The sequence below is a fragment of the Pseudonaja textilis genome, chromosome 1 (assembly GCF_049901715.1).
Source record: "Pseudonaja textilis isolate UNSWEBS1 chromosome 1, rPseTex1.2, whole genome shotgun sequence".
In the NCBI taxonomy this organism is placed as follows: Eukaryota; Metazoa; Chordata; class Lepidosauria; order Squamata; family Elapidae; genus Pseudonaja; species Pseudonaja textilis.
In genome coordinates, this window is record NC_141990.1 from 187,718,143 (window position 1) to 187,862,321 (window position 144,179).

The window sequence follows — 144,179 nt, forward strand, 5'->3', positions numbered from 1 at the left end:
CTTTAGAAAATTGGAAACAATGTATGATTAAAATGAGGGATAAAATAGTGTAATTTAGTGAAATGTTTGTGAATAAAATAAATGAAATAAAATAAATGAGAAAATTGAATTAGGAAGGAATGGGAACATTTTAATCAGTCAATGTTTTATAAAATATAAGTGAAGAGGGGCGGAATTAACTATGGAAAGTTCATAATTGTTCCCATAGAAGTATGATATTTATTTGAAAAGTAACGTGCAAAATGTTAAGATTTTAATGAATATTAATATTAATGATAGAATTGAATTGGAATGGATTGTTGTTTTAATTATATTATACATTTATAATTTTTTCTTTTTCAAGAATACAGTGTGTAGTTTAAGAATCTACCAAGCAGAATCCGAATGGAAGTTATGTATTATATTGAGTGTTATAATTTTAGGGGAAAGATATAAAGGCATCATACTCCAATCAGTAACTACAGGAGAAATTTTGTTTAATGAGAAAAGATAGTAGACAGTTGAAACAGGACAGACAAAAAATATAAATACAATGATTTGAATTGAGATGAAATAAATAAAATAAAATTTAGAAAATTAAAAGAGGGGAGAAGCTATGCAGAAAATGTAAAATAGTAATAAGATATGGAATAGAATATAAAAATGAGCATGAACCTGAATTTGCGTCTGTACGAAGAAATGTAACCCGGGATTATGCTGCTTTCAAAAATGATGTTTTACTTGTATTTTTTTTCTTTTTGTGAAAACTCAAATAAAACTTACGCCCCCCCAAAAAATGTTTGGCTCAATTGTGGTCATAAGTTGAGAGCTACCTATTATGACAAATCAACTGGTAAGGGATTGTAGGTCTAGGTCAGGGGTCTTCAAACTCAAAAGCTTTAAAACTTGTGGACTTCAACTCCCAGAATTCCTCCTCCGGTCATGTTAGCTCAGGAATTCTGTGAGTTGAAATCCACAAGTCTTAATCTTGCCAAGTTTGAAGATCCTTGCTCTACGTATTGCCCTTGATAATGCTCAGCTGTGTTTTCCTCCATTAGGTGAAGTTTTTAGAACAGTTGACTCACATTTTAGTGGCTCACACTCCTGCACGTGTGAAAAGTAAAATATAGTTTTCACCAGGTGGCTGGCTGGAGATGCCCAGTTACAGGTATCAACATCAAATTTTCAATTTCATTGTATACATGTTGTGCATTGACAATAAATGTTTGATTGAGTGATCCAGAATTCCTCAGAGAGGAAATGTTAATTGTGTCAGCAATCCATACTCACCCAGCTTTGAAGCTAAGCAGCATAGTCTGATAAACTGTCCAAGGCCAGGAAAAACAAACGACAGAATTAAACTCTCATGTTCATAGAAAACATGTTTTAGTGACTTCTTTTTACTGTGTAATAAAGATTGCTATCTAACAATGCCTTAAACTGAATATGAATCTAGAGTCTAGGCAAGTCATGCTGAGTCAAATGTCTGGGAAATCTTAATGACCCTGTCATTTTGATAGTCCTTATCTTCCATTACTATTCAAATATTACTTTAGAATGTGAATAATGGCTGCCAACTTCCTGGGAACTATTATTAGCTGTTGATTAAGTTGTAAACATCAATATTAGACTCAGAAAGCTATCAAAGTGAACCAACTAGCTCAGACCATGGATCAATTAACCCGAAAGAGCAGATAAAATCAGCTAACTCCATAAGAGGTGAGTCACCCACTGTGGGAGCACAAGCTTATTCTGCAGCTGTTACAAGGGCAGTTACCACTGTTATTCCTACAGCCCTCTCAATATCAAAAGTTTGCTTTGTTGCCAGACAAATACATACAAGAATCTCAACAAATTTACAGCCCTTGTTCCTTTTTTGCCTGCAATTAGGTTAAAATCTCTTGTCCAAAAAGTCCCACACACATGTATACACTGTAATTGAATGACATGAAATCATTGTTGCGATTATGGTGTGGATACAGAAATCTGCAGAAATAACTGTCAGCCATCATTTAGTAACCCCAATATATTTGGTGGGGAAAGGAGCACAAGGCAGCCAAAAGGAAAGAACATAATCATTTGCTGTATGAAATACAATGGTGGACAGAAATGTTTCGGTAGACAAATGAGGAGGAAGATCCAAATTTACTGCTTTCCTTAATCAAGGTAAACTATAGAACTCCCTGAGATAAGAAGACTTTCTCAAGAGATCAGGTTTGGATAGGTTTTGTGATAAATCTAATTGCTGATAGGACTGAGGAAGCTGCAAAGTAGATAACCTTTGATTAAGGCTAATCCAAATTTGGACAACTGCTAATTTTGTAGCAGTTGAGAGCTAACTTCAAGGATTTTTTTAAGCAAGTATCAGCCATCCATGAAATTGCTACCTAGAAGAGAGTAGGACTTCAGTGCAGGAATTAGAATTCAATTAGAATTGAAGAGTTGCGAACTATCCATTGCTAGCTATCATCCCGGTTTCCTCGCAAACTCAGACTGGAACCAGAACATAACTTTTTAATTTTTTAAATCAATTTTATTTGCCACTTACCTTGTGGTTCAGACACCCCTGAGATGCTTAGCCCTTAACAGATTCTTCACAGTAAGCTTCATTACAGAATACAAATATATTTTCTTTAACATAAATGCGGGGTGGACGGGGGAGATTTGAAGTAATGTGCAGCAATTTTGGCAGCTTCCTGCATGGAAAGTGATCCATTTCCCTCACATTTTCTTAGACTGCTGTTAGAAAGAGAACAATAAATTTTCTGGAAGGATTAGTGGAGAAAGGAAAAAAAGGCCTTTTTTGAAGGTGATAATCACAGCCATACATTTCTAAGCAGCCTTGATAAAATCTAAGTAGGTTTTTTTTTTCAGATGTTGTGCTACCATAAGTTCAGAAAAATCAGAGGATGTAACAGTCCAACTGGTTCCGAGGTTAAAGGCTTAGGACATTAGCAAATGTGACAAAAAGTGAGGTAAGACTTTATGAGGTAAGACTCTCTCAAATCTCTGATGAAAGGGTACCAAAAACGTTTGAACAAAAAGTGCATTTTTAAAAAAAATCCAAAATGACCTTTTATTGTGAAAAGACAGTATAACTTTTCTTCCCTGAGGGAAGCCATTTGAATGCAATTCCTCCTGTCCCAAGAAAAGGACAAAATATCCAGAATGCTCTCCTGAAAATCATATCCTCAAACACATATAGTGGATTTTGCTGTTCCAAGTCTGGTTGTTTATAAACTCTTTTTTAAAGGGATTCCCTGCCCCCAAAGTGTCAATAGTTGAGGTCAATATAGGATGAGAAGTGGAAAAATACTATAGTTGCATAATCATGGCCCCAAGCATTTCATAAGGACTAAATTTATGTCCACATTTCCAACTGGAAATACCTGTGCGTTTCTGCACAAAGTACATGGTCTCAGGTTGCACACAGGCCAGCATACCTAAGACAGAAATTCTTTAAAGGCTGACTGACTCATACCCAGGGAAAGGCTGAAATGGTGGTACAGTATTGGTGTATGAAGATTTGGAAAACAGTTTGAAGATTCCAGGGAATCACAAGTCCAGAGAAAAATATACATAGATTTATGTTGTAGTGTTCAGGGAGGACAAACCTCCACACAGAGAATTCTACAGCAGAGCATTGAAGCAGCAGCTGAGACACATGGTGGATCATTTAGGCTGAAGCAGTGCCAAAGAACTGAAGGCCACCAAAGCAGAGGTTAGTTAAAGCTTCATAGGGAGAAGTTGGGAGAAGAACTGAACTTGGTTTGGTATCCAAAAAGCTGAGACAAGTGAAGAACAGCAGCGCAAACAAGAACCAATTGCTGACCCCATGCAGGAATAGCCCCAAAATCAACCAGCCAATGAAACAGTCAAACCTATTAGCAGTTACTTGTAATAAAGGGTGGTAGAAACAAACTCTTCTGGACAAACTCCTCTGGACTTAATCTTGGTGGAGGAACGGATCTGCAAGAATTAGTAGGTATAGTAGGAGAACAGGAGACTAATTTCAACATCCAGTAGCAAGGAATTCCAGTAGAAAGGAAGGAACCATCCCTCATCTTGAGCTAAGAGCACAGTAGACATAAACAGAAAATGCTAAACTACTCTCTACATCAGGGGTCGCCAACCTTTTGGACCACAAGGACCACCAAATTCATAATTTTAGATGCCAGGAACCACTAACTGGTTCTGTGGGTGTGGCCTAATTTGTGGGTGTGGCTTGGTGGTCATGTGACTGGCTGGGCATGGCTTATATGTAAATATTATAAATATTTATATAAATATTGATTTTTTTAATGAAAAAAAGAGCAACTTTTACCCAAAATCAGGCAAAGCAGGCAGGCAGATTGAGTTGCTCACAGAATCACAGATTCATTCAGAGATCTATCTATCTGCCATCGGCTTGCTCAGTCTGTCACATAAAATTTGCTCGCAGGCAAACTCATAAAATTTGCTAGCAAGCAAACTCACAAAATTAACTCACAATACACCATGCATGTAAATATTGAATTTTTTATTTTAAAAAAGAGCAACTTTTACTCAAAATCAGGCAAAGCAGGCAGATTGAGTTGCTCACAGAATCATTCAATGATCTGTCTATCTATCTATCTGTCTGTCTATCTATCTATCTATCTATCTATCTATCTATCTATCTATCTATCTATCTATCTATCTATCTATCTATCTCTGCCATCAGCTAGCTCAGTCTCTCAAATTTGCTTGCACTGAATTTGCTTGCAAGCAAACCTTCAGTCCTAAGGGAGGTTCGGCTGTACTTAAAAGCAGAGCTGAAGATCTAAAGACTAGCTGGAAAGCAAGAAATCCAACCATTTTCTGCTTCCTAGCTAATCTAAACCTCCCGACACAGAGAACAGATGATGGTCGGAAAAAGGAAAAACAGAAATTTAGCAGGCAAGTTTACCGGGTAAGGAATGAGTGGGCGGGGAGGATTCTCACGGGCTATGTGGGCGGCGCAGCACTTGTGTTTCTGCGCAGCCTGGATTAATTGCTTTGGGGGGGTACTCTTGGGGTGAGATTTTTCTGCGGCCCACCAAAATTTTCTCACAGCCCACCGGTTGGCGACTGCTGCTCTACATGGCAAGAGAGAAGGTAAACATTTATTGCCATTCTCAGACGTTTGTCCGGAACTGGAAGAGAATCAAGTTGTTGGAAACTTGCCAGGGCTGGTCACCCAGTAAAGTCTAAGAGATTTCCTTTACATCATTTTGGACCTTCTGGTAATGGGTTCAATATCTGACTTATTTCCATTTAATGTACAGTCAAAATATTTGATATATAAAGAGATGCATTTCTACAGGTTTTCCAAAAGCAAAGAAAGTTGGTGGGGGGCAAACAAAACTTCTGAATAAATGTACTTCATTGTCTAGCAATGATGCTGTCCAACACAGGAAGTTCTTAAGAGGTTGGACAACCATTTGTCTGAAATGATGTAGGATTTTCCACTTGAGCGGATTGGACTAGAAGACCTTGAAAGTCCCTTCCAATTCTGTTATTCTAATATCCTGTTATCTTTGTTTCTGAAAATCCACTGTTTGAAAACAGGTTCTCATAGAGGTCTTAATTTCAGCGTCATCTCCTTCTTCCAAGAAAACTCAAGGGTAGTACTTTACCGGTTTAGACTTAGATGGTAAGGAGCAGTAGAAGTGTGTGCACCAGCTTTTATGGGTCCTTGTTCAAAGCTTGGAATGACTTATCCTAGTATTTTTATCTAAGTGTTGAATAGCAGGGAGAACAAGCTGCAATCCTGTGTGGCGCATCATGGGTCGGTGGCTTGCATGTTGAAGAGTCATCTCTCTTAAAGGCCATCATTTAATAAAATCCCACTGGATAGTCCAGGAAAAAATGTATTCACACTTCAGTACAAAAAGTGCTCAGATGAAGAGATAAAGAGGAATAAAGTATAAAGTAATTTTCAACACAGTCCGTTTGCAATATTTTAAAATTCTGGGTGTTTACAGATTCAAATTTGCTGGTCATAATGCTGGCATAATTGTCAACATGAAAAAGGAAGAGGTGGCGAATGTTACTATAGAGACGGAAGCCTGTCCAGAACAAGACAAGGATTTCAGACATTTCAATAACTTTTCAAAGAATGGTGCCTTTGCTTGGAATCTTTCTACCTGAACAAATCATCCGTATCAAGAGAACAAAAGACAGATATGGTTTGGGGTGTTGACTAAAAGACAGTGGTACGGTCGGGATGACTTGTGAAATTTCTGTTATGAACTGTTGCCAGTATACATTAAAAATTCCGCATTGCAGTATTAGCAAGCACTAGCAATTCAGCAATATGATGAAACTTCGTACTTTCCCCCTCTTCTGCATGTGATCTGCATAATTTTTTTTAAACAAATTTTATTCTGTTTTTCACATTAAAAACAAAAATCTCTTTTTAGTGGACAACATATTTCCGGGTCATCACCTTTACATACAAATATGACAGCAATTATACATTCATATATGCATACTTAATTCTATTATTACCTTTTCCATTCCAAATTTTCAGTAAGGAGAGAAACAAACACATTAATTCTAGCCTCTTTCATTAATGTCAATCGAAACATCTTTTTGTTTCATTTCAATTATTTCAAATATAATCCTTTAATATTTATTTTAAAAATAAAGATAAACAATATGTGTTTGCCTAATAATAATAATAATAATAATAATAATAATAAAAAGTTACCAATGTCTCCTTGCTTTTAATAGTCTATGTTAACTTATTAATTTAGTTGGTTCTTTAGTCTGTCATATTCCCTTTCCATTACACATTCTTTTTATAAATTCTAGATTAATACAAATTTTAACACTAAAACAAAAAAAAACAAATATAGGTTTCCCCCCTTTTACTGCTTTCAGTGTGACACCTCAATGATTAAAATATACCTTTATTCCCTCATCTTGATTCCCAATAAGCCATTATTTTTAAGAAGCTACAATAATAATCATTACATCTTTTCATTTGGATTCTGCAGCATATTTTCCCCCCTTGATTTTTAATAAGAGTTATTTCTTTTCAACATTTTACTATTTCCGTATTTCTTTATTTCGTGCACCTGTTTCTTACTGCTTCTCCTCCCCCTCTTTTCCCCATATCTTTTCTCATTCCAGTTTATATCCCTCTCTTTCTTAATATCTTCCTTTCCCCTTTTCTGCTGGGTCTTTCTGCTTTTCCCGACTTCACAGGTATTCCCTTTGATTGCCTTCTTAAATCTCAACTTTTTAACTTTCCTTCTTTCCCCACTCCTTCGTAGTGTTCTTTGTGTTAATTATCTATTTAACATATCTTCTCCTTGAATCGACTCCTCCTCCTCTGAAGCTCTTTCTTCTTGTTCTCCAATCACCATTTCCATTTTTTCTAACACAGAGCAAAGTGATTTGCCTCTTTCCTGTAGTAATTCTCTCATATTTTTAAGTTCCATTTTTAATTCCTGAAGAGATATCATCATTACACACTCTTATATTTTATGATCGTTAAAGTCCACAAAAAAACCACTTTTACTTTCCTTCTTTCTTCTTTCAATTTTCTAAAGTTCTCAGTTATTCCAGCCGAGGGTCTATACCAAAAACATCAATCAATCCCACAGTCAGTCTTTCCTTGCTTTTTTCTTTATTCTGGTTTTGCTTTCACTTTCTAAGATTCTTACTTTGTTTCAATATTTCTTTAATGTTATATCCACACAAGTTCATTCAGAAACAGGATGCTTTCCCTTTTGTTTGAGCTCAAGTTTTTGTCAAAAGGTGGCACTCTCCATTATACAAAGTCTTCACCTTTTTCCCCTATTTTTTTATTTAGGGTTTTTCGAACCTCAATATTCCAGCACAGTCCAGTCTCCAATTTGTAAACTTTATTATTATTATTTTTTGACAATCTTAAATCCAGGTTTATTTTATGCCTGTTTATTCCCAAAATATTTTAGTCCAATTTAGTTAAATCTTTAGTTCCAGCTTCTTCCTTTCCCGGTTCAAAGCCCTGCTTAGCTGTCAAAAATATTTTCTTCTTTTTTTTCCTGTCGCTTTGTAATTTCGCCGCTCACTTTTCTTTTCTTAAAAATTCCATGTTACCTTAATCCCGGGGTACTTTTGTTTAGTTGTATTGCCCAGTTGTCCCCGTTCAGATGTTATCCACCTCTTTCTTCCCTCCTGCACAAATCTTAATCCAGCTGAGTCCTCCTCTTCAGGGTGGCCATTTTAAATCACCGCTGCAGTTGTCTTCAGGGGGAAAAAGACCAAGCCCGGGGGGAGATGAGGCTCCCCTCAACCTGGCTTGTGGCTTCCCTTTACTCTGCCACCCCTCCAAGGCAGCTTCAGCCCCTAATTGTAATGATCGTGGCTCTCCAACGAAAGAGCACAGACCATAGCCGCATAGAGTCGCGATCTATGGTCCGTCAGCCAGGAGGCTCCACCTTCTTCCATGATCTGCATAAATTGACTTACATCACTTGTTTTCTATTTGAAACCCTTCTATGTTTGAGCATCATGTCTTTCATGTAATCAGTTTTTTAAAGTTACATACAAAATAATAGCTTCTAATACTATCAATATAAAACATTGGCCAGTTAATCTGTTCAGGAGAAAGGGGTTAAGGAGAAAGAAACAATACAGATAGTCTTCATTCTACAACCATTTGCTTAGTGACTGTTCAAAGTTACAACAGCACTGAAAAAAGTGGCTTATGACTTTTTCACACTTTGACTGTTGCAGCATCCCCAAGAACACATGATCAAAATTCAGGCATATGGCAACTGATTCATATTTACAATGGTTGCAGTGTCCTGGGGTGACATGATCACTTTTTGCAATCTGCTGACAAGCAAAGTCAATGGGGAAGCCAGATTCACTTAACAATTATGTTAACTAGAGCCATAGTAACAAATATGTTATTAACGTAATAACTGCATTGATTCACTTAACAAGGAAGATCATAAAATGGGGCAAAACTCACTTAACAACTGTCTTGCTTAGCAACTGAAATTTTGGGCTCAGTTGTGGTTGTATGTGAAAGCATTGCAGGAATTCCATAATGAAGACACTGCTTTCCATAAAATTTAGTGAAAGAAGCAGGCCATTTACAAAACAAAAAACTTGTCTTGAAGATAAGAAATAAAGCAGGATAGAATCAGGAGTGGGATTCAACTGGTATTACTACCGGTTCGGTGGTTACGTTTTGTGCTCATTTGCGTGTGTGTAATACTACTTAAGCTGTGCCGCCTGGGCCGCTGATGGGTGTGCAACGTCTCAAAAGCCACTTTTTTTACTGCTTTTTCAACCTCAGCTGTGCCACGCAAAGCAGCTGAGGTTGAAAAAGCAGGAAATAAAGGTCAGGTAAGAGCCCGGGTGGGCAGGTGGGCCAAACAGCAGCAGACACAGAATTGGTTTGGTGTCTGCTGCTCTTCAGAGCTACCAGTTCTATAGAGCCAGGCAGAACCAGTAGTATCCCACCCCTGGATAGAATATATTGGAATGTAGTAGTGATAATTCACAGGAATTAGCAAGATCATTCTCCTTTTTAATATCTTATTAAAACTTCTGAATGTGACCTACATAAAATCAAATTTCCATTTATTGCAGGTTGTCAAATAAGTTAATTCATTTGCCCTTCTGGGACATATTTTTGAGCAATGGAATGATGGCTAAAATGATGAAGAAGAATAAATGTTTAGAAGGAAACAGGAAAGCTTGTGTAAATAAAAAATTCTGAAGGTTCAATTTTGCTTGCATGTATCAGTACTGTATATTATAATCACTACCTTGTTAGTCCACTGTGAAATTAAAGTAATTTTTAAAGTAGATGTCGGCGCTAGAATAGCCATCTTGTCTGTATTGTCCTGATCACAGAACCATCTCATCCCAATGAGATTGGCCCATCCTATCCACACCAACAGAAAGGGATGTGTACCCTGTCAGTCAAGGAATTCCAGCTGATGGGGTCCAGCAGAAGAGCCTTTTCTTTCATGGCTCCTGCCCTCTCGAATATTATGCCCCCCTGAAGGTGAAACCTGCACTCAACTTTTTGGCCTTCTGAAAGGGTTTGAAAATTTGGCTCAGCCATTTGACCTTTGGCACCGTTGAGGGCATGTCATTCTGGAAGTGGATAATTGATACAAATAAGATTCTGTCTCCACCCTATGTGCATCTTGCTCTCATCCTTGCCATCTTCGTTAATAAGTATCAGTGTTAAAATTTACCTAGAATTATTAAATATTTAATGTTTTATGTTGTTGTAAGCCACCTACATTTACCTCTTGGTGAAATGGGTGTCGTGTAAATGTAATAAGTAAAATGGATTACCTGAACGTGGCTCAGGTAATCCCAGTACATCAGTTTAACAGAATCTTCTCACATAAGGAATATATACTGTATATATCTGAGGACAATTTTCTTTTCTGGACTTCATACATCCTCAGGGCAACATCCTAACATGCACCTCAGGATCAAAGCTCAGGATAGGAGCACTTCAATCTGCACAGGAAAGACAATTACCTTCTGGCAGAGTCACACACTAGAATCAGCATATACACAATTCATGGCTCCCAAACCCACACCAAGGATCAGTCCCCCTATAAAACAAAGTTTCTGGACCCCATTTTCTCTGTAGCCTAACCCCCACCCCCACCCCATCCCCCAAAAAACCTCACACATTTTGCTTTTGGGAATAAATAAATCTTTCTCTCGCACAGAAAAAAAGAACAGAACATGGAAAGGGCCAGACCATGGTGCCTGGTGCTTGTGGAGATGGTTGCATTACATCTGACTTTGATAGTGGTGATTTGCTGGTAGTGGATGAATAAAGAATTATGTTAAGATTGTAAAACAACAGTATTCTGAGGGTATAAACAGGCACATACAGTTTTAATCTATCCCCTCATTTTACCCTGGTAAATAGTAGAACCACATGGTCATCATGATCTATTTTGTTTAGTTTAGCCTAGTAATGTTATTCAAACCCAATCATTCCTACTTATATATAGTTTAATAGAGATATGAAAACTCTCACCTCATTGCAAACTATTCTATAGTATAATGATAAGTTGCCTCAGCCCAAAATGTCAGTGCTAAGCAAGACAGTTAAATGAGTTTTGCCCCATTTTATTACCTTTCCTGCCCCAGTTATTAAGTGAATCACTGCAATTGTTAGGTTAGTAACATGGTTGTTAAGTGAATCTGGCTTCTCAATGGACTTTGCTTGGCAGAAGGTCTCAAAAGGTGATCACATAACCACAGGACACTTATAAATATGAGAGTTGCTAAGTATCTGAATTTTGATCACATGACCATGGGGATGCTGCAACGGTTGTAAGTGTGAAAAATGGCCATAAGTTACTTTACTCAATGCTGCTGCAACTTTGAATGGTCATTAAATAGTTGTAAGTCAAGTGTTACCTTACCTGGTCAGAGATCTCCAATTATTCACATCCCTTTACATACTTAAGCAAACCAATCAGATTCTCCAATTACTATACTTGTTTTAGTTCAGTTATTTTCGCTCCGGAACAAGAGTATCATAGGGATGGGATCATTTTGATAAGGCTGAAATTAGTTTTTAATGTGCATATTAAACAGTTGAAATGACTTAAATTTCATCTTCATACTGAATTTTCAATCCAGTGTAATAAAGACATCTGATGTTGTAGGATAATATGCCAATCACACGTAACAGAATTCAAGAAGAAATAACAAATGGAGATATAATGATGTGAATATTTCAATAACAAATTTATGAATATGGAATGCATAGCTTTTTTAATGAAAAAGATACAAGTGAGCAATAATGGGAAGTAAATTGGGAAATGCAGTTGAAGGTATAACATTATGCTAATTCTGTATTTAAATTTCATTACTGTATAAATGTTTACTTAAACGTGACTATAATTTAGACTTGAAGCTTTAAATACACATAGAGGAAAATTTAGAATATGTTTAAGTTCAGTATTTTTTAAATGACACACATGCTACTTTGATACTATTCTTCCCAATATATTCAAAATTAACCATATTGCTACAGCCAAGAGGTATAGAGGGTTGGGATTTGAGGCCTAATTGTCTCTCAGGCAAAGTACTGTAAAGGGACACGCAAAATAAAGAAATCATGTGTTTTTACAAACTGTTGAAATTCTTAATTATTAAGAGTATAATCAGTCTAACAATTACAGTGTTCACAGAAAAACAGTGAAGCTGATCTTCCCAACATAGAATACATGATTTGTTTTGTACAGCTTTCATGATTTGACCACAACATGATTGACTTTTGTCTCAACATACGTCCATACAAAAATCATCGTAACGATGGGATCCCCAATTATAACTTCAAAAAAGGCAACTATGATCTTATAGACAATGATCTCTCATCCCTTGATTGGCAATTTCTATTCACTGGATGCAATACTGTTGAAGACCATTACAACATATTTTTACTTGAAGTCAAAAGAATCATCAAACTATATGTACCAATAACAACTCCCAAAACCAGAAAAAAAAATTCCCATAACAATAAGAAGGCTTTAATCCAAAAAGAAATCACTTTGGCAGAAAAACAAATCTGGTCATGTTGCCAACTTCAAAAGCAAATACAAAAATTTATGCCACCAGATAAAGACTGAATGCACCAATTATCACATTAAACAAGAGGAAAACCTTCTACGCACCAATTCCACCCGCTCTTTCTACAATTTTGTAAACAACAAACTAAAAGACACAAGGTCCATCCCACCCCTGAAAGGACCTAATGGTAAAGACTGCAATGATGACTCCATTAAAGCAACCTCTTTAACACATTCTTTGGCTCAGTATTTGTAAACAGCAATGGATCATGCCCAGTATTTCCTAGTCAAACCACAGACAACTACAATGATCTAATACATATCAATTTTACAGAAGACAATGTTGAAAAAGCACTACACAATCTAAAACCATCTCTAGCTATTGGACCGGACGGAATATGTGCCTACTTCTTAAAAAAGCTATCCACTGTCATAGCCGAACCTCTAAGCATAATCTTTGAAAAATCTTTCAGGACCAGCTCCTTGCCAAACCTATGGTCACTAGCCACGATCATCCCCATCTTCAAAAAGGGAGACCCCAGCCTAGTTGAAAATTACGGACCAATCTCTTTATGCTGCGTCACCTGTAGAGTCATGGAATCAATTATTAACCAATCCATTATCCTCCACTTAGAGACAAACAACCTACTCTCCAATAAACAATTTGGTTTCAGAAAAAAACTATCCTGTAATCTGTAACTCTTACACTGCAAAAACATATGGACTACACAACTCAATCGGGGCAAAGCAATAGATGCAATCTACATAGACTTCTGTAAAGCCTTTGATTCAGTGGTACACGACAAACTACTCCTAAAATTAAAACCTTAGGATATCTCTGGACACCTGCATAACTGGGTAGAAGCATTCCTGTCAAACAGACAACAAATGGTCAAAATTGGGAGTGTCCTATCAAATTCTGTACCTGTCAACAGTGGTGTCCCGCAAGGCAGTGTTCTAGGACCACCAACCCTCTTCATACTCTTCATAAATGACCTCTGTGATCATATTAAGAGCAACTGTGTTCTTTTCGCTGATGATGTAAAGCTATTCAACACCACCAACAATACTGCTACCCTTCAAAAAGACTTCGACTATGTATCAGAATGGTCAAACAAATGGCAACTTCAAATCTCAACAAATAAATGCTTTGTCTTACATATTAGCAAAAAACCCCAAACAAACAAAAAATAAAATACAAGCTGAATAGTCAAGATCTTGTTGATGATCCAAGCTCTGTAAAAGACCTTGGAATCCTCATCTCTAATGATCTAAGTGCTAGAGCCCACTATAACTACATAGCCAAAAAGACATTAAGAGTTGTTAACCTAATCCTGCATAGCTTTTGCTCCAGTAATATCATACTACTAAGTAGAGCATACGAAACATTTGCTAGACCAATACTTGAATACAGCTCATCAGTCTGGAACCCGCATTATGTATCTGATATTAATACAATTGAGAAAGTCCAGAAATATTTCACAAGAGTTCTCCACTCCTCTACTCACTGCAGAATACCTTATGCCACCAGACTTGAAATTTTAGACCTAGACAACCTAGAACTACACCGCCTTTGCTCGGATCAAAGTATAGTATATAAAATCATACATTACAATGTCCTACCTGTCAATTAATACTTCAGCTTCAACCATAACAACACAAGAGCAAACAATACTCAAGGTTAATCGCACCAAACTTGATTGCAGGAAATACGACTTCAGCAACAGAGTGGTCAATGTCTGGAATACTCTACCTGACTCTGTGGTTTCTTCCCTGAACCCCAAAAACTTTAACCTTAGTCTGTCTACTATTGACCTCACCCCTTTCCTAAGAGGTCTGTAGGGGGTGTGCATAAGCGCACCAACGTGCCTACTGTCCCTGTCCTATTGATATTTTTGTTATATGTATCCATTTCATGCATTCATAACTATGTTTATACTTATCTTATAATTGCTTGACAAGACAAAATAAATAAATAAATAAAAATAGATAAATTTGATGGCTATTAAAGGAAACTGCTTGTAGAGTAGGAGTAGAATAAGTGCCACAGGTTAGAAAAGATTGGATGCTAATTGTCAGAATTTCTCCAGACTTCAAGGCAGGATTTTTTGTCTCTCAGACCCCTGTTAAAATTTTAAGGATTGAAGCAAGGATCTGTAGTTCTTTCCCAAAAAGTAATCTCATCCTTCAATCCTTTGATTTTTCATTCCAAACAGGGCTATATAGCAATAGCAATAGCACTTAGATTTATATACAACCCCATAGTGCTTTAGAGCACTCTCTGGGTGGTTTACAATGTCAGCATGTTGCCCTCAACAATCCGGGTCCTCATTTTACCAACTTCAGAAGGATGGAAGTTTAAGTTGAACCCTATCAGTATTGAACTCCAGGCTGTGGGCAGAGTTTGTCTGCAATTCTGCATTCTAACCACTGCAGCACCAGAGCTCATTGTCTCATCGGCACCATTATTCTGCCTATTAAGTTCTGAAAATAATTCCTGTTGTACCCATGGATATTCAAATCAATTATTATTACAGTCAAAAGCTAGCCATCTAGCTTTTTAATAAACTAAAAACAATTATTGTCTACTAATTAATAAACTCTTACTTTAAAAATTAACATATAATCTACTAATGTGCACTATAACACCTTTAGCCATTGTTCTCTCTGACATTATGGACTATAACACAAACTTTCATCATGTAGTGATTAATTCGTTCATTTTTATCTGATGAAATATGAAAGAACAGAATAAGTATGAACAATGGCCAACTGAACAGGTGCATAGTACTTAAAACGATCTCTATACAAATTATGATACAAAAGCACATGGATATCATTTTTAATTGCTCCTGCTTCATGGGCAAATTTTTAAATATATGGAATAATTCTCAATCTGCCTTATAGAATTTGATATGGTAACATATCAAATCTTGCTTTCAAATACGCTAGATAATATTCTCAAATTACTGATTTCTTGGTTCAACTTTTCTTGTTTTCTCCATGTAACACTGTTGATTGAAAAGATGTATTTATCTAAAATTATGTAAAGTTATTTTAAAATTGTAAAAATCTCCATTCCTTAGGAATTGAAGATCTGAAAGCAGCAAACTATGGTTGATCTTATTTTTGTACAGTTCAAAACTTCCCATTCATCACCTACTGTTGTGGCTTGTTGGCCGCCAGCCCCTCCAGCAGCCAAATTGGAGGAGGAGGAGGAGGAGGAGGAGGAGGAGGCATGAGAGTCAGGGCCAGGAGCTCCAAGGGGGAAGAGAAAATGGAGCTGGCAGAGAGAGAGAGAGAGACAGAGAGAGAGACAGAGGTGGAGCCTGGGCCACCCGTCAGCCCTCAGGTGGGAGAGTCAACAGCCCCAGGTCTGGAGGTGGCTGATGAAGAAGAAGAGGAACATCTGAGTCCAGTGCCTGACGCTCAGCTGCGCAGAAGGCAGAGACAAGGAGAGCAGTAGAGAGCCGTGGGCTGATCCAGGTGAAGGAAGAGCCACCACTGCTAGCGAGGCCTCACCCTGGCTCTGGGGATAAAAGGCACGGGGTGGAGATGAATAGGTGTGGCAGACAATTATTCATCTTCCGGACGGATGGACTTGTTAGCCTGCTAGAGAAACTTTTTGCCGGGGCTGCCGGCATCCCTAATAAAGGAATCTTTTGAGTTCACGTCAGAGGGTTTGTCGTGTTTGGGGAGCTGGGTCAGAACACCTACTGACTCTCCAATGATCTAGCAGAATTAATGAGCTTCAATAACGAAAGAGATACAAGCACTTGAAAGACTTATGTTATTTTAGAAGCCTGGGCATTTGTAACTAGAGATACTAAAAATTTTATATAAAATTGAGACTTTCTGTAAAATTGAGTTAAATTAAGGCATTAAAGTTTACAAATACAGCACCAATGTTAGTAATAAAATTCAGAAAACTGATATTGTCAGGAATGTATCTCATAGAGCAGGGGTGTCAAACTCGGGTCATCATGCCAGCATCATGTGACGTACCATGACTTTTTCCCCTTTGCTAAACTGGGTCTGGGCATGGCCAGCACATGACGCATCCGGCCCAGGGGACACGAGTTTGACAGCCCTGTTGTAGAGTAATAAGGGCCCTTGGAGCATCATAAGTTATATCTGGCAAGAAATTCCAGGATCAAAGCAACGTAGTCACAGGAAGTTGTGCAGAACCTGATAATTGCTGAATCTCCTAATTGGTGTGCTGGTTGGTTCCTTACTTGCACCTGTGGTCATTTGGGACAACAATTTGGGTTCAGCGCTAAACCAGTCAATGGCATGACAAGAGAGTCAGTTGCTATAGTCTGGGTCAAGAAAACTCAAAGCTAAGTTTGCACCTTGTGAAGAGAGCGTAAAAAGGTTGCTGGATTACTGTAATTGGCTGAACTGACAATTGTAACAATATATTTCCCAGGACATAAGATCAGATAGATTCAATGTAGCAGGTCTATGAAGCTATGAAATGATTGGAAAAAAAACACAGTGTCGCCGTGTGACAATCAACATTCAAGTTTCTTGTGTTTCTTTCTCCCACTTGTTCCATGCAAAGGGCTGGAAGTCATTCTTCTTCGGGTAAGAGATGCTGCTGCTGTCTTTTTCTTATTTTGGTAATGACTATCAAATTTTACTTTTAATGTGCGAGAACCCCAACAAGCCAACTGAACAGCTCCTCAGAGGCTTTGCAGAACTTGGCGAGAAGCCTTGGATTGTAAAGCAGCAGAAAGCAGCCTAGCTAGGTTCTAATTCCCACCTTCTCAACAGCATGAAAGTGCCGTTCTCTCGTCAGCAAGTCAACTGAACTAACCAGCAGATTCACCAGAATGCTGGCTTTCTCAAGAGATTTTTTTTTTTAATAAACATGTGTATGGGCAAGCCCACCCAAAAAGCTGCTCAGCATGTTTGCAGAAGTTGAAGCTTTCATAAAACCATTGCCACAAGTTTCCAAGAGAGCGCACCAACGGGCCTACCGTCCCTGTCCTATTGTTTCTTTTATTTTTCTTTTATTTTTCTTATATGTACCCATTTCATGTATTCATAACTATGTATACACTTATACTTATTATCTTGTAAACAATTGACAAATAAAATAAAATAAATAAATAAATAAATAAACTTTAGCTCCTCTGCAGTTCTTTGCATCAGGAGGAGAAAAACGGAACAGCGTTGGAAGAAAGCACCTGGGGATGAAAAGGGAAGAGGCATGCTACACCAGCCTAAGGTAGCTAACAACAGACACTGATGGACCTTGTGTCCTAAAGGTGCTTTTTTTCAAGAGGCAACTGGACTTTCAAGAGGCAACTGGACTCATCCAAGAAGCGTCTTCTGCGCTGACTGAAGAATTCAGTCTGCATCAAGAACTGTGATCCAGTCAAGAGCTGAAGAAGCTTCTTGGATGAGAAGTGAAACATCTTCGAAGAAAGTCCAGTTGTCTCTTGAAACAGCACCTTTGGGACAACCATGACCTGGATGACTGAGAATCTCCATATTGATGGAACTTGTGCCTTATGGGCCATGTGACTGGCTTACTGACTGCATGAATGGTAAAATGTGTCAGAGTTGATGATACTTTCCAAAACCGGTACTGATTAGTGCTAGTCTAAGGGGAAATCACAACTAAGGACCACTTAAGACTGTCTTATACATTATGTCTTATACTTTATGTCATTGAGGATCTGAAGCAGTGGCCTAGAGGTGGAGTTCTTGCCTCACAATCAGGAAGCTGTGAGTTCTTCAATCCTAGTTAGAGGCTAATATTTGGAATAGACTCTCCTGCTCGAGCAGTGGGTTGGACTAGATGACCTCCAAGGTCCTTTTCAACTCTGTTATTCTGTTCCACAAGTTGGTGATGAAATGAAGGAAAGACCTGGCTCTGCCAGTTAACTTCGGACTACAATAGGGGAGCATCCCCATCTTTCAATTGCTGTATTTGGCTGTATTTGTATTTGTATGTAGTATTTTATTTGTGTTTTTATCTTTGTATAGTCTTTATGAATGTAAGCTGCCCAGAGTTTCCCTGAGGCAAGATGGGTGGTTAATAAATTTTATAAAGAAACATACACATCCATCCATAAATGCACCCATTCATCCATCCATCATTGGGACATGAGAGAATAAAGGTATTTGTACCATAGTTAAATGCAGGTGGGAAAAGCATCTATGACGCAAAAGTCTTGGCTTGTGAGTTTGAATCCTTCCCAAGCAACTGAACAATGGAATTGAGATATTTTAATTACTGGTCTCTATTAGTCCAGATTCCAGAACTATCTAAGCCTCTGCAAAGGTTTGCTAGATTCCAGGTAGGGGATAAGCCTAAGGATTGATACCTTAGATCAGTGTTTTTTCATTTTTTTTTCTCTTAGAATCCTCTGCACTTTTAAAAATAATGGAGGAGCCTGAAAGAACTTTTGTTTACGCAAGTTATATTTAATATTTACCATATTAAAAATAAAAACTGACACATTCGCTGCTGCTACCGCTTTTCATGATTGTTTGGTAGAACTGTATTATTTTTCAAGAGAGGCAAATTTTGATTTCATGGAACAGGGCCACCGCACTTTAGCTTTTCTGAATGGAAGTGACCTTTAATCTTCTGAATGTAGTAGTGCTGCCTTTGAACATGACTTTTTAAAACTTGAGTACCAGTTTAAACAAAGCTGCTACCAACCTGCCTTCCATTGAGGACCTGTATACAGCACGAGTCAAAAAGAGTCAAAAAGAGGGCTGTGAAAATATCTACAGACCCCTCACATCCTGGACATAAGTTGTTTCAACTTCTACCCTCAAAATAACACTATAGGGCACTGCCGACCAGAACAACTAGACACAAGGACAGTTTTTTCCCCCGAATGTCATCACTCTGCTAAACAACTAATTCCCACAACAGTCAAACTACTTAGTAAGACTGTATTACTATTATTCTTCTCATTCTTCCTATTAACCTATCTCTTCCCACTTATGACTACAACCATGTTGCTTGTATCTTTACAATTTATATTGTTTCCTAATATGATTTGATTGCTTATTAGTAACCTAGGACTATCACTAAGTGTTGTATCTTATGATTCTTGATGAATGTATTTTATTTTTTCTTATGTACACTGAGAGCATATGCACCAAAGACAAATTCCTTGTGTGTCCAATCACACTTGGCCAATAAAGAATTCTGTTCTGTTCTGTTCTGTTCTATTCTATTCTATCCCATTCCATTCTATTCTATTCTAAATGTGGAAATAAATTTTGTATACTCTTTCTGCAGTGAGCATTATTAACTTAAGATCCAGTTGATAACCCTGGCACAACTGCATTAATCCACACAAGATCATGCGGTTTTTACCAGCACTTTTTTTGATGAAAACCACATTACATAAAACGAAGCTGTTTTTTCCCCTCCCCTATCAGCAATAAAGTCCGGGGGAAGCAGAATAGCAATAAGACTTATATACCGCTTCACAGTGCTTTTACAGCCCTCTCTAAGAGTCACCCTCAACCATCTGGGTCCGCCTTCGCTGGTCACGAGGGCTCGGCATTCCCATGGCATTCCAGATGCAACTGGCGTGACAACGCCCTCTCGGCGCCCAGGTGGCACTCGGGAGACTGACTGACTTGCTAACGCCGACAGGCCTCGGGTTTTGGAGCAAAAGCGGAGCAAACGTAGCGCAAGGGACGTGGGCTTTTCGCTCCCCGCCGGCCACAGTCAGGGCCGGCTTGTTACAACGCGGCTGGGGTCACCCCGGGACAAGCTTAGCGGAGGCGCCGCCTTCACAGAGGGTCGGCTGGGGTAGGCGGGCGGCGACGGCGCGCCCCGCTGCTTGACAGCGCCGTCGAGAGGCTCCTCCTCCTCCTCCTCCACCTCCTCCATCCGCTTTCCCGAGCGCAGCATGGCCGTCAAGGTGACTCCCCTTCTCCTTCTCTCTGCTTGTTGCTTAAGGAGCCGGCTGGCGCGAGCGGCTTTCTTTCAGCCGACGGGCAAGGTTGTTCAGGGCCAACCCGCGCCTTTCGGGGAGGGGGACAGGCCCGAGTATAGCTTCGACACCCCACCCCGTTCCTGGGCCCCTCACGGCGGGAACGGGGATAGTTTTAGTTAGAGGGACGGCGGCGGATTCTATCGAAAACCGGACATTTTAAAAACATGACCCTCCAGAAGGACGAGGTGGGCCTCTTGAACGATAGTCCTGCCGGTGGAGCCAAGGGAAGGGGCAGCTTATATGCAACAGCCTTTCTCAACCGGTATCTTCTGGGGATTTTGGTCAGAGTAGGATCGTTCCAGAGGCTGGGAGTTGGAAGTCTGGCATATATGTGGAGAGAGTCCCAAGTTGGGGAAGGTTATCGTAGAGGTCTGGTGGAGGGCATGTTGGATAAGCATAAACTCCAGGTGACTTGGGTTTGCTTTCTCTTCAACCCTGGTTTCCCTGCGGCCAAATGTATCTCAACTACACCTTCTTGCAGCCTGGTTTGAGTAACTATGAATATACTGGGCGTGCTGCTATTCCTGATTACTTACTGGCAAGTGTTAGTGTAATGACGAACATCCAATCCATCTGAAACATGCACCAGGGAAGGTGGAATGTCTTCACCCTGCCTCTCCTGCTGGATTCCCCGGAAAACCTCTGAGAAGAGTTTTGCCTTTGGGGGTTTTCATAGCTGACATGGCCTTAAAGCAGGGGTCTCTAGCCTTGGCAACTTTAAGCCTGGTGGACTTCAACTCCCAGAATTCCCTATCCATTTGGCTGGGGAATTCTGGGAATTGAAGTCCGCCAGGCTTAAAGTTGTCAAAGTTGGAGACTCCTGCCTTAAAGAGTTGTGGTTCATCTAGCTCAGTGTCCTGTCATCCAAACTGGAAGGGATTCTTAGCAGATTCAGGGGAGAGTCTTTAAAAGCTGCCTCTGGATACACCTGGGTTTGAATCCAGGTTCTTCTTGCGCACAGCACATTCTTCACAGCCTCAGTTTTGTGAGCATGGTGGAGCAGTGTTCTAATCCGATTTAATGACCACTGGAATGTTGAGGTGTGGATTATTTGGGGAAAAGTTGACAGTTATATTTAATGTGGCGATGCGGTCTTTGATCTACAAAAGTAAAGCTTTGTGCTCATTAAGCAATTTAGATTTGGATAGTCTCTTAAGGGAAACAAATATGATTTCCACAGTCTAGATACATAGCAATAGCACTTAAGCTTATATACCGCTTTATAGTACTTTACAGCCCTCTCTAAGCGGTTTACAGAGTCAGCCTATTGCCCCCCAAAATTTGGGTTCTCATTTTACCTACCTCGGAAGGATGGAAGGCTGAGTCCACCTTGAGCCTGGTGGGATTTGAACTGCCAAGTTGTAGCTAGCTGGCTGCAGAGGTAGCTTGCAGTATTGCACTCTAACTACTGCACCACAGAGGCTCCTATACATGCTGGTTTGATAGGTTTTTGGAGGGATGTCTAGATCATTCTTTGCCAATGTAGATGGGAATTCTGGGACCTGTGGTTCAACATATCTTGGAAGGTACCCACTTGGTAAAGAGTAATGTAAAGTAATGACATGTGAGTGATTCTGAACAGAAAGGGGATTCTGAAAAAAAGAGTTAGTAGGATTGAAATGGTCACTAATATATAATAAACGTGGATATTTTGATGCCATCTTCTCCCCAAAGTTTGTAGGTGGCCAATGCAAAACATTGTATAAGGTCATTTTATAGATTTTTAGGTTATTCAGTTGAAGTACATCTAGAAAAAATATCCATATGCGTAGTAAAATAGGATTCCCTCACACATGCTGTATTGCAGAGGTTATATATATGATCTTGCTTCTTGGAACAGGAATGAGATTAATTTATTTGAGGAAGCCTGCTTGTACTTTCTGGCACCTACAAGATCATGTTTGAGTTTAACTCTGTTGTCTTTGCCTGAGAACAAAGCTGCCTTCTGTTTAGAACATTTTGATAATTTCATGTGAGACTTTATCATATCCCAATCTTACTTTGTTCATAGAATTTTTTATTGCAGGCCAGATGTTGCTCTCAAATTTTTCTTGGTTTTTCACGGTTCTGTTTTATTTTTATTTTTTCCACAAAAGTCAATTCTAGAGGGAAAGATGGAATAGTAATGCAATGTGGTTTGTCCGATAGCATCAAGAAGGCCATCAAGAAGCATCCTGTTAATTCTGTTACTTTTCTTTGTTTCTCAATCTGTTCTTTGCTTGGCAATTCCTCCTGAGATTGATGCTTACATGAGCACTTCATTCACTTTAAGTTAAATAAAACAAAACCGTATGTAAATATTGTAAACATTTTATCATTTAGATAAGAGAGGCTACTTTATCAAAGAGTATAGTGAGAGTGTTTCCTCTTTGGTTGTTGAATAACGTCACCAGTGAACTATTAATTTTTTTCCCAATATTGTTTTTTATAGGTTCAGACAACCAAAAGAGCAGATCCAAATGAACTGCGTAACATATTTTTGCAGGTGAGTAATATTTTTTCTGAGAGATCTGTGATAGCTCTGGATAACAGAAATGACAGAGACTGTCATTAAATATTTTAGAATGTTTCTTAGAGTATAACCTGTTTTATTAGATGCAGAGAATGTTTGATGTATGCGGGCTTCTATATTTTTAGCTTTTGTTGTGTTCTATTTTCTGGTCTCATGCCAAAAAATTAGTGAATTTATTTCTACAAAGGATAATGCAGAAAGATCTTTAATGAGGTATTCCGCTCAATTTGATACTGGCAGTATCAATTAGACACCATTGGGATTAACTTCTTTTGGGAGCATCCAACAAGAATATTTGTCTGCCTTTCCTGTCTAGACAGGACTGAGACAAAAATGATCAAGAGGCTTGTTTCTAGAGCATTATGGGACTGCAGACATATGTCTCCTCTCTAACTATGATATGCAGTGGTAAAGTAAATACAGGGTCTAGGTTTTTACTAAGTCAGATGGGGAGCACCACAGAATTAACATGAGAAAAATATTACATTACATGTTAACACAGTGTTTCCTTTTATATTTGACTCATCTTGTCTTGCATTCATATTTTATCTGTAGAATTCAAATCCATTTCCATTACTTTTTCTTTCTTGTCTTTTGAATCTAACCAAATTCAACATGTCCCCATTTACCTTTTTCACTATTTTCAAAGTCCACATGTTCACCTGTATCCTTTTCTGGAATGTAGCCCTTTTCTGGGATATTTGTAGATAATCTTTTTTTCAGTGCTATTCTGTTTTGTTTCAATTTACATGTTCTTGTTTTCTGAGTGCTTCAGCACTACCAGTGTTTTCATATTCCAGTGCTTCAAAAACAGTGTGAAACCAACTTGTAGTTATTTTCAAGGCCATTATCTTTCACTATGTAAAAACACGGAGAATAAATGATGAGAAAAGCAGCTATGAAGCAATGGAAAGTGAGAGTTCCTTACAATATGGGACAGCCTCTAGAGCTATAGCATGTCAAGAGAAAAAACTAGATTAGTGATTTATTGGTACTTCAATGGAGCTTCTAATAAATAACTTCAGCTTCCAGGCTTTATCAATACTGTAATATGGTTAACTCTAGAGCTGATTCCATCTGGTTGGTGTCTGCGAAATAGGACACTAACCTCGATAAACCTTTGGTCTAATTCAACAATGCTATCTTCATTCCATAGGTCAATTTTATTTTTTACTAGTGGCTCCTCTGAATTCAGGGCAGAAATTTTCATTCTGGAAGTTTTAACCAAAACATGTGCATTAAGTGCACTTCTGTTTCACATACTTATTTTAGGCATTATTTTTATGAACTGCCACAAATTTGCATGGGGCCATTTTGGGGACTTCCAGAAAGCAGGGAAAGGAAGAACTCAGATACCCTATCTTTACTGTAGGTAGTACATTAACTAACTTGTGTTCTTGTTCTTTATTAACCTTAACCATATTGTGTGATATTTTGCAAGCTATAGTCTTTCAAAATGAAACAGCCTCTGTGTGTGTGTGTGTGTGTGTGTGTGTGTGTGTGTGTATGTATCTATCTATCTATCTATCTGTGTTATTAATTATATAGGGCTATTCAATTCTTTACAGTCACTCTTTGCAGTACGCAGTAAAAACACCAATAAAATAAAATGCATCAATTTAGTAAGTAAATGTGCAGATTAATAAATATGATCTTGGTGTGTGAGGAAAAAGATGAGAATCTAAACACTGAATATTGAATTATTTGTTAAACGAATTGTAATTGTAATTACCTGTGTATTCTATCATAAAACTGTGGATTTCCCCACCCCCATTTTGAATGGCATTGTTTGTCCCTTTTATAATTAATATGCAGGCTTCAGTGAGCAACAAGATGGCTCTGTTAAGCCAGGAATTTTCTACAGCCACCCTTCATCACATTGAGGAAGGGCCTGCTTGAATGATGCAGCCCATGGCTTGATGAACCTTACTGGGTTTGAGAGGGAACTTGGGGCTATTCCTAAGGCTATGATACACAGTTCAACTGAGGTCCTGATTGCTCCAAGGAATGAGGTGGTAATCATGGCCTTGGATTGGACCTGTGTGGAGTCTTTCCATACAAAACTTCTGGAGAGCTTCCTTGGTTTTCTGAGATATCTAAGCAATGAAGTGATAGAGGACATATCTGGAGTGCTGCAGAGTAAATCTGACTGAGTGAGGGTAAAATTATTTCTCAAAATTACATTGGAGCAATAAGAGTGGCAAAATGTAGCTATTTTTCTACTGTTGCTGCATCCAGTAGTCTTGTGTAGCATAACCTATTACAGTTATAGATTCAAGTATCATCCAAACGCTGATGATACCAGCTGTTCATCTCCACCATAAGCCAAGCAAGTAATGCTGTAATTTCTGGTCCGGATGGGAGTGGTTGTGAGTTGTGAGGTCCTTTAGTTTTGGGGGGGCGGGGTTCTCTTTTAGAGTAGAAAGGCTTGCATTCCCTTAGAATGGGGATGTCAAACTCACGTCATCATGGCGGCGTCACGTGATGTATCGGGACTTTTTCTCCCTCTCCTAAACTGGGTAGGGGTGGGGCCAGCATGTGACGCATCCAGCCCACGGGTTTGACATCCCGTCCTTAGAATGATACTCAATTGAGGTCTCTTCTGGGACTCTTGCTGGAAGAGCATAGCAAGCAGAAGATGCACGGATTCATCTTTCTTTTCTTTCCAGCTTGTATATAATTGTAAGCTGTCCAGAGTCATGTTGTGAGTTGAGTGGCAGTATAAATTAAACCACCACTTTAACCATAAGGTTAAATGCAAAATACAAATGTATTGGGACTGCGGGCTGGAAATTCTGGTGAGTGTTAGTCAGGGTGTAATCTGGGTCAATCACCGGAACCAGAGGTTTTGTCTGCTGAGATTTTGGACTCGTGCTGGAGCCCGCTCCAGCAGGAGTCCCAAAGCTCAGAAGACAAAACCTCTGGTTCCGGTGACTGACCCAGGTTAGATCCTGCAACATTATCCTGCGACAGGTATATTCGACTTCATTCATGAGTGTTAGCCGAGTCAGGTGAGAGCTCAGTAGTTAGTTTTCACATAGAGTTCTGTGTAATTTTCCAGTGAATTTGTGGGTTATTGGTTCAGAAAAAGTTCTGGACTTCCCATATCACTATACATCAGCTTTCTCCCAAGTGCCTATCAGTTATGTTAGATGATACCTCCCATTGGCATAATTGGGGTGGTAAGTGTTGCAGCCAGGCAGATGTGCAAGGGAATCTGTTTCAGAAGGCCACTGTACTTTTTTCCTATTTTTTCTGAATACTTCTAAATCCAACATTCATTCAAGGTGGCTAAAGAACCCTTGTTATTCCTTGCTGTACCTAGGTTATGGTGGCAAATCAACTGTGCATTTCAAATATGACTGATTCATTATTGTTTATTAAGTTGCACATCCTGTCTTTCAAGTACAATATTTAAAAACCGTGGAAAGTGAAGATATTATTTGGATGGAATACAGAAACACACAGAGCTTTTCAATTGGAGTGTGAACATTAAGTCTCCGGCATGCATCCTTGAGCTTATTTTCACTTGGGCCTTGTCATGATTTCCAAAATTCTCTTTAAGATTTTGCTTTGAATGTCTGGTAAGGAATTATTTGTCTCTTCTCTAAAACCCTCCTACTTGAATGGGAAAGAAAAGTTTGTTAGAGATTTAATCACACTTACTTCTAGCTTCAGATTCCCCGCCCCCCACATTATACACTCTCAATAGAAAAAATATTGTCATCAATTGAAAAAGAAGTTCTCTTGTCAGTTTTATTTCCTAATATATAAGGTGCATGTTGAACTTCTTTAAATGTGGAATGAAAATAGGCAGAGTTTATGTCTGCAGGTGAAGTGGGGGGGAATATCCATAGGAACATGGGCAAACATTACGCAGGTAGTCCTCAACATACAACAGTTCATTTAGTGACCGAAGTTACAACAGCACTGAAAAAAGTGACTTATGACCATTTTTCACACTTACGACCGTTGCAGCATTACCTTGGTCACATGATTTATATTAAGATGCTTGACAACTGACTCACATTTATGATGGTTGCAGTGTCCAGGGGTCCTGTAAACACCTTTTGCAACCTTCTGAGAAGCAAAGTCAACGGGGAAGCCAGATTCATTTAACAACCGTGTTACTAATTTAACAGCTGCAGTGATTCAGTTAACAAATATGGCCAGAAAAGTCGTAAAATGGGGCAAAACTTAATTTCTCACTCAGCAACATAAATTTTGGGCTCAACTGGGAGTCAAAGATTCTCTGTACTGTATTTCACACAGATTTGCTTCCTTAAATGCTTTTGAGAAGAAATGCGAGTTTAGAGGGCTTTTCTATATACTTTGCTTGCCTAGAAAGGGAGAGAGATTCATCTAAAAAAGAAAATGAAACAGGGAGGCTTGAAGTGGACAAAATGAAAGTGCTTGTCTGCTTTGATAGACCTGTCACATAGCTATATTACCTTTCTCTGACTCCCGGATAAAAAATAAAGAAATCTCTCTGGTCTGGCCTATTACAATCAGATCTATATCTGTGCATCCCTAATAAAGACATGTTTTTCCTGGAGAGTTTCCAAATGTTAACATCCTGTAAAACAGAACAGGCATCTCTGTGTGACATCTGTGGATTGCAGGCAGATCTGCAGGATTTTAGTACAGTTGGTATGGCAGTGGTATATGCATAGGTATGTTTCTGAATATAACATACAACTTTTCAAACTGTCCCGTTAGCAATCCACAGCTTTTGTGATTTGTAGTAGACTATATTTAATCCAAATGCTTTGGATTTGGGCCTCAGCGGCAGAATAAACAGTGTAAAAACTTACTTGGTTTACTTTCTTGGTTTATGTGACTTACTCTGTATAGTTTGGATTACTTGACATGTTGTTTACATGGATATTTTTTTTCAGAACATAAAATATGCTTGGTTACGTTAGTTTGTCTAGGCACTTCAAGATTTGCGTTTTCTAGCCAGGAGTCTTCAGTTTGATGAGGAATGATTATTTCAACTTTTAGAGACTTGCTTAAGAAAATGTGAACATTTGCTTTGGTTTCTGTTCAGGCCAACAGATATGGTAAATTCCACTTCCTGCCAACATTATTTAGATGATGTCAGTTTCTTTCTGATATCCACATATAGCAACAATATCTGAAAGAGGGCAACATTTGTGTATACATACATACATTCTATTCCATGCAACCAAGAACTTGATAGAAAAGAATTTGATGTTGTGTGGAAGCCAATAAGTGTTTTTAGTCGAAACTTCTTTGGCCCTGAAACTGAAGTATTTTTTTCATTCTTAAGGTATCTGGTCCATTTTCTATAGGCCACTTCAGTCTTAATTCTGTGCCTTTAATGCAAAACAGTTTATAATATTGCAGTTCAGGCAGGGATGGGATTCTACCAGTTCGCACCTGTTCTCTAGAACTGGTGGTTAACATTCTAAGCAGTTCAGAGAACCGATTGTTAGAAGAAATTACTGGCCTAATCCTGTAAGGAAGGCAGGAAGGAAACATTCTGGTGTTGCTTACAGGAACTGCCTCTCCCTTAACCCTTATTACGTTCTTGGCAGGACTAGACTTCCTGTCTCTGGAACTTCTCTGGAGTTTTTTCCCCTCCTTTGCTAGTACTTTGCTTGTGTGGAGTGACCATTCAAAGTTACAATGGCACTGAAAAAAGTGACTTATGACCATTTTTCACACTTACGACTGTTGCAGCATCTCCACAGTCATGAGAGGCCAGGGGAGGAGATGCGTGCCTCGATGTGTGAGTGATATTGAGTTGGCCACACCCAGCCAATAACATGACCACCAAGCCATGTCCACCACCTAAGCCATGCCCACAGAACCAGTTGTTAAAAATTTGAATCCCACCCCTGACTTCAGGTTGATAGATTGTATAGATTTGCTTTATTTTTCTTTCTTTTTTATGACATTTACTGTATTTTAACCCAACTGGAATTTGTAATCTTTGATTTATTCAGATTTAATTTTTATCATCCTCCTGCAGTACTCTAGACATCTCTTCTATTACTTCCTCACCTAGAGAAGAAAAGGGAAAACTTGCTTTCTGATTACGTACCACTGATTTTTATCTAATAATTTTAAAAAGAGAGAGAAGTTAAAGCAGTTTGCATAACCTTAATGACAACCCTATGATATTAACAATTCTATTTGCAACTAAGATGATTAGGGGACTGGAGGCTAAAACATATAAATAACAGTTGCTGGAATTGGATATGTCTAATTAATGAAAAGAAGGACTAAGGGGTGACATGATAGCAGCATTCCAATATCTAAGGGGCTTGCCACAAAGAAGAGGGGGTCCACCTATTCTCCAAAACACCTGAAGGCAAGACAAGAAGCAATGGATGGAAACTAATCAAGGATAGAAGCAGCCTAGAACTAAGAAGAAATATCCTGACAGAATTAATCAGTGGAACAACTTGCCTTCAGAAATGGTGAACTCTCCAATACTGGAAACTTTTAAGAAGAGATTGGATAACCATTTGTCTGAAATGGTATATAGGGTTTCCTGCCTGAGAAGGGCTTGAACTAGAACACCTCCAAGGTCCCTTCCTATCCTATCCTATCCTATCCTATCCTATCCTTATCCTATCCTATCCTATCCTATCCTATCCTTATCCTATCCTTATCCTATCCTATCCTATCCTATCCTATCCTATCCTAATCCTATCCTATTGCAGATGCTGACAAGAGATACAATAATTCTATTTGATTTTGTCTTTAGTATGCCACTGTTGAACAAAGTGGAGAACGTTACATGACACCTGAAGATTTTGTGCGGCGATACTTGGGACTGTATACTGAACCTCATTATAATCCTAAAACGGTGGATTTATTGGCAGGAGTAGCAGATCAGACAAAAGATGGGTGAGCAATCTACCACTTAATTGTAACCTTTGATAGGGAGTGATGTCATTTTAGATTGCAATCCAAAAGTGAGAGCCATGTGAAGGTTATCGCTTTCTTTTTAATTTTATGTTACAGCAGTTTCTGTCGGCTTAAGAAACTATTATTTAGTTTTCAAAACAGTCTCTTCAGCTATAATGGTTAAGGGGTTGAACTGGGACTGGAAAGACTCAGGCTGTAGACTAGGCGTGTCCAACCTTTTGACTTGTCTGGTTCCCTCAGTGGCTTGATGCTAGCCTTCCTGCCTTAGACCAGCCTGCCTTACGGAACTGTGGGGGGGGGGAAATCTGGGAGAAGAGAGGTGTATGCATGCTGCTTGAAAAGCCAGGTATCAATCTAACAAATGAATAATTTAAAAATCGAAGATTAAGCCATTAGATGCTATCTGTGGTCTAAATTATGTATACAGGTAGCATCTTTGGATTACTTCTTTGATAAGTGAGAAACCATACTGTGTTTGTTGCTTCTGTGAGCCGACATGTGAATATAGGAAAAAAAATAGACTAAATAACAGTGTGATATTGTAGTCTCTAAGGTAGGAATCAACTACACAGTCTCAGCAGGTGTTCGGACAATATATTATCCTTAAACAGTGCCCCTAAGTCTCCTCTCCAGTTAAATTAAAATTAATTTAAATTTAAATTATTCTATTTAAAAAATGCCCAAATCTTGATAAACTGTAAGAGTACCAAAATTTTAAAACATCTTATTGGATTTTGGTATTCTTTTGCAAGCCTCCGAGTGACATTACCAAAACCTTGCATATTTTAGTGATGCCATAACATTTCTGGGCATTTAAAAGATAGGATAATTTGACAAGCTAAGCTTCTGGAATCTGAATCACGAATGTTGTTATACATGGCAAAGGAAACTATTTGCCGAATCAGAGTTAATGCTTCTTTTAAGTGTTTTCTTGCCAACAATATTTTTATTTTTTAAATTGCTTATGGAAACTAATTTACAGATTATCTATTTTCTTCAGATGTAACCTTTTAACCTATGCAGTTTTAGAGCCGCTCAGCAGGTGTCCTTTTCTCATTTTGCTTTCTTTGGATCTCCAATTTTATTTTCAAGAAGGGCAGATGTTTCTGGACAATATTCAGGAATTAAACACAGTGGGGTGCAAAGGCCACTAATGCCATTGGAGGACTGTGATAGAGAGGCAATTAAAGGTTACTTACAAAATTAAATGTAGCCCTTTTTGTGGGCGGCTGGCAGAATAAATATCTAAATTTCATATATTTTTTTTAATTAAAAGCCTCTTAAATTCCTTAGGGTTATTTGTTGGGCAGATATGACCTTTGCTGCTGTTCTAAATTATTCTATCTTTTATTGTGTTATTCATTAAGCATAAGTAGCTATAAGTTGCCAAGTAGATGTGTTAAATTAATTTCTAACCATGCCAGAAATCATGCCTTATATCATTACAATAAAAGAACATGCTGGCTTTTCCTCTTAGATCTCGAATTAGATCTCCTCACTGTGTCTGTAAATGTTGCTGTAAAAGGGAGGTGAATTTTCGAGAGCCTGGAAGTTGTATTTCATCTTTTATTAGCATATTGGAAGCTACACCCCCCAAAGTAGTCATTGGCAAAAGAACAAAAACTAAGCTTGATATGATCTGATTTAAATTGAATATGAACAATTATGCATTTATTCATTTTTCTCCTGTCACATGAATATTACATTTCGGGGACAACTTTTGGAAGTCCCTGAAGACTGTTTCTGAGACTTTGGCTTGTCTCTAGGAATTCAGGTTGGGAACTTCTGTTCTTTTGTCACTTTTTTTAAAATTCAATTTGTCTCTGGCTGTATTGCAAACTTAAAGGAGAACCCTGTCTTCTATAGGCTAGTGAAGTTTTCTGAACACCTTTACTTTGGTGTCCTTCCTATTTTTTGTTTTATGTAGCAAGTGGAGTGGCTGAGATGTGTGATAGGTTAATTTGTAAGGGAATGAAACTGCTGAGTTCAATAGAAAGATGTGTGTTGTTTATTATGTAGATTAAGATTAAGGAGCTAATTCAGAACTGAAGGCAACTGAAGAAAAGAAAAGGGAAAGTGCACTGAATCCTGGAGGCCTTAATATCTAAATTTCCAGGACAAATATGCATCCAGACAAACACAAAATTCAGAATAAAATACTGGGGGACTAAAAATCCAAATAACCCCAGCTCAGATCAATCCATAGCATAAATTTTAAAAGGATGCTAATTTGTATCTAGCCTCTATGTTTTTCAGTAAGTAGTCATTTTTTAAAATGATTTTCTAGCCTTTGTCCAGGTTGGGATGTGTTCCTTATCTGATAGAAGCTGATGGAAGAAAGATCAAAGCCAAAGAGGAATTTGCCTTGTCCCGTTTAAAAAGCATGCCAGGAAGAGAACCTTAAAAAGCATACCAGGACTAGAATCACTAAAGAAAGGATGCAAAAGGAGGGACAGAACGAATTGTGAAGGGCAAAAATTAATATATTTTTCATTTACTTTAATTAAATAGAATTATTAAATTATCCCGCAGCAAGTTGTCCCACAGCAAGTTGGCTGTGGCAGGTTGTCCTGTAGAGAGTTGGCCACGGTGAGCTGGTTGTGCCGACTTGGCCGCAATGAGTTGGCTGTGGCAAATTGTCCCATTCTTGATTAGTTGCTTAGAGTTTGAATTTCCTAGGATTTGCTGCATTTTGCCCATCATCTTGATTGTTTCATAACTGAACCCCTTGGAATATTTTCTACCCAATCTTTGCACCTCCTTCCGCTCTAAAATTTGTGATTTTTGATTCACAGGTTAATTTCCTTCCAAGAGTTCTTGGCATTTGAGTCAGTTTTATGCACACCAGATGCAATGTTCATTGTTGCTTTCCAGTTGTTTGACAAGAGTGGCAATGGCGAAGTGACCTTTGGTAAGAGCTTATCTTGGGCTATATATTATTTATACCATGGTAAAGGGGAATATTTTAAGTTTTTATTGCAGAAATCTCACAATAAACATTCCAGGACATACTGCATATTTCTTTGTAGATTTGAATACTGGACCTATGTAGTAAGTCTTTCTAAAACCACACAACATAATTATCTAACTGCAGTGCATGAACATTCCTAAAACAACTGGTGCAATGCTTGTCTTTGGGCCATTTTAGATTCAAGTAATTAGTTTTCCCCGAGTTTCCAGAATAAAATTTGAAAGCCTCATTATCAACTCATTTTTTGCCCAAACATCAGCTGTTTCATGTGAAATGTTATTTACTGCCCCTGCTCTGTAAATGTTCCAGAAATACATTCCTCAGCATTCCATTTTCATGACATGTACTGATGGGTCTATGTGTAAGGAAAGAAGAATGGGTTTTTTTGCCGCTTTAAATTGGAAGAAAGGAAAGAACATGCTTAAAAACAAGGCAAGAAACAAGAGTGGCCTGCTTTTTCAAAACTTTGAAAGTTAGCATGTCAAGTTTCCTTCTGGATATTTTGCTAGTATGGAGTTTCCTGCCTTGTTTCTGTATTGTTTGCATTTTACACTTGTTGTCTTATGCATTCATTAATACCAAAATCAGCCCTCAGATGGCTTTGTTCCTGGCTAGTAATTTATGATTGTAAACATTGAATGTTAATGGCTTTGATAGGCCTATAATGTAATTAAATTAATGGCAATATCCAATGTTTTCTGTTAAAGGTACCACACTTTATGCTTGAGGATGTAAGTCACTTATTTTCTGTATTAATAGTCCTCTCTGAATATTTTACATGTGTGTAAAAAGAACCAGTCCCATTTACCCTGTCCAATTGGCATAACACAGCTGGGAATCACCAGGAATGGGAGGTCTACTTGTGTGTCTCCCTTTCCAGTTCTTTTTGCATACAATGCAACTTAATTATGTTGTAGCGATCAAACTAAGTCCCTATGCATATAGAACAAAAATTGTGTTCACATGCTAGTACTAAGTAGATTGATTTGTGCACATGCTTGCTTTCCTAATTAAGTATGCCAAATTAAAAAAAAAATAGTTTAACAATGTATTTGATATGCTTTCTACTGATTTTTCCTGAAATTGTTGCTGTTTGCACGAGTTTCAGATTTCCCTTACTGAAGAGTTCCACACACTAATTAGTTGCTCTGTCACAACAAAACAAGCCGTATCAAACTTTTAAAAAGGTTAAAGTACAGTTCCTAGAATAACAGGATTGGATTTAGGAATTGTTGTCTCACCACAATAGAAGGCGATGAGGTTACATGTCTGGGCGGTACAACTAAGAAAATGTTTCTCAACATTGTCAACTTTAAGTTGCGTAGAGTTTAATTAAGAGAATTCCTCAACCAGCTTGGAAATTGACGTCCATACACCTTCAAGTTGCCAACATTGAGAAACTCTGATGTAAGACACAGGAATACTATATAGTAGCTTTGGAAGTATCATAGTAAAATAATTCTTTTCTTTTCTAGGAATGAAAATTTATGTAAAATAGAGAAGCCTGACATTAAAAGAGAATAAGAGAGGTGTAATTTGGTTCATTAAATATTAGAAACTACTAAAAAAATACCAGGCATCCCTTAAATTTCTATTGCATTTTTACTACTCTTGGTAACTTTGCAGAAAACAGTGTAGTTTGAATTGACTTCAAAACTGATTAATTTTGATTGAAAGCATTGTCCAGGCTGTAATATGTTGGAATAATGAAGCAAATGCCATTCAGAATGTTGCAGTATTATTTGTGGCTGCCAGGATGAAAAAGCAACTTTGCTGGAGATAATTTGCTGGAAAAGTATTCAGGGGTACTTCTATATTATATATAATTCCTACCTTTATTGTTTGAAGACAATGAAGTGGCAGGATCATTGTTGAGTATATGCAGGAGTATGTGTTCCTTTTCCAAGTAAGCCTTCAGAAGCTTTAGTTTTGAATGTATATAATATTTGGGAATCGGCTGCTTCAATCAAGTAAGCGTGGTTTGCGGATTAAAAATAATCTGACCAGGCTGATGAAGAATTTGAGATATTTCCCTCCTATTTCTTTGCCAATTCATGAGGTGACCTGTAAAAACAATGGCAGGTTTCTTCTCATTCAGCTCATTTCTTTCTTGAGACAGGATTATAGCTGTAGTACATCTTACATTCCATTTTTTTTCTTTTCTTTTTCTCACTGAAGGAAAAATACAAGTTGAGTGAAGCCCCAGTGTACTGTTTGGAAATGTAGAGTATCACAGGATAACATGAAATTATAATTCCAATTATACCTTATAACGTATTAAGAAAAAGTTCTGAGGAAATTGCCCAATCAGATGGACATAAAATTGCAAAGAGCAAGAAGTATCTCCAAGCTAGCTAAAAAAAATAGAGGCTGTTTGTCAGTATAGTGTTCAATATACCTGTGGAAATCTCTTGCGGTGCACTCCAGGTTCCCTGCTTCTCCCCAACTTTTTTTGTTTTATAATTGGATGAGCCACTATGCAGCCTTTTTATTCCTGGGCAAGTGAACAGCTTATGTATATTTGCTAGAAAAGGGCATGGCTGTATCCTGCTAACACATATTAGCCTTAATTTGAGCATATAGTTATGTTTATACTGTTTATTTTATTTTGATACCGTATATTTTTCAAATTGAATAAAACAAAGCAATTTGCACACAGCATCACGGTGGTGCAGTGGTTAGAGTGCAGTACTGCAGACTACTGCTGACTGACTGCAATTTGGCAGTTCAAATCTCACCACGCTCAAGGTTGACTCAGCCTTCCATCCTTCTGAGTTGGGTAAAATGAGGATCCAAAATTGTTGGGGGCAACAGGCTGACTCTGTAAACCTCTTAGAGAAGGCTGTAAAGCACTATAAAGCAGTATATAAGTCTAAGAGCTATTGCTATTGCTATCATCTATCAGTAGGGTGTGGTGAAGTATATTCAGTAAAGGGGCTTCAATAGTTCTCAACATTTTCACCATGATTTCCATTCTGATCCCGTTTTAATGATTCTGTGATGATTGTGACCATTTGGAACACAATTCTGTTGGGAGCAGAAATAGATAGCTGTGACTTTAAGCATGAATTTCAGATGTTTGTGCTCATGAGTTGGTTTGGGCAGGTTATTCAGAGAATGAATCAACTTGCACATTAATCCTTTGAATAGTTGTTTATCAGAAGACCTGTAAGGTTTTATGAAGGTCAATGCATACAATGACTCCAGATTTGTTGGAGGGCTCCAGGGTTTAATGTTTTGAAAGAGGGAGAAGAATCCTTAAAAGTGTAATGTTTACAAGACCAAGTTGAGGTTTCTGCACTTTCACTTGTGTAGTTTTAGTGTTAGTCCTTTTCATGAAGAATCTTAATTTATGAAACATTAAGTGATACTATGAAGCTCATTAATTATGACATTAATGGAAGCTTAATGTAAGATTAATATGGAAGTATATCAGAAATAAAATAGTTTCTAGATCCTATACATCCTTTTTCTACACAAAACAACTGCATGTAGGCTATTCTCCTTTTATTTATAGAGGCAAATCTCCCTAGTCCCAAATCCACGCCCAGCAAGATGCTTTGATGGGCAACTTTGAGAAAATATCTTGGATCAGATATAATGAAGATTTCACCTGAAAAGTGAGATCCCAACATACCTTCAGGGCTGAAAATTCATGTTATTTAGCAAATATTTATTTATTAAATTTATGTTCCACCCATCTCACTGTTCAAGCCAAAATAAGCCCAATAATGGGATACTTTAAATATTACTATAGCTTGATTCTTTATATAACATTCTATCACAATCAATTTTTTTATCTGAAACAGCAATAATCTGAAACAGTTAATGTATTTTTCATGTTGTTAATGACACAATTTGCCTTACATTTCTTATACGTATACATAATAGTGGCATTTGCACAAGTGTGAATATGATAATCAACTCTCAATCACAGCACGCATCGACTGGAAAATATTGTGGTTTACAGAAATATGGGTGTTCATTGCTTTTCAATAAGGTCTTAATTTGACACGTTGGAGAATCAAGAAACACAACACTGATTTTATATCAGCATGCAAAGCACCAGTATTTCTAATGAACAAAATAAATTACTCCTTAATTAAAGGTGAACAAGGAAAAATCATGGTTCTCACGGATCTGCATAATATAAACACAGAAGTGGAATTTGGAAATAATCTATATAAAGTTTGTTTTTGTGCTGCAAAAATAAATAGCTTTCTAACCTATATATGTTTAAAAAAACCCACTGAACAGCCCTTGAAAAGTGATTTCATTATCTATTAAAAGAAAGTAAATCAGGGCTGACATTTTATTTTCTAACATTTTTCTTCTTTTTAAAGAAAATGTAAAAGAAATTTTTGGACAGACCATTATTCATCATCACATCCCTTTTAACTGGGATTGTGAATTCATTCGATTGCACTTTGGACATAATCGAAAGAAACATCTGACATACTCAGAATTCACTCAGTTTTTGCAGGTCAGTTACTTTTTATTTATTTTTCTCTGTAACATAATGTATGTTTGTTGAGCACAAGATCATGTTTACAAAATAATAATAAATTACTTGGGTATTTCAGTTTTCAGTATTTTACATTTTAAGGCAAATAGAAAGATGGTTGTTAATAATCTTGCTATCCTTACAACATGACAACACATAATGAATTCCATAAGTGTAGCTTTCTTCTGTTAGTTTTAGTGTTTGTTTGGGTTTTTTTTTTTGAAGAATGCAAGGATGCAGCTGCCAGAGAAAAGACGGAATCAGTGAGGATTCTATGCATTATTCTCATAGGTTTTCAGAATAAATTTTACCAAACATTGTCCCTTGTACGATGATTTCAGGAGCTGCAGTCAGAACACGCAAGACAAGCATTTGCGCTGAAAGACAAAAACAAATCTGGCTTGATCACCGGCCTCGATTTCAGCGATATCATGGTTACTATCCGTCCACACATGCTTACTCCTTTTGTGGAAGAAAACCTAGTCTCAGTAAGTAACTGGCAATCTCTGGATCAGCTGTTGCTCAGATTGTAATATTTGTCTTTGGAAATAAAAAAGAATCTGTCACTGATGCAACATTGTTTTAGCCTTACTAGGACTGTTTTAATGAGGCCATCAAAACAACACTGATACATATTTGCAGAACTAGAAAATAGGAGAATGGTAATACTATTTGGTGGAGGGAGAACCAGGTTTTTCAATTAGAATTTTGTACAGTTAAAATAAAGCTAACATTTTGGAGCCTTCTGTTGTTTTTGAAGTGTTAATACCCCCCCCTCCCCCAGTGAAACTTGAAAGCTTGTATATAATTTCACTGCTAAAATCGTTTCATTTAAACTTTTTCGGACTTGGGATCAATCATGAATCCAAATCCTCCTCTTCATATTTCTTAACATATATTTGTATGGCTGTTATAACTGTTATGTTAAAACGTTGCTAGTTATTGTCAGACCATTGAGTTGAAGACAAGCACATTTAAACTGGAGAAGAAGTTCAGTGACTTTCTAGATATTTTTTGAAGAACCACTTCCATTTACCAAGTTGATTGGGTGGAATGGATGGGTGCTAGACTATTCTGGGAATATAGAAGTTCCATAGATTTTCCTAACTGATCTAAATGTTAGTGTCAGGCTCTAACAATTGGAGCCATAGGTTGAGTTGTAGCTCACGTTTATTGCTCACGCTTGTACATAAGAATCTGGTCAGCTAAAAGTTAGCACTAAATTGGCATTAGAAAAAGGCCAAAGGAATTCAAGGGGGTCTGGACTTCGATCTCTTGTAGCAATGCAAGGATTCTAAACTGATGATGGGTTTAACTCCACCCTCCAGTTCTTCCTGCCCTTCTCCTATAGTTAAGGACTAAAGAACTTTCTCCTCACTATTCTGCATATGTAATCCATTCTTGGAGCATAATAATATGCAGATGTATTCTGCAGCCTCTGATACCTATTCCAATTTTTAATTGTCCGAAAACTTGGGGGTGAGGGCTTTCATTTCCCCATTTTCCAGTGGCAACAAATCATTTAACTGGAACTCCTTGTATATTTTAGTACTTTCTAGGTCTGATAGTAAATCTATTACCAAATGAATTTTGCTTCTGTCACAGTATTTCCAATCTTCTCGTTCCCTGCTTATTTGGGAATTGAAATGCAGGGAGAAATCCTAAATGGACCATAACTATTTTCTCTTTGTGACTTTACTGTGTTTTGCTTTCTTCAAGGCTGCAGGTGGATCCGTCTCGCATCAAGTCAGCTTTTCCTATTTCAATGCTTTTAATGCTCTGCTGAACAACATGGAACTTGTTCGAAAGATATACAGTCTCCTAGCAGGCACTAGAAAAGATGTAGAAGTTACAAAAGGTAAAGGAGTCAATCTCATTATTTTTTAGATTACTGATGCTTAATGCTATCTAGGAAACAAAGCTAGAGCATCCTATCTAGACCTCAGTAAATGGTCCCCGCCACCCAACCTCTAAGTCTCCTGTAGAGTTTTATTGGAGTGTGCATTCTCAACATTTTTGGCTCCTTTTATTTGGAGAAAGATGGCCATGAGAGTAAGATAATTAAGTTTATGTTAATGGAGAAAAACCCCTGTCTGAGATGTCAAAGAGCCAATTCAGGGTTGTACAGGGACCGCACTTGATTTGGGAGCTGTACCCCAAACAATTAATGGGTCTGGCAGAATAAAGCTCCATCTCTGAAGATTTTAAATTGGCTGGGACTTTAGGAAACATTTTGAGATTGCATATAAGTTTGAGAGATGATACAGATCTTTTGGGCCTCCGTTAGCTTAACTGAACCCAAATCATATTATGTAATTGCCTGCCCTTTGCAACATCATCTGAGATTAGATTGGCCCCATCCATGCTGGCCTTAAAAACCTAGTTTTGTGCCTGAGCCTGGGGGCTTGGGTGTGTTGACAGAGCCCATCTCTTCACTGTGTTGATAGATGTTGAGATAGTGCCTGATTGCTATGTGTTTTTGTTTAATATTATGTATTTTGTCTATTTTACTGTAGGCCTCTTAGAATCATGTGTGTGAGATGGGCGATTATATCAATCAATCACATAAAATTGTCTATAAAACATGAACCCTCTGCAAGAAGGGCAATTGGGGTTTGTCTTGCAAGAACCAGATAATTCCTGTGACCTTATTGAGGATGAGCATTGTGCCCCCTGCCCTGTAAATTTACTTAGTACGACACACTTCAGAGTCATCCTGAGAGAAACCAAAAGACAGACCTCTGCATTCTCCCCATTATTTGTATTGTGATTTTTTATTAAAAAATGACTTGGGTCTTATAAAAACCAAGAGCAATATATGCACAGTTGATGGCCCCCTCAACCCTGCTTTTGCAAAGGATCCTTAGAAGCTTCAGAACAGTCTATTTTTTAATTTTTGTTTTGCTTTGCTTTTGCAAGACTACCAAATACCAGGCTGAAAATGACTATATCCCTTCAAGCGATGTCATAATATTGTTGGATAAATCTTGGACTCCTTTGAAAATTTTCTTTTTGTAGGGTAGTGTCTGGCTGCTACAAATTTTGGCATTTGAGAAGTTTCCTTCCTTTGTCAAAGGAGATTGTCCTCCCTTGAAGGACAATCCCGTTTGACTTTTATATGAATCAAATAAAGCCAAATATTGAATAATACTGGTCATACTGCTAGATAGAAAGTTCTGCTTTTGCAGTTTTAGAATGAAGAGATGTGAAACCTAAATGATCTGATTGTGTCAGATATTCTGTGAGACTTATATTTAAACTTGTGCTTTCTACTTTTGCCACATGGCACTTACTATACCTGAAAGGCCCAAACATGCTTTTTCAAGAGGCAACTGGACTTCCTTGTTTTTCTTTGAAGACATTTCACTTCATCCAAGACACTTTTTCAGATCTGAAGAAGCTTCTTGGACGAGAAGCGAAAAGTCTTCAGAGAAAAACCAGAAAATCCAGTTGCTTCTTGAAAAAGCACCTTTGGGACAGTCATGACCTGGATGACTGAGAATCTCCATAGACATATACTTAAAGGAGATTACGTTATGTAAACCATAGAGTCAGTTCTATTCAGAGTTTCAAGGCTGCCCTTTTTAAAAAAGATTGAATGCTTATTTGGTTGATTCATTTTGTGAATTTTGTATTTTGATGTATAAATTTATATGTCAAATGGTAGAAATCAAGCTTTCCCAATCTGGTAGCCTCTAGTTGTGTTTGAAGGACAATTCCAAGAATTTCTAAGTGATAAAGGCCAGATTGTGCATTAAAAACAATGAATTATGAATAATTGGTTCTTTCTCTCTCTTTTTGAAAATATCTGAAAAACAGAGGAATTCTCTCAGTCTGCCATCAAATTTGGACAAGTTACACCTTTGGAAATTGATATTCTCTACCAGCTGTCTGACTTGTATAATGCTACTGGGTAATCTTGACCTTTTTTTAAAAAGAAAATAGAATGGTGGTGCAGAATGTTGAAATGTTGAGAAGACGTTAGCCAGAGTACATGTAATTTGGCAAGAGAACAAGAATACACAGAACATATCTAGGTTTCTACTTCCTTCCCCTCTTGTTAAAGGGAAGCAACATGGATATTCAGTCTGTATTCCGATTCATTTTATATTACCATACATGCATGAAAGATTGCAGCCTTACTATACTCCAGATTCTTTTTTGCTAGCAAATTTGTTTCTTTTGTAAACTATCTGTTTGATTGTCTAATATTAATTAGAGATTTGATATCCCACATATTCTTCATTGCACTTTTCCCTAACTTTATACCCTTTACTGTAGATCAGGAGTGTCAAACTCAATTTCATTGAGGGCCACATCAAGGTTGTGTTTGACCTCGGGAGGCTGGTGTAGCCAGCTCAACATCACTCGTGGGATGCCTGTGGCAGCCTGAGCACTCTGTCAGTGAAAACGGACTCCTGAGCTCCATTTTTGGCTGCAACAGCCTCCTGCAACCCTCTGCCAGCGAAAACAGAGCTCAGGAGGGCCACCCAAGCTCTGTTTTTGCTGGCAGATGCACCGTGGGCCAGTCCTACGCAATTTCCAGGGCAGCCTCATGGGCCAGATCTAAGCACCCCATAGGCCAGATCTGGTCCCCAGGCCTTGAGTTTGACACGCCAGCTGTAGATGGTTTAAGTTACACAATTGTCCAAAGACCTTGCCTGTTGGGAATTATGGAAGAAATATAGGGATCAGGTTGAGAGATAGCTTTTTGGCATAATCAACATCTTCTAATATCACAATTCTGTGATATTATCCTTAATAGGAACTGGATTTTGCATCATCTTGTAAGATTTTGTGGGAGGTTGCAGAGTTTTAAGAGATTTTGAGGGTTTCTCTGAGCATGTCAGAGAGCAGGCACCCCAAGTATAATACATAATATTTATACCTTTCAACAAGTAAGGGATACTTCAACATAGGCTTCCATGTTTTGGTATATAGCCATGGCAGATTGGTTACTGAGACACAGCTTTAGTCTGATTGGAATTATAGTTTTTTTTAGTTATAAATGACAGTCAATGAATGCATTTCTTAATATTGCTGCCATATAAGAGGCTCTCTATACATTACAAGAAAGACAGATAGACTAAGACAGGGGTATCAAAGTCAAGGCCCACAGGCTGGATCTGGCCCGCAGGGCACTTAAATCTGGCCCACAGGGCCAGTCTAGAAATAGCAAAGGACTGGCCCGTGGTGCCTCTGGCAGCCAAAACAGGGCACAGGGCCAGCAGGGTGCTGCAGGAGGTGCCCGTCCCCCCACCCCGGCCAACCCACGGAGAGAAAGTAAAATGCTGATCCGGCCCCTCGAAGAAATTCAGTTTGACACCCCTAGACTAGGAGGAAAACTCTTATATAGCATTGAAGTAATGCTTTTCTGGGTGCTGGAAAGAATATATTGTAGATTTTATTTACAATTCTCTTTAACTGTGATCTCTTTTCCATGCACTTGTATGTAGACGCTTGACACTGGCAGATATTGAAAGAATTGCTCCCTTGGCTGAAGGAGCCCTACCTTACAACCTGGCGGAACTGCAGAGACAGGTAGGTGCTTTCAGGGAAAGGCTAAGTCTACCGTATAAATTCCAGTAATTGGTTGGAAGTTAAAACTCCTGAGTTTAAGTTAAATACCTTCCCATTTAAAGATTTACGTGACATTTTTATTGACCTTTGTTGAAAAAAATGCCACTGTTTCCCCCCCCCCCCCCAAAATGTCTCTGCCGAATGACTAAAATGCTTCTCATCGTGCTCCAAATGATAATAATAAAAAAGGGGTTGGCTGAAGTGGTGAATGGCGTAAGCAAAACTAATGCCTCTGATCCATTCTTTTAAGGAGCTCTCCAAACAACTATTCTACCAGTTTTAATAGAACTTGGAGGTGTGGTAGCTGCCTACAGAGGGATGTAGACCACTCTTTGATGATAGGAAAGCCTCTAGGCCCCCAACCCAAATTTTCAAGGAAGTTGCTCCTTATCATAAAAATGAGCAGTTGTGCTTCTGCTTGACCTCTGACAATTGTGCATGCAAAAGCTTGTGTTTTGATATTTCTTAAAACCAATAATTCCTAATAACAGAAATACCTCTGAGATGATCATTTAAAAGGAATAAATCTCAGCGCTCACAGCATATAATCAACCTGCCAGAGAGTGATTTGTTCTGGAAGAAAACATAGGCTCATGGAATTATTTTTATGAGTCTGTGTTATGCCAGTTTCTCTGTTTGCAAATGACTGCATTATCTATTTGTGTTAAAACTCATTTTCAAAATTAACTTGCCTCTAATATTTCAGTATATTTCTGTTGTTGGCCAATAATGCCACTCAGTTATTATACTTTAACAATCAACATATGAAAGATTTGTTAAACTAATTATCATGGAGATTGACCAGGACAATTTAGCTACACTGTCTTTCTGAATTTTACTTAGTTGCTTGCTAGTGTTTTTTTAAAAAAACTTGTTGCCATAGCAATGCTGCACGTTTATTATTTAAACTTTGATTGTGGGAAAACACTGCTTAAATTGGTTGCATTAAAATGAATAGAAATAGAAATGTATGTTCTATGTTCTGCTTATCCTTTTGAGATAGAAAAACTATATAAAAATAAATTGGGTGTCTGTATTATTTTACTGAATTCAGTAAAAGATTCAGGATTGCTTGCCTTTGACTCAGGATTTAATGTAAATGTTACTAACGGACAGATTGGACTGGGATTAATTTTGATGATGTTTGTCTTATTCACCTCTTTTAATTTCTCTAAGCATAGTGCATGTTGTGAAGTTGCACACTCATTTCCGAGTACTCACACGGGTGCTTTTAAAAACAATATTAGATGGAAATTTATAAATCTAGCTCGCCAATTCCTCCTATAAAAACGATACATGTCATTGATTCCTGATAATGAAATAATGTGTAATTTCCACTAAAGCCTTTAAACCTGCATAAGGTCATTGTTTTAAGAGACCATTGCCATATTACTTTTCCTCCATATCATCACAATGTAAAAGTATATTGCTAAGAAGCAGTTTTTATTAGTAGATAGGTTCATATTTGTAATATCAGGAAAATATTTTTTTGTTTTAAATATGAAAGATGAAAAGATAAACAGGGAGATGAAAAACTAGTTTCAAACCAAATTTGTAACATTTCAAAGCGCTGAAAATCTCAGTGTTGTAGAAAGGTGCATATATTATTGTAAATCCTATTCACAACTGAGGCATTTAGAGGAGTGAAAACATGTGGGGCAGCCGATCAATATGATCACATTTAAGCTTTCCCCTCATCTCCACCCATCCAGTTTTACACTAGCATTGAATATCTATACTTTTGGAGGTTTGTTCTTCTACTCTGGGTCTTTCTGCCTAAACAAATTATCTCTACTAAGCCACAAAGGACACTGAGGGAATGGGTTGATATCTAAAGGCAGGCAATATGTCTGGAAAGCTTGTGAAATTATTATGTTGAACCATGTGCTTTCCCCATTAACAGGTCACTCTGGAAGCAGCCAGTAGATAGATTTGTGAGTCAGGAAAGGACTAACATCATCTATGTTGTCTGCAGGAAGAATACCTAATGCGAGAAAGTAGAACTTACAATTAATGCTTCCAATGAATGAGTAGGTAAAATGCAGTCTTTTGCCATTCATGCAAAATTAACACATTTGAGAACACAAGAAACGAGACAAATAAATGACCCGGTTTCACTGATTTTTATAGAAGTTCGATACAAATGCTGAGTTTGGACCAAACATTTAGTGAAGAGGGAATTATTTTGTCATTTAGTTCTGCTTTGTGGAGTGACCTACCTCTCAACAACATGGCTTCAGTTCATAGCTTAGCTAAGTACTGTCCTTATTTTATAGTCTTCTCCTCTGAGAGACAGCTGGTTGTTACATGGTCTTAAATATCTTCCAGCTGAAAAAAAAAAAAAAACAGATAAGGAAAGTTAGATATTCTTCTTCGCTTGTTCCTGCTGGAAGGAGTTGCATAGGATTTGAACAACACAGTCACCTAAAAGCAAATGATGGACAGGGGATTTATAGTCATGCTAACCAATGGAGGCAGAGTCCACAAGTCTAATCATGACTGAATTTCAGTAGACAGCAGAGATGTTGTTCAGAGTTTTCCATTGTGGCCTATGGTTAGGGTGACTTGCTAGAAACTGCAGTCTCAAGTTGTGACTGAATGAACCCTAACATATTTCTGCTGTACCAATAAAGAAGATTATTCGTAGCTGAGGGTTGAAATGGAGGGCCCTTGGTGCTCTCTGAGGTGGTTTGCGATTAGCACTGATGATGTTACCTAGTTGGGTAATGAAATGTCTGCAAGAAGACAAAAAATGCTCAGAGAGCACCAAGGATCCCTCAATTCTGCTGTGTTCTGCCTTTTCAGGAAAGACCCTCGTACAGGCTTTATGTCAGTGTCATAGCACTGCTGACTGCTACTTGGATAGGCCCAAGCTGCAATGCCAGGGGGAACAGGCCTGGTGAGGGACCTCTGTTCTAAGTGCACTCTGTGGAGTGGCTTTGGGAGAAAGAAATGGGGAGCAGGATGCAGCCCGAACTTGCCTATCTCCTTTTTTTTTATTAACCTACCCTTTCTGCCTATTTTACATGCAAAACAAGAATAGGAGCTGGCCTTTCTACCACATTAGTTGCTGATATGATCGCTGGAAAAATGCCTTTATTTTGCTCCTTAATATCCATGTGCGGGAGCTTTGTGGAGAGATGCCTGTGACAGTCATTTTCTGTTAATAAATATTCATGCTCTGAAAGCCATAGCATGAATTTTACTGATTTGCATCTTCTATCTGAATGCAGCCAATCCATGGGATATAGTAAGCATTTTCATAAATAGGTTGTAAGTTATATTTCCATCAGAAGAAAAAAGAGTATCTGCATTGTTATAACTTTTTTTATTGCCTGAGTAGTAGCCTTAGGAATAGAGGCTGCACTGAGAACAAGGATGAGGGGAAATCAGGGGAAAAAAAATCACACTTAGGATTTCTTCTTCCTTACTACTGTTGTAAAGTTGGTTGGTTTCCAGCCACTAATTCTAAATACTTTGGATTTGTTTTGAACAGGCCCAAAGAGCTATTGGAATGAACCATGGTTTTTGTAGGAAAACATACGTGGAAGAGTATGGCATATTTTTTTTTTTGGTTCTCTGTTATTGTATTTCTATCCTGCCTTATTCTCCAAACCAGTGCTTGGAAACTTGGTGACTTTAAAATAGGTGGTCTACAACTCAGAATTCCCCAGCCAGCATGAAATCCACCTATCTTAAAGATACCAAGGTTGAGAAATGCTGCTCTACATGATGGGCCTCCTTAATTTCATTTCCAGAACCACTAACTGAGAGTGATTGGGCTAAAGAAGGGTGACTTTAGATCTTTAAACCAGGAAGTTTCCATGACTGAGGATGGATTTGAACTTGGATCTCACTGCTCCAAGTCTAGCCTCTTAACCCACTCCTTTATGTTGATTCTTCATTTCTCACTGATCTTCATATGTTCATTGTAACTTAATTAGCGTATAGATTACAGTACTTCTTTTCTGGCATATTGGCATAAGTACTCGCTGTTCCTAACAGGCATCACATTTGCTTTGAATTGAGATGATTGATTAGAGTCTCCCCACATGAAAGAGTGGCCCCTCCAGTGAGGCAAATGATGCTACCTTCCTTGTGGATCTGGATGTAGGAATTTTAAACAAGTATCGTAGCATGTAGAGATCTTGGGATGAAAATTTTGCTACTGATAGTATCACGTGAATTCTTTTCTTTGGAATGCCAAGAGTTTAGCTCAGCTTGAATGTAAAAGGATGTGAGGTATCCAGAACCACACATTCCTTGTTTATATGGCAAGGTAAGAACAACAACAACCTGTTGTCAACTGTTAAACTGTTGACACTTTTTTCCCCACAAAACAGATGACTAAGATTATCACACAAAGAGGGAAAAAACATGTTTGGGAGGATCTTTATTTGTTGTTTTCATCAGAGCCTACATTTAAAAGGGCCTTCTTTTGGAGCAAATTCGATTTCAGTTTGATCAGAATATTGTCTATAGCATGTATTTCATTTTTCTTTTACAAAACAGCAGCCGAGTAGAGCAAATTTTAGCTCCAGTATGTTAATTATGTGCCTGTTTCTTATTCCCAATCAGGATTATGTCTCTGAAAGATAATAATTTTGCCATGAAAGCTGTGATTCAATGCTGTATCTTGAAAGAAAGGCAATTATTTCAGTGGATTTGATTTTTTTTTAACCATCACTCAGGACACAACTGCTTTTAGCCCTTAATTAGTTTTTGACCAATTTCATATATGACTTTTATTTAACTATGCCTTTTTCTTTCCCCCACTTCTTCTTTCTTTGCTCTGTCTGTTTCTGTCCCATTCTTTTCACACAGCAATCCTATGGTGATAGGGGCAGGCCTATCTGGCTTCAGGTAGCTGAGTCTGCTTACAGGTTCACTTTGGGCTCAGTTGCTGGAGGTAAGTAACATGTGACTGTGAATGTTTCAAGACGGGACTGTTGTAATATTATCTGGCTAGTGTAGTTGTACATCTGCTGAGATAGCAATAGTACTTAGACATATACCACTTCATAGTGTTTTACAGCTCTCTCTAAGTGATTTACAGAGTCAGCATATTGCCCCCAACAATTTTGGGTGGCTCCTCATTTTACCCACCTCGGAAGGATGGAAAGCTGAGTCAACCTTGAGCCTGGTGGGATTTGAACTGCCAAATTGCAGGCAGCCGACAGCAGAAGTAGCCTAAACACTGCACCACCGAGGCTCAGATTGGTAAAGCTATTCATTGCAATAGCCCTTAGACTTAAATACTGCTTCACAGTGCTTTACAGCCCTCTCTAAATGGTTTACAGAGACAGCATATTGCCCCCAATAATCTGCATCCTTATTTTACTGAGCTTAGAAAGATGGAAAGCTGAGTCAACCTTGAGCTGGTCAGAACTGAACTCTAGGATGTGGAATGTAGAGTTTGCCTGCAATACTGCATTCCAGCCACTGCGCCACTATGGCTCTAAAGAGAAGTCTGAATTGTTCGTTCTTTTGTTTTCTTTTTCTTTTTTAATATATGAAGACTGTGGTTTTTTAGATCAGTCTCCTAACTGTTTTTGAAGCCAAACTTGCAGAATGATGTAAGCCCAGGAGTGTGAAACTTGCAGCCCATGGCCCAGATGTGTCACGCGCTGGACACCCCCACCCCTGGTTTAGCGAAGGGGGAAAAAGTTATGATATGTCATGTGACAATAACGTGACATGAGTTTGACACCCATGATGTAAGGAATCTTTTCAGATGCAGTTTCAGAGTCATTTTTGGATTAAATTGTGGTAGAACTGCTATTCAGTTTTCAAAAGGGAAAGCATGACATTTAATCTCTTATTATAAATAACTATTTGTGATAGTTATCATTAGTTATTAGCTTGTTTCCCAAAAGGGCACTGTAAAATACACCCACGTACACAAAGCACCGTCTGTCACCCTTCAGAGTTTTGTTCTGTAGTGTTTTAAAACATAGGATGAACAATTGGAGATTCCAGTTAATCTTTCAAACAATTGGAAGACAGAAGAAGATCCCACCTCCTGCCCTGCGCATCCTTTCCTTTCCCTTCCCTCCCCATCTTTTCATTTTTATTGTTATTAAAAATACTGACTTTTATGCTTTTATCGCTTTTATATATAAGCCACCCAGAGTTGCCTTGTAGAGAGATAGGCGGCAAACTAATTTAACAAACAAACAAACAAACAAACTTTCTATATGATTGTTGCCTTGCTGTGTTTGTTGTTATAGCAAAAGGGGTGTGGAGAAATGGTCACTTAATTTGAAAAATAACTTGAGAACTAATGAATTAACCTGGTGGCTCCTCCAGATTTAATGCTGCAGAGGAAGTAAATTGACACAGCTAAGAGGTGTAGAAGCCTGACAATATCCTGGGAACATTTCAATCCCCATTATAAGTACAAAAGCCACACATGGTGGCCCCAAATCTTCAAAAAGAGTGATTTGTTTGTTCGTTTCATTCAACTTATATGCCACCCACCTCACTATCTGAAGCAATTTTGAGTGACTTACAGAGCCATAAAAATCATAAATATAAAAGCATTAAAATTAACAATAATTAAATGAAGCCTAAAGACCAAAAACATGAAAAATACAGGCAAGGGCTTTTATCTATCACTCATCAATCTCCTCCAGCAAAAACCATCCCCAGTGGGGTCCCAAGCCAACTTGGAAGTCAGCTTTTAATGCCTCTCTTGAAGGCCAAAATGGTGATTGTGGATCTCCCCTCCAGCGACAAAACATTCCAGATTTGGGGTATTTGTTCAAAAAGTACAAAACAACCACCTCTTAAACTTTTCCTTCACTTCAGTTCTCAGAAATGCCCAGACAAGTCCTTGCAGTTTTCTTGGCAAGTTTTTTCTTCGGAAGTGTTTTGCCACTGCTTCACTGAGAGACAGTGACTGCCCAAGGTCACCCAGTTGGCTTTGAGCTTAGGGTGGGAGTAGAACTTAGTCTGCTGGTTTCTAGACTGATGTCTTAACCACTAGGCCAAATTGGGTCTCTAATTTGTTAGAAAATGAAAAATGTGGTCAAATACTTGTCCTTCTTCAGGAAGAAAAGCCAGAGTTTCCATCTGCTCTTCCCTCCCTCTGTTTCCTTTCATATATGTGTTAGGAAGGGCAAACAACCCAAGCACATTAAGGGTAGCATAATAAATGAATATATGCATCACAGTGATTTTAAAAAAGCTAAGGGGAGAAATAGAAATAAAAAGAAGAAAAGAGGGATCCATATAATATTAATATCAAATGGCTTCCATCTGACCTGAGAATTTTTCTCCAGAATAGAAATGTCTCCATACAAAATTAGAAGATAGAAGCAGGTTCTTTTCTCTGGCATGCCACAGGTTTTAAGGAACATGCCAGAAGTTTATAATTTGGTCTGAGATATGGCACCTGAACCTCATTTTAATGCCAGATCTCAGCAGCAACATGAAATAGAAAATGTGAATATTTACCCTGAATCTAAACTGTTTAGGATTATAGTTCAGAAGCAGATTTCAGAAACAGCTATTCCTCCTATGCATTCCCTGCTTCCCACCCACCCTTTGGGTTTTCTTCTTGGTTCACAAGAACACCCATAACTTGATGCTCTCCAGACTTGTCTGGAGTGTTGGAGAAAGGCTGACATAATTACAGTCACTTAAGGTTGTAGATGAATATCATCTAGAACCTATTTTTGTGGACGTGCACAATGAGAAATCAGACCATCAAGTTGATGTTCTTTTTTTTGGTCCTTCTTCTCAGCTGTGGGAGCGACTGCAGTATATCCTATTGACTTGGTAAAGACTCGCATGCAGAACCAGCGCTCCACTGGCTCGGTGGTAGGAGAGCTGATGTACAAAAACAGTTTTGATTGTTTTAAGAAGGTTTTGCGCTATGAGGGATTTTTTGGCCTTTATAGAGGTAAGGAGGCAACGGGTGTGTGTTTCAAATTTGCCCGCAGGGGATTTGAAGGGCATTATGGCCCTCATCTTGTGTGCTCTAAATTCAGGAGTCTTCTGAAATGAACATCCCATAAGACTGGGAGGTAGCTCAGTGCCGAGATATTGGTTCTTGTTCTGAAGTCAGAAGATGAACCTATAGTTGGAATGGGGCAGTGCATGCCGCCTACTTTAATGGGATTGTCCCTTTTGCAAAGATTGCAAAACACTGAGCTGATGTGGCATTAGGATACATCCTCATCACCAAACAACTATAGAAACTGATTTGTAAGTGGGGAGAGCATAAACAACATACCTTTTGGGGCGGGGTGGGGGCGCTGGTGTCCTCTATTTGTAAATAGTTCCCTTTTTGTAAAGTGCACATTGTAGAATGTTAGTCTGTGGTAGCCCAAAAATCGAATGGAATCCAGTCCTATTTTTTTAGACTAGCACATTTTATTAACAGGCAATGTTTTGGTTGGATCTACAGCTCACTTCATCAGATGCCCTCTCAAAGGATGACATGAACTCATGAAAACCTTATACCTTTTAACGCATTGTATTGGTCTGAAAAGATACTGCAGCAAACATGCAGAGCCTCCAAAACCTAACAGGCAAAACGTAATTACCAAACCGGTAGTAACACCGATTGAATCCCACCCCTGTAGAAGAGGCTGGGGAATATTGCAGTAGAAAGAAGGAATTGTCCCCAATTGGACAAAATAACTCGATGTGAGCAGATCTCTGCTGGTTTGGAGCTTTCCCAATTCTCCCTCCGTCCCTCATTGTTCAGGGTAGCAAAGGGATGCCAGGGATTGTATAACAGCTTCTGGTTCCCGGGATTCAAGCCCCACTATTGTTACCCGATGACTCAGTAACATGAAAGGACTTTCTTTGGTTGTGTTCATTCAAGCATCTTCAGGCTCAATATGATTCCTGTCTTATTTCTGAGTTTAAACAAGTCATAATTTGATGAGAATGAATGAAGTCTCCAAAAGATTGATTGCCAATTGATCAAATTAGCAAGGAGTCTTTTTGTGTTGAAAAGAGGATTGTAATGTATGCTGAGAACATATTGTAAGGAGAGTTTGGAAATCCTGGGAGAAGGAAGTACAGTTGATTCCATCAGGAATTGATGCTCATGAAAATACATCATCAAACGGCCCGCCTACAAACAACAGACTTCCCAGATGTAGCACAGCACGAATTTTTCTTTTAAAAAAAGTTATGTCAACATATTTGTGAAGATAATTGTCCATAGAAGTTCTTTGTGTGATTGGATTAGTACTGAACAACCAAATGTTTGTGCTATCTATGTATGTCTAGGTATAATAATTGTGATAAATCTTTTTTATTTATACAGGGTTACTTCCACAGCTCATTGGTGTTGCTCCAGAAAAAGCCATAAAGCTTACAGTAAGTCTATTAAAGATCAACTAAATTCCTTTCCCCTTTATCTTTTAGAAATATTTATGGTACATAATATATGCATTTATTCAGAAGTGTAATTCATTGGGGCTTAAACCTCTGCAATACACATGCACATAGTTCCCAAACATTGTAATCTATCTTTGAAAGGAATTGCTTTTGATTTTCAGGTCTTCTTAATGTATTAAATTGTAAGTGAAAGCTATGGGAAGTGAAAATTATGGGAAGCGGTATAATAGTATAAAATGTATGGTTTTTTTTTAATTAGGTCAATGACTTTGTCAGAGATAAATTCACTCAGAGAGATGGTTCCATCCCACTGTTTGCAGAGATCCTCGCAGGAGGCTGTGTAAGTACTAACATTGTAGAACGGAGTCTGATGTCTGCTCGCTGTTTGTATTACAGCGACAGCTTAATATAGTTATTAACCAAGTCATGGGAAGAACTGCTCGAATTTCAAGGTGAAAATGTTTCATTCAGCATTTCCTATTGGTGCTACAATGATGCTTAAATAGGATAGATTCTGGCAGTTCATGGACCATTTTTACGCTACAGAGTTGATACTGCTTCAGCCATCGTGCATTTGCTATAATAAATACTACTTGTTTTCACAAGGTGGTTAAGTCTGACTAACCAGTGCCTGCAGGGAATCTGAAAATGCTTTCTATTGTAGAGTAATATTGTAGTGCACTCTACACAGGGCTGCCCTTGGAGAGTATTCAGAAGCTTTTAACTAGTACAAGAACGCAGCAGTGTGGGCAGTTATGTGTGCTCCTAGGATAGTACATATTATATAATAGTACGTATTATACCTGTGTCCTACAAGCCTCATGGGTTGCGAGTTTGCTTCTAGGTCCAATTCAAGGTGCTGATTTTAACTTTTAAAGTCCTTCATGGACAGAACTGTGTCATCTGAGGGACCCCTCTCTCATCTATATCATCCCAGCCCATGAGATCCAGAAGAGAGGAGCATGCTGCAGATACCATCTGCCAGGGACCTAGCTTTGGTGGGTCCCAGATGGTGGACCTTCTTTGCTATGGCACCTGTCTTATGAAACTAACCCTAATGATAGGGAATGAAAATATCTGTCTTCTCACAATTTTTTAATGCCACAAGCTAAAGTTTTAGCCTTTCAACTTTTTTTTAGCCCTGCTTTCCCTGACAGAAGCTCTTGAGGAACATCCGCAAACAACTATCGATGAATGATTTTCTAAGTCTGATGGGAAAGACTTTTAAACATACATACTTAAATCAGTCCTACTGAAATCTGTGGGAGGCGCAAGTATTTCAGTTTGTTGTGATTTTTATTATTTAGCTGTAGTTTTCTAGGGAGACCATATTTTCCCAGCAGGTTGGAGAACATTTTAATAATCAGCTGTGAACTTTATCTGGCATTTATTTCTTCAAATGTACATTGCAAAAGGGCCCACCCTTTGCTTGTTATTTTAAATATTTGATTGCCAAGTACAACCTCTGTATCTTTAAAAACCTGGAAAGTAAATTTTGATCACCAGAATGAGAGAAAGAATTGGTGACATGGATGTGTTGCCCCTTCGAAGCATCTTTGAGATGGATAGTAACTCACTGAGGGTCTCATATAGCCACTGTATTAACTTCCATTGGAGCAGGATGGATTTATAGTTCTTTGGCTTGTTATCTAAATTTTGGATGAGAAAGCTGTTGACCTTTGCCAGCTGCAAATTCAAGGAGGCAGCCTTGAAGTAACATTGCTTTTTGTTTTTCCTGATTATGAGTGGCAGTTCTGTTGATACTTTAGTCTTTTAATTGTCCACTTGTAAATCTAAATTTGGGGAAAGGGAACAAGCATGTGGTCTTTCGTTACTATGAGAGAATCTCATCTGTTCTGGAAGGCCCATTGATTGTCTCAATCATATACACTGGAATCCCTTCCATGCTGCAGATAAAAGTATTTCCAAGCTCAGCACATCTGCTAACCCTTTCCCCTTTGTAATTCTGCTCTAACAACTGGGTGCATTGCTGAGGGTAATGGGGGAAGGAAAGGTCTGCTGAGGTTGTGTGAAGAAATCTGCACAGTTAAAAGCGGTGTAATTTTTATGGAAATATATGCACATTTAAATTAGACTGGGTTCATATTAAACAACCAGCTTAAAGATGTTTTCAGGTATGCATTCATTAGGATATTTCCCCCCCTGCTGTGGCTTGTGTTCAGTCACAAATGCTAGCAATTTCATTTTTTGTAATGAAGTCTGATAATCAAGGCTCCTAACTTAATATCATTTTGTACCACAATATGATTCACACTTAGCAAAGCCTGCATTAAGCATGCTCTCCGTTCCTTCTCCTGGGCCATAATTTGCAAACCTGGGAATGCATTGTAAATCCAGCAAAAAATGTTTTAAGACGTTTCTTAGTTCTCCCTTTAGCAGATACGATGAGCGTCAGATTACTTTTATCTGATTATGGCATCCTGGATAGCAAACATGAAATAACAGTTCCCCTGGTTACCAGTTCAATGTTTTATCCTGGCACTCAAATAGCAGAAGTGAGAAGTCAGAAAGTTTAGATAGATAGATAGACAGACAGACAGACAGACAGACAGACAGACAATGATAGAAAGATAGATGATAGGTAGATAGGTAGGAAGATAGACACAGACATACAGATGGTGTGTGTGTGCGTGTGTGTGTGTGTGTGTGTGTGTGTTTGTAGATGTGTGGGGCATACTTGATCTATAGCTGGTAATAGACAAGTAAAGTTGGGCAGGGGGTCCTACTTTATATTTTAAAAATGCTGAGCTCTGCAAAGATATATACCTGTGTTTACATGTAACTATGTGCAGTATGCCGTTTACATACTTATTCATAACAAGCATTAATTACTATATAATAGCATGATTGCCACTAAAAAGAAAACAGCTAAAATAAATATATAAGGTTATATTCAATGGGTTCACTCAAGCTAAAATATAATGTGGTTTTTTTTAAAAAAAATGGTTTAGCTCAATGGGTGAAGGGGCAGGCAAGGGAAGATTTTTTTAAACATAAAAAAATGACTGACTTTTGAATTTCGGAAATCCTCACAAGAGATGCAGACAAGGAGCTTCAAAGACTTTGCTTATTCCAGACAACCTGACTCTGCCCTGAAGTGTTTCCTTGTCACTTTTTTGATAGACAGATAGACAGACAGATAGACAGGCAGACAGACGGTATTCAGCCAGTACTGACAAGTTCTGGAGAACCAGTAGCAGAAATTTTGAGTAGTTTGGAGAACCAGCAAAAACCACCTCTGACTGGCCCCACCCCTATCTATTCTCTGCCTCCCAAGTCCCAGCTGATCGGCTGGGTCTTCTTTTGTTGCCCTGCACAGGAGAATGGAGCTGGAAAGCAGGTTACTGGGGAAGGGAGGCAATGGGATTGGAATTTTGCAGTAACCCTCCCCCAGGAGTGGAATGATTTTACAGTATCCTTCCGCTGCCACACCCACCAAGCCACGCCCGCCACGCCACACCACGCCTACAGAACTGGTAGTAAGATTTTTTGAATCCCACCCCTGGATGGATGGGTGGATGGTTAAATAGATAGGCAGGCAGGCAGGGTGTCTGAAAAAGAGAGAGGGACTTAAGGGCTTGGAGGAGACAGTATATATAAAAGCCTTGGCTTGGCTGGGGGAGAGACGGTGAGCACCTAGAAGCCTTTGAAGGAAGTCTCCATTAAGGGTTTCCTTCCTGTACAGGGAAAATATGTTAGCCTGGGATGGTTTGGGCTGAACAGCAGCAGTAGCAGCAGCAGCAGCAGCAGCGGAGTGGCTGGGAACAGGCCCCCCACTATCCACCCTCCTGTCTCTTGTGGCTGGTGCCTCGGGGGTGGAATTGGAAAGGGCAAGAGGTCTTCTGTTGAGGGGTCACTGGTGCGTTTCCTTCAGCCTCTGGCATGTGGAGAAGTGTCCATGGTGGATCTGGGGCGGCATCTCCTCTCCTAACCTTTGCCGTCAGCTCCAGTTCTTTGTTCCTCGTGGAGACTTCATTTTTCACGACACAGAGGTTAACTAAGGAAGGCCAGATTGTTCCTATGCCCGAGTGGTATGAATAACCTCCATTCAGAATTGAGTCTGTCATGTGCAGCCTTAAGAGTTTTCTGTCAAGTTTAGGAGTTGTGTTTCATGTGAAAGTAGTGAGGCTTAGTAGCGAGGCCAGGCGTGTGACGGAGAATGTCCCATTTGAAAGGGGTGGTTTATTTCCAGAGTTTTTTACTTAATACTTGCTTTCTATTACAGACCTCAAGTAGGGCCTATACACTTCCTAGGCAGTTTTTAATTCAAGCACTGGCAGGAGCCATGTCTTATCATGCTGAGACCAATATGGCACATTATTCCACTGCCCATAGGGTGAATAATATAGACTAGCAACAGTTTAAATGGATGACGGTCTGTTTATACAGGCCAGCTCTTATTCCTGCTGGACCAGGCACATGGGGAGGAAAGAAAAATTATGGAATATTTTTTAGGGAGGAAAAAATACATTTAAAAAACAGGAAAGAGGCAAAAATAACAAAACACAAAGTGAATAGGTAGGAATTTACATGCCTCGCAGAATTGAATAAGGCTGTATTTGTTAGGTAAGAATTTTCAGCTTGTTAATTTTATATAACTAAGCATCTTGTTTTAAAAACAGGAGATCATTGTTAAAAAATTGTTAATATACCGGTAATATATGTGTGTGTGTATAAAAATATACGTAGAAATAAAAGAATGGCAATAACATAGGTTAAGAATTACAGTAATTTCTGTCTGATCAGTGAAAGATCTATATTGATCAGATCCTATTTCTACAAAAGTGCCATTTTTTTTTTTGCCTCTCAAACAACCCTCAGTGTAAAGAAGTTGAGAACTGTTTTCAATCAGGAAAAAAATGCTAACTAATTGTGGCCAACTAGAGCACCACACATTTTAAGCAGATGAATACATTTAAGAAAATAACAAAGGGTTTTATTAAAGTAGGTGGGAAGGTCCTGTAATCTGTTCCATTTTGAATTTTATCAAAGAGAGAGCCTAAACATACCCCATCCCGGTCTGTTTCTGTGCTTCTGGAGCAAAACTGTCACATTAAATCTTCCTGTGAAATTTGAAATGCAGCTTTGTGGACGTCTTGGGTTAAAATGCACAACTTAGGAGGGAATAGCTCATGCAGCAACATCTTGTGAGGGATAATGCTTCTGCTCTACTAATGAAATATTAAAAAAAAAACCTTGACAGCTGTTAAATTTGTGTCATGTCCAGACTAGAAAAATTGTTAAAGTGTGTTTGTTTCTGTCTGTATCTACCCCTCCTCCCCACATATACAGACATTTCTGTTTTTTATTGTAACAGATGTGGTGATGGAGATGCACCCATTATTCACTATTAAACAGTGAATTTTCAGGGAAAATGGTAAAAAGCTTCACAGGCAAGCCTAAGAGCCATGCCACTTATTTAAAATAACAAAATGTCATCTTGATTCGGCTCGTTATTAACTATCAAGCGGATTGGTTAGATACTGGGGGGAAAAAGTCAAGCTACTCTTTTACCGTCTTCTACCTGTCACGACAACTACATGTCCTGGTTTCCTATCTAGGGGTTTCTGCGCACCTACAGAACAGGCAATGCTGGTAGATCAGTTTTTCAGGGAAGCCTGCTGTGACACCTTCTTCCATGCCATGGGGAAGCCTCCACTGCAGTTTTGGAAAAGGAAATCCACTCGTGTAACCTTGGATGATGTCTGTGAGGGAGATGGATGGGTCTTAAATGACAAATAAATAAAACCGTAGAATATTCTGAAGCACTGTATCAAGAAATTTGGTATGTCTTGAAGATGGTTTTTGTGCCCAGCTCCAGCAGGACATTGGAAGGACAAGGAAGTTGACATTGGACTATTCTGCAATGGTGGTACAATGGTTAGAATGCAATACAGCAGGGCTAACTCACTGCTCACTCTAGGGGTTCGATTCTGATTTGCTCAAGGTTGACTCAGCCTTCCATCCTTCCGAGATCGGTAAAATGAGGACCCAGATTGTTGGGGGCAATAGGCTGACACTGTAAATCTCTTAGAGAGGGATGTAAAGCACTGTGAACTGGTATATAAGTCTAAGTGCTATTGCTATTGCAAACTAACTCTGCAAAAAGCCAGGAAGTTCGATCTTGACTGGCTCAAGGTTGATTCAGTCTTCCATTCTTCCGAGGTCGGTAAAATCAGGACCCAGATTGTTGGGGGCAATACACTGACACTGTAAACTGTTTAGAGAAGGCTGTAAAACACTATGAAGTGATATAAGTCTAAGTCAGGGAAGTCAAACTCGCGTCGTAACAGCAGCATCACGTGATGTATCGGGACCTTTTCCCCCCCTTCACTAAACCAGGTGGGGGCAGGGCCCGCACATCACACATCTGGCCCGCCAGCCATGAGTTTGTCACCTCTGGTCTAAGTGCTATTTCTAGTCTTCCTTGTGGTGAGTGGTTTTAGCACAGAGGTGGAATACTGGACTATCAAAATCTCACTTAGCGGTTATATGCTTGCTCAAAACTGGTTTTGACTGCTTCTGCATCTTTGTTTCCCAGTATTAAAAGAGAAGGTAGCGTTATTTAGCAAACTCCTCACTGGAATAGCTGGTAAGCTATATGTGTAATATTTCCCTTATTCCTCACTCCAGGGACTGACTGTGGTCTGCTGCTTGTAGAGCCAGCATGAGGCTCTACAGTGGCCCTGGGTTTGGCTTGCTACCCTTATTAAGCCTGTAATCCAGCTGATACCTGGCTGCTTATTCCTTGCCTTGGGCTTTTCTTCAGTATTCTGTACCATGCTGGCTGGAGAATTTTAGGAGCTAAAGCTCAAACGTCTTAAAATTGTCAAGATGGAGAAATACTGTTACAGATTGAAAGAACCCCCGTCATACTAATGCAATTCATACTGTTTTAGTTACTGTTGATTTAATTTATAATGCAGAGATCAATTTAGCTTTTGTAGTTTTGTCAAATTTGTTACATTATTGGTTTGGGATAAATCATTTGGAATAACTAAATCATGTAAATACTACTGTAAGTAATGGAACCAATTGTTTAAAATAAACACGAGTATCTGAGATGTAGATGGATTTTTTTCTTTCCTTTTGGTCTTGCAAAATTACCATGATCCTGAATTATGGACTCTTGTTGAAGTTAAGAAGGTACATGATATTCCTAGCCACTTCCTGATAGTGTATTTGACGTAGTCGGTTGCATTTAAAAGCTCAGGCCAGTAGCTGACCTTGGGAAGAAGCTGACCTGAGCTGCCTTTCTTATGGTTTTGCAGGCAGGAGGTTCACAAGTCATCTTCACGAACCCACTGGAGATTGTCAAGATTCGCTTGCAGGTAGCAGGAGAAATCACCACTGGACCCAGAGTTAGCGCCCTCACCGTTCTGAAGGACTTGGGGCTTTTTGGACTGTATAAGGTACATCCATTATTGGTTTTGCTTCTTCACTCTCTTATCATGTGCCAGGGAGGCTGTTGAAAGAAACAAACAATTCCACTCCATCCTAAGGAAACCTTCCTAGGTGATGGGCTATAGGGGAATCTTTTCACATTTGAAAATGTTATCTTTTGGCATTTTGCCAGAGGTGGGGTGTCCATTGGGAAAAAATGGGAGAAAACAAATCCACCTGTACAGGGAGTCCTCAACTTACAACTTGTTCCTTCAGCTACCCAGGATCTCGCCTATCCCCTGAGGCACCGGATACTCCAAATAACAACCGCAACAAGGAGAACTGGGATTACATGGCCAGTTCGCTTAATGATACATACAGTGCTGTATGACCATAGTTCTGGGCTCGATTGTGATTGTAAGTTGAGGGCTACCTCTCTATTGGTGGCCAAAACTTGTGTGGAAAGTCTCCTCTCCTTTATTCCACGTGCACTTTCTCCCAAAGCTTTCTCCCCAAATACTGCCAACACTGCTCTGCTGTTTTCCATTTCTGGGTGGGGAAGGGGGAAGGAAAGAAAGAAAGACTCTTTTTGGTTTTCTTTTATATTTGCTGTGCAGCCCCAAATTATTTGAACATTTCTGTTGTAGCTCTGCTGTCTCTATTGTTGCATTCACAGCAGGCTACTCTCTTTGTCTTAATATGACAACAGGAAAGAGGGAGTAGAATTTAGCAGGATTCAAATCTTTTAGGAGTTAAGTGGAAGGATTTGTCTAGGATGAATTTTGTTTAAAAAAAAAAATAGTCAGACTCAAGATGCCCTGCTCTTTAGAACGATGCTAGACAAAATTCTTTCCCTGCAGGCCCGCTTATTTCCATCCTTGTAAATAAGAGGCAATGGAGCAAAAGCTACCCGTTTTCTTACACTGGGAGAGGTATTCCTTTACCCTTCGCCAGGGCAAGGGGCTAATATGTAAATTCAGTGGATAGTAGCAGCTTTGGTGCTCTTCTAAAATAGAATTCATTGGTTCGATATAAAATAAAATCCCACGATAGTTCATGGCTTTGTGACAACAGCCCAAGAATATTGCACAGCCACTTCCCTTTCAACTTAAAATTCATGCAGAGGCAATTTTTTTTTTCTTAAGGGCAATTCCAAACAACATTTCACTGCGGTTTACTTTTTTTTTTTTTTTAAAAAGGAAAAGCATGTGAACAATTCCGTTTTACTTGCAGATTACCTGAAAGGAGGGTTGCACAGATTGTCAGCCTACCCTTTTCAACAAAGGAGAATATTTGTAGCTCAGGGTTGAAATGAGGCATCCTTGGTGTTCTCTGAGCTTGCTTTCTTGCAGACATTTCATTGCCCAAACTAGGCTATATCATCACTACCCTGATGATGTTACCCAGTTTAGGTAATGAAATGTCTGCACGAAAACAACCCGGCTCAGAGAGCACCAAGGACCCTCAGCCTACCCCTTTCTTAATTGAAATAATGAGTTTTGAAAAGGACAGAAATGGCCATAGATTTAAAAAAAAAATTCCAATGGGCATTGGCCCAAGCCATCCATAGTTCTGCTTTGCAGATCTTCATCAGTTGAGGTTTGGATTTGACTGTAGTGCATTAGAATGATACAGAATCAGTGTACATGAATGGGATTTTTGGGAGGTGGGGCTGGGTGGGAAGGTAATTGGAAGATCTGAAGCAGAGTTTTCATCCCAAATGTTCATGTGTCAAACAGGGGCCGTGTTTGGGATGAATGAATGTGGCAAAAGGTGTAACCTCCATCTGGCCCATATTGTCCTCCAAAAAATCATTCTGGTCTTAGAATGGAATTGTTCTTCTCTCGTGTTCTATTTCCATCCAACAAATGGCCAAAGAGATCTGCCATCTTAGAATACCCTTAAGAGCTCTTTTAGCCAAGAAGTATTCCTGTTCCTTGCCTTGTTGTTTCAACACAATCTAAGCACAAAGCCTTTTCTTTGGTACCATCTTTGTATCTTAGTTGTTTGGACCTTTCTTAGTTCCACGTGACTGCAGATCATCGAGCTGGTTTGCCAGATCACAAAAGCATTTTGTCGAACGCATTCCAGGCACTGTAATGAATTGCACTTCCTACATCTACACAGAAGATGTGTGCCTGTCCCCTCGTGATCAGAGGCGGTAAAAATTTCTCCTATATGCGTGACTGACTCATTCTTTGTTTCTCTTTTCCATGTGACAGGGAGCCAAGGCCTGTTTTCTCCGAGACATTCCCTTTTCTGCCATCTATTTTCCTGTGTACGCTCATTGTAAACTGGTGCTTGCAGATGAAAATGGTCATGTGGGAGGGCTTAATCTTCTTACAGCTGGTGCTATTGCAGGTAACTTTGTTCAGTAATTGGCAAATAAGTCCACCCCCCCCCCCCATTAAAATTCTTGGCAACATTTAATATTCATTAGACCATGTAGAGGAAGCTAATATACTATTGTGTTTAACTTAATCCAAATTTGATCACCTTTATCCTTGGTGGGAGGTAGCCCAATTTTGATGATGGCTAATTACATTTGCATAATGTGGATAAACAGCTTAATGCAGCTCAGCAACATGTAGTCAAATTGGGTTGGCGGGTTGGCTGGGGCTTGCCCTTGTTCAAAGCTCTCAGCTTGGGTGACTGCTTTTTGAAGGCAGTAAGAATAATTTATGCCCTTTTCCTACATTTGGTATACAATTCTTAATTTTGGCAGGGTAATACAAAGTGAAAACCCCAATTTAGGCAGTTTTCAATTCAGTTTTGGGAAGCTGTACTCATATTAGTTGGAAGGAGAAACTTTTAAAATATTTCTGTAAAAGAAGAAAGCAAATTCGTCCTTGTTCCTGGTGTGGAAAAAAAAAAAGACAGTTATTTGTGTATTTGAAGTTTCTCCTCTCCATTCCACTGGCGGTTCTCATTTAGGCGCATTGCCACTCGGTTAGGAACAATATATTAAGCCAGTTCTTGTTGATCATGTGAGGTCCCCTAAGTTTCATATATGGTTACCTAGCAACCTCCTCCTATCTAAGCCCGTGTGGATATAGCACTCAAACTGATTGAGAGCAAGTAAAGGACTGACATTTGCTTGTAGGAATTGCTCTTTAGAATTCGTGCAATCTACTGTGTTGCTAGATTTGCAGTGAAAAAATATTCAGAGTGGGGGGTAGGGCAGAAGAAATGTGGCCCAAACACTTTTGGCCCCTCCTTGTCCAATACAGGTAGTCCTCGACTTACGACCTCAATTGAGCCCAAATTTTCTGTGGCAGAGTGAAATATTTGTTAAGTGAGTTTTGCCCCATTTTACTTTTTTTATTTTTTATTTTGGCCACAATTGTTAAGTGAATCAGTGCAGTTTTTAAGTTAGTAACATGTTTGTGAAGTGAATCTTGATTCCATATTGATTTTCCTCGTCAGAAGGTCACAATCACTCTGGGACACTGCAACCGTCATAAGAATGAGTCAGCTGTCAAGCATCTAAATCAAATGACCATGGGAATGCTGCAACAGTTGTAAATGTGAAAAATGGTCATAAGTCACTGTTTTTCAATGACGTTGTAAGTTTGAATGGTCACTAAGTAAACTGTTGTAACTCAAGGATTACCTGTACAGTGCTATTTAAAACCTATCCGTGTTATTCAAAGTTATGGGGAGCTCCTCCTTTGTCACAGCTCTGAATGAAACCTGAAGCTATGCTAACCCTGAAGCTGTTCTAACTACTCAATACTTCCCCTGGAGGTATTTCTACATACTATTTCTTGCTTTTGGTAGTGCTTAGCTACCACTCAGCTGAAGTCCATTTCTCCCCAAGGTGTACCTGCGGCTTCTTTGGTGACTCCTGCTGATGTCATCAAGACGAGACTGCAAGTGGCTGCTCGGGCTGGTCAGACAACCTACAGTGGAGTTATTGATTGCTTTGTGAAGATACTTCGGGAAGAAGGACCTTCTGCCTTTTGGAAGGGAGCTGCAGGCAAGAAAAGGATTTCCCATCTTGATCAGTAGAGAACTTAGCTATATTAATGAATGGTATTAAAATTGTGAGAGTGAGGGATCCAGCCTTGCAGCTGTTTCCACCTCTGGCAACTTCAGATCCATCTTCACGTTTCTGTCAGCACATTGAATGTACAGCTTCATCGGTGGGAATGGAGGACAACAAGGTGATGGTTTACAGGATAGATTAGAGATTCTAGTTTTCACAGAATGCCATAAACAGATTTGGGGTAAGATTTAGCTTTAATTGTGTTTGAATGCTGGCAAATATGCATACGAGCTGATTGATTACTACTGTTTTTATTATTATTATTTTTTATAAAAAATTTTTATTGTTTTTTAACACACAAACAAACAGACAAAACATAAAAGCATCAGCTCTCCCGTATTTATATACAAACAGTGAGTCGGTTGGTTCATCAGTTTTGTGCATTCATTTCGTAGTCACAATTACCATTACCTTATATAATAACTCTTATTGTCAATACAAACTTATATATCATCATATCATTATTAAAGAAAAGAGAGATTTGACTATACTTTTATTCAATCATGCCTTATGAGATAACTATATTTTAAATAATTTATTCTATAACAAATCATATAGTCGTACCAGTTCTATCCTAAATAAAAGAAAAAAAGAAAAGAAAAGCCATTATATAAATATAATATCAAATACCGAAAAAAAAAGAAAAGAAAAGTGAAATCAATATTATTCCTTATTGTCTAACATTCTAAATATTCTATTTTTGTATTTCATCATTCAGCCATTGATAGAAAAGATCCCAAATTATATAAAATTGTTTATCTTCTTGCTCTCTAATTTCAAAAGTCAATCTACTCATCTCAGCACATTCCAATATTTTCTTTATAACTTCTTCCTGCAATGGAATTTTCTCATTTTTCCAATTTTTTGCAAATACAATCCTAGCCGCAGTTAATACATTTACAATCAAATATTTCAACTCTTTACTATAAACATCTGGTAAGATTCCCAATAAGAAAAGCTCCGGTTTCAAGTCTATATGCTTCTTTGTCATTTTTTCCAACCACATGCGGATTTTAGTCCAATATTTTCTAGCATCCTCACAAGTCCACCACATATGGTAGTATGAACCAGGTTTCTGATGACATTTCCAACATTTTTCGGATTTGTTCTTGAACATTCTTGCTATCCTTGTCGGGGGAAAATGCCACCTGTAAAACATCTTATACAAGTTTTCTTTATAGGCTGTAGACATTGTCATTTTATAGTTTTGCAACCATAATTTCTGCCATTTCTCTAAGTCAATCCCATATCCAAAATTCCTCCCCCAGGCAATCATAGTTTCTTTAACTTGTTCTTCCTCTAGTTTAATTTCCAATAAGTAACCATATAATTTTTTAATCACCTTTTCATCAGTACCCATCAAAATCTTATCTAAATCAGTCTGTTTATCATAAAATCCCTCTGTTTTGGAATCCTCATCATACCTTGAATGTATTTGCAAATATGAAAACCAATTCATCTGTATACCTTGTTCCTCTAATTTTTGTATCGATTTAAGTTCACCCTTTTCATCTAGTAATTCCCCATAGCTAACTGTTTGTTCCTTTTTATAAGTTATAGGGTAAGAAAACGCTTCTATCGTCGATAACCAAACTGGAATTTTCAAATAACATTGTTTTTTTGTCTTCTCCCAATTTAACCACAAAGACTCCCGTATATAATGTCTTCTAAAATAACCCTGTGTTTTGGTTCCCTTATACCATAAAAAAGCATGCCAACCCAACAACAAATCATGACCTTCTAATGTCAAAGGCTTCCCCTTGCAAATAAATAAGGGTTAAAAATAAAAACCTTACTAGAATAAAAATATCGGGTAATGCTGATGGAGGGGGTGGCGGAACTAAAAAAAAAAAAAATTAGAAAAAGAAAGTAGGAAACAATATACTGCCCTCTGCTTAGTTATCCAAGGCTCTAATTATAACTCCCTTCTCTTTCCCACAAGCTTCAAAGCTAAACCATAGATATTTAATTATAAACAAGAATCCAGAAAGGCACCTGTAATAATATTCTACAGGGCTCTTTCCTCTATCTTATCAGGAAATGTCCTTGAGAAGGAGTCTTTCACATCTCTCTCCAGTTCAAGTAAAATATTTCCAAGCCTCTAGTTGGCAGTGTTACAAAGTTTCTTAGTTCTCACTTTCCCCCCTCCTCTCAGGACAGCGTAATTAAAATAATAAAAAAAAAAGCCCGCAGGGAATATATAAACATATATAAAAGGCAAAAAAGAAGAAAAAAAGAAAAAGTAACCAAAGGGAGCCTCTAGCCTTAGAAAAAATTAGAATATAAAAAATCCAAAGGGAGAATAAAATATATAAATATAAAAAGAAACAGTCCAGTTATCCAGTAAGTAACAATGAAGTCCGGTAGCAAAGAAAAAAAAAAGCAAATAAAGCCTCGCTTTGACGTCTCCCTTGAAAAAAAACGCCGCTTAGTCAGTTTTGTCAAAAAAAATCACACAGGTTTCTTCTAGTAGTCAGAGTGAACTTTCAAAACTCAAAAAATTAGATAAAAAAAGGTTTCTCACCCAACCGACAGACTCTCTTTCAGACCCGTTCTTTCTGGAGTTGCCCCGACTTCAGCAGCATGGAGGCTGCCTCTCCGCTGCCAGCAAAAAGAGCTTCTCCCGGGTCATCCAGGGATTTTGCGATGTCCCCGGAGTCCACAGGATACGCTCTTCACGATAGCTGTCCCTACGAGACAGCATAGGTCCGTTTGGACCGGCCGGAAGCGAAGATATCGGCTGCAATCGAGGAGCTCGATTGCAAGCCGTATCGTTACGGCGCCAGCTCCTCCCAACTCCACTACTGTTTTTATTATTAAGAGAGAAAATTGGATGTTATATTAATTAAGGACTTAATACACCTGCCTATCTCAGCAGAGGATTCAAACCCATAAAAAATAGAAACCTTGTCTGCAAGAGTGCGATCCCCATCAGAAATAAAAATGGAAACTCACAGGATTTGGGAAGCCTTAAAACCCATAGCAATTCCATATTAGCAAGGTCAAGCTGAAACCTTTCTCCTCCACCCTGACCTCTGCAGTCTCCAGATACTGGAACAGATACTGGAACAGCATCGGTTAATTTGCCTGGGGCAGAGATGCGTAAATTGGGCATCATTAACATTTCATTTATTTACTTAGAAAAATAGTTGTTCAGTTATCTTATACAAGACAATACTAGTCCTCTCACAATAATAATAAATAAAAACAAAACAAATATAACAAACCCACCCTGAAACAGAAACATGTATCCAAACACAGGGCTGCAAAATCACATAGTCTTATAACTTCCTTGGCTAGGATAGGAGTGAGCATACTGGTGACTTTTTGCTCTGTTTCAATGGATCACTTCCCTCTGGGGCTTTATAGGAATAAAAAAGGAAAAGAATAGTTCCTGAGAACAGTGCCTGCCCAATGTATTAGCCTCTCTCTGGAGATACAGGCAACGCCAACTCTACTGGCCTTAACAGTAGGCCATGGAAACTTGACTCTAATAGAAGAGAAGTAAGTCAAATATATGTCATACCCCATTGCTTGTTTATAATATAGACAAATGTTTACAGGGACGCAGGAGGTTCAGGGCAGGAATATGCTTGTATTTTTGTAACCGGTTATATGGTGGTGTTGGCTGGGAACCCAAATGATTTGCAGTGTATGTGAGATAGAAGCAAGGCAGAATATGGAATAATTAATTAATTAATGTATCAAAAACCAAAGTAGTTGTATTTGACAGGGGAAATGATCTGAACAATTGCAATGTTTTAGTAGTTGCCATAAAAAGGCGGGGGGGAAGCAAAAGTACATTCCAGCTCTTATCTTTAAAAGATTGTAACTAAAATACCAGAGATTTTGCCCGTGAATATAGTTAATTGGAGACCGTGAATTATGACACCCAGCCGGTGAACGTGCTCAATTGGAGAATCTGGTTTATGAGACACCCTGGGGGAGGGGAGAAACAGGGTCACAGATGACTGTAAATTACATATTGGCTTCATGCAGGGCAGTGCCAGTATGTCTCCTCTAATGAATCCTTTGAACTTTCTTGAAGTTTGGCTCGAGAATCATGATTTAATTAGAGAAATTGCTGGAATTCTGACATGCAAAGCATATATAAGTGGCAACCCCTCTCCCCCCAAAAAAGAACTAGAGCAAGTAGAAGAATTTACTTTTGTAGATTTTTTTTTCATAAAAAAATGGGATGGAGGATGTTTAAGATGTAGAGATGCATATAAAAATAGTGGCTAATGTATGATGTTTGTTGCAAATAATGTGTTTTGCAAGAAGTGAAATGACTGGGTTTTTTTTATGAACACCTGCCCATTTTGTTACATAGAAGGGAGGATCAGAGAGATAGGAGAATGCAAAGCAAATTGAGTGCAGTTGGTATAGGTAAAACAAGAAGTGGTAAAATGAATGCTTGATGAATGTGGATTAAGTAAAAAAAGTGAATGACCAATTTAAAGAAAAGTATGTTGAGGTGACCTGTTTATATAGAGAAAATAAACAAGAGTTGAGTGTCAAGCAAATATGAGAAGGAAGAGTGGATGTCTTGAGAAGAGGGAAATCATAGTGGGATGGAGTTGTAATTCTTAGAAAAAGAGAGTTGGGACAGAAGTAAAAATTTAAAGAACAAAAAAAAACAGTGCATGAAGTGGTTTATGGACATGGCGAAAGCAACTGTGGTTTCAAGTACTGAAAATTATAGAGTGGTATTTGTGAATGGCGGTCATGTAAACTAAATTTAGCTTTCCTCTCATCTGTTATCCTTATTTTGCTTGTTATTTCTTATTCTTTCTATGCTTTCCATAACAGTGGTTATGAAAGAGGGGAACAATGTTTTCAGTATATGTGTGTTACGCTGAACTCTTCTTTTTCAACAGCCCGAGTGTTCAGATCCTCACCCCAATTTGGTGTTACTTTACTGACTTACGAACTTCTGCAGCGCTGGCTCTATGTGGATTTTGGAGGCATGTAAGTATAAGTGATCCTCAAAATTTTAAAGAATGTTGACATGCACCAGCCTGTTACAATTCTTTACTGATGTAGCTCAGTAAATTGTCTTTGTTTTTATAAGTACAGAAAATATCAGGTAAAAGCAATATGTATCACAAGGAGCTTTCCTATTCAGAGAAAGCAGTGCCTGTATCAAATAGTGTACAATTAAAGTTTCATGAAATACTTTTATGAGGAAGGTGCCATAGTACGGTAGACCAGCTGGTTCAAACGGGACTGGATTGGATAGAATTCCAAGTCAAATTTTGTCCTCAATGTCTGGTTCTTTAGTGCCACAGAATGAACTACAACTATAAAATGACAAAAGTTGAAGAACTTCCACCCCCATATTAGATAATTGTCATAGTGCTATTGGAAGTTAAGTAGAATTTTTACAAATATGGATAAATAGTGGAGTAATAAATGAAGAACAGAGTAACTACAGCCCAGTGTACTTTCTCATCACATGGTTAAGGCTATTTACACTAAACACACTCCCCACAAAATGGGCAGGATAGGCTACTGTATATAAACAGGGAGCAAACCCCATACTCGCACCCAGGTGGGATTCAAAAATTTTAACAACCGGTTCTGTGGGCGTGGCTTAGGTGTTGGGCATGGCTTGGTCATGTGACTGGGTGGACATGGCTTGATGGTCATGTTATTGGCTGGGCGTGGCCAACTCAATATCACTTACATCGAGGCATGCATCTCCTCTCCTGGCCTCTCATGACTGTGGGGATGCTGCAACAGTCGTAAGTGTGAAAAATGGTCATTGGTCACTTTTTTCAGTGCCATTTTAACTTTGAATGGTCACTCCACACAAGCAAAGTACCAGCAAAGGAGGGGAAAAAAACTCCAGAGACGTTCCTGAGACAGGAAGTCTAGCCCTGCCAGGAATGTAATAAGGATTAATGGAGAGGCAGTTTCTGTAAGCAACACCAGAATGTTTCCTTCCTGCCTTCCTTGCAGGATTAGGCCAGTCATTTCTTCTAATAATGGGTTCTCCGAACTGCTTAGAATGTTAACAACCGGTTCTACTGAATAGGTGCAAACTGGTAGAATCCCACCCCTGCTCACACTGATGTTGCCTAGTTGCCTATTGGTTGTTTGTGATTAGCACTGATGATGTTACCCAGTTGGGTAATGAAACACCTGCAAGCAAACAACCAAGCTCAGAGAGCACCAAGGACTCCATAAAATAAAAATATTTGCATTCCTATTTCATGGAAAAAGGACATAAAATAAAAATTTCAGGCAGCCTGATATTTTGTATGCAGGTTTTCCCTTGCAAAAAAGAAAATGAAATTGATTGGAGCTTGCTTATTTTATTCCTGCTGCCTTGCCTGGGTCACTAAAAGGGAGACCAGCATTCCCTATGGGATCCACTAAGGCAGAAATGTCAAACTCAAGGCCCACGGGCCAAATCCAGCCTGCAGGGTGCTTACATCTGGCCCATTGGCTTGCCCTGGAAACAGTGAAGGACCGGCCCATGGTGGCAGATGGTTGCAGGCCATGGTAGCTGAAAACAGAGCTTGGGAGCCTGTTTGTGCAGGCAGAGCGCTCTGGCTGCCACAGATGCCCCCGACACGAATGACATTGAGCTGGCCATGCTCCCCCCCCCAGGTCAAACACAACCCTCATGCAGCCCTCAGTGAAATTGAGTTTGACACTCCTGCACTAAAGTGTTGTAAGTTAGGAGGGTTAAGGTTCCTTCCACTCAAGAAAGAGCTCTTCTTCAAATTTCAGGCAGTTTGGTTTAGAAGAGGTGACTGTCTGGGATAACAAGTGAGTAGAACTGATCTGGAAGAAATGAAAGCATCTTGTGTGGAAGTGTCCCAGGGTGGATGATTTTTTTTTCCAATTACCAAATTGGATATTAATCAAACACTGCAGTCACTGCACAGTCCTAGTTGGCATGTACATGAATGTACACATCCACACAGAGAGACAAGCTAAAACTACAGGCCAGAATTAAGGAGAAACAGGATTAAACCCAGAAAATAGTGATCAGAAATATGTTAGATAGAAACCAAAGTATTTGCTTTATAATCTAGATTTATGTATACCAAAATTCTTTCAGACAGCAGCTTTAATGTAAACCATCTGTTCAAAACAGAGCTTCTTGGAAAGAAGGAACATGTATTTTTAACATTTGGCCTGATCTTACATAGATTTGCATGGTTATGAATTTCCTAAGGGGAGAATCACCTGGCCTGGATTTACTTACACCTAAGCCCGGATAGTAGCTATGTAAGAGGATGGTGATAAGCATGCGATCAAATATACACTTTGTAAACAAGCCATAAGCATAAAACTTAGCAGTGACAAAAAATGAATTCAAATTATTGGCTTTGGTGCTGTAAGTCATAGTTCTTTAGTTATATATTTGTGAGCCAAGCCCCTGTTGTGGCCAGTGAACCAGGATTAAAACAGAACATGCTGTAATACAGTTATGCTAACAGCATCTCAATGTGGCCAATGTTTGCTTGTTTGTCTCTTACTAGCAAGCCCTCCGGCTCAGAACCTCATCCCAAGTCTCGAATCTCAGGCCTTCCTCCTGTTAATCCTGATCACCTTGGTGGGTACCGGCTTGCCACAGCTACTTTTGCTGGAATTGAAAACAAATTTGGGCTTTCTCTTCCAAAATTTCGAGCATCGAGTGCCACTCCTGTGAAAACCAAAGCAGCAGCTTGAATCCTGAGCTGACTTTTCCAGCAAGCAAAAGTGGCCGCAAAGGACAGATCCGAGAACAGTCCTTGGCTCTCCAGCCAGCTGCATGACACTTAACTGAACGGAGACTGAATCACTGGCTTCTTTCTATACAAAGATACAATTGTCGTTCGCACACAGGAGATTGATTCGGGCTTTACGATCAAGCCATTGATCGCTTCTCCTCTTTTGATGGCTTGAGTTAGTACCCAGGGCTTGGCTTTGCACAGCTTGCACTCCATGTTACTGTACATATTGTACATCTTTGTACAGAGACATCATTATGGCATTGAAATTGCAGTTGCATTTCTAGAAACAGATATTGCAGTTCTTAAATAGTTTGAAATGTACAGACTGTTTTGAAAGTGTTTTACTAAGAATCATGTGACAATAAAATGTATTTAAAACCAGGGCCCTATAGTGTTTTTTCTTTGACACCAAATCTTAAAGAGACTAAGTTTTAAAGAAGGTAAAATTAACCTAGCAATGTTGCTCCTCAATAATATTCTAATACTCTGATGTTTAGTTGTTTTTTTTAGGAGTATGTCTATAATTTTTAAAAAGCCCAAAGAAGCTGAAGAATTAGTAATCTCTCTGATCTCCCCATTATAGATTGGGGGTGGTGGTGGTGGGAAATGCAGCATGTTTTTAAGACCTGGAAATGGGGTTTAATTGTTTTGCTGGTAATTAGGTGAATGCAAGGAGAGGTACTTAAAGATGAAGCCATGGCAATATGCAAGGGCAACAGAATTTCAGGCAATGTACCCTTGTGACTATTTCCTCCTTAATTGGGGGCTTCTCTACAAAAGGAACTCTGCTGTACACCCATAAGCTCCTGTATGCAGATACAGCTTTCAAAAATTACAGTACAAAAGTGCGAGATACAAAATGCAAGACTTATTTAGAATCAGGTTCTCTGTATTTGGGAGATCAATACTGAGGTAATAAACCATCAACAATTCAATAGAGCTGGTTAAAATCTACTGCTCAGATACCTGATCCAGACCTCAGGCAGATGCGGTAAACCCATCAAAATAGAGGCACCACCATTCCAAGCAACCAATTAATAGACACTCCAAGGAAACTTCCAATCACCACCATCCTCAAGTCTACATCTTACAAAAACTGTTAAGGCAACTCCCTCCCATCACTTCTGAATTGTTACACTTAGGAAGCCTCATTGAGGAACGGGGAAAAAAGCCTGCCCAAAAAAAAAAAAAAAAAACCCTTCCTAAAGACTGGAAAATCTGGTTATTAATATGTGCAATGAAGCTGGATCTATCACTATTCCAAGAAATCCATACGAATGGAAGACTTTTTACAAAATCTTGTTTTAAAAATATCCGTCTGTTATAGACAATATTTTGTATCTACTGAATGAGGATCTTTTTAAAGGCTCCAGCTGAACAAGACCATATTGTGTCCTACCCTGAAGTAAGCAATTTTATTCCTCTATTGGCTACTCTTTTTTAAATAACACTGATGGCTGCAGAGCGCCTCATGATATCATGATGGGAGAAAACAGGATTGAAATATTCAGCCTTCTGTATATAGTGGCAGATAAGGCAAGACTTTTAGGGGCCAAAATCCACCCCAAAATTAATTTGGGCTTATTTGCAGATGGGCTTATCTATGAGTAGGTACCTGTGGTTGTTCCCACAGGTTCTTTAAAATACCATATAGCTCTTATATCAGTGGCCCCCAGCCTTTTTTGTTCCACGGCCCGGTACCGGCATCACAAAATGATCCGCAGCCCGGTACCGGCATCAGCACGCATGACAAGGCAAGGCGAGCGACCGGCCAGCCAACTGTCCCCCGCTTCTCCCCGCCACCTTCAACTCCTCCTTTGTATCTTTGTCGATGGGCTTCGCTTCGGGACGGTCTCTCGGCTCGCCTTGCCTTGGGTGCTGAAAGAATCCTCGCGCCTTAGTTTCATTCGAAGCCCCACCCCTTCGATGAAACTAAGGCACGAGGATTCCTTCAGGACCCAAACGCTGGTTTCGAACCAGAAAAGCTCACCCGGAAGCACTTTCTCATCAAACAAGATGGTGGCGCCCAGCAAACCGGCGGCCCAGTGGGAAATATTCCACGGACCGGTACCGGTCCACGGCCCGGTGGTTGGGGACCCCTGTCTTATATACTTGCAGATACTCCAATGTGGATGAGCAGATCCTCTAATGTTTAACCCCAAACCATGAAAAATGCACTAATTGCTGATAAGCTAATTGTGAAAATTAAATCATACAAAAAATTTGAGGGTAAGATTATCCATAAGAGACACATTTTTTCATGACACTTGGGTTAAAAATTTCAGAGTTAGCAAATCTACCAATGGGCTTATCTTTGAGTAGATAGTTTTTCTCCAGTATTCATGGATTTATTTTACCCACCCTGCCCCACCCCCAAACATATCCCCCAAATATGCCATTTTACTCAATTAAAAGGTTTATGTGTGACATCCAAGCCACAGGCTGCCCACCCATTCTAAACAACTATATGTAAAATCCTGTAAGCAGTTATTTCAGAAGCAATTAAATTACACATGCAAAAAAGTCTTATTACACAGGACAGTAACTGGCATTTACAAAAAAATGAAACTACCATCAATGGCAAAATCAACAATATAGCAATGCAAAAGGTTAAGATAGCTTACGTTATGGCGAATTTGCTGGTTAGTTTACAAAATGTTACAAGTGTACTAAAATATTTTATTTTAAGCTTTATTTTTAATATTCCCACAAGTAATCTAAACTGGATGGAAATTAGATAATTTATTCTATTCCTGATTACATGAGATTGTTGTGAATTTACCATATAAAAATGAAGTGTTGCCTCTTAAATTTTAGACTGCCCAGTCAAATCAACAGATTATCCTATGGTCACAGGATTTCAAAAAGATTTCATTTTTTCTGTTTGGGTAGAATTGTGCAAGCTATATCCAATTCAACAATTTAAGATGAAGTCTTAAACCTAAGAATCATTTTGTACCCTTCCTTTTTTTATAGGCATAAATAGAAAATACATTTTAGATTCCTTTTCCCCTATAAATCTCCTTGCGTGAATTATTAGCATGTAACACAATCCTATTTTTAAAAAAATCAAGTCTTTAAATGGTTACATATGAGAAAAACATCATGTATTTTATTTATAAGCCTTACAAACTACACAGATTTAACAAAAAATCCAAGGGATTTTAGAAATTTTCCATTAATTAAAAACAGTTTAATAGATTTTTGTTATTCCTTTACATGATCTACCACCATGGGAGCCTACTGTATAACAATTGGGATAAAGGTTGCTGTGAACAGATACATGTGTAACTAACTTTAAGCAGTTCCATAATCCCCCCCCTCCCCCAAGATAGGTTTACATAACTTACTTAAATCCTATTGAAAGTTGGACAGCCTAAGTAACTTTAAATATACAATGTAAGTAGTGTTTCAACTGAAGATACAACTTGCCAAGTTAGGATAAATATTAATATATGCAGATTAGATTAAGAATATGTGATTTAGCTTTTAAAAAGCAACTTCACAAGATCTGCTTCAGTAATCTTTATGCACTTGTCAAATCCATAGTTGACTGCACGTTTTCACTTTCCAGTTGCTTCTGCAGGCTAGAACATGCTATTACACTGAAGCTCTTAGCTCTTGCCCAAATTCACGACTAGAATCCATTGTGAAATTTTAAGAAGGAATTCGAGTTGCTGCTTCCTCTTCTGCATCAGCTCTGTTTGCATTAATTTCAGCTAATGTCCGACCAAAACGGGTCCACTCATCACTTCGGGGAACAGCAATTTGCTGTGGAGAAATAGTTACAGGGGAGGTATTACTAAACATATGAATATACTGTTGTTGTTGTTTTCAATTCAAGTATACATTTCTATGTTCCCTGAATTTTTATGCACATGAAAAATTTCTTTCAACACAAAGAATAGGCTCCATCTCCATTACAATGAGGAAATGACAGTGAGCAGAGATCTAGGCAGTAGCATCTAGCCAGTGTCTAACTGGACACAAACAATTCATAGGGTGGGAATAATATATTTCACCTTCTTCTGTTTTCTAGAAGAATCGTACTTCCAACCTGCTGTTTTACTGTCTGGTGAGACCAGATGTAGGAAAAAAAATATTAAAAACTATTTACTTGTTCAAACCAGTAAAGCAAACTGAAGCCACAAATATTTATTTGAACAACTTTGACAGCAGTGGAGAATTTCCCCAAACTCAAATATAAAGGATTCTGAAGTGACACAAAAGCAGTCAAACGGCAACCCACTTTGGCCTTCTGACCGAAGCTTGGTTGCAAACTGAATTTTTGTTGTGTAGTAACTCTCCTTTCATATTTTCCAGTTTTAAAATTGGTAGATACAGACAACTTTTTACATTATTTTACAATATGAAAGATTCTAGATAACTTGCTGCAATCTTTTCTGAAAAAGTTTATAATTTGAAAGTCCTGCCAATTGTTGCCATTGGATGCCCCTGAATAAAAAAGGAATGGTCGATGAGCAGTAGTATTATGGGAAACTGGGTTGGGCAGTAGTTTCCAAGAAATAGGGGAAGGGTTGAAGTAGTTTTAGTGTCAACTAAAAAAAAAAAAACTCCTTTGGTCGTTTTAATTGCCTGCAGAAGAGGAGTGGGGGAAAGCATTGCATTCCCGAAATGCCATAGATAACCAATTTGGCAGCCCAAAGCTGTCAGCACACAAGAATATTACTGGAGAGCATGATTGGCTATGGATGTGTCCCACTGGAGAATATTCATCCAGGGGATGGGGGAAAAGAATGATGTATTTTAGTGTTGGCTGGCTGTCAGGGCTCCAACAAATCCACCCCCATTTAAATCGTAAGTCTCTAGCCGCATCTCTCACCTAGCTAATGCCAACATGGCCATTCCTAATAAAACATTTTTTTTTTTACTCTTGAGAGATGCGTCTAGAGACTTATGATTTAAAGGCGGGGGGGGATTTGTTGGAGCCCTGACATTTAGGTTGCTGCTCAAAACTATATTTGTGATAATTTCTTTAAATTTTCATCTTTGCATACATACACACACTTGCACTTAAATCTGCCCAAACTTTAAACATACTTTCTAAACTGAAACAAAAACATGACTCCTATGCACTCTTTATTAAGCAAAACAAAGTAAGTTACAAAGTTACCTACCTCTCCCACATCATAAATTACTATCTGTCCTTCCGAATCTCCCACAGCAATCTCACGTCCAGAATTTGTCCATCTTACATGATTAAGGGCTGGATTTCCATCCACGGTAATACTTGCTGTTGGCACCTACCCCGGTTCAAACAACAATGCTTCATCATGATTTATACCTTCTTTGGAATTTTGCTAGATTTGCCACAAATATTCAGATGATAATATGACCATTACAGTTATCTAGCTGTCCCTTATCCTAACACAACAGAGAAGGAAATATTTTACCTTTAACAATATAAAAATCTCTGATATACCCACACAAGGCCCAATGGAAGATGGATTTAGTAATGATAGGAATTAGAGCACCAAGCTTTCAAAGATGACAGCTCCAAGTTACTGAGTTCTTCCTTGCTTGGATAAAACCTTGCCTGGATATGCTGAGTTTGAATTACACTGGAAAAATTACTTTATTATAGGTAATCCTCTTCCACTCAAGCACATCATAGGGAGCGAAACTGATTGCTGGCACAAAAGTAGTGCTAAATACACTCAGAGTTTTATGCTTTAAAGCATTCAGTGAGACCATCATGCTTAGGTTTTGCTCAGTGCTCAGCAACTGATAGCACTGCATTCTTCAGCTATACAAGGAATACCAGCTTCATGAAGCTTAAGTGTTCCAACTATCTGTTAGGGTGATATGATGCACACTGTACCTGATGGACAAAGAACCTGTATTCATGCCAGATCACAAAAAAGCCCTGGTTTTACCCTGTGCTAGAGTTAGGCGAAACAATATCATGGCATATTCCTATCAGCATAAGCCACATAAGCCACACATTCATTTTCTGGTAATTTAAAACTTATTATTAATTTTATTCATCAAATTGATATAGCTGTTCAACTCACCAAGGGAGACTCTAGGTGCAACAACAGATTTAAAAAATATCAAAATCAGAATACAAATATATATAAAAATACCCTAAAAAATAAAATACAATCAAAGTGATGGGAAAATAAGAAATGCCCCCTTCACAATGAAGCCCCTCTAGCCATATTTCTGTAGAAAGCCCAGACCTTAGTTAGGTCACCGAACTAAGTCTTGAACAGAATATCAAAAGGGATCAAAGGCCATTCTAATTGGGGGCGGAGGGAATTTTCTATAAGGTGGGCACTACAATAGACATAAGACACATCTACTGGAACCCACCAAATGTCAATCCCTGGCTGAAGGTACCCACAACATGCCTCTTCTGCAAAATCTGATGGGAAGGGCTGATGTGAAAGGGGAAAGGCGGTCCCTTAGACCAGGCTCCCCAACCCGTGGCCCACAGCGCACCAGAAACCAGGCTACACAAACGAGCAAAGCCTCACCTGTGTATGCACAGAATGCAGGCAGTGCTAGAAACCACGCCTCCCCTGGTCTGTGGAAAAACCTCTCTCCACAGAACTGGTTCCTGGCACTCAAAAGATTGGGAGCCCCTGCCTTAGATTGCCCAGGCCCATGCCATAAGGGCTTTATAGGTTAAAATCAGCACTTTGAATTGGAACTGGAAGTAAATCAGTGCAGCTTACAGAGTGGATGTCTAACATGGGCCGTGGGAGTGCAGATCATTGCCCACACTACTGCATGCTAAACTAGTTGAAGCTTCCAGATATTCTCCAAGGGCAGCTCCATGTAAAGCCCATTGCGATACTCCAATCTGGAAGGGACTAGGGCAAGAGTGATTGTAAGCAGGGCCTGCTGATCCAGGGACGGGCACAAGACAAAGCTGTGCAAAGGCCTTTCTAGCCATGACTGCAATCTATTTACCAAGCAGGAGGGAACCCCAGGTTGCACACTGAGTCTGTCTGAGACAGTGCAACCCCATCTAGCACCAAAGATGGCATAGTCCTGGAATCAGAGGGCCCCCCAAAACCAAAGCCATTCAGTCTTGCTGAAGTTCAGTGGAAGCCTCTTGTTCCCCATCCAGACTCTTGCAGTCTCAAGGCAATAGGATAACAGGATCGTGGCGCCACTTAGTTTGCCAGGAAAGAGATATACAATTGGTACACGTGATAATGGATGAGCTCACCCAGTGGCCTCACGTAGATGTTAAAAAGGAAAGGACAAAGGACCACCGTGTGACCACTCCACATAGTTGGGGCTGACAATGGGACCTTTTCTTCCTAATTATCACCGAATTGGATTGACCCAAAGGAAGGAGGCAAATCAGCACAACACCATGCCACCCAAGCCGTCTGAGCCGATTCTGAAAGATAATGTGGTTGAGGGTATCAAGAGTCTCTGAGAGGTCAAGAATGGCATGGGTGGATGCACTACCCCATCCTGTCCACGCAAGAGGTCTTCCAAAAGCAGGACTAGTGCTGTTACTGACCCATGCCCAATCTGTATCCTAACTGAAAAGGATCAAGATAATCCAAATCAACTGATTCCATGAAAAATTAGCCAGTACAACATTAAAGGTTTAGCATGCAGACCTCTTTGAGAGATCATTAGGTGAAGAGCCAAGGAAGATTTAATAAACGTATGGCTTTGTTAAAATATTATATTTTTCTGATATTTTTCTGAATATATGCCAGATATAGACTCCATTACCATGCAGTCTTAGGATACCAAACCGATTTTGCTTTACCTCAGTATCATTATTGAGATTCCACAGATCAAGTCTTCCCATTCCATCTACGCAAGCAAAGAGGGCAGGGTGAGTGGGTGACCACATCACATCATAAACATAATCTGAGTTGTCTTCAAATGAATATAGAGGCTTGTTGTTCTAGGACAAGAAAAACATTTAGCATTAATATAACTTACAATGGCTGAAACAAAAATAATTAAGGCATGATGGCAAGGTTTGTGACAGTGCGGAATCGCTATTATTAAGTTATGTTTTCTGGTTTAAGGACCAAAGGATGGCTGATGGTCAACAGAGAGGATATGGAATCCTTTTTGTGTATTTTGGAGATAGTGGAGTTAATAACACATCTTTTAGTACGCGATTAGAAAAAAAATATTACAGTGCTGAGAACTATTTGTAACACAATTTGTTGGTGAATCTGGGAACAAAATGAACCTCTGGGTAAATACCACTGAATGCTTGTACTTATTCCTGAGGACATCAAAGCAAAGTTTAGCTATGTTTTGTCTTTTGATTGTTGAGTCATTATGTGTCATCAAGTAATTCTTTTAGTGACAAAGTAAAAGCTTGAAGTTTCTCAATTTGAAAAAATACTGAGTCATTATTGGGATTTATACTAAATTATATTATACAAGTATAGTAATGTAATTTTAAAAATAATAGTAGACACTAATGAAGCTGCAAATTTTAATTTCCTCAGAGTAACACATAAGAGATTGGATAACTATTTGTCTGAAATGGTATAGGGTTTCCAGCTTGAGCAGTGTGTCTGTGTGTGTGTGTGTGTGTGTGTGTGTGTGGTGTAGAACAGGGGTCGCCAAACTTTTGGACCTCAGGGACCACCAAACTCATAATTTTAAATCCCGTGCATCACTAATATGAATTTTGACTTATAGTGGCTTGCTGATTTTGGTGGGAAAGTTGATCTCATATTCCAGAGCTGCAGTAGTCACAATGCCCTTTGGTCATCCTGGAGCTCTGCAGAAAAAGCAGAAGCAGCAGAGATCCTGGGAAAATCTCAAAAAAAGTCTGCAGGAAAATTCCCCACCCCGTTTTCCTACTGATTGATGATTCTTTATTTGGGATCGCAGGATACCATCTCCAGCTCTGTTCTCAGGGGGAGAGAGAGGGACTTTTGGCTTCATGCAGGGAAAACAGCAGAAGTCTTTCTTCCTCTCCCCCAAACTCCGCCAGAAATGAGTCTTTGTGAGACTTGTCATGCCGGTGCAGCCTCTTGGAGCAGGACGCCTTACAGGGTCCCAAAGACTCATTTCTGGCAGAGTTTGGGGGAGAGAAAGAAAGACTTTTGCTGCTTTCCTTGCGGGCAGCCAAAAGCAGAAGAAGCAGAAAGAAGCAGCCCGGTGGCCAGGCCAGGCGCGTGGGGCAAGTTCCCCCACTCTGCCCTTTCCCCCCTCTCCTCACTACCTCGTGACCCTCGCAATGCAAGTGACCCAAGCCTTGTGTTCCTGTGGGCCATATGGGCGGCGCAGCCTTGTGTTCCCACGCAGCCTGGATTAATTGCTTTGGGGGTGCTTTGGGGGTGACATTTCTCTGCGGACCACCAGTGGTCCCCAGCCCACCAGTTGGCGACCACTGGTGTAGAAGACCTCCAAGGTCCCTTCCAATTCTATTATTCTATTATTAGAACTTTCATCATGTAGAATTTTATTATCATGAAACAAACAAGATACCACTATTTCATTTTGTGTGCGTATGTGTAGTATAACACTGTTATACACTATAAAGTAAACGTAATATATTAATAGCATCTATAAGCTGCTACAATGGTTATAGGTATCTATATTTATGAGAATTACCTCAGCCAATATAAGAAGGCTGAATAATGGACAGGTCTGATCTGTACATCTTTTATATTACAATCCTATATTGCATTATGGAACTGATGATTTAAAACATGGATGCTTCAATGAACCTTCTTGGCAGAAAATTTAGTTCTAAACAGACAATTTCCATAAGATGGGTTTTTATACAAGTCAATATTGTGTATATTTATCTACTGATACCTTAGTTGTCCAAAGCTTTACAGTCCAGTCAAAAGAAGAAGTTACAAAGAGATGTGAAAAGTCAACAGGTCCAACTGCTGCATGGCAATGGATACCTGTAATGGGCCCTTGGTGGCCTTCAAACATCTCACTGATTCCAGCTTTGCTGTTTAAAATACAAAGAAAAAAAATATTTTACTCTAAAAATAAAAAAATACTCATTCAAAACTCATACAAAGTACTAATTAACAGTTCACAAAGTGCATCACAAATTATCTCTGCAGTATTGCATATTCCATGGAACTGAGTTAAGCTCAGTAGTACTATAAATAAAAAAACTGTATTAATTAAATGATAACTAAACATATGCTTTGAAATATGTTTAAAAAATACTATGTATCTTAGATAGCTGTATTATTTTTTCAAACTCTAACTACCGTGTTTCTCATATAATAAGGCTGGGTCTTTTTTTTTTTTTTGAGCCCTGGAAAAATGGCTCAGACGTCTTTTCGGGGGTGACTTAATTCCCCCCGCCTTGCATCTTCGGGCGGGTGGCGACGGCTTGGATGTTGTCCTCAGCGTTGGTGGGGCACTTCGTATCGGGGTCAACGCAGGCAGCACCATATCCGGGTGTGCAACAAAAGTACTTCCTAATGGCAAGCCCCCCCCACCATTCCCCCCCATTTTGCATGTTTTAATATAGGCCTTAATTTTGGGGGAAGGGCTTAATTTCATTTCATGCCTATAAAACATGCTGGGACTTCCCATTGGGGGAGGCCGTATTGTTGGAGAAACAGGGTAAATATTAGGGTCACAAAAATTAACACATCATTGTCTTCCAAGAAACATCAAGCTTCCCAAGAGATGCATTTCCTCCTTAGGCAATTTTCAGTCTGAAATCAGGGATGATAAACCCACAACTGTATCAGTGCAAACTACCAATTTTGGTTAGTTCTAACCCAAAGCACTGTACAGCATGGGCTGATGTGTGTTTGAGAAGAGACCAGAGTCTCAATTTCATTTAAGAAAGCAATAGATAAGCTACAGCTATACAATTTCGAAACAGATTGAACAGCAGGAGACAAGCTGCTCAATTTACGACTGGTGCGTGATAGTACTGTATAATTATCAACAAAAGCAAGAATTTGGGATATTCTGCCACAACTCCCTTCCAAATTTGACTAATCAGCATATTCCGCATCAAAGCTCAAAAGCTATTCTTATCTAGAAAAAAATGAGATGAAGTTAATTGAAAATTTTAATTATTAAATACTCTTTTAAAATCCTTACACAATTCCTTTTAGAGAAATGCAATTGTATATAATCATCCTATGACAATTAAAGAGCAGCAACCCCAAAATTATGTTTCTTAAAGTATGACCCAAGTTGCAACACCTTGTGGGTGAAAAAATGAAATCCCAGGGTCTAATCACCTGCCATGGCGACATGCTGTGTAGACAGAGCCCTCTTCACTTCCAACGACAAAGTTGTTGACATCTCCAACAGGGAAGGACATAGAAGTGACAGCAACAGCTTTGGATTGCTTATGAACTAACTCCATGCTATCCTGGAGAGAAGGATATCACATTTCTGTTTTTCCAAACAACTCTTCTGCTAAGATCAGGGAGTATTTCTGATACCAGCTTTCTACAAAACATTTTCATTCTATATACTTGCTTTATTCGTATCATTCAGTTGAAAGTATTTAACACAACAAAATGACACAGTGTACACGATGACAATGTAGGATTTGTTTCTCAACCTATGAATTGTATATTTGTATAATGTATACAGTAATTGTATAATGTTTACAGTAAGACAAACGTACCGCATATTTCTCACTATTTCTCAGATACTCTGTGACACAATTTAAACTGAAAGTTTATCACTTAAAATCATTTCAGAAGCTTCTATATTTAAATAAGTATGTGAACTGAAATATCCTCAGTACAAATTCTATACTACTTAAACTGGATGCCAGCTTTCAGAATTCAACAAAGAATCTTTAGATATATGGGACTGGAATATCAGACATGAGCATATGTTTTATCTGCAGAACTTTCCTGAAACATATAACAATAAATGTTTGACATATTTAATAAGAAAATACCTGTGGCTGTGACAGCATATCCAGGCTCCATGAGCAAATCTTCCCATCAGTAGAAATGCTGATAAGGTTATGGGCATTCTGTGTCCCCACAACATTTACACAATATACAGGATGCTGAAGTGAAATGATACAGCACAGTTTAACAAAGCTTCCATGGAAATTTAAGATATCTTCAGATAAATGCAAATCTAAATTTTAAACGATCAGGCAAGAAGGACAAGAAAGATGCCCAGGGACTTGATATTATTTTCTACAGCTAATCATCAGACCTTCCTCAGAAACTAAGATCTAGATTTGGTTGCTTAGCAATCCTGCAAGATTAGACCCTTCACTGAAAGTACAAAAACCAGTGCTGGTAACAGGAAGAATTAAAGGTTTGTTCTTGAAGTACAGGTAGTCCTCACTTACTGACCCTAACTGGGACCAGCAACTCTGACACAAAATTCTTTCTTTCAAGCTGGAAAAAGACAAGACTATTCAGATCTTTGGCTTTGGTTTGCCTCTTAGCCACTCCTTTGCCCCTTAGAATGCTTGAATGCCTGTTTACTGTCTTGTACACATTGAAAGCAATGTGACTGCATGACAGCCCAGGGCTGGGAGCCATGGGGGCACTGCACAAACAGCTTACAGTACTCTCTTGAAATCTCTTCCTCTCCAATCTCTCTGCTCTATGAGGTGGGGTGGGGGAAACAATTGATTTCTTTAGGCAATCAAGATATCTTTGCCTGGTTCTTTCCCAGTGCCAGCAAAATTGCATTGCTTTTGATATTTAGAAGGGCAAACAGGTTACTCTCTTGTAATCCTTTCCACTTCAATCTCTCTTCTCTGATGAAGAACATTTGATGCCAACATTAGGAGACAAAGTTATGACAAAAGACTGAACATTAATAAAAATGGAACAAATGAAAAATAAAAGGAAATAGAATGAACAGTTGTAGTGTTGTAAAAGCATGGCATACTTATCAACATTCCTAAGGACAGAGCAAAGGAATGACTAGACAGTATAGATTTTGAAAATATGAATAGCTAATACTTTCATTTCAGGGCTACATGTTTTCCCAGCAGGGAAAATGTGCTTCTCAAGGGAAAGTGAGAGCTAAGGAACAAGTAAAATATGATCTCCTGTTCATAATGAAAAATTCAGAGACCTTGGAACCCGGAGAGAGACAAATATAGATGACAGGAAATACCATAGAACCAAGTAATGTAAAATGGTGAATTTATCCTTTCAGCAAAAAGTTTAATTCAAATAAGATTATAGTATATTTATAAGACACTCATTTCTTGAATGTTATACTTTTTTCGTCACATTCTGAATTTTATCCCATCATGCTCAAAGCTAATACTATCCTAGATTATTGAGTAGGTCAATAATTTTTTCTTACGTCTTGCCTTAGTTTCTTTTGTCACTACTTCACTCTTTCTGTGCACTTTACACAACATTGTTTATCCTAAAAGGAGACTGGATGATGAAGATATGTGGATCTTCCATTCCCTACCGTATGAGCAGCAGCTGAAAGAGGAGTTCTCTGAACTGGTGTTCGCTTATTGCTACGGTTATCCCAGAGCACAATTTGTCCAGAGTATGTGCCACCAACCACCAAATTTGGATGAAATTTTGCAAATGTAGCAGACATGACAGCTGACTGAAAAGTGAAAGAAGAATGTAAATGTTATTTCTGAATATGACTGCTCATTAAATATACAGTATAACACAGGGGAATGAAATGTCATTGTTATGCTTAAGGCTATTTTCTTAAGCATGGGGGGGTCAGGAAGATAGTTGAGCCCAGGTGAGTTTGTTCTGGTTTTTTCAGCTGTCATATTATCTTGACTATGTCGTCCATTTATTATTTCAATAGTTGTTTCATTAGCTGTCCAGACTTGCATTTGGGAGATGGGCAGCCATATAAAGAGACTTAAAATAAATATTTTACAATAACCTATATTGAGGCCAACTTGTACATTTCTACATTAGATTATTTTAAGTTGAAATAAGACTCTTATTTCCCTTAAATGATTAGGCTATGTATATTTGTTTTCAATATACAAATTGGGTTGAGATGTGGTTATATATTTTTAATGATAAATGCTGAGTCCATACTTAATGTACAGAATGTTATGTCATCTTTCACATAGAATGTGGTTGTGTAAGTTTAAATAAAGCACATTATACTAAAAAGAAGATATCTGGATCCTTCAGACATCAACATGTGTTTAGAATGGGTAACATTTGTAGTTCATGTCTCCTCAATTAAATCATTATGCTGATAATTAAAAGGCAAATCTTGTCTACTTTCACTAATACAAAATCCTTAACCCTGCAAGATGAGAACTTGCATTACCTGGCAGTGAAAGACGTATTCTGGAGTTGTTTTCTTATATTTCATATTCCAGACAAGGGCCACTCCATCAGGCTCATGAGGAGCATCTTCATTGTTGTTATAAGATGCTACTAACAACTCTGGGTACTGGATAAAAAAATAAAAGATTCTCTGTTACTAGCTTTAAATAAGACACATTCAAATAAATCCAAATTAAGGTACTAAACTCAACTTTATTTCTTGGAAATCTATTTTGACATAGTATCTACTAAGGAAGATTTATTAAAGTATGTAAAGTTACCTGAGATGACCAATCCAAGCAACTAACAACACGATGCTTTGACCAACGTTCATCAAAAAACTGTCTATTTAAGGACAGTTTTGCTCCTGCCTGAATTTCTCTGAAAAAAAATAAAACAATAGAAGAGGTGCTCACTTAGGATCATTTCCAGTAAAATTAAAACAATGGAATAACACATTTTAGAAATTCCCATATTACCCTTCTTTGTCTTCTAAGTCCCGGCCACTGTAGTCAAAGAAAATATTAATTTGCTCAGAAAGAGCTCTTTCTACAATTCTTGTAGAGTGATCAAAGAAGCTCAAAAACTCTTCAGAATGCAAAATCTGTTGCTTTTCTTCTTCTGTTAGTTCATGAGGGGCAACTGTGGAGAGAGACAGATTTGGAATATGACTTATAACCAAAATGTATATATTTTAATGATTTTATTCAATGCTTTTTAGTCTTTTAACTTGAATAAATAAAAAATTTAAACATAAAGAGAAACATACACAACAAAACAAAAACAGAAATTTGAGTCAGATAAACTTCCTCCTTTATATTATTAAAAATGAGGAACATAGCATTCTTTAAGAGAATACCAAAGTAGGGAGAACCTCCTGCTGGCAATATTAGTTTTTATTTATAATAGTTGTTGTTTTTATTGCTTTAGTATTTATGGTTAGTTCTAGTTTTATATACTGGTCAACCCAGAGTTGTTAGAATAAATGGCATATGAATGAATGTAAAGAAATAAAATATTTATACCTTCCTCCTCTTCCTCCTCTTTCAAAATGCTTTCTTCCTCAGGTTCAACTGGTGGTTTTTGTATAACTACATCATCTTCATCTTCCTCATCTGTAAAGAGGAAAGTTGTCAACAATTGCTTGTCCAATTATAATCTGGGATTACATTAAATGATGAAAAAAATAATCAGTTAAATATACTGTCACTGTCAGTAAACACTTATCTAGTGATTTTTCTAACAGCATCAGAACTAAACATACAGTACAGAGTAGCTTTTCAGATTTTCACTTTAAATTCTTAACTTCTATCCACCTTTGTCACTGCAGATGAAACATTCATCGATGTGATTTTACTTTGCATGTTGACATACACTTGCCATAGAATAATAATAATCAGCATTTTAACACAGCTGTCAGAACCATAGCTTTTTTCAGATATGGATTCAATAACAAAAAGTTTTTCATAAAGGAAAGAAGTTACTTTGGTTTTGATGATGCTAACTGGAAAGGTAAATTTTGCTAAGACAATACCAAGAGAGATTATCTTTTCTTTCCTATCATTCTAACTGCAAGTCACATTATCATGGTGACGATTGTTAGTGAGCATTTTAAAAGTAGAATGTTGTTTCTTTAATTGCAACAAATAATAAGTGTTGACGCTTTGAAATACTGAGGATATATGTAGCATTTTTTGCGTTGTTACATTTTGTAAATAGTACAAGCTCCCCAAAATTAAAAAAAAGAGCAATGTGGTGTTGTGGAAGATATTTCCTGCCTCTTTTTGTTCTGCTTCTCAGAGTATCTTTCTTAAAACACTTATTTCATTTGTTAACCAGTTTTGTCATCTGTCTAGAAGAGAATGGAAGCAGAAGCCTGCATCCTGCTTTCTTGCAAGTAATGAGGCAAGATTCAACAGGGGTTTATTTGTTACAGCCATTCCCCTGACCCATGTTCAAAGTCATGGGGAGGGGAAGGGAAGAGTGGTCAAGAGGTGCAAACCAGCTGCCAAGCTATAGTCCCAGCAGCCAGGCCAGCTGACTAGACAGCAGCAACCAGATGGTATTGCTGGGATTGTCTATCCCCGCTCTGAGGTGGCAATGGGATGGCACAGCATTTTTCTGCTTGACTGCTTCCAATTATGTTTTTTCTCCAATGGCAAGTCTGTGCAATTACCAACTCTCCAGGAGGTCCAGAGACAAGCCTTTACCCTGCAAACAAAAATACAGCTTGTAGGCTCTACCAGCTGCCAAGCCACACACATAGTGATAGGCTGAAGCAAAATCTGGAAAAAAAAAATCTTTCTAACTCTAGTTTAGTCAATAAAAATATAAATCTATACCTGAAGGAACAAATGTCTTAAATGACACTATATAATGCATACAATAATACAAACTCCAACTTAATCAAAATGATAATGACGTATGCCAATCTCACATTATATGAAATCGAGCGATTTTTACGTTCTGACAAGTTTACAGAACTAGGATAAATGGCATGAACAATTTCAATATATGCTCATACTTCTGAACCAAATGGTGAAGGTTAAAATCTTTCCTTTCAAGGGCCTCAATCAGCCACAAAGGAAAACAGTAATCACTGTCTTTTCAACCAGCCCAACCACATTTGTCAGCCCTTTCTCCGTCAATGCAGCCAGAGCAATCAACCTGCCAAACATTCAGAATGGAAAAACAATCTGAAAATACAGGGTATAATGCACCTGCCAGTGAAAATGGCCATTTCAAGAAAAGCTAGTGATCTCAGTGACCCTGCTGAGGAGGCAGTGGTGCAAAGGGGAAAGAACGCGTAAAAGAATTCTTAGTGATCTCCACTCTCTTGCACATTGACATTTCCTTACAAAGCCTGCCAATTACAGCTTTTGTGCTACTTAAAAAAAAATGAAAGCTTTTTTGGACAAAATAATCACACAGAGAAACGGAAAGACACTGCTCCTTTTTAGATGAATTTGTACATACAATGGACTATTAATCAGAAAACTGGATAACAGAGCAATTCTATGCCATGTGCCCCAAACAAGAGACTACATTTCCACCCAAGCATTGGGGAAGAGAAAATTGATAAATGCATAATTTTATAAATGCTTAATAATGAGAGATTGTGAATAGCAAATTACAAAGCAATGACTAGATTAAATAATTTGGTTGAATTAAGCGTGGACTTCTCTTTTTGTATGTAGACACGCTACAGCAAACAATGCCACTGTGCCTTCAGAACAGAAATGCCCCCTTGACCTTTATAAGTTGTTCAAAGCTCAAATTCCATACATTTAGAAGTTAAATCTCAGCTTCCTGGTTCTGCCATTCCATTCTAATTCTAAGTACCATTTTCTGTGATAGAAGTCAAATCCTTGTCAAAAGCAGATGGGCAGCTCTCTACTACTGCCCAAGTGATCTGGTTATTTACATATATTACAGAGATGAAATCTGATAATCAATTGCCCCTGCCTTTTCACATTTTTAGTGTAGATGACAGATGTATAAACAAATTCCTCCTTGTCCTTATTCTTTATTTGCAACTATTATTGAATCTCAGCTCTAGAAACGGTATTAGCGCAATTACACAAATACACTTACAAGCACTGGAGCAATTTTTCATCTCAGTTTAATACTCATTTTTAAGATATATGCAAACGCCACTAAATAAATAACAAACTTTAATCCTGTTAACCTTACACTTTATCACTTAATAGCATACTAGCAAAGGAATTAAGAGAACTAAATAGATATCCAAAAATAGTTATTCTTTAGTAGTTTAAATTTAAGCTGATATGCAAACAAATCGGCAGAATTATAAATTCACTTCAATATATACACACACATGGTATTTATTTTAGAACAATCAACTATTCTGGCAAGAAGCCATAGCTTTTTTCTAAATCATCCCTCTGCAGGTCAACAAATTTGGACTAACTATGTGACCAGAAAATTATCTAACTGTCAAAAGTCTTATCCCTGCTTTTTACCCAATAGTACACAGAGCCTTTGAAGTACTTCAAGCAGTGCCTGATGCTTTTCAAACATCACTGTGATCCAAGAGATGAGCTTTCTGTCTATTACTCACTAGCCTAAAGGATGCAGTTGTGCTGGCATAATGGCAAGCACATCTGAAATTCCTGTTGCTTCTGCCTTCTTTGTTCCTTGTATTCAACCCATTGCCAAATTAAGCTGCTTAATCCTGTACAACACTGTAAAAATATAGACCTACTTAATTTTTCTCCCACAATATATACTGGTCTATAAAATCTACTTCTCCAGCTTTGTCACCTTAGTATCCAAATGACACCTGCTCTCTTAAATAAACATACCCTTTCTTCTGGGTATATATATTAACGTATATATTATTCCACATACTGTAATATTCATTCATAATGTAGGTATTAATGTTCATACCAACTGCTCTCATTCCTTCCAATATCCTATTTCATGAAGCCTTTGAATTCTACTTTAATTTCTTGCCTTGCTGAAAGAAAGCCTATTCATATATCAATGAACACAAAATCTTTCCCTTATTGATCTCACTTCCATCTTCCTTTAAAAAAAAAATTCTTCAAGTGCAGCTATAAGTATCCATTTTTGTTTGCTTCTCAATAAAGCTCCATATACAAAATTATCCAAACTTTATAATAAATTGTCATACAGATTTATTTATTTATTTATTGCCAATATATATGTCCCACAGAATTTACTATTTAAAATGGCCATTTTCATAACTAATATTTTGTGTACAAGATGTTACAAATACAGTATTATGTATGAATTAAAATCAGGGTACTAATCAACAGTGAAAGTTAAATAGTACTGCTTACAATCTAACATACAATGCACCAGAGCTGTACCATTCTGGATTAGGCCCTGGAAAATATTTTGAGAAAACACCCAGCTCTTTTATTTCGTTGCTGTAATCTCTTTTATTATTCAGCATTCAAGATTTACCCCAATGGTGCAGAAATGCTTTATTTATTTCACATTAAAAGCTACACTGCCACGCAAGAACATAACAATGAGGAGTGAAACTACATGTCAAATCATTTTACTAATGAATATTTATTACAATATACTAAGTGGTTACTATGTTTTTTCCTTGACAGAAGATCTAAGGTTACAAGGCAAGCATTAAAAATCTGTAAAAGTAGCAGTTACTTTCACAATGCCAAATCTTTTCTCAATGAATGGTAAATGAACCAGTGAATTTTTACTTAGTGTTAACATCAAAATTGTGCTGTATTTTGTTGAGATGGGAAAAGCGGGCTGTAAATTAGATAGCGCCTTGCAATGACTCAAAGAGAATGAAGTTCCAGTTATCTGCGTGGTCTGTTGTTGCAGAGTAGGTTAATCAAAGTTAAATCATCTGTGAAATGGGTGTCTTTTGTTAAGCCGAAGTGTCTTTAGATCACATTTACTATCTGTTTTATTTTGGTTTTGGCAGATACTTCTTAAAAATAGTAGAAGGAAGTATCCTAGTCAAATCTTTTTGTATTACATATAGATCTAGAATTTTTCAAATGATAAAAGTTTGGCCATATTAAAGCACTAAGTAGAGATAATATAGATTCACTTCACTGCTAGAGGCCTCATTTGCACCCCTGTTTTCCTTTATTTTCTCATTCTATTAAAAATCCTATGCATCAAAGTCCTGACAGTGACACCTATCAGTAATACTGCAAGGTAACGATAAGCTTTCATTCAGTGGAAGCTAACTGATTGTTACTTGTATTGGGGAATAACAGACAGGCAATCTGAAGTCACTTTGAAGATGCACATCAACAATCAAACCTCTAACTTATGTGTTAACTTGACTATGTTGCCTTTGTATACATTTTTCTTATACAAAAGCAGCATAGAAACACGTGAGACTAATATTTCACTGAATTTTAAACTTGATCAATACTAAACTACTACAAAACATTGCATAGGCAATTAAGAAAAGAGAGTATATGTGGTGATTTTTATTTTTCCCATGTTCTGGGACTATTTATTCAAATCAGGGGTCTACTGTGTTTTACGTACACAATAGAGTACAAGACTGGAAATTACAATTATTAAGACACAGTATTCTGTCCAGATATATTATTCTGTCCAGATATATTATTATTTTGTTATGGGAACATTGCAAGAATTAAGTATAGGTAATAATTTAGTACTTTCATACTGAGCAATACATCCAGAAATGGAAGCTCAAGGATATCTATACTATAGAGCAATTATGGAGTTATTGTTTTCCAATTGTTAAGATACGAAAACACTAAAAATGAGAAGATCATTAATGAACCAAGTCTTTATAACTTCCTAGTCATTTTCAGATTCTAAAAAAAGAGTCATCTTTGCTTTTATAGACAATTTTTCAAGCAGACCATACAACGGGGAATGCATCATATGCCTTCTGAGCAAAAAAATTGCTTCCTACAGCATCTGCTGAAGTTCATAAGCTATTCTGGGAAAACCCTAAGATCCTCCTTCCCAAGAAAGGTAATCTTCCTCTTAATCTACGTCTTCTAGTATCTTGGATGGTAAAAGCAGGCTTTAAAAAAGCATTTGGCTTTAATGTTACATCACAGAATTTATTTTTATTTAGTTCTGGGTTTTATGTGCTTGGATTTATGTTTAGATCTCTTATATTTATATTCTTTTATAGCTGCTCTTTTGACCTGTTATTTCTTTATTTTTATTTTTTTGCTTTTTACAAAGTGCACGATACTTTAAGTTACTCCTTTCCCACTTTAATTCTTGAGCTGAGTTTGATTCAAAGTCCATGTAACCAACAGTTAGGAAGAAGTTTACAACTGCCTTCTTTTTTTTTTTTTTCAATTGTTAGTCTAACAGGAATACATAACTAATACATAAATGAATAAATAGGATATACAGCACAAAAAACTATATTTTGCAGAACACCTTTTAGTATAAGTCTTTAATATAAAGTTAAGATATATTTGAGGACAGGTTTGGTGTAGCGGTTAAGGCATCAGGCTAGACTAGAAGCCAGGAGACCATGTACTCTAGCCCCACCTGGGACATGAAGCCAGCTGGGTGACCCTGGGCCAGTCACTTTCTCTCAGCCCTAGGAAGGAGGCAATTTCAAATCACTTATGGAAAACTTTGCCAAGAAAAGTGCAGGGACTTGTCCGGGCAGTCTCCAAGAACTGAGCATAATGGAACAGAAGGAAAATAAAAGCAGTTTTTATCTTAAAGTAGGATTTGTAATCCATATTGAGAGTCTAACCAGACTACTTGATAATTAAAAGATCCACGAACAATCATTCTAAATAGTTATATACACCTATGTCCAATTTCCTCTCTGACTCCATGCCGACCTAACCCTAAGTGGGTTTCCCCCACTATGGGATTTTGCCATGTATTTTACCACAAAATGTAAATAGGGGAGGCTCAATTAGTCAGCACTCTCCTAACCATACCGATGCACTATGAATCTGTTGCCGACATCCATTTTTCTCTTCAAGTATATGGAGACCCAACCATAACCCTCATAAGCCTTTCCCACCTGCAGAATTTTGTCTACATGTCTATATCAGTACATGTACATAAAAATGGATCTGTTTATCTATGACAAGAAACACAGAACAATTACCAGTAGCCCACACTTAACAAAAATAACTGGGATAAGAGTCTCTGTCGCTAAGCAAAGCAGTTGTAAAGTGTGATATCACATGAACATGTTGCTTAGCAAAGCTATCCTAGCTTACCATTGTTAAGTTAATCACTCTGGGTCATTTAACAAGGACTTCATGTGACTACAACTTCTGATTTCCTGTCAGCTTCCCCACCAACTCTGCTTGTAGGAAGCCAGAAGGGAAGGCTGCAAATCACAATCAGGTGACTGCATGGGTACTGCACCTACCAGAACTTCAAAAACCATCATAAGTATCACTTGTTCAGTGCTATTGTTTGAACAGTCGCAGAACAAGTGATCGTTAACTGAGGATCACCTATATAGGAAACTAGTTAATACCTGTGCTTTGCTATGAAACTATGTGGTCAGGCTTAGTTTTTGGGGAGGAAAATAAGGGGGGGAAAAATTCTGCCTCTGCCTACCAGCATCCATCGTATTCATCTGGCTAGCGTCCTGTCAGTGTGTGAGAGAGTTGAGGGGTGTTTGGAAACTGAAAAAGTATTTGCTGTGTGAGCAAGGAGACAACAAGGAGCCTGGGCGTGGCTTAGTTCAACTGTTCTGTACTAAAGCTGGTTGCTGCTGTGAAACTAAAACTGAAGCTCCTCTCCTGTGCTTGTATTTTGTATTTGGAACAGATTTCTTTTCAGGTGGGGAGGGGGAGTAGAAGACCTTAGCATCAGAGTGTGTTAATAATAGTATACAAAATACTAATGCTCTGGTGGTCATTTCCAGAAAAACCCTTTCTTAGTGAGCACCTAGAAGCCAAGAGGAATATACGTGCCAAATTTCAAGTTTGTAGGCTTTACTGTTCTGAAGATTTTGTGATGATGCGTGAGTGGTATTTCACTTTTATATATATAGTTAATTATAAGAAGGCCAGTTTATTATAGTGGTTAAAATGCTGGCCTAGAAACCAGCTGACTGGGTGACTTTGGGCCAATCTCTCTCTCTCAGCCCAACTCCCCGCTCCCAAGGCTTATTGTGAAAAAATGGGAAGCAGGAATATTAGGTATGTTAGCTGCCATGAGTTGGCATACATATATAAATAAATATCAGGATTGTCCTTGTTGTTCTATCTACCCTATTCACCGTAAAGGCAAACTTATAGATACATCTCTTAACTGTATACTGCCCTGATGTTCTTTGATATAAAAAAGGCATTGTATATGTCAGATTAACTACTGTTTTATCCTTTGTATGATATACTAAAAACACGGAATGAATGACATTTTTGAATCTGTTCGTCACAAATAAATACTGTTATGCATACAAACTAGAAAGAATGATTAGAGACAATTATGCTTGCACCTCACTTCCATATCACCCAGTTTCTTTTAGATCAGGGGTGTCAAACTGGCTGAATGCATCATTCACAGGCTACACACAACCCAGTTCCACAAAGGGGAAAAACATCACAATATGTCATGTGATGGCAATGTGATGCTGCGAGTTTGACACCCGTGTTCTAGATAGTTCCCCAAGTCTTCTAGAACAGCAGTCTCCAACTTGTGGTCCGCGACCCACTGGTGGACTGCAAGAAAATTTTGGTGGTCCGCAGAGAAATGTCACCCCCAGATCATCCCCCAAAGCAATTAATCCAGGTTGTGCCAGGATATTTAGATTAGCTAGAAAGCAGGAAATTGGATTTCTTGCTTTCTAGCTAATCTTTAGATCTTTGGCTCTGCTTAGAAGAGCCGAAAACCTTTCTTAGGACTGAAGCAGTGCAGACTCAGCTAGCCAATGGCAGCAACACAGATCTCTAAGTGAATATGTGATTCTGTGAGCAATTCAATCTGCTTGCCTGCTTTGCCTGATTTTGGGTAAAAGTTGCTCTTTTTTAATAAAAAATTCAATATTTACATGCATGGTGTGTTGTGAGTTAATTTTGTGAGTTTTCTTGCTAGCAAATTTTATGGGTTTGCTTGCAGGCAAATTTTATTTGACAGGTTCAGGCAGCCGATCTCACAGATCTCTGAATGAATCCGTGATTCTGTGAGCAAGTCAATCAGCCTGCCTGCTTTACCTGATTTTGGGTAAAGGTTGCTCTTTTTTATATAAAAAATCCAATATTCATATAAATATTTATAATATTTACATACAAGCCATGCCCCAGCCAGTCACATGACCACCAAGCTACATCCCAAATTAGGCCATGCCCACAGAACCAGTTGTTAAGAAATTTGAATCCCACCCCTGCCTCTGTGTGTGTGTGTGTGTGTGTGTGTGTGTGTGTGTGTGAGAGAGAGAGAGAGAGAGAGAGAGAGAGAGAGAGGTGTGGGAGGGAGGGAGAGTGGTTAGATCAGATCTCTCTCTCTCTCTCTCTCTCTCTCTCTCTCTCTCTCTCTCTCTCTCTCCCACCAACGTCAGCAAGCCAGCATCAGTCAAAATTCATATTAGTGGTCCCCGGGATTTAAAATTACGAGTCCCCAAGGCCCTAAAGGTTGGAGACCCGGTTCTAGAATGTATTTTTAACATGCAGGGAATGCTAGGCTTCAGTGGAGGTGGAAGCCTAGAAACCACTCCGGGGACACAGTTGCAGGGGTTTTGTTTTTAGTTTTTGCCACATCACATCCCAGTGTCAAAAAAGAAAGCCACTTTGCATGTTCCAAATGTGCTAATTTTTAAAAAAACATTTTTGAAGCTATAATTGTGCATGGCCACTTTTTGGTCTATAAATGTGCCTTTTGTTGCCCTTGTGATTGTAACTAGTTCTATTATTTATTTTATGTTAAAGAACCTCTGAAAAGCTTTATTTCTCTAAGAGAAAAAGATCTATATATGATACTTTATCAAAATATCAAATGAAGGTAAGAGCACATAAGAAATAAGCCAAAATCCTGTGCCAATTCAAATTTCTTGACAGAATTGTTTTCCTTTCTGCAGATATTTTTAAATATTTTCCACAATCAAAGTATTGAATTTATTTCTTGTGTCAAGGTTTATGAAACTTACCTTGTCACATATAAGTCTTTTTATATAGAAAGATATTCTTTATGTATAAGGAAACAGTAAGAGTGAACTTTATATTTACCTTCTTTAGGTTGAGTCATAACTGGAGTTTGGGTCTCCTTTGTATATGTAACCATTTCTCGAGGAGGAAAGTCAACTTGGGTAATTTTGGACATTGCAAGTTTAATAGGTCCACGTCTAAAGAAAATGAAATGGAACATTATAAGGAATATGTTTACAACACCCTGCCCAACACAAGTACTCTATGGAGCAATTCTATGTGAAAATTTGACAGAAAATTAATAGAACTAAATTAAAATCAATCACAATTTCTTATACTGTTTTGGATGGCATAAATATTAGTGGATTTTGGATAATTTGCTATTAAGAATAAATAAAATAGATTCATTTCAGAATTTTGCACAACAGAATTTCATGAACAGGATGGTCTTACAGCCCCATACTTTCAAAAACCCTCCCAAAAATTCCAAGACATCACTACAGGATAACTTCTTTTTAAAAAAACTTGATTATCTTCTCTTATTATTCTGCTATATAGAAATGCTAATAACAACAATAAATAATGTGTAAGTCTAGATATACCTAATATAAACCTGGTATAAAGCATGTGCTTTATATGTAAACTCAGTAGAACTACAATTTCATTTATAAAATATCTTATCATGTTGAAATCAATTATAATTAAGATATCATTTTGCAATGACTTTTGAATTAGAGACTCATGAAATATCTGAAGAATTTCATGATAGGAATGCACAGATTTGATTTGATTTGAAAGAGGCGCTCTGGAATGCAAAGAAACATTTACCGTATTTATCGGCGTATAACACGCACTTTTTCCCCCTGAAAATAGGGGGCAAATGATGTATGCGTGTTATACGCCGATGTCCAGGGAGCGGAATCCTCTTTAAGGGATCCCGTTCCCAATAGTGCCTAGCGGAGGCGCAGCGTCGTGACGTGATGTCAGTTCTGAACTACCCTTATTTTTTTCCTGAAATTTCCCTCTTAAAATGAAGATGCGTGTTATACGCCTGTGCGTGTTATACGCCGATAAATACGGTAACTATTGAGGGGAGGCTTCTGTATAGCTGTGTGATCATAGAAACAGACATCTTTAAGAAGCTACAAATAAGAGCAGTGTTTGCATTCCTGAAAAATACCTCTTCAAAACTAAATCCAAAGTACTGCACTATCATAACACTTCACGAGATGATTCCCATTAAGTATTTAAATATATGCCTACTGTATTTTGGCCATTAATACACCTATGCTTCTCAAAAATGTTATAAGGTAAAAAAGCCAATAGTCCTGTTCTATTCTACACACTGTAATAAAGTTTCATATTTATATTATACTCTTCCCACTTCAATTCACATTTATTCATTGTTCCTATACAATAGGCCAATTTAATCCCTGTATTATAGGTTTGTGAACAGGCAAACTATTTGCAGATTCATACTTTGTTATAAATATCAAAAGGTAATAAATTATTTTTTAAAATCTAGAAAGAACATTTAGTAAATTAATAACAGAATTGTAATTTATGTTAGTCATTTTTCCAATTATGTTAGTCATTTTTCCCAAACACATATTTTCTAGTTTTATACTGTTTGGAAATGTATTCTGAAAACTGCTGATTAACAAATTCAACACTATATTATTGCTTAATATCTTACCTAATCACAAGAAAAATGGTTTCACATGTTATTTTTAAGAATCTTACTCTGAACATATATCAACAATTGCTACATAAAGATGGAAGATAAAAAAACTCTGCTGTACCCCAGATCGGAATCAGAGTGGAGCTGTAGAACAGATGGATCAGTATCCCAATGCAGCGTCCTGATACACAGGTTGAAGGACAACCATGCAGCATTAGCAAAAAAGGCGATAGATTAGTAAAGCAAGTACAGTCTATGAAATGTTAAGGCTATTGTTACACTCATAGTATGGTTTCAAAAACAAAGAAATGCCAAAAGATCAGTTAGTGAATATCAAGTGGACATTCAGCGCTACACAAAAACATGCAATATATAATAAATTAAAATACAAACATACAATTAGTAGTGCTAGTAATATCATATATGGGCTATCAAAATCTGAAAGCCATTTGCTGCTGCCTAAATTTTTGCAGTCGATATATGGTACCTTTAACTGTGATTGCAATATTATATTAATCAAATAGTTCACAGCACCTTTTCACAAGCTTAATATGCTACATTTTTAAAGTATTAATGTTAACTAAATAAATTATTTATAAAATCTGTGATTCATCAATTTTATTCATGTGGAAATATATGCAAATGTAATAAAGTAAATGTTTTAAAATTAGCCAACAAAGATTTCTTTAATTAGGTGCAATTGATAGTATTACTAGATACATTACATTCTTGAAAAGAGTTATAATTTCAAAAATATGAAAAACATGTTTACATACTGATAAAATAGATACAGATTTAGTAGTGCCATCTGATCCATTTCATTAACATATTGTAATATTGCCCCAAGCATTAAATATGTTCAGGAAATTGTCATATTAGTAAAGGAAATGAGTCAACACATAAACCTTTGGGTACAGAAAAAATGCTTTTCCACTGGGATATACCATTGCTTAGTGTTTCCAAGACATGACATTGCTATAATTACGGGTTAAGCACAGCCTTGGGCTTATGTCATTTAATTTAAAACCAACTCAAGACATCCAATGTCAAGAAAACAGCATGTTTAATAAACTTATTCTACATATGCTTAAATTCCAATGAATCAAAAGTAGTCTTAGAGCACAATGCAGAAGCCAGTATATTCATATAATAAACATACAATGCAACATACTGCCATAAAGATGTAAAAGCAAATACATTTCATATAGTTTATTCTAATACTTTATTTAAATATTCATATGCATTTTATTAACTATTTTTATCTATATTGCCAATAGTTTGCAGTCAGAAATGGTATAATTATTCCAACATTTATTATTGGGATATAATCATGTTGCCACTGCCCCCAAAATGATAAGAGTGTTCATATTAATGTTATCTTCTTTTTATCAACTTTTTTCTTTGAGGAGTGTTATCTTCAACGTTGAGTAGAATTATTACATTCTATTTCTCATTTATTCAGAGGAACAGTTGTTTATAAGTAATTCTGTTTAACTATAATATTGTATGAATAGATAATATAAGATACATATTGATACTTTCAGGCACAGAATTCTGTTCTGTCTCAAAGGCAACTAGTGTCTTTCTTTTATATATGCTAATTAAATCCTCTAACTTTCTGTTTCCTTTTTTACTCTGCCTCTCTCTTACATCTTTCTCCCAGTTTTTTTTAGCTTTCTGTCCTACCTTCATTATAAAAAGTGTTCAGTTAACTCTTTAACTCCCATTTCCTCCTATTGTATGCAAAAAGGCCAACTTTACACTCTGAATACATAGATTTTCTGCCCTACTATAAATAATCAAATTGGTTTTGTGCAACTTGAAAATAATTTGAGATCCATGTATATTGAGTATAACTGGGTTTACACTTTGCTATTTTCCATTATTCAAAATCTTTCATATAAAAGTTTAAATCCAATAATGCTCATTTATATCCTTTAAGAAAGACATCTTAAAGATTCACAAAAAGCAACCAACCAACAAACATTACTGTAATTACCGTGTTTCTCATAAAATAAGGCCAGGTCTTATATTTTTTTGAGTCCCGAAAAAATGGCTAGGCCGTCTTTTCGGGGGTGACTTAATTCCCCCCCTTGCATCCTCATCTAGAGCGCCCTGCAGGCAGCCTTGCCACCAGCCGCTCCTAATGGGTGATCATGGCGAAGCGCAGAGAGTTCCCTACTCCCACCAAACACCTTTGCTGCAGACCCAAGACCTTGGTCACCCACCACTGTTGCTTTCCCTTCTGCCCATTCCGCTGCCCCGCTTGGAGCTGCTGCTTCCGTGTTTGGAGTGCCGCTGCCATTTGGAGTGCCACCGCCATTTGGAGCACTGCCGTCATGTTTGGAGCTGCCACTTCCGCGTTTGGAGCTGCCGCCATGTTTGGAGTGGTGGCGGTGCTCCAAACAGCGGCAGTGCTCCAAACGTGGAAGCGACAGCTCCAAATGCGGAAGCAGCAGCTCCAAACAGCAGCAGTGCTCCAAACAGCGGCAGCGCTCCAAACGTGGAAGCGGCAGCTCCAAACGCAGCGGCAGCTCCAAATGCAGAAGCGGCAGCTCCAAACGCAGCGGCAGCTCCAAACAGCAGTGGTGCTCCAAACGTGGAAGTGGCAGCTCCAAACACGGTGGCGGCATGGGCAGAAGGGAAATCAACAGTGGTGGGCGCTGAAGGTCTTGGGTCTGCCGCAAAGGTGCTTGGCAGGAGTAGGGAGCTCTCCGCGCTCTGCCATGATCACCCATTAGGAGCAGCTGGTGGCGAGGAATTGCGCTCCTAATGGCTAGTCCCCCCGCCCTTCCCCCATTTTGCATATTTTAAAATAGGCCTAAATTTGGGGGGAGGGGCTTAATTTGATTTTATGCCTAGAAAACATGCTGGGTCTTCCTATTGGGGGAGGTTGCATTGTTGGAGAAACACGGTACATAATAGCCGAATAACAGATTTTAAGGGTAAAAGTGGAGAAAAATGTTTGTAGAATTGTATCTGCAAAGCCTCCTTAAAAGTAGGGGGAAATTAGCCAAATGTCACAGATGATATGTCAAGTTTTTGGAGAAACTACTAAAAATAGTCTGTTGTGCTTTCATTGGACAAAGAGCAGACCCAAACATAAGTCCTCAGGCAAGTTCATATAAAAGATGGTTCTTGGGGTTAAAATACTGCAATGACTTATGATTGTAATTACTGGCTCTATTAGAATAATAATTGAATTTCTGCCTTTTAAAAAAATTAATCTTTTCATTAGTTCTCATTCTACTGGTTACCCAAGGTTTCAAGAACATACATTGCACTGTCTAATCTTATTTTATTATATTTTTAATTTCATTATATTTTAAATCTTGTTTTTAATCAATTTTGTTAGTAGCAAAAAAAGGGAAACATTTATTGATTCATTCAAACTCAATTAATTCACCTAAATTTGAAAAATCAAACAGGTGGCTTACCAGTGCGCTATGATTTCTTTGATCTTAAAAACTTTCAGCAGGTTTAGAACTATTTGCACTTTCTTTATAAGAGATTACATTACTGTGCTTTCTGGGGACATTAAGAGGTCAAACACTATGCTGACTTGTTTTGTAAATATTCTTAACAAATTTAAATGAATATGAATCGAGAAGGCATATTATAGCAAGAGACCCAGTATGGTTTAATGGTTAAGGCACCAGACTAGAAACCAGGAGACTGTGAGTTCTAGTCCTGCCTTAAATATGAAAGACAAATAGGTGATTTGGGGTGGGTCATTTTCTCTTAGCTCATGATGTCAAGCTTGGGCAACAAGTCACTTGATCAATTCCAGCTGCAATCAATTAACATTTGGCTGATAAAAAAAAGCAGACCCTGTACTTGTGGAAAACACAAAGAGAAGGAAAAAATGACATATAATAGCCTGACAGCCCAAGCTGCACCATCAAGTGAAATAGCTGTAAATTTATCAGCAGCCAAATGAGCTTAATAAATTCATAGAAACTATATCAGCAAGATGGGAAAGTGATGAATTATAAGTTTATTAAAAGATAATTGTTATATAAATGTATAATTAGCAAATAAATCATAGCAGACTACATATTTTATTGGGATTCTATTAAAAATATGACTCATCAGGCTTGAATATCTCTACTGGATAAAATATTGTGGATGAAATGGTTGTAATATGCTTACCACTGTAGGACAAAGAAAGGCTGGTAAGCAAGTAAGATTAGTTCCAAGTATTCTATACATTGCATTCTACTTCCTAGTTGCACTGAAAATCACAAAGCAAATCTTATTGAAGGGTGGCAAGGAATCAGTTATGTGTAATTTCAGGCTAGCCACCCCAAAAATGAACAGATGGTTCTTGAATTATGATGGCAATTGGGATTGGGATTGGGATTGTTAAATGATCGGATTGTAAAGTGTGACATCAGCCAACTGCTTTTAGTGATAGCAATCTAGGCAATCCTGCTTGCTGTTGTAACCCTAAAATGTGCAGGTCATTAAGCAAAAAGCAGTGGGAATTCCTGGTAAAGACTGAGGGGGTGCCATGGTGAGCTGGGGGAAGCACTGCCAAATTGATCTACATGTCTACGCTTTGAGGTAAACTTTAGCATGTAGTTTCCCAGTAACTGTTGGGCAGGATGGAAACCTACACTAGGATATTGCCCAACCATACAACTGTTTTCCATAGAACTGCCTAGATGATTCCACTGATCACTGCAGTTTTAAAATCAGGAGGAAAGTTTATGTTCGCATGTTTGCTGAGTGCAGCATCACTTATGTAACATTCTTACCCTGCATTGTTTCTAATATTTTATTCTGAAGTCTGGTCTGTCACCATAATAAATTCTATCTATCTAGAGCATATCTTTTAAAACTGTTGGCAGCAATCATGCCAGGTCATGCAGATGTTGGCACCAATCATACAAAGATCACTCAGATTTATCAAATCAACCATATCAGTGACAAGAAAGCTTTCTGAGTCAGGTAAAAACTTCCCAAGGGCAATTTAAAATTCATACGTGAATGTGTATTCGGAGATTTTCCTAACAACATGCAATAAAAGATGAATAATTCATTTTTATAATTTTACAGCTGTATAGGCCATTTCTTTATAAACTTTTATTATTAATACTGGTGTTTAATGCTTCTGCCACCTTCCTGATTTCTTGTTATTGGTAAAATAATTGTTAAATATGTTTTTGTTATCTTTATATTTAATAATATTCTTTTCAAAGTATGTATTTTGCCTTAATTTTTTTTGTCTATTTGTCTAAATGTATGATTTTTTAGTTTGTTTTTTAGTTTTCTTAACTAAATACTTTTAAGAAGACTTTAAAGGTGGAGTCTTTAGGAATGCCTATAAGGTCATACTGGGCCCTATAGATATATTATTTGTTGTATACATTTAATTCAGCATTTCTAAGCAAATATAAGTAACGGTAGTTTTTAAAAAATCTATAAGCTGTTTTTTTCCAGTTTATACTAAAATACTAAGAATAAGTACGATCTTCAGAATTGTACTTGCTATAACATTTGAATCTATAGCATATACTATTTATCAGAAGAAACCTACAATAAACACATCCTGTTGACATTATTCTGTGTCAGAGAACTCTGAGGTAAGTAATAACACCAATTAATACAAAGAAACTAGGCTGCAGGTTGTTCTCAGATTCCAACTATTAGTTGAGCAACCATTCAAAGTTACAATGGTGTTGAATGAGTGGGAGTTACACTCAGTCCTCAGAGTTCTGACTGTCACAATATCCTCAAAGTCAAATATGCCCAATCTAACCACTTGGTGCTCAGCTTCTTATTACAACATCACAGTAAACTGTGGTCATGTGATTTGCAACGTTCCTTGACTTACCCACAAGCAAAGTCAAGGCAGAAGTCAGGAGGAGGTCACACATTGTTCCTGCTGCTTTTTCACCTGCCCTCCAATAGTGCCTGCCTGCAGCAACCTTCTGTAGCACCCACTCACACTCCATAGCATCTGCCTGTCTTCTACTTATACAAGTCTTATAGGCACAAGTGAAACTTATAGCTTAAAGGTGTAATTAACTCCTTCTCTACATTATTAAACTGAGCACATGATTATGTTAAACTGGCTGTGGTTAAATAAATCTAGTGATTACTATATTTCTTAATAGTAAACCAGAGATTTAAAAAAATTAAGTAGTAATCGTTATTTTTCAACCTGTAGACTACACAGCTACTTACACTAATAGAAGCAGGTCTTTCTGCCCCTTTTTACTTCTTGCGAAATTTGCTCTAACAGATCCTTTAAATATTTAAAAGAAAGAAACGCTAGTACAGTGGTAGAAATGTAGAAACTTGGGACATTAAAAGAAGAAATCTAATGGCACAACTCAAAAAGACAAGGAAGGAAGAACAGGAGGAGAACACCCAATTAGATATCACCACAATCAATACATACAAAGCAGTGGAAGGCCACAGAACAAGATGACGTTATTTTCAAATCTGTTTAGTAAGCTACCAAGGCTTCTATCTCTTTTCCCAACTCATCCCATGCCAATAACAATTTTGTCAATTATCAGACATACTAGCTTTTCCATGAAGCAAAACCAAGCACTAATTTTGATATACCGCAGCACTAAAAAGAATACTTGATCATAAATATCTGATTACTTATTTTGCCTGTAAAAATGAAACAACTTAAATTAATGATTTAAATTGTTCAAGTTGTGTTTTATTCAAAGGAATGCCACTCCAAGATGCAACATTAGGAAAATATCAGTAGAGGAATTAGAAACATTAGGAACATATTGTATGGATTCTCTGTCCTTAGTTTAAACATACCAGTCATCTCAACTTAACCACTTCCATTTTCTTATTTGGTTTTCCAGTTTCAGCTGAGAATTTAGTACAGTTCAAGACACATTTTTGCAAGAGTGCTTAATGGAAAAGAAGCTGCCTTGAGAAACTGAAAGGCACTGGCTTCCACTTTTAGACAGCAATATACTGTCAGTGTACAATCAAATTCTGCTGAATAGAGGGAGGAGAAAGCCACTGGGATATGTCTTGTGACATGCCAAGAAGAACAGGCTATATCTTTGGATATATGTATATTATTGAAAAATACCCTAACAAAGTATTTTATACTTCATAATATCAATTATTCTGAGAAAACATACCTTGAACCAACAGCACCATCACCAGAATCCTGGCTTCCGGCCTCACTTGGTGTGCTCACAGATTTCGAAGATGGAGACATAGGAGGAGGGACTAAATAGTGAAACAGACAGGTATCCGCTGTTACTAGTCGTAGAGGTTGCACAGCTTAGGACGTTTCCAAATTAATTTAACATGGAAGCATTAAAAAAGTGATGGTAAACAAAAGAAAACAAAAATAAATAAAATGGATGAAAATGAACAATAGAAAAAAAAAAGGGAAAAGACAATGTTAACATATCATGCTGGATATTCATGCAGTATTTGCCATTTAAATGCATTTTGGGATAATATTAAAAGATGTTATTTACTTAAAATGCAAGGAAAATATAGATTATTAATATAATGGCAACAATCTTTTCTTAGAAATTAAGTAATTAAAAATGCAATGTAGAATTCCCATAAGTTTTGGGGAAAGGTTTTATTAGAATCAGCAGAGAAAGAACTAAGATGATTATCCTTTCCAGACATCTTGAAAAACTGCTACAGAAAAACAACAGAATAGCAGTCAAGGTTACTTATTTTATTTTAATTTTATTAATTTTTTATGCCTCCATCTCTCCTACAAGGTAATTCTGGGTGGCTTATAATAGGTTCCATGAAAATTACCTCTCTGCAACTAGAGGTTGCAGAGAAGTAATTTTCATGGAACCTAACTAGAGGTTACAGAGAAGTAGAAGAGGTTGATGCTGGATCCTAGGACCTTTTGCAGATAAGGACTTGTAGAACATGCTATTATGTATTGAAAATAATTTATTTTCAGCACATTCTCTATTTTCCAGTTCTCACATTTAAGTTTTATTTAAAAAATTCTGAAATGTTAAGTGGCTGTAGTTAACCTTAAATGATTTTTTTAATTACTGAAGAGAGTAGGATTGCATGTTTCTTTACTGACTTGATCTTAGAGAAAACAGAATTTTTCACAGAAAATCATTCCTACACTAAACATATTTTCATCATTATTGTGATTAAAAATATTGGCTTTGATCTACAGTGTCCTTTTACAAAGTCATACTCACAGTATGCTTCAATAAAGGAAAATGGGAGAGAGCCAATACCTGTTCCACTGTTGTACTATGCAGCATTGCTCACTCCATATTTTAAGATAATTAAAATATAAGCACTAATAGAGGGTAAAATATATTTAAACAGCTTAAACTTAACTATAGAACTGATAAAATTGATAAAATTCTAGCAAAATTTGCATACATTATTTCTTTCACTGCTGTACCTTAAATATTAATCTGAAAAAAAAAACACCTCACAACCAGTGTTAGATACTAACTCAAACAATTATTTGATTACTTTAAAGAGACAGCTGACTTAAAATCAAGAGTCCCTGTTTAAAACTGGAGTAGGGTTGAAGGTAGGGTAGGCAGGCAGGCTATTCAACCCTGAGAGGCTAGAGGTGAATAATCTTTCCAGAGCTCAAAATTTTCTATTTTTGGTTCTAAATTAGGGGTATTTTCCAATAAAAGAACTGATACACAATTGGGCATCCTCCTGGACTAAGACATCCTGCTTAAAGAGGAGGTGACATCTATGGCCAGGACAGCCTTCACTCAAATTCAACTCATATGCCAGTTGCAACCTTTCTTGGATAAAGGATCCCTTCTCACAGGAACTTATGTCTTATCATTTCATACATGAATTATTGCAATTTACTCTACTTGACCTGCCTTTGAAGACAATTTAGAAGTTGCAACTGATCCAGAATGCAGTAGTACAAGCAATTATGGCTACATACTCATTTGCCAGTATACTTGCTTTGTCACATGAGCTGCATATGTGACGGAATCTAGGAAATGGACCTTCTCTGTTATGACTCCTGCTTTTTGGAATAGAGGTTTGGATGGTCCTGAGTCCTGCCTCTGCAAGCCTTTAAATGATTTCCTTTTTTTATTTTAACAAATTTTATTTAGGTTTTCACATTAAAAACAAAAAATCTATTTTTAGTGGACAACATATTTCCAGGTCATCACCTATACATACAAATATGACAGCAATTATACATTCTTATATGCATACTTCATTCTATTATTACCTTTCCAAATTTTCAGTAAGGAGAGAAACAAACACATTAATTCTAGCCTCTTTCATTAATCTCAGTCGAAACATCTTTTTGTTTCATTTCAATTATTTCAAATATAATCCTTTAATATTTATTTTAAAAATAAAGATAAACAATATGTTTGCCTAATAATAATGATAATGATAATAATAATAAAAAAGGTAACAATGTCTCTCCTTGCTTTTAATAGTCTATACTAACTTATTAATTTAGTTGGTTCTTTAGTCTGTCATATTCCCTTTCCATTACACATTCTTTTTATAAATTCTAGATTAATACAAATTTTAACACTAAAACAAAAAAAAAACAAGTATAGGTTTCCCCCCTTTTACTGCTTTCAGTGTGACACCTCAATGATTAAAATATACCTTTATTCCCTCATCTTGATTCCCAATAAACCATTATTTTTAAGAAGTTACAATAATAATCATTACATCTTTTCATTTGGATTCCGCAGCATATTCCCCCCCCCTTGATTTTTAATAAGAGTTATCAGTATCTATATTACCCTATTTTCTAAATATTCTTAATTGCAGAAATATTCTTATTACCCCTTGTCACCCTGCAGAATCCCCTTTTTAATTCATCAACCATTATCTCTGAAAAAACAATTTCTTTTCAACATTTTACTATTTCCGTATTTCTTTATTTCGTACACCTGTTTCTTACTGCTTCTCCTCCCCCTCTTTTCCCCATATCTTTTCTCATTCCAGTTTATATCCCTCTCTTTCTTAATATCTTCCTTTCCCCTTTTCTGCTGGGTCTTTCTGCCTTTCCTGACTTCACAGGCATTCCCCCTTTTGATTGCCTTCTTAAATTTCAACTTTTTAACCTTCCTTCTTTCTCCACTTCTTTGTAGTGTTCTTTGTGTTAATTGTCTATTTAACATATCTTCTCCTTGAATCGACTCCTCTTCCTCTGAAGCTCTTTCTTCTTGTTCTTCAATCGCCATTTCCATTTTTTCTAGCACAGAGCAAAGTGATTCGTCTCTTTCCTGTAGTAATTCTCTCATATTTTCAAGTTCCATTTTTAATTCCCGAAGAGATAGCATCATTACACACTCTTATATTTTATGATCGTTAAAGTCCACAAAAAAAACTTTTACTTTCCTTCTTTCTTCTTTCAATTTTCTAAAGTTCTCAGTTATTCCAGCCGAGGGTCTATACCAAAAACATCAATCAATCCCACAGTCAGTCTTTCCTTGCTTTTTTCTTTATTCTGGTTCTACTTTCACTTTCTAAGATTCTTACTTTGTTTCAATATTTCTTTAATGTTATATCCACACAAGTTCATTCAGAAACAGGATGCTTTCCCTTTTGTTTGAGCTTACGTTTTTGTCAAAAGGTGGCACTCTCCATTATACAAAGTCTTCACCTTTTCCCCCTATTTTTTTATTTAGGGTTTTTTGAACCTCAATATTCCAGCACAGTCCAGTCTCCAATTTGTAAACTTTATTATTATTATTTTTTGACAATCTTAAATCCAGCTTTATTTTATGCCTGTTTATTCCCAAAATATTTTAGTCCTATTTAGTTAAATCTTTAGTTCCAGCTTCTTCCTTTCCTGGTTTGAAGCCCCGCTTAGCTGTCAAAAATATTTTATTTTTTTCCCCCTGTCCCTTTGTAATTTCGTCGCTCACTTTTCTTTTCTTAAAAATTCCATGTTACCTTAATCCCAGGGTACTTTTGTTTAGTTGTATTGCCCAGTTGTCCCGGTTCAGATGTTATCCACCTCTTTCTTCCCTCCTGCACAAATCTTAATCCAGCTGAGTCCTCCTCTTCGGGGTGGCCATTTTAAACCACCGCTGCAGTCGTCTTCAGGGGGAAAAAGACCAAGCCCAGTGGGGAGATGGGGCTCCCCTCAACCTGGCTTGCGGCTTCCCCTTACTCCTCCGCCCCTCCAAGGCAGCTTCAGCCCCTAATCGTAATAATCGGGGCTCTCCAATGAAAGAGCACGGACCATAGCCACAGAGAGTCACAATCTACGGTCCGTCAGCGAGGAGGCTCCGCCTTCTTCCACCTTTAAATGATTTCTGAAAACCTATTTTTCCCCAAGTTGTGACATAGGTTGAAGTATGTCTATTTGATGTGCAGTATCTATTCTGATTAGGGCATGTTTATTTTACTCTTACATATACTCCTGTTTATTTTTTGTTTTTTTATATTATATGTTTTTCATCTGTACAATACTCTGTCATTGTCAAGGTAGAGGCCCTGTATCTCTGGATTATAAATAAAGTATTTTAACTAGTCACTGCTGCCATCTACTGGCTATTTTACATTAGTAGGATCTCATAGTAATCTCATAGTAAACTAAACTTCTCTCATTCCCAGTAATTTTCATGAAATATTTCTGGATTGAAACATTTAAAATACTTAATAATGTGATTTTTTTTTTAGTTTCAAAAGCTTTTCTATTGTTCATGGCACTCTGAATGGAAATTTCACATTTGCAGGAGTCCTTACCTAAGCATAAGAAATATTTAAAAATGCAACCAAGTGAAAATAGCATTATTTTATTTCCATAATAGTCTTGCTATTAGAATTTCAAAACATACTGAAAATTTGCATTAACAAAGCAAAATGAAAGATCTTGCTGAATTAGCACTTAAGGCTTACTTAATAAAATTGACTATTGTTTATTAAATTAAACAGTTAATAAATTAGTTTAAATTAATGCAGGATCTAAAAACTAAACTTTAAAAATTTAAATATCCAATTTTGTTATAAAACTGCCTACTATGGGATTATGGTTCTTGGCCCCTTTAGGCAAAACTGCAGTTATTTATTTCAATACTTTCCATTTCCTGGTATTAAGGATAATGAGAACCCTCATAAACAGATGGGAACCATATGTGGTTAATGGTGCTCTCGCTCATGAACTACCTAACTAAAATAATACTGAAAGTAATGACAATATTTCATCTAAGGGATAAAAAAATATTTGCCCTCGCAGAACTTACTAAGTAATAAGGACTACCAAACAATGCAATGTTTACTTCTAATAGAGATGCAGAAAATGATGCAGTTATTATGCAAAGAAATCGAGCACAGTAATTTCTGGTGCTCTAATGAAGACTGAGATCTTCCTTTCAATTAGAATACCTTAACACATTTGAAAATAAGTCTCAGAGTTCAGAAATTCCAAGGGTAGGTTACATATTATATGTATGCATGAACAACAAGAACTGGAAAGGAACATTTATAATTATTTCATATGGACCAGGAATGTTATCTTTTGCAGTGAAATTCCCCATGTTTCTCATCTAAAATTTAAAAATGTCACAGCCAAATAACATTTGAAATTTGACCTATAGTCAATTTATCTTTGACTATTTATTTCAGATAACAAATAATTTTTAAAGCAAACAAAATATGTACTTTTGAAACCAGTGTTTAAAAGACTTCCTAAATGCTTCTAATGCTAAAAAAATAGAAAATTATGTTTTGTTTTTTAAAGTATGTCTATCATTCCAGATAGTTATTTCCAAAATATATCCTTCATTTTTAAGATTCGTATTAAAAAGAAATAAATCATTTTTGTATATAAAATAAACTACTTTATTCATTAAGAAATGGGCTCATTCAAACAACTTGAACAAAGACAAGTAGTAGTCACTTGTCTGAGATTGGTGGCTATGGAAATTGAATGAATGAACCAATAAGGTAGTTTCCTGCAATGTTGCAGCGCCCTCTTGTGGCATAGTTCTAACTCTTTGTGCTAATAGGCAGTAACTATCTTCAATAGTTAACTATTTTATTTAAAATAGTTAATATAAATAAAACTATTTTATTTTAAATTAAAAAAGAAAATATTGGAGCTGCTTTGGAAACACAGGCTTATAAGAGTTTTAAAATAAAGTTTTTAAAAACTTCAAGTTGAAATGCCGGTTTCCCTAGTGAGGTCCTATCAGCAGAATTGGAGTCACGGGATGCTTCCACTGGAGAAAATGATATAAGAGTTAATTTATATCTTTCTTTCTGGTACAATTTCTTCAAAAGTTTCTCTGAACTCTGAAGTGGACTTAGCTAAAACCAGCGTTATCCCAAATTCTAGTAAAAGCCTCTGCTGGACCATATTTCTACTCTATGAACTGACAGGCCCATTCTTCATTCAATCAGTTGCTTAGAAAAAGAAGAATGAAAACATTTATTTGGCAACATTTAAATTAGGAGTAGCAATCTTAAACAATCCAGATGTAGTAAAACAACATCTGGGAAGTCTAGGCTGCCAATCCTTTTGCTGCATTGATTTTATATTTTAATGGAATAATCTTAAAAGTTTTAGTTGATGAAAGAGAAAGGGATGCAAGAATTAGAAATCAGTAACATTATTCTAATAAAATAATTCTAAATCAGCCAGAACAATGTGTTCTGAGAAGTTTCCTACGTTAACTGTAGTGATAATGAACACATATTAGGTACATGCATGAGTGAGTAACTCAAGTTTCGTGCTAATGTTTAATTGCATGAAGGACAGTTACATGACATTTTGTTCTATATACTTCTTACCCATGGGAGTATCAGGTGTTAAACCCATGCTCTGAAGCAAAGCTTCTGCTTCCCGTCTCTTTTTTTCAAGGTCAGACTCATCTTGTGCAGGAAGGGCATCTTTCTTCTGATCAGTCTATGTATTTTATTAAAATGCATATGTCATTTTACATCTTTACTGTATAAGATCGTTTTTAAAATAAAAATATTCAGTGATAATAAATCTGTAATACTTTACTGAAAGTCTTACCTTGCTGTCTGGAGAAGAAATTTTATAGCAACAATCCTACTTGGAGGAAAATATATTCTTTTCTTTTACACTTGATATTTCTTTTCTTTTTTTATATTATTCTGCATTATGATTCAGTATTGTTAAAATCAATAATAGAGGGGATCTTAAATAATGGAAATAAGAGGGAGAAAGGACTGTATAAGTTCTAGCCATTTTTTGAGAAGTAGAACATAATAATTCAGGCTGTGCATTGTTTTTGAATACACAGAAATGGAAATGCAGCATCTGCGAAGAAGCAGTCATTTTAATGTGACTCGTTAAAATACAGATATTCCATAGAATGGAACTAAGATATGGCTGTTTTAATGACAGAGGTACTACATGTTCCAAACTATCTATTCCAAATTGAATCTGAAACACTGCACATCCTGTGCAGTGCCATAGTGGCCATAGTGAGGATGAAATTATACCCTATAATTATAAGCCAAGGCAAACACTTTCAAGACTTCATTCCTAAAGATCAATGTAGAAAAACAGGACTCAGATTCCAGGTTCCTATAGCAGTAATAAGAACTAAGGTAGACCTGCAATCAATAATTTACTGATATACTGTAAATTAGTATTTGTACTTGTAACATACATGGCCAAAAAAATATATATTCTAGGCCACCAGATATAGTTATTCAAAAACTCCTTCATACGACCTTTATAAGTAAAAAGTTTGTTCCTCGCAAGTTCTCATGAATTTTTAGAATAATTTTGTAAAAAAAAAAAGACAATATTACTATGGAACAAGATATAGTGACTAATTTGCACGCATTCTAGAAATATATTTTCTTTTGCTCTGACATAACAAATTTTATTATCCTGCTCTTCAGTTTAGAAAGAGTTCTCTTAGGAATTTAGATGGCTACAGATAATCAGAGTTGGAAGGGATCTTATAGGTCATCTAGTCCAACCTCCCGCTCAAGCGGTAGACCCTACACCATTTCTGACAAATAGCAGTCCAATCTCTTCTTGAAAGTCTCAACTGATGGCGCTCCCACAACTTCCGAGGGCAAGCTGTTCCATTGGTTGATTGTTCTCACTGTCAGAAAGTTTCTCCTTATTTCCAGGTTAAATCTCTCCTTGTTCAGTTTCCAATTTAATATCATTAATAATTCTTAACACACTTTTTCAAATAATCTGAATTTAAACTTGTTCATAAACATTTCATCCGTTATCACTATTCATAAAAATCACCTCCAATTTATTGTGATATAGGTTCATGTATGCTTTAGCTGACTTTATTGATTGTATATTAACAGCAAATACTATACTGAACAGAAAAATAATGTTAATTTCAAAGAAGTTCTAACATTTGTTAAAATGCAAAAATTTAAAAAAAGAGTTGAATGAAAAAAATAAAGACATTCTTTATCTCTAGGATCCTTAAAAATTACTCAATACAGCAGTCAGAGTGGCTCATCTCAGAAGAATAATGCTGGTCAGGAAGTACACCACTAAGATGCATGATGATGTCAGTTTGGAAGTGTCACTAACTGAAGCTATTGTAAGATAAGAAGGCTTTTTGTAGAAATGAAAAATTGGTAAGGTTTCCTTCAATATTGGCCAAACAGAAATAAAAAAGAACAAAACTTTAGCAAGAAATGCAAACAGATAAAAGGTGAAAACCCACCCCACCCCTTCTGAGTGTATTGCTAAGCATCCAGAAGCTCCAGTTGGTGCAAAATGCAGCGGCCTGCATGGTTCTATGCAGACCCTAGCGTGCACATGTGTCACCTCTCCTGCAGGAGCTGCATTGGTTGCCGATTTGCTTCTAGCTGCAATTCAAAGTGCTGGTAATCACCTTTAAAGCCCTTCATGGCTTGGGTCCAGGTTATCTAAGGAAACATCTCTTGTCAATCACATCCACCCGACCCATTAGAGCGAGGATGCAGGGAATGTTCCGAGTCCCACCTCTGAGGGAGATACACCTGGTGGGACCCAGAAGAAAGGCCTTCTCCGTGGTAGCTCCATCTCTCTGGAACATCATTCCCCCAGAGATTAGAATGGCCCCCACTCTAGCTCTCTTCCAAAAGGCACTGAAGACCTGGTTTTGCCAGCGGGCCTGGGGAACCCAGGGAGGGATGGAGCCCATCAGGTGGCTAGTGTGATCTGCTGTTGTCAGAGAAGGGGATGGGGTTGGTTTTTGATTTTCTGTTTTTTTTGTTTTGTTTTGTTTCCCCCAAATTTTGTTCTATTATATTTAACTAATTTGATTCTTTTTGTTAGTTTTTATTGTTTTTATTTTTATTTTCTGTTTTAAATATGGTTTTACATTGTGTAAGCCACCTCCAGTCGCCATGGGCAAATAGGCGGCAATATAAATAAAAGAAATAAAAATAAATAAATATTGATATAGCTAATAAATACCTCAGAACATTGGCTAAAAATGTGAATGAAAAGCAGACAATAACAAATTTAAAACTTTAAAGAAGTTTGCAGAGCTCTTGCATTTGTTTTTTAATAGAAAAGATTCTTTTTCCCCTCAAGAAGAGAATCTTAAGAACTGAATCAAACAACATGGAACATTGAAGTAATTTTGACTGTCCTTAACAAGTTAAGAATGAAAAAATACTGGTATCAAATGGTATACACCAAGAACTCAAGTGTGAAACAAAAACAGATACTTTCTAAACATAAATTTACAAGGCATCTATTTTTGAAGATACCTTGGCATGAAGCCTTGGTTATATTTAATCAGAAATATTTTAATTACTAGTAGTAATGTAGTGATACAGATAAAACAATACATATATTGAGCTACGTAAACTCTGGGGAGAAAAAAATGATTCTGTGAAATTACTGGTATTATTTATCTGATGTTTATGAAATATAACTGCATTCATAATTTGACACACATTATTCACAAAAATTACTAGGAAGTTTTAGCATGTAAGCAAATTATTTGCTAGGTGTAATTTGAAAAAAAATTCTTACTTCCTTTTTCTTTCTTTCTTCTTCTTTTCTTTTTTTCTCCTCTCTTATTTGAGCCAAGCGTTGTTTCTTACGTTCTAACTCTGCCTTCAGTTCACTTTTATCAGACATAGTTAGAATCCTGCCAATAGCATAAATCAAATACAAAATTAAGTATTTTTCTATATGTATATCTATTAGTTAAAATAAAACAGGCTTACTACAAAACATGGTTCCTTGGCAATAATGTATGAAGGATTACCACCTGAAATTTGGAACAAAATTTGCACGAAACTGTAAACATATTTATCTCTAGATGAATTTAATAAAAATGCAGACAAGCTACATAAAAATCAGGAACGAGAAGCTGGATGACAAAAATCAATGGCATATGAATAGGGAACATTCCACTTTCATTTAAAGAGTTATTTATAATAATGTTTCTGAAAGGCCAGCTAATATTTTTGAGACACACACACACATTTAGTTGAATCACTTTTTGCCATAAACTTATCCTTTTCCTCTAATGCATATTGCAAAGAAGCCCTTACTATTAAGCAAATATATTAGAAAACTTCTTTGGGTTAACATTTTTAAGCAAATTGATTTAATAAATCATCCTTCCAGGAACTCAAAATGGACAGTTACTCTTTTGTGCTTCTCCAGATTTTGAAATGCATTTATGGTGACAACAATTATATATAAAAACATATATAAAGAAAAGGGGGGGGGGGGGATCTTGCTTTTTTGTTTTAATATAAGGATAATAAGAAATACCAGGACTATATATATTTGAATAAACAAACTGATTCAATCAATACAAAATGCAAACGAGGTAATTTGTCTTCTCCCTCCTTTTCATCTTTTCACAGCACCAGCACAAGCATGCATATTTTTCTGCAATATCCCATTAGTTATTACTATATCCCTTAGTTACTATACTGTATATATTTACTTAGTTCATCCTGGCAGTACTGTTTGTAAAGCTACGTTTCCCCGCTTTCTTCCAACCTTATTTAAGGACAGCCTCAAGGTGCATAAAGTCCTCTAGTCTTTATCTAGATTCTCAGAGGCCAGCAAGTGACCACAGTAGGGCCTTGAGACAGAGCCAACAGAGGCAGGATAGGGACTAGTAGTAACAAAGACAGCTAACTGGATAGACAGCACTTTCAGTTTGTAGTGGGGAAAACATTCAGACCCTAAAAGCAATAGCAATACTACTTAGACTTATATATCACTTCACAGTGCTTTTACAGTCCTCTCTAAGCAGTTTACAAGAATCATCCTATTGCCCCCAACAATCTGGGTCCTCATTTTACCGACCTCAGAAGGATGGAAAGCTGAGTCAACCTTGAGCCTGGTGGGATTCAATCTGCCAAACTTAATCATACGTTACTATTGACATTTTGTTAAATCAGTGTCCCATCATATTGTGGCTGTGAATTATGGAATACATTTAGCATCTGGATCTGTCTGGTTCCCAGTTCTTAATCTAGATGTTTATTGGGAGTTCAAAGGGGGTTCTTTTGCTCCTTGCCTAAGGCGTTGACGTAGGTTTTCTTTCAACTGTAATTTTTTAGAGCACAGACATAACTGCGTTGCTCTTTTAAGCATTCAAGATGCTTGGTTGTAAAGGTCGCCCTCAACTTACAACTACAATTGAGCCCAAAATTTATGTTGCTGAGTGAGACATTTGCTAAGTGAGTTTTGTCCCGTTTTGCGACTTTTCTTGCCTCCCTGGTTAAGTGAATCACTGCAGTTGATCAGTTAGTAACTCGGTTAAGTGAAATCAGGCTTCCCCATTGCTTGTCACCAAAAATCATCACATGACCCCAGTAGACTGCAACCGTCATAAATATGAACCAGTTGCCAAGCGTCTGAATTTGGACCAGGGGGGATGTTGCTGCGAAGGTGGTAACTCTAAAAAAACAGCCATAAGTCCCTTCTCCACCCCCCCCTAGTGCCGTTGAAACTTTGAACGGTCACTAAATGAACTGCTGTTAAGTCGAGGACTACCTGTATTTCCTTCAAAAAAAAAAAACCCTGCGGAAATAGGAACTACCGGTAGGTGTGTTTCTACTGCGTGTGTGAGAGAGAGAGAGAGAGGGAAGGAGAGACAGAGACGAGTCGAAGGAAGCCGAGGACAGAGTTCCACGAAGGAGGCGAGATAGGAAGTCTCACCCAGCAGCCTCTTTGCGGGTAAAAAAAAAAAAACCTCACGAGGACAGCCGGAGGACTCGCCCAAAAAAGATACCGGGCCGAGATAAACAGAGGGTCGGCTGCCGGGCGTGGCCCGCAAAAGGCGCGCGCCCGCCTTATTCCTCCTTCCCCCCCTCCCTCCCCGGTCATGGCTCGCGCCCTCCTCCTCACCCTCCAGGGCCTCGGCCCCGCCCCGCCCCTTCGGGGTCCGCTTGGGCGATGCGGGACAGCTAGAGGCCGCCCTGGCACTGATTTTAGGGAACCGGCATGGGCTCACCCCCTGCCCGCGGCTAACCTGTCACTGGGGCCCTCCTTGTTTCAGAACGCTGCCGCCTTGTTCCGAGGCTCTCCTTTCAACAAAAGCGGGAAGGGACGGAGGAAGCCGCCGCTGGAGTTTCAAATAAGGGCGATAGCCGCCCTTGCTCGGTCTCTTACAGGAGACAGCTCAGCATCCTCCGAAGGAGCACGCATGCGCGGAAATAACCCGTGCCGACGGAACAGGAGGTCGGTCATGGTTCTCGGTCGCATAGTTATACATGATCGAAGCGCATGCGCGTATGAGAAAAAATTGGCGACTTTCGTTCTTATTTGTTTTGGGCCTTGCGGGTGGCGTTTTAGATTTCACAAGTGGCCGGGAAGTTGTTCACTCTTTGAAACATGTTCTTGCCAAAGAAGCGAAAGGAAGAAATAAGACTAGATTTTTTTAAAAAAAAGAATGTCCACTAAATGTCTCCAATGTTATAAGGTTGATGCGGAAAGAGAACTACAATTCCCGGCATGCCATGCGGCAAGTCGATGCTATCAATGGGATTTTTCCTGCGGCACCTATCTACGTAAGCCGGCTTGACAATGTGAATTCAGAGTCCATCTTCTGTCTGTTGCTGGAAATAGTGTGATATGCTGGGGTTGGAAGGTTTGTTTTGCTAGAGGCTCTCTGAAATTTTCCCCAGCACTTATAGATAGATACTTCTGGGTTGTTGTTTTTTCTTCCCTAGGCTTTTTGCCTCTGATTTCAAGCCACTGTACTGCTTCTTTATTCAGAAGTAAGTTCAACTAAGAGAGCCAGTTTGGTTTGGTAGTTAAGGTAGGGATCCTTTAACTTGATGACTTTAAGACTTGTAGACTTCAGCTCCCAGAATTTCCCAGGCTGACTGGGGAATTCTGGAAGTTGAAGTCCACAAGTCTTAAAGTCACCAAGTTTGGTTATCCCTGAGTTAAGGCATCAGCTTAGAAAACAGGAAACTGAGTTCTAGTTCTGGATCTTGGCCAGTCATTCACTCTCAATCCTGGGAAGGAGGCAAGAGGCAAACTATTTCTAGAACACCTTGTCACAAAAACTCCAGGGACTAGTCCTGGCAGCCTCTGAGAATTGGACACAAATTGTGTGAAATTAAAAAAAATCAATTAATTTCAAAGAATGTTATTCCTGCTGAAATAAACTGCTGGAGGCTGCTACTTACTGTTCGGGTATGCTTGGATTTGGTATTAAGGTTTGGTCACTACCAGCTAGAGTTGCTGCATCTAGAACCTCCTCATCTAACATGGTTATCTCTGAGCAAACAATAGAATCGTGGATTTGAAATTCTGGGGGGTTGTTTGGTGGACCAAAAGTAATATTTCTGTATTCAACTGAGTCTTCATAAAAAAGTGTAAATCATAGCATATAATGGAAGTAAAGAATCTATAAAAATCAGTAGTCATATCCATCTGTAATGCTAGATGCAACGATAGATGGATAGAAGTTAGCATCTTAGATTATCTTTTTTTAATTACTTATATCTTCTATATCATATTGCCAGCATTCCAAATGTATCCACCAGCCTAACAATGTTGCTTAGTATGTTTATATTGTTTTTAAAACTGGAATCTCAACCATCATCAGTTCTTTAACTTTCAAAGCAAAAGAATATTATAAGAATTCTTCACAATTATTGTTTCTTAGTATGAATTGATTGCTTATTGTACCCTATGACTATTAAGTGTTGTACCTTATGATTCTTGACTCTTGATGAATGTATCTTTTCTTTTACATACACTGAGAGCATATGCACCAAGACAAATTCCTTGTGTGTCCAATCACACTTGGCCAATAAAGAATTCTATTCAATTAACCATTTTAAAAAAATCATCCTGCTTTATACATATTTCCTTAAAATCACACACAATACCAGTGCTGGGTAAAACTGAGATTTGCAAGAGCGTTAGCTACTAGCAATACACTAATAATTGAAACTGGCTGATTCACTCATCAGAAGTTTGAAATTTATTATACGGATATGGATATGTAAGACAGGAGGTGAAACCAGTAGTACAGAACATGCCATTGTCAACTATGCATTTTATCAAGATTAATATGTTTCTAAATATGTTTTGTGCTTATGAAATAATAAAATTATTGGTCTTTAAAATGCCTCCAGACTATTTGCTGCAAAAAGTTATCATGGTTAATGAGCAATTTTACCCCATTAATTCCAGGGATGGTGTGAAAAATCCCATCTTTTGTGGTAGTAGTAGAAGTCTTGACAGCTGAGTTCAGATTTTGCAAATATTTTAGGGTGCTGATTATCTTCAGAGAGATAATCAATAAAGGAGCTGTGGTTTGCTTATACATGGTTTGTTGAAAATCTTATTGGTCAGGTTCATATAACATGCTAAGCCATATATAATGGCTTACAAACTACAATGGCTGGGTTTACAAAGCACACTAAGACAAACCCAAACAAATCTTATTGCTTGTTGTATTACCTGGCTTTGCAAAACATTTGCTTCAATATCTTGGCCTTAAATTTTGTTAAGATGTTTAAATATGCTAAAACTAACTAACCAGAATTGAAAATTATATATTTTGGCCTTCACCAAAAAATAATTTGTATCAGCAGTAGGGAAATAACCTTGGATGACAATGCCAGAAACAGTTGGCAATCCTTTTGTTCTCTTGCCTTAGTAGACAGCTAATACTGTTTAAAACCAGGATGACAGTGAGATATTGAAAAGCATTTTATGTCTTCTGGTTGGGGTGATGCAACCTAACACTGTACTCCTGGTGTCAGTTGTAGAAATATCTTTTAAGCATTGTCAGTCTTTCTGAAAGTGTCAGTAGTTTAATTACCATGTTAATACAGTTGTCTATCATTTTCTATAAATGGTTACTATATGATGTTTGATATTGTGGAGTCTGACATCACCACCCACCATAATATTTGTGCATACAGAAGAAATAGGATTTAAATATTGATATGAAATATCTGTTTATTACAAGGAATCCTGTAAGAAAGGTTCAGCCAGTGCTCACAAGTTTTCTATGAGTGGAAAGAAGCTATCTGTAGAGGAAAGGAAAGGTTTATTCATCACAGTTTTTTATTAATCTTCTTTGAAGGAAATGGACACTACTAGGCCAAATATTAACCTTCCCCTTTAATGGATCATTTTATTTCCTCTAGATTATTATCGACCGGTAGATTTCTGCCTATTTATATTGTTTTGTAGAATTTAAATGGTATCAACTAATTCTAGGTTTCTATTACTGAAATTATTAAAACTGCTGCAAGAAAATACTTAACTTGGTGGCTACCTAATCTGTAACAATACTTACATAATAGTGGAGATACTTTCTAATCTTAAAAACAAAGATTAGGAAGAAGACATACTTAAACAGTTTGTCCTTATTTTTGAGTAAATATATTGGATTGGAACATTATTTTTAGTTATTACTAGACAACATTTCAGAAATATTTCCTTACTTAAACAGAGAAATAGGATAACCATGGCTACGCAAAATGCAGTAGGAGCAGGAGTGACTTCTGACTTCCTGTTGGCTTCCCCATTGAGTTTCCTTGTGAGAAACTGACAGAGTGTTGAAAACCCCTTCCTTTCTTCCTCCCTCCCTCTTCTTTTTAGCAAGCAGGTAAGTGGCTGCTGCCAGGTAGAGAACTGAAGGACTGAGTGAAGAAATGTGTGAGTGGTCGAGATGATGAGGGCACAGAGGAACTGGTGAAGGGTGCACTATTTCTTCACTGACTTTCTCCTGCAAGGAATGTCAACAACCATATCAGTTCCTTCCAGCTTCCCCACTGATTTGTGAGGAGTTGTCAATGGACATTGAAAAGGAGGATCACGTGAGTATGGCAGCATGGCATGACACCGAACAGCAGCTGAAGCAGAAAAGAAAACCCCCAAATTTCATTCCCTCAAAAATACTGGGTCCCAGGGTTTGGTAAAGTTAGTCCATCTGCGGTACCTTTGTCCTATGATGCAGTGCTTTTGCCCACATGAAGGATACAAACTAACAAACAGACACCTGAGTTTTAGTAGTATATAGATACATACTGTATTTTATGCAATAATAAACATTTGCTGGAGTATGAAAAATTGATTGTCCTGACCAAAAAAATTCAGTAGCACTGCATGTCCCCCCTTGTTTTCAACAGGATATGAGGCAAAAATAGGTGCGTTAAACCTTTTCTAAGCTTAAAGCATTTAATTTTGTTTGTAAACCTCACTATCTCTAATTAAAAAAAAAAAAACTCCTGTAAACTTTGGTTACTGCCTTACTTCTTGGAGTTCTTGCTATCTGACTAAATAAATATTAAAAACAAAGAACAATATGTTAAAAAGACTTCCATTCATCCACAGATATCTTTTTTTTTTTTGGCTAAATAACACTGAACCAAGGTATTTGAAAATACCCCCAGTGGGCATTTTCTTGAAATGTCATCTATAAAACGTTCTGAGGTCCTTTCATTTAAACTTATAATACCAATACAAATTTTATATATTTCCATTAAGGGGACAAATTACTTTTGACAGAAAGAAGCAAAGGCATCCCAGAAGGGATACGCCATAGTAATAGTAGCAAGGGAAGTGTAGGAGCTGGGAGAAATTGATGGACCAGTTCCAGTTCAGAGAATTGAGCACTTTTCATTTTTGCTGGAAATAACATAAATGAGGGAACCTTTGCGCCTCGGTTGCACATCTGCAGTTCTCAGGTAAAGTAGACGCTGCTAAACGCATCACATTTTTGACATTAAAATGAGTAGAAAGTTATTTCCTTCGCTTTCTTCGTGAAACGTAGTCGAGATTTTATTGAAATAGATGTATATGGGAAGGGGGGATAGGTAATGTTTCAGATGACAAGACCTCAACTAGAACCTTATTGCCATTCTATCTTCATGCTGATTAGAATCCAGGTTGTTTATAGCAGAGCCATTATGAGAAACTGGCAAATACTTTTCTGCCTCAGTGGAAATGAAATCTTTCGACTGAGCACTGTCCCGGTGAATTTTGCATTTGAATCAGTAAGGTCATTGCTTTGCTGGGCTTCAAAGGAAACTGATCTTTTACTGGGTTGAATGGGATATAGGGCAGGGAATATTTGGACATAATTAGCTTACTTGGATAAGCTGGTGAATGTGGGGTCATAGGGAGATGTTCTGCTTCCTTATTCTCTAGCAGCAAATGCTGATTATTTCAACATAATTATTCCAGAAACAGTGAGGCTCTCCTGATATTAATTTGCCTTTCACCATTAGCTGTATTGATTTTTACACTGATGTAAAACAGCATTCACTCCAGTGACCTTCAGATGTTTGGGTCTCTTGTATGCGAATCAGGGTATTCGGTAGTTAATAGTTCTACAAAGCAATAAAAGAAATTCTTTCTGTTTACATTATTTATTGGTGAGTGCACATTATTTAATCTGCATTCAAAAGCAAAGGCTTTCCTTAAGAAATTAAAGAGTTTCTTCAACCCCATAGCATCAATTGTGCTATTGTGTGTACTGTAGGGAGGATGTGAAAGAGAGAAAGAGATGTGTGTGTGTGTGTGTAAACCCAGGTTCTACTCTTCCTTTAGGCATAGAAGTTACAAGATGATTTGGGGCTTAGTATTCTTTAAGTCCTAGGTTGGGATGTAAAAAAAAATATTAATCTGCATTGGACCTATGTGGTATGTTATAGTCTATAACCTTTAGTGAAGTAACCATCATCCTGCAGAGGACTGATATGGTGTGATAATATTGACATTTGTGGCCTCAAACATTTATTATGTAGATCATTACTTTTTCTGGTCTGTTTTAGTCCTAACATGTTGCTGAGTCATAGCCATGAGATTGGACAATTATATAAATCATGCCTATATCTACAGGTAGTCCTCACCCCTGCCCCAAATGCTTAACTGGGATCAAAAATTCTGTTGTTATGTGACACAGTTGTAAATTGGAAAACTATATGACCGTGCCATTAGCTATCACGGTCACAGTTGTTTTCGTTAAGTGAGGACTGTGAGGTTCATTAAATGAGGACCTCAACTGACTGCAACTTCTGCCTTCCGGCTGGCTTCCCCATTGACTTTGCTTGTCGATGTAAGTTTAAACAGTCACTGAAGAGAAATTGGTAGACAAGGACACATGTATCTATATATACACATACAGGCATATTTATAAGCATACATTTGCACATGCACACTCATACAGTGAAACTGTCCATTTTTTCCCTACCTTAGTAGTGAGTGTAGAAAAAGACATGCTTTTTTGATTCATTAGATCAGGGGTGTCAAACTCACGTCACGGCGGCATCATGTGACGTATCGAGACTTCCCCCACCCCTTTGCTAAACCGGGCGTGGGCGTGGCCAGCATGAGTTGCATCCAGCCTGCAGGCCGGGAGTTTGACAACCTTGCATTTGATAGTATTGGTAACAAATTTGGCCAGACTGGATCATACAAAGTCATTAACAAGTACCAGTAAAGACATTGTCTGCTTTTTATTGGAGTAATAACAGTAGCATTAGAATCAATTGAGCCCATCAAATAATGTTGTAAGTGTAATTATGGTAGGAGGTGATAGCTGTTCAGAAGGAAAACTTTCCTGTTGTTAAATGCAATAAAACCAACTGCTGAAGAGAGCTTTGAAGTTTATCGATCAGTGATCATAGGGTATTCAAGCAATTTATCATGTTGGTTTTCAAACATTTCATTACCTTTTCCTGCATGCCTTATTTGGAACACACAATGGTTGATTTAGATAAGAACAGTCTTGTCCTTTATAATACATAGTTATCGCTTCTTTCTTTAAGAATTGTATTAGAAGTTTGAACACAGAGCTTGTTTACAAATCTTGCAGTTTGTGCTCCTTATAGCTTAGTTCCTTCCCTGCCAGGACTATGTTTTGTGCAATTTATCTGTAATTGTAATGGGTTCCAGCGCTTTTTATGGCCACCTTAAATATGGCTTTATTTATGTCTGCTAATGTTTACATTATATGGGGGTCCCATGTTCTCCATCAAGTCTTACATCATGATGCTCAATACACTGGACTAAACAACTAAACCATTGAACCATATTGTAGTTCAATCAACACAACTGTTTGCAAATGTGGGACTATGTAAACATGGTATGTAAATTTTGGTTAATGGTTTAGTGCAGGGGTATTTGCAATGTCATTGCTCCCCATCTTCCCTTGTTCTTTTATTCCCAATCTTTTTCCAAAATGATTGGACATCGGTTATAAAAATATCAATCTGAAAATAATTAGAGTGGTTTGCTATAATTTGGAATTGTTAGTCCTCCCAGGTAAACCAGACGCTTTATTGTAAGACTTCATTAACAGAATCTTGCCAGTCTGGAAGCACAGACTTCCCACTGCCACCTTTAACTGCTTGATCCATTAAGGGCAGATATTTCCTAAGTTTCTTCCTTTGCCTGTTAATCCATTAAGGGCTCCTGCCCCCCTCGACTGACTGTTTTCTAGGCAGCATCTCCTCCCCTCACTCCCCAAGGTCACCCACGCATTCCATTACAGGAATAGAAAAGAAGAAATATTTCAACACCACTGCAACAGTGAAATCAAGCAATGTATATCATGAGTCTCCATTATGCCCTAAAAGGTCTCCATTATGCACTAAAAGAAAGTAGCAGTTTCTGGCAGGAGAAGCAATATTTGACATGGCATAGCATGTTTGCCATCCTTGAGATAATGGCCTTGCTATTATTTATTTATTTATTTGTCAAACATGTACAAGATGACAAGTGTAGGTATGACATAGACATAGAGTAACAGAGTTGGAAGGGACCTTTGGAGGTCATCTAGTCCAACCCCCTGCTCGAGCAGGAGAGTCTATTCCAAATATTAGCCTCTGAACATAAACAGGAACAAAGGAAGTAAATACGGATAAATAGGGACAGTAAGACAGGGACAATAGGCACATTGGTGCACTTATGCATGCCCTCTTTATGGACCTCTTAGGAATGGGGCGAGGTCCACGGTAGACAGTTTGAGGTTGAAGCTGTGAGGGGTTGAGGCTGTAACAATGGAGTTGGGCAGGGCATTCCAGCTGTTGACCACTCTCTTGCTGAAGTCATATTTTCTGCAATCGAGTTTGAAGCAGCTTACCTTGAGTTTGTATCGATTGTTTGCCTGTGTATTATTGTGGTTGAAGCTGAAGAAGTCGTTGACAGGCAAGATGTTGTAGCAGACAATTTTGTGTACTATGCTTAGTTCAGACCGCAGGTGGCCCAGTTCCAGATTGTCCAAGCCCAAAATTTCAAGCCTGGAGGCATAAGGGTTTCTATTATGAGTAGAGGAGTGCTTTTCTTGAGAAATACGTCTAAATACCTCTGACTATTAGCCACTCTAGGTTGGCTTTTCAAACTCACAGGCCTTGGCATTGCTATCTCTGCCTAAAGCAAACCCAAACTGGAGTCAGGAAGTATCGCCACATTCTAGCTCAAGGATTGGCTGCAATACTGTTCTGTTGGGTGCCATCTGGGGAACTCATGCTCAATGTTATATATGTATATATGCATGTACATAGAAATATGAATACATTTATTTTTGACGTGGCTGCTTGGCAGATTGACAAAATAATTGTATGATGCTGGTCTAGTTCCACCCCACCAAATCTGTTACGAAGATCTGATTTTAAACCATTCTGGATGTGCTATTCATTACCAGAGAAGCTTAATTTGGCAATAAGATTTCCTAAATTCATTGAGGAGTTGTTGTAGCACTGCAAGAACTACAGGTTTTCTTGTGTGTTTCCTCACTGTTATTTTAAAGTGTAAGCCAGCATCAACATTTTATTTCCAATCCAAACTAATTTGCTTAAATAAGCAATCAGAGTCTGAACATTTGCTTCTCAAGTGAGGCTGATCTACCATAATCTAATTACTGTGTCAGAAAACTGACAAGCAATTTAACCAACAATGAAAATATACTGTAAATAACGCACACATGTAATACAGTTGGGATTTTTAAAAAAAACTTTAGATCAGTAATTCTGATTACTTTCACAGCATTCTCAACAAATGGTATTTGGAAAGAAGCAATACTTGATCTCTTGCCTTTAATGCTATCATGTTAGCAACTTGATTTTAAAAATGGTTTTTCTACACATGTGTGTTTGTATGGGCTTCACTGGTCAGCACAAAACAAACCTTGAATTGTTCCACCTGTTTTATACAAATGATACAGGTAGTTCTCGACTTACACCTACATTTGAGTCCCAAATTTTTGTTGCTAAGCAAGACATTTGTTACGTGAAATTTGCCCCATTCGAATGCTTCCTCCATAAATGAATTATTGTTTGTTTAGTTGCATGTTACCTTTTAGGTTTACATCCAGCCCTTTCTCTGGGAGCTGAAATTGGTTCAGTATGTCTCTCTTTTCCTTTTATCCCTACAACAACAAGCTGGAAAATATGCCAGAATGAAAGTGATTGGCCCACACTCATTCTTTGCTGGTTTTGATAACTGGCGGTGAGTGTGTGTTTGTCTAACCTTAACTTAATAGCTTAACCCTTACAAAACAACATTTTGCAACCTTGCGAAATTCCGATAATTGGAAGCTACACATCTTAAAGCTCCCAAGATTGGGAAACACTGCCCTATACTACAGTAGCTCTCTTTCTATTATCCAAGATACTGTTCTGACCCAGCCGAAGTCCCCGAAAGCAAGCACAGATAAACTCAGTAACTCAAAATTTCACGGCTTTAATCTACAAATAAACCTCTTCGTAGATAACCAATGGCTTGCAGCCAATTAGTCCAACAAGAAAAAACCTTGGCAGAAGTCCTCCGTAATCAGGGTCCGTTATCACACACTGAGTTTTGCCTTTTGTAAAGGCAAAAAACATTTGAAATCAGGCTTATATTCTGTAGAGGGAGGGGCCATTAATTAGCATTCTTACTCCCGAGTTGCCTGTGTTGCTCTTCCATGAATCATCCTGCCCTCACTCACACCTAGCATAGGCTCCTCGGGAATGTCCTCTGATTGCTGCCAGCGAACCACAACAGATACTGCTTATAAGGGCTATGTGCTTAGAGCTCGAAGCATTGTTAGAGACCCCACACACCCACTTCGCAGTCTGTTTCTGTTGCTCCACTCTGGCAGGAGGTTTTGGAGGTATTTATAGCAGGACTACTAGATTCTGTAACAGCTTTGTTTCTTATGCTATCCATCTTGTTAACTTGCAGGATTCTTTTTTTACACTATTCAAACTAGACTGTGATGTTTCTCTGTGTCATACATGTGTGTGTATTTGGGTATATGCATAATGGTTATACTTTGAAAGCTGAATGCAACGAAATTTCATTTTAATGTATGCTGATTAGTGTATATTTAAAGTGACAATAAAGATTCTACTTTACTCTGTTCTATTCTACTCTATTCTATTCTTACCATGGGGAAAAGTACAGATAGTCCTAGAATTACAACTGCAGAGGAGCCTGCCCATTATGGTTGTAGGCTGTGACAGTCTTAAAGCGGGTCATTAAATAACCGATGTGATTTTGCAACAATTTTTTTTATAAAGAATTTTTATTTTTAAAAACAAACATACACATACAAAACATAAAAACATAAAACCATCTTCCATTTTATATACATGCAATGTGTCAGCTGGTTGCAAATCTTTTGTGCTGTCCTTTTGTACTCTTTTACTCACAATTTATATCAGTTTTCACATTGTTAAACTAACATATGCTTATATATTTATCAGTTATTAATCATCCATGACTAAACTATTTATTCCATCATTTTATACGAGATGTTCCAAGTTTTATCTTAAAATTTATGTTATACTTTCAACCAGTGGTTATATATGTCTATATTATATTTTATATCAATCTATTAAATTTCTATCACAAAATTATCTAGTCTATTACATTACCATGCCTTTTATCCAACCATTGATAAAACAAATCCCATATCATATAAAATTGTTTATCTTCTTGTTCTCTAATTTCAAATGTCAATTTACTCATTTCAGCACAGTCCATAATTTTCTTAATAACTTCCTCCTGCACAGGTATTTTATTGTTTTTCCAATTCTTAGCAAATACAATCCTAGCCTCTGTTAATACATTTACAATCAAATATTTCAACTCTGTTGTATATTTCTGGTATTATCCCCAATAAAAAAATCTCTGGTTTAAAGTCTATATGTTGTTTTATCATTTTTTCCAACCATATGTAAATTTTAGTCCAATATTTCTTTGCATCCGAGCATGTCCACCACATATGGTAATATGAACCAGGTATCTGATGACATTTCCAACATTTATCCGATTTGTTCTTAAAAATTCTCACAATTCTCGTTGTGGGTAGATGCCACCTGTAAAACATCTTATACAGATTTTCTTTATATGCATTGTCATTTTATAATTTTGAGACCACAATTTTTGCCATTTTTCTAAATCAATCCCATATCCAAAAATTTTCCCCCAAGCAATCATCATTTCTTTAACTTGTTCCTCCTCCAATTTAAATTCTAATAAGTGTCCATAAAGTTTTTTAATTACCTTTTCATCAGTACCCATCAAAATTTTATCCAAGTCAGTCAACTTATCATAAATACCTTCTGTTTTAACATCTTTATCAAATCTGGATTGTATTTGCAAATATGAAAACCAGTTCATTTTTACACCTTGTTCTTCCAATGCTTGCATAGATTTAAGTTCACCCTTTTCATTCAATATCTCCCCATATCTAACTGTTTGTTCCTTTTTATATATTATTGCATAAGAAAAAGCTTCAATGGTAGAAATACATAATGGAATTTTTAAATAATATTGTCTTTTTATCTTCTCCCAGTTCAAAAACAATTCCTCTCGAATATAATCTCTTCTAAAGTAGCCCTGTGTTTTAGTTCCCTTATACCAAAGGAAGGCATGCCATCCCAACAGCAAGTCATGTCCTTCTAAGGTCAATAGTCTATTGTTTCTTAATATTATCCATTCCTTTACCCACATCAAATTTGTTACTTGGTAATACAACTCCCAGTTAGGCAAGGAAAACCTTCCTCTTATTCTTGCATCTTGTAACAATTTTAGTTTTATTCTTGCTTTTTTGCCCTGCCAAATATATTTCAACACAATTCTGTTTAAATCTTCAAAAAACTCTTTCCCTAATCGGTTTGGAATTGTCTGGAATAAATATAAAATTCTAGACAATACATTCATATTAATTATAGATATTCTCCCAATCAATGATAATTGTAAGTTTCCCCATTTTGTCAAATCTGTTGCAATCAGCTGTTTGAGTTTAAGATAATTATTCTCCTCAGTGTGCTACATCTTGATGTAATGTATATCCCTAAATACTTAACCTTGTTTGTGACCTGCATTTCTAAGACTTCTTCCAACTCTTTCTTTTGTCTTACTAGCATATTCTTTGTTAGTATCTTTGTTTTATCTTTGTTTATTTTCAAACCTGCTACTTTTCTTTATTCTTCTATTTTTTTTCTATTAATTTAGGTGCTGCTTCCAATGGGTCTTCTAATATAAATACCAGGTCATCTGCAAAGGCTTGCAATTTATACTCTTCCTTTTGGATTTTCATTCCTTTTATTTCTTTATCTTTTCTAATACGCCTATTCAACACTTCCAATGTTAACACAAACAGCAGGGTGACAGTGGACAACCTTGCCCTGTCCCTTTTCTTATATCTATAGATTTTGTTAGTTCTCCATTTACCATAACTTTTGCAGTTTGTTCATGGTATATCATTTCAATGGCTTGAATGAATTTTTTTACCAAAGCCCATTTGTTCCAGTTGCAATAACATAAATTGCCAACTCACATTGTCGAAGGCTTTTTGTGCATCTAAAAACATCAAAGCCATTTGCTTCTCAGGGTGTGCCTCGTAGTATTTATAGGGCATCCAAAATAATTCTCACATTGTGTTTGACTTGTCTCTTTGGCAGAAATCCATTTTGATCAATATGGATAAAGTTATTTAAGTATCTTTTTAGTCTTTCTGCCAAGAGTGAAGCAAAGATTTTATAGTCTGAATTTAATAAGGATATAGGTCTGTAATTTTTAACTTGCTGCAGATCTGTACCCTCCTTCGGTATAAGTGTAATGTATGCTTCAATCCATGTTTTGGGTATTTTTTTCTTTAACATAACTTCATTCATAACTTCTAATCGGTGAAGATTCAGTATTTCCTGAAAAGTCTTGTAAAATTCTGCTGGTAAGCCATCTGGACCTGGTGCTTTTCCAACATTCTGTTTTTTAAGGCTTCTGTTAGTTCCATCATTGTTATATTCCCTTCTAGCATTGTTTCAATATCTTTAGGTATCTGAGGTAAATTCGCTTTCTGCAAATATTGCTTAACTTTTTCTTCTTGAATATTCTCTTGAAAATACAATTTCCCATAGTAATCTTGTATAATTTTTTTCTTCTCCTCATTTCCATAGCATGCATGTCCTTCTTCATTTATTAGTTGGCTAATCTTTCTTGACTCTCCTTTCTCATTTTGTAGGCTAGTCATCTACCTGGTTTATTTGCATCTTCGAAGTAATTCTGTTTAGTGTTTTTAATTTTTTGTGCTAGTTCTTCTTTTTCCATTAGTCCCATTTTATGTTTAATTATATCCATTTTATTTTTAATAAAATAAATAGGGACTTCTGTAAATCTTTTTCCAATTTTTTATAATCATCCCCTAATATTTTGAAAGTCTTTTTCTGTTTTATATTCCTTTTCCTTGTATAGTCTATTATCAAGCCTCTTGTGTAGGCCTTCATTGTGTCCCAGAGGTTCTGTAAAGATGTATCCTCTTTTCTATTTTCTTTAAAGAAGAAAGCAAGTTCTTTCTCTATTTTCTGTTCTTTTTCTTTTAATATCATATTGTTTAAGGTCCATCTGGATCTCATCTTGTATCCTTTCCAAGTAACTGTCATTGGGTTATGATCTGCCCAGGTGCTTGTTTCTATTTCGATCTCTCGTATATTAGCCAGTAGTTCTGCTGACATCCATATCATGTCTATTCTAGACCATGAAGCATGTCTGTTTGAATAAAAAGTGTATTGCTTTCTCTCCACATTTCTCTCTCTCCAAGCATCTTTTAAGTTGAATTCTTCTGTTATTCAAAAGAAGAATTTTGGTAATAGCTTTCTAACTTTTTTGTTGATTTCTGTGTTTTGTAATCCAACTGATCATTAACTATTCCATTAAAATCTCCCATCATACAAATATTAACATAGTCCAATTCAATTATTTTCATATGTAATTTCCTGTAAAATTCTTCTTGATTATCATTTGGGGCATAAATTGCAGTTAAAAGTGTTTTAACATTGTTGTCCATTATTTCCACCATCAAAATCCTTCCATCGTCATCTGTATAAATTAATTCTGCCAAAATTGTATCTTTAATATATAAAATCACACCTCTTTTTTTAGATTGTGCCAGCGATGTAAATAATTTCCCTAATTTTTTTTGTTTAAGTATATATTCATGTTGTTTTTTAATATGTACTTCTTGTAAGCAAATTATATCATATTTTAATTTTTCTAATTTGTGAAATACTTTCCTTCTCTTAGTAGCCAAATTAAGTCCATTTATGTTAAATGTAATCAATTTTCTTTCATCCATGTTAAGCTTTGTGAGGGGTTTTTATTGTTCTAGTAGGTCTTAATTCTTGTTGTTCTCTGGGTACACCACCTACTGCTCCTTCTTCTTTCTCTTTTTCAATTACTGCTATACACTCCTCTTGGAATTCAATTAGTGACTCTTCCTTTCTAGCTTCTTCCTCTTTTCCTCTAAAATATTCTCAGTAGAATAACTCAGCTTTTTCAACTGTGTCAATTCTGTGTCTTTGTTCCTGCCAGATGAACAAGAGGCCTTCTCCTCCATGCTGCATCAAGAGCCCAGGATGGGTTGACTCCTTCCTATGATGTCATAGCTGAGTCTGTACTAAGATATAAAAGTCAGCCACCGGGAGAGACGCCAGCTTTTGACTCAGCTCCTTTCAGTCAGTAGCTGTGTCTCTGAAAGCGTTCTGTTAGATAGCAATCACCAGCGATCTTCAATACTTTTTTCCTCTCTTCAAGCAGCTCCCAGGGATCTGGGCAGCTGCTCTTCCAGGAGAGCAGGGCTGTCTCTCTCTCTCTCCTGCAATGTTGGGAGCAGCTTTACAGAGCTCTGTGCAGGCAAGCTGGGCAGCGTCTGTAGACCTCCCCCACGCTTGCAATTTGGAGAGATCGTAAACAAAATCGGCAAACTGATAAGAGCTCAAGCCAGCTGATCGTGTAGCTGGTTGCTGTGTTTTTCCCTTGCTGACTTCGCTTGGGGCTCTGTATAGCCTAAGGAGTGATTCTTCAATCTTGGAATCTGTTTTCCTGTAGTCAGTGGCCATCTTGGATTCAAGCCTTCCACCACGAGGTGAGCAGCCATTTTGTAAGCCCGGGGGCCATTTATACCCTAAGGGGCTTAATAGAAAAAATTCTAAACAGCTTCTTTCCAACGCAAGAGCCTTTATTTTACAAATGGAGCAAGATAAGGCTCTGGCAGAGCTTTCCCCCCCAGTGGAACAGTCTTTTAAGCCCAATAGGAGAAAAAGACGTAGGCAACGCACCCAATCAGTCCAGAGGGAGGTGGCTGCTAAAATCAAAGCTAAGGCTCTAGCCCCTAAGAAGGCAACTCAGGCTGAATTGAGGGCAGAGAAGTGCAGACATACAGCTCTAGAGAGGCAGTTCAATAGAACTATTCAACAGAAGGGAGTGCAACTACAGCATGTTTCAGGTGATACTCGTAGGCCCCAACCAAGCCCTCCCAGAGGAGGAGAAGTTATCTATGAGCCTTTCCATCCTCCATCCTGGTCTCCTGAGGCTCTTGCTGTACAGTCAGATCCTCAGGATTTAAGCAGATCTGGGCCTTATTTCCAACAGGCTTCTGTGCCCTATGCTCCTCCCCCTCCCTCCAGGCCTTGAACCTGTCCTCAATCTAGGCCTGAAGCCACCTTCACTCCCACAGCAGCGGGCCTTCAGCCTTCTGCCTCTACCTTTGAGCATAGACCAAGGGATATCCAAGATGTAGTCTCATCAGCCATTAGGCAGGGATTGGCTGAAGACTTCAAGCAAATTCTTCAACCTCTGGAAAGGGTTCAGGCCCTTCTCCCTTCTCATTCTATAAGTTCCTTGTCTCATCATCCTGATTTACACAGGCCTCAGGACCTCAGGGTCCATTCTTCTCTACCAGAATAGGAGGAGGTTGATGAGGAAGGAAGGCCTTCACCATCTGAACACAGTTACTCCTCTCATTCAGATTGTGAAGAGGGTGAGATTTTTGACCAAAATCTTTCAGAGGAAGAGGATTCTCGCCCAGAGCAGACATCCTCTGCATTGGTCTTCAAACCTACTCTCTTCAGACCATTACTCAGCAAGGCCTTGGTCACTGCCAAGCTGTCACCAGAGGAAGTGGCTCCCGAGCCACAAGAAAATCCCTCTAGCCAAGGGGATTCGCTCTTCTCCAAGCCTGTAGTGCATGCAGAGGTTTTACCTCCTCCCATTTTGTTCCTGGACATGGTCAAGGAACAGTGCGCTTCTCCTTCGGCAGGTCCTCGCCCATCTTCTCTAGATAAGCATTTCTACAATGTCAGCGCAGCTCTGGACAATGCCCTGGCAGTGCCTTCTGTTGACATTCTGGTTCTGGCCTTGTTCTCATCTTCTGGCACTCCCACGGAGCCAGAAGATATCCTGAAACTGGATGATAAACGTTCCGAACAGACCCTCAAGCGCAATCATCGGGTTGCTGCTTGGGCTGTTTGGGCTTCAACAGCAGCATCCTTCTTCACCAGGGCATCCATACGGTGGCTGCGCCAACTCCAGAATAGATTGCCTGCTTCTGACCTTCGGTCTCACCAAGACCTTAATAAGATTATTGCAGAGGCAGAATTCACTGCGGATGCCACTCTCAATTCCGCCAAATTTGCATCCAAGGCCATGGCATCTTCTTTAGCAGCAAGAAGACTTTTATGGCTCTGAAATTGGCAGGAGGAGTCACGCCAAAAATGGAAGCTGGCTTCAGTTCCTTTCACAGGCAATAAGCTTTTTGGCGATGCTCTGGAACCATATCTCATCGAAACCAGAGATAAACGTAAAATTCTCTCTTCCTCTGGGAAGAAAGCCGACTATCGCCCTGCTCCTTATCGCCCTCCTGCCTTCCGAGTGGAGACCTCATCTCATCTACCCCTGCTCTCACAGGCCATACTCCCAACACCAAGACCAACAGGCGGAAACATCTGGCAGGCAACAACCTTCTACTGGTAAACGGCCCTTTCGGGGGGGAGGGGGTGGTTCGTTCCATCGCTCTAAGTAATCCCTCGTTCTCCCCACCCATCAGAGGTCACCTAGCCTTCTTTGCCTCCAAATGGGAGGGGTCAATGACGGATGCCTGGGTGCTTAGCACTATTAGGTCAGGGTTACAATTGGACTTCCTAACCCCACCCCCCAAATTTTTTTTTGATCTGTCCTGTGTCTCGGGACATTTCCAGGCGCAAGCCCTCATGAATCAGGCCATTCAGCACCTTCTTGAAATCAGGGCTATTCAACCTGTTCCCCCGTCTCAATGGGGACATGGGCTTTACTCTCGCCTTTTCATCATTCCCAAAGCCTCAGGGGGGTGGCGAGCCATACTTGATCTAAAATTTCTCAACCAATTTGTAAAATACAGGCGATTTAAAATGCAGATTCTGCATTCTATTTTAGAGACCGTTTGGGAGGGCGACCTCCTCTCTTCCACTGATCTCACTGAGGTAAACTTACCTCCACATCCCAATTTGGCCTCATCATCGCCAGTTTCTCCATTTCTGATACCAGAATACCCATTACCAGTATCGAGCACTTCCCTTCGGCCTCTCATTGGCTCCAAGGGTTCACAAAGGTTCTGGCAGCATTGGTGGCATCTCTGCATTCTATTCCAGTGAGGATCCAATACTACTTGGATGACATTTTGATTCTTTCCTCTTCCATCTTTGCGGCCCATTGGGATCTGCAAATTACCCTGTCATGTCTCCAGAGCCATGGATTTTCCATCTACACCAAAAAGAGCCAGCTCTCTCCTACAACCAAATTGCAACACTTGGGAGCAGTCATCAATACCATGTCATGCCAGGTTTTCCTGTCCCCAGATCGTGGAAAGAGCCATGCAGAGATCATCAGCCAGATCCAGCAACATCAAATTATCCCCCTGTCGCTGCTGTCCAAACTTCTGGGGAAGATGGTTTCCTGTATTGGCATCGTCCTGTGGGCTCGTCTCCACTCCTGAGCCCTCCAATGGTTCCTGCTTCCCTACCAACGAGCAGGAACCAGCCACTCATCCATCAAGGTCCCACTCCCGCCACAAATCCGGAGATCTCTCAATTGGTGACATTCCCCATCTATCTGGAGGGGACCCCTGTTCAGAGACCCAGACAGGCTAGTGATAACCACCAATGCCAGCCTCCTGGGTTGAGGTTCCCATATGCAGGGCCAGATAGCTCAGGGCGTTTGGTCCAGATCGGAACAGACCCTCCCCATAAATTGGCTAGAGCTCAGAGCCATTTTTCTGGCTCTCAAGCATTTCAGGCAATCAGTGACCGGCTCTCATGTTCTAATCATTACAGACAACATGGCCGCAAAGGCTCTTATCAACCGGCAAGGGGGGACGAGGTCCAAAGCCCTCATGAGAGAGGCTCTACGGCTGGAATTATGGGCAGAAAACACCTGTTATCGATCTCGGCGAACCACATCTCCGGAGTCGACAATTCCCAGGCCAACTGGCTCAGCAGGAGCCTAGTCGACCAGGCAGAATGGTCCATTCCTCCATCTCTATTCAGGGATCTTTCCCTCAGATTCGGAACACCGGAGGTAGATCTTTTCTCCACTCCTCAAAATGCCCAAGTCACCAGATTCTTCACCAGGTTTCCTTGCCAGGGAGCGGAGGGGACCAATGCTCTTCGGTGCAGATGGCCCAAGGGTCTCCTCTACGCCTTTCCCCCGCTTCCCATCATTCCGGCAGTAATTAGGAAGATGTTGGAGGAATGAGTGGAGCTCCTCCTCCTGGCACCCTATTGGCAAAGGAGGCCCTAGTTTGCAGACCTGGTCAACCTATCTGTGGCTTCTCCTAATTTAATCTCCCTTCACCAGGGCTCCCTGCTCCACCCAGAGCCCCAGTGGTTCAAGCTGACCGTGTGGCACTTGAGCGGCAGCAGTTAGAGGAGGCTGATCTTCCAGAAAGGGTCATCCTCACTATCCTGGAGTCTCACAAATCTTCTACAAGGCGCATCTATGATGCCACCCGGAAGACTTTTTCCCGATGGTGCCTCAGGGAGGGTCTTTCTCCTGCTTCAGCCCAGTTGGCAGAAGTACTTAGCTTCCTTTAGCATGGGCTGGAGAAAGGTTTGGCCCCCAACACCTTACGCAGGCAGGTTGCGGCCCTCTCCTCGGTTCTTTCATGGGGTTCGCTTTCTTCCTTATCCCATCACCCTTCAGTCAGGAGGTTTATGAAAGGGGCTTCCAAACTGCACCCTCCGGTGGTTCAGAGGTATCCTTCCTGGGACCTTCATTTGGTCCTTAATGCCCTTACAAAGCCCCCCTTTGAACCCCTTGTTCCTTGTTACCATCACTTCTGCCAGGAGGGTTTCCGAGCTTGCTGCTCTTTCCATCAGACAGGACCTTTGTTCCTTTCACAATGATAGGGTTGTTCTTCGTCTGGACCCCTCATTTATTCCGAAGGTTAACACCTGGTTTCACAGGTCCCAGGACACTGTGTTGCCTGACTTCTGTCCTCTCCTGCACCATGACTTAGAGCGGCAGTGGCACACGCTAGACGTAAGAAGGGCTCTTAGAAAATACATTAAGCGCACTTCCTCCTTCAGGAAGTCGGAAGCCATGTTTGTTTCCTTTTTCCCTTCTCATTTGGGGCACAAGGTCTCTTCTCCTACTATTAGCAGGTGGGTCAGGTCTTGCATTGAGCAGGCCTACAAAGCTGCGGCCTTTCTGGTTCCCCGAGGTCTGATGGTGCACTCTACCAGAAGTGCGGCCACTTTTGCTGCCTGGGTGACCCAAGCATCCTTGGAGGAGATTTGTCGTGCGGCCACGTGGACATTCCGTCTCCTTTCATCAGACACTACCATCTGGATGCTTTTGCCTCGGCGACTGAAGCCTTTGGCAGACGGGTGCTTCAATGAGTGTTTCCCCAGTCGGTGTGATGAGCCAGACGAGGACCCGCCCATGGACATGCAAGCTTTGGTATGTCCCATCCTGGCCTCTCGATGCAGCATGGAGGAGAATGGACGTTGGTAGAAGTTACCATGAACGCCCTTTCTATCTATGCTGCGAGAGAGCCCAGCTCCTCCTTTGATTCGTCCGGAGAGGGTAAGACATATTTCTGTGTTTATTTTGGGCTTTCAGAGACACCTTTCAGTCTGTCAAGTATCTTCACCAAAGCTGGGGTCTCTTCCGGGGCTGGCTTTTATATCTTAGTACAGACTCAGCTATGATGTCATAAGAAGGAGTCAACCCATCCTGGGTTCTCTCGCAGCATAGATAGAAAGGGCGTTCACGGTAACTTCTACTAACACCCATTCTGGCATCAGCCATCTGTAATTTACTCCTCTTTTAAGTAACTCTTTAGTCAAAAAAAAAAAATTCTCTTCTCATCTCTCTTACTCTTCTTGGTACCTGTTTCAGCACCACAATTTCTTTATCTTTGTACTTTAAGGTTTTCTCTCTTGCCACCTGTAGTATCTGTGTCTTAATAATCTTTTTAATGAATCTGATATGCACTTCTCTTGGTAGTCTGTTTCTCATTGCGTATCTTGTATATACATGGAACACTTCATCTATCCCATCCATCATCATCTCTTTGGTTATCTCTAGCGCTTCTGCCAGTATTTCTGTCATTATTTGAGCAAGATTTTCACCTTTTCCTTCTTCTACATTTTGAAATCTTAGGTAGAATTCTGATCTGTCAATTTCCCATCCTAATGGTTCACACCTGCGCTTCTCAATATCACTTAATTGAGTGTCAATAGCTCCAATTTTCTTATCCCTTTGTATATCTTCTTCAATTTTCTTAATTCTGTCCTCATATTTCATCAACATCTGTTGAATGCTCTCTACTTTCTCATCTGTCTTTTCAGATGAGAAAAGATTCAATATTCAATATTCTCGCTCTTTGCTCAATATTCCATATTCTCTTTTCAATCTTCTGGATTCCTTGCATAATCATCTGTAATGTCACTTCCTTCTCTTTCTCCTGTTGTAAAATTGTCTGTATTGATCATTGTCCTCCAGATGGTGAAGAGGCTATTGGTATTGAGGAAGCTGGTGCTGTTGTCTTTCTGCTCATCTTGTACTTACCTGTAGAGAGGGAGAGAGAAAAAGGAAACAAACAAACAAACAGACAAACAAGGAGTACAGGCAGGCAGTTGCCACTCCAAAAAAGAAAAAGAAAAAAAGAAAAATCTTCAGGCACTTATGTACCTTAATCCAATTATTTCTCTTAATAAAAGAGAGAAAAGGAAGAAGAAGAAAAAAGAAAAAAAAACAGGTTCTAGTTTCTGGAATAGAAGGTTAAAATCCAAACATAAAAATCCAATTGGGGGGCGGGGGTAGAAAAGGAGATGGGAAATAATCTAGAGTAGCCACTGCCACTGAGTATCCAAGGCTCTTTAATAAATCCAACTCAATGTTTCTAGTTCCAGTATTTTCAAGGTCACTTCAGTCTTCTTTCTTTCAACTTCAGCTCAAAGCTCTAATTATTTGGTTTCACAAATGAGCACCTGTCAAGTGCAAAGCTCAGAGTCCTTGAGTATAGCACGAGTACATAAACAAACCAAGAAAGAAAGAAATAATATGTCCAAGTCTCTAGATAGCAGCGTTACTTTTTTCCCCCTTCACTTTCACTCCCCCCTCATGTATCCAATACCAGAAACAAAAAGAGAAAATGGAATCCTTCCTTTTTTTGAAAAAAAAAAACTCAAATCCAAAAGAAGAGTCTTAATCAAAACAGACTTTCAAAAAATTGTTTAAAAAAATAAAAATAAAAACAAAGATCGAAAATTTAAAAGAAACCACTCCAGTTTAAAATTCAGTAACTTTACCAAATTCAAAGTTCCAATAAAAAGGGGAAAGGAAAAAACTTTCACTTTAACTAGCTTAATTGCACTGCTTAAACACTTTCTCTTCACTTTTAATTTCACTTTAGATCTTTCAGGGTGTTCTCTTCAAGCAATAATAGGTAAAAGTTCATCTCACCAAACTGACACACTTTCCTTCAATCTTCAAGTTGTCCCAGCTTCAGCAGCTTGAATGGCTGCCTCTCCACCACCGGCAAAAGGGCTTTTGCTGGATCAACCAGGGACTTTGCGATGTCCCTGGGATTGACAGGATGTGCCCTCCTGAGTCACCGTCTCTATGGGACGGTTTAGGTCCAGTGGGACCATCCTGCAACGGAGATAACAGTGGCGATCTTGGAGCTTCAAGATTGCATGCTGTACTGCTGAGATGCCAGCCCCCCCCCCCCCCCAATTTTACAACAATTTTTGTAGCACTTATTAAACAAATCATCATGTTAAGTGAATTCAAGGTTGTTAAGTCAGTACTGGAATGTTAAACAAATTCATTGTTTGTCATGGGGTGAAATAAATAACAGCTTTTGGGAAAAATGTAAACGTGATCACAGGATATTGCAAATGGCCATAAATGCAGGCTGGTTGTCAAGTGCCTGAAATAGTATCATGTGACCACAAGTTGGCCTTTAGAATTTCGGAACCAGGTTGTCAGTAACCAGGTTTGCAAGTAAGTCCATTGTAACTTTAAACGGTTGCTCAGCAACCAGTTATAAGTCAAGGTCCACCTGTAAATGCAGTCTTTCAAAACTGTTCTGCTGCACCGTATAATATGCCAGTTATTCAGTGGTGTTCTAGCCTCCTGGTTTGTTAACTGTCTTTATTTTCTTTCTTTCTTTAGAGCAGGGTCTGTAACACAAAAACTTGGTCAGCTATGAGTAAATAATACAAAAATATTATTATAACTGAAGGTGTTGCATCAAGAGAACCTATAGACCATCATGTTCCATATTGTTTTCCAACTCTCCCAAGCAAATCTAAGGGATGTGAGGACAATAAAGGTATAGTGGAATACATGAAAATCAATTATTTTATTTCACTACCTCACTACATGCATACCAGAAAAGTTGCGTGAGGTGAATTATAAACTGAATACCATCTGTATGTGGCAGTGCATTGTAGACTAAGATAGGTGGACATGACTTCAGTCAAAATCATCTACCCTGCCAGATAATCTTCAGATATGTTGATTTTAATGTCCATAATTCCAAAGCAACCTGATTAATGTAATTATGAAAGCTGTGATCAAGCTCACCTGGAGAATGACAGATTGGTAAAAGAAACTGGACTGAAGCAAATGCACACAATTCTCTGAAAGCAACTAGCAAAGTGGGGGTTAATTCCATTCGACAAACTCTTTTGAAAAATGCTGACATGAGACTTGCAGCAGGAATGAGGCAATGTAAACATAAGGTGAAGATGATGAAAACTAATTAGCTAAGTCTCCTGGAATCAAACTTTAACGTGATGTGATTATATATATGAGGAAAAACACAATGTTTAGACTGCATGTAATTCCAGTAATATGGTAATGAAGCACAGTGCATAATTTCTGACCTAACTAATCCCATGGGCTTTTGAAATGCCTGTTTTAAACAACATCTCATCAGTAGTGCTTCAGTGGTAGGTGACAATGTCATAATGGATACTGAGAGACCAGTTAAGTATTGAAATTGAATTAAAATTTGTAGCACCAATTAAACAGGAAGGGGGCTTGGCACATTCTAGCCTGGAGACATTGTACGCATCAATGTTTCATGGCAAAATAATTTGGGTCTATTTTGGAAGTATTTTTCCCAGATGCAAGGTTGCTGAATAAATCAGTAGCAGCTGGAAACAGATTCCTGATGTGGCGCTAATGTTTTGTTAACTGGTAGCAGCATCTAGTCCATAGAATTCAGTATATTTATTCTCGCTGTTTTATTGGTTTTCTGATCATACAGAAAATATGGCCTTACAGGGAATAGTGGTAAATTAATTTCATTGTTATCTTCATTTGTACTCATTCAAAATAATTTCAAGAACTACTCAACACTGTCTCTCATGAGATTCTATTACAGAAGGTGGCAAAATGTGAATTAGGCTATGGAAAAGGATACAGAACTAGGTGAATGATTGTATCCACAAGAGTCCATCCATGATTCTATGACAAGCTTCAAAGAGATGTTGAACATTGTTCTAGGCCCCATCCCATTCAATATATTTAAAAACATGTTAATTGAGCTTAAAAAAAAAAGATTTTCCTTTTTGCAGATGACAAAAAATGCACAGGGATAGCAAAAGGCTTTAATTCGCAGCAACATTGATGATGATTATGACAAGCGGGAACAAAATCCAGCAAGGTAATTTATACAGTGACAATGCAAAGGCCTGCTTTTTGGATAGGAAAAAAACAAACAAAGATTTTTACCTCTAAAATATTGTGTGCTGTTCCAGACAGATACTGCATTTTAGAAAGAAGAAAAATTGGAGAATGTCTAAAGGAAAACAGTAAAAATGATGGGTTAAGACAGAAAGATAAGAAATAAAGAAAAATCTGCAAGGATTGGCTAGAAGCAATGAATATGTTTAGCATGGAGAAGAGGGGACTTGGGAGTGATATAATCATTGTCTTTAAATACCTGAATGATTGTCAAATGACTAGTTCAGGGGTGGGATTCTACCAGTTCACACCTATTTGCTAGAACTGGTTGTTAACATTCTAAGCAGTTCGGAGAACCGGTTGTTAGAAGAAATTACTGGCCTAATCCTGTAAGGAAGGCAGGAAGGAAACATTCTGGTGTTGCTTACAGAAACTGCCTCTCCATTTATTACATTCTTGGCAGGACTAGACTTCCTGTCTCAGGAACGTCTCTGGAGTTGTTTTACCTCCTTTGCTGGTCCTTTGCTTGTGTGGAGTGACCATTCAAAGTTACAATGGCACTGAAAAAAGTGACTTATGACCATTTTTCACACTTACAATTGTTGCAGCATCCCCACAGTCATGAGAGGCCAGGCAAGGAGATGCGTGTCTCAATGCGAGTGATATTGAGTTGACCACACCCAGCCAATATCATGACCACCAAGCCATGCTCACCACCTAAGCCACGCCCACAGAACCGGTTGTTAAAAAATTTGAATCCCGCCCCTGGACTAGTTGCTTCTATAAATCCTGTGTTATACCGACAGTGAAATAATCAACAAAGCAAAAAAACATCCTAAGAAGAAAAAAAGGAAGATGTCATAATGTCAGAAGTTGTGTCCTTAAATTATTTATTCTATGGACTACTACTCATATTTTTTTCTTGTTAAGGCAAGATTTAAACAGAGGTGATATTTAGACTTTCTCACGGTGCTACCATGGTTTTGCTGGCTGTTGCAAAATAGCCAGCAAAAATGTAGGAGGGAAATGAATAACATTAAGGATATTTCCAAAAGCTATAGTTTCTGTCATCCAAATTTTGACAAAATGATTACTAGCAGGATTCCACCATTACTATAACAGTTGCTACTCTTCAGTACTGTGAGTTTGTGAATTACTCTTGTTCCAATTGGTGCTTTCCCCAACTAATCAAAAGTTGAGAGCAAAAATCTGGCAACCTATATCCTAACTTCACATTTGTTTTTAGGATGAAAGGATGAACTTTTATGTTCCCATAAAAAAATAGTATGGCTTAGAGTTTATAGAATATAATCTAATTCTGAGCAATACTGACACGTCTACAGTTGTTCAGCGTATAAAAATATCATTTAACATAATTTAAGCTACCTAAATTATGCCGTGATTTGAGTGCCTGCAATGGTACATACAGTAGCAAGAGGTTTCTGATTTTATACTAAATGTCTTGTATAAGGAAATTAGCATTCCCTAGTAGTTACGGAGAGTTACACTGTGTTCCTACTTGTTCCAGCTCACAGGAACTGCATTAGCTGCCAACTAGCTTCTGGGTGCAATTCAATGTATTGATTCTTACCTTTACCCAAGAACCTTGGGACCTGTGGTGGGATTCAAATTTTTTTACTTCTGGTTCTGTGGGCGTGGCTTGGTGGCTGTGGCAGGGGAAGGATAGTGTAAAATCTCCAGTCAGAGGTGGTATTTGGCGGTTCTTTTAACTACTCAAAATTTCCGCTACCGGTTCTCCAGAACTGGTCAGAACCTGCTGAATGCCACCTCTGCTTGGGACTCAAGGACATGGATATTCCTGGTAACACCTTCTCCAAGTTGAATCATGCTCTCCAGTAAAATCTGGGAGAGAGAACTTGCTCAGTGTCTTGTCACTGAAGGAAAGCCACTTCTGGGACCTCCAGATCTACATTGCTTCTTTGGTACTCTCAGAGCTGGCGGTCAAAAGAAACAAGAACTTCACAGATAGTCTGAAGTTTTAAAAAAAAGCAGCTTGAAAGCTGTCAGAGTAAACTACAAAGTAGACTTCCAGTGAGTTGTAAGATGGAGTCTTATTGGAGGACTTTCTTCCCATGATTCTTATAGCAGGGGTGTCAAGCTCAAGGCCCTGGGCCGGATACTTGGATCTGATGCATGCGGCTACCCTGGAAACAGTGACCGGCCCACAGTGCCTCTGCCAGCAAAAATGGGCTCCTGAGCTCAGTTTCCAGCTGCAACAGCCTCCTGCAACCAACCCTCTGCCAGCAAAAATGGAGCTTGG

The 144,179-nt window shown here is 38.1% G+C and overlaps 3 protein-coding genes across 7 annotated transcripts in view; 1 reads left to right on the forward strand and 2 right to left on the reverse strand.

Annotated features, from left to right (window-relative positions):
• The window catches only part of HAT1 (histone acetyltransferase 1), a 30,529-nt gene extending 29,222 nt beyond the window's left edge, over positions 1–1,307 (reverse strand). Inside the window, exon 1 of the mRNA XM_087919940.1 lies at positions 1,270–1,307. The gene's annotated coding sequence lies outside the window, so the exon portion shown is untranslated. The remainder of the gene's footprint in view (positions 1–1,269) is intronic.
• Positions 1,308–20,073: 18,766 nt separating this feature from the next.
• Positions 20,074–71,920, forward strand: SLC25A12 (solute carrier family 25 member 12). 2 transcript variants are annotated; one of them, XM_026697058.2, is made up of 18 exons: positions 20,074–20,449; positions 22,956–23,009; positions 29,776–29,918; positions 32,735–32,850; positions 37,254–37,393; positions 37,756–37,902; positions 39,134–39,272; positions 41,234–41,327; positions 42,871–42,955; positions 47,819–47,903; positions 50,742–50,900; positions 52,281–52,333; positions 52,614–52,694; positions 59,647–59,787; positions 61,981–62,119; positions 63,579–63,737; positions 68,687–68,777; positions 71,306–71,920. In XM_026697058.2, the coding sequence occupies exons 1-18, from the start codon at positions 20,438–20,440 to the stop codon at positions 71,493–71,495; spliced, it is 2,028 nt and encodes a 675-aa protein (XP_026552843.1). In that variant the 5' UTR covers positions 20,074–20,437; the 3' UTR covers positions 71,496–71,920. The 2 variants fall into 2 exon arrangements, with proteins under 2 accessions (XP_026552843.1, XP_087776067.1); XM_087919941.1 differs by having other exon boundaries at positions 20,419–20,709.
• Positions 71,921–74,216: 2,296 nt separating this feature from the next.
• Positions 74,217–117,628, reverse strand: DYNC1I2 (dynein cytoplasmic 1 intermediate chain 2). Of its 4 annotated transcripts, none has more exons than XM_026697059.2 (17): positions 117,447–117,628; positions 114,977–115,094; positions 111,784–111,898; positions 105,165–105,255; positions 98,159–98,218; positions 96,438–96,553; positions 86,787–86,876; positions 86,241–86,403; positions 86,043–86,142; positions 85,763–85,888; positions 84,917–85,063; positions 83,418–83,531; positions 82,741–82,874; positions 81,329–81,473; positions 79,302–79,442; positions 76,678–76,803; positions 74,217–75,310 (listed from the first exon to the last, which is right to left on the reverse strand). In XM_026697059.2, the coding sequence occupies exons 2-17, from the start codon at positions 115,082–115,084 to the stop codon at positions 75,197–75,199; spliced, it is 1,890 nt and encodes a 629-aa protein (XP_026552844.1). In that variant the 5' UTR covers positions 115,085–115,094; positions 117,447–117,628; the 3' UTR covers positions 74,217–75,196. The 4 variants fall into 4 exon arrangements, with proteins under 4 accessions (XP_026552844.1, XP_087776068.1, XP_026552847.1 ...); XM_087919942.1 differs by having other exon boundaries at positions 105,165–105,309; XM_026697062.2 differs by lacking the exon at positions 98,159–98,218.
• Between the last annotated feature and the right edge of the window lie 26,551 nt (positions 117,629–144,179).

Bases quoted from the DNA above. Each gene is read 5' to 3' on its own strand.
- SLC25A12 (XM_087919941.1), top strand. From the start codon at position 20,689: ATGACCCTCCAGAAGGACGAG. The intron at 50,901-52,280 runs GTAAGGAGGCAA...TTATTTATACAG, and splicing joins ATTTTTTGGCCTTTATAGAG to GGTTACTTCCACAGCTCATT. The intron at 62,120-63,578 runs GTAACTTTGTTC...TTTCTCCCCAAG, and splicing joins TACAGCTGGTGCTATTGCAG to GTGTACCTGCGGCTTCTTTG.
- DYNC1I2 (XM_087919942.1), bottom strand. From the start codon at position 115,084: ATGTCTGATAAAAGTGAACTGAAGGCAGAGTTAGAACGTAAGAAACAA. The intron at 82,875-83,417 runs GTATTTTCTTAT...CCTTCTCTCCAG, and splicing joins ATATGCTGTCACAGCCACAG to GATAGCATGGAGTTAGTTCA. The intron at 79,443-81,328 runs GTATCAGTAGAT...TTCTTGTCCTAG, and splicing joins TAAAGCTTTGGACAACTAAG to AACAACAAGCCTCTATATTC.